Source organism: Taudactylus pleione, unplaced genomic scaffold (genome assembly GCF_031769625.1).
Source record: "Taudactylus pleione unplaced genomic scaffold, aTauple2 ptg001271l, whole genome shotgun sequence".
NCBI lineage: Eukaryota > Metazoa > Chordata > Amphibia > Anura > Myobatrachidae > Taudactylus > Taudactylus pleione.
The window spans coordinates 290,292-434,470 of record NW_028285671.1 but is presented as its reverse complement, the minus strand read 5'-3'; the positions used below and the strand labels follow the sequence as shown (position 1 = coordinate 434,470).

At 40.0% G+C, this 144,179-nt stretch overlaps 3 protein-coding genes and 1 pseudogene across 3 annotated transcripts; all 4 read left to right on the top strand.

Moving 5' to 3' along the window:
- Window positions 1–65,531: 65,531 nt before the first annotated feature.
- LOC148443436 (U2 spliceosomal RNA) lies at window positions 65,532–65,631 on the top strand (annotated as a pseudogene).
- A 664-nt stretch (window positions 65,632–66,295) lies between these two features.
- On the top strand, window positions 66,296–121,746 carry LOC148443435 (uncharacterized). Its single transcript, XM_088462834.1, has 2 exons — window positions 66,296–67,423; window positions 121,735–121,746. Exons 1-2 carry the CDS (start codon window positions 66,296–66,298, stop codon window positions 121,744–121,746), a joined length of 1,140 nt encoding a protein of 379 aa, XP_088318960.1.
- A 124-nt stretch (window positions 121,747–121,870) lies between these two features.
- Window positions 121,871–122,605, top strand: LOC148443434 (zinc finger CCHC domain-containing protein 3-like). The gene has a single exon (XM_088462833.1). It carries the CDS (start codon window positions 121,871–121,873, stop codon window positions 122,603–122,605), a length of 735 nt encoding a protein of 244 aa, XP_088318959.1.
- A 12,718-nt stretch (window positions 122,606–135,323) lies between these two features.
- On the top strand, window positions 135,324–136,058 carry LOC148443433 (zinc finger CCHC domain-containing protein 3-like). The gene has a single exon (XM_088462832.1). The coding sequence runs from the start codon at window positions 135,324–135,326 to the stop codon at window positions 136,056–136,058; it is 735 nt and encodes a 244-aa protein (XP_088318958.1).
- Window positions 136,059–144,179: the final 8,121 nt, after the last annotated feature.

Genomic DNA, 144,179 nt, shown 5'->3' with positions numbered 1-144,179 from the left:
AGAGCCAGAAAGCCCATCTTTGACATCCCTGGAGCCATAAGGCTCCCATCCAACACCAGGATTGGGAACAAACTCCCACCTTGTTACATCATATACATAGCCATGTAACATGTGGAAGAAGTGAACAGAAAACTCAAATGCCATTAGGGGTAGTATAAATCATATACCACTAAAATTAGGGAGACCATTTAAAAAAACAAAAAAAAACAAAAACAAATTTGCTCAAGGGATCAAGTATGTCCAAGGGTCCCACTAGCATCGGTGAAGGGGGACCTGAAGATTCAGTTTTTTCCCTTCAATGGGGGCCATTTGGCTTTGAGGGGATGGGGAGAAATGGGGCCTATGCCCCCAGTGCTTGTTCTACAATCACATGTGAATACAACCTGCTGCTGCACTCATCTGCTTACACTTTTGCATTTAGAAACACTTCATATCATTCATTAAACAACTGATAAGAAGAGGACTGACCTTTTGGTGTCTCCATGTCTTGTCTCCATTTATCTGCCTCTATTTAGGCCTAATTCCGGGACTAAAGTCAAAGTCCCTGTAAAGTGGATGTATTTGCAGAGGATTGGTTAATTAAATAATGAATATATTCTATTGTTTGTGTCAAGACTATCCAACCCCTAAGACACTTTTGCAATGCCATTTAGAAATTGATTATCAGGTCTCCTTTTTTTTACTTTTTCGCACCATTGCGGGGGTAACCACATGGATACAACTGTTGGAGCCATGAATTGCTATCCATTACTTCTGACAAATTGGGTATTTGTTACATTTCTATACTGAGGCAAAATTTGCTAGAGTAGTTCACATTATCTATTCAGAAAATTTCTGTCATCTTTTGAAAATATATTTTAGGTTTGCAATGCTTGAATTTTCCTCATTGTTTAACTTGGGACCAGCTGGAGGCATTCATTTTCTCCATTTGCAAGAACGAGCAGTGATATGATGCATCTCGAGGTGTTTGTCTCCCTCAAGTAAGCTTCTCCGAGGAAGTGCAATGGTTATAAGCAGCAGTAGATTGTGACATCATAGAAGAATGTTGTTATAGTGGCAGAATCTGCTAGCTGACTGTTTACATTCTATTGCCATGGTGACTGCATGGCAGCCACTCCTGAACATTCCGTGGACAGTATGAATATTCCGTAGAGTTCTGAACATTCCGTGGACAGTGTGAACATTCCATAAACACTGTTAACATTCCAATTAAGGTCTTAGACTATCTGATTAACTGCTGAGACAAGAAATGAAGAAAGGAAGGCTGCCAGTTGGCTTGTGGGTGTGGCAGAGGCTTGCAGGAGGCAGTGCATTCACAAATCATGCACCCAGAGAGAAAGAGAGGGAGGGAAAGAAGTCTGCATATGTTAATTGATAACATAGAGATGAATTGAAAAAAAATAATAACTCCAAGGCTCTAAATGACATTGAAATCCTCTGCTCTCTTTTGGTAACAATGAATCAAAGAAATGAAAGTATAGATTAAGGAGGAGGAGGAAAGGATGGGCGAAAATAGAACCAGGCCAAATGAAAAAACATTTACAGGAGAAAAAGACAGAAATATAGGGGTGCATCTGCTGTTTGGTTGGGAGTTGCAGTTCTGTCTCTTGGATACCTGGCTCCTAATTTACTGCTGCAGTTTCTAACTACCAGCCCAAGCTCTGACACAAGGAGCCGACCATACTTGAGAACAAAGCAAAAATAATCTTTTTATAAACCACTTTATATCATATACCATTATAAATCAATGTATATGTGTTTACATTTATAATACTTACCATATGCTAATCACCATATATTTAATCTTTTAAAGTCAGCTAAGTGGGCAAACAGTGCAAATATTACTTCATTTACACTTAAACTGTACAAGCTGTGAAATAATTTGAATATATGCAAAATATTTTGCAGCTAAACTTTATGCTTATAAATAAAGTAATGTGCGCACTATCTATTTGCTTAGTTAACATTTAAGCATTGAATTATGGGTGGTTAGCATATGATATGTACTGCAAATTATAATATATATATAGATTTATTTCTTTTTTATTAAAGAAAAGCTCTCACTAATTGTAATAGCATATGATTTATACTACCCATTGAGTTCCTCAACAATTATCAATGTCTCTCTATGTGAGGTAGCTGCTTGTGTCTGATAAGTAACAAATCAGAAGCGCAACCCCAAGCTTTGAGCCATAAGAGAGCCTGAAAACCCTGAATCTAAGGTGCTGTTTGGCTGCTCTGTCAGGTGCAGCCCTGCTCTCTGTGATGGTGGGTCTTTGGCTTTCGTGGTTTAAAGAGAAATGGTGCTTATTTCCAAAACATGCTTTTACACTCTCCTGGGTGATTGGAGCATAGATTTAAGGCTTCAATAAAAAAAGTATATAGGACCTGTGATGCTCTTGAGATTGTGGTTATGCACTACACTACTGTCTCCAACTATGGCTTCCCTGTTATTGGGGCAAGGTAGATTTTTACACAGTACCAAGCAAAACCTATTGGCTGCAGCAGTGCATCTTCATGGTGTTAGGCCTGAAGTGACCTAGGGGAGTGCACCACTCCCTATAGCTATACCCCTGGCTCCAATCATCCAAGAAACTGTAAAAATGCACTGGGCACATGAGCCTTATTTCTCTCCATCAACTCAGAGCCAGAAAGCCCATCTTTGACATCCCTGGAGCCAAAAGGCTCCCATCCAACACCAGGATTGGGAACAAACTCCCACCTTGTTACATCACATACATAGCCATGTAACATGTGGAAGAAGTGAACAGAAAACTCAAATGCCATTAGGGGTAGTATAAATCATATACCACTAAAATTAGGGAGACCATTTAAAAAACAAAAAAAAACAAAAACAAATTTGCTCAAGGGATCAAGTATGTCCAAGGGTCCCACTAGCATCGGTGAAGGGGGACCTGAAGATTCAGTTTTTTCCCTTCAATGGGGGCCATTTGGCTTTGAGGGGATGGGGAGAAATGGGGCCTATGCCCCCAGTGCTTGTTCTACAATCACATGTGAATACAACCTGCTGCTGCACTCATCTGCTTACACTTTTGCATTTAGAAACACTTCATATCATTCATTAAACAACTGATAAGAAGAGGACTGACCTTTTGGTGTCTCCATGTCTTGTCTCCATTTATCTGCCTCTATTTAGGCCTAATTCCGGGACTAAAGTCAAAGTCCCTGTAAAGTGGATGTATTTGCAGAGGATTGGTTAATTAAATAATGAATATATTCTATTGTTTGTGTCAAGACTATCCAACCCCTAAGACACTTTTGCAATGCCATTTAGAAATTGATTATCAGGTCTCCTGTTTTTACTTTTTCGCACCATTGCGGGGGTAACCACATGGATACAACTGTTGGAGCCATGAATTGCTATCCATTACTTCTGACAAATTGGGTATTTGTTACATTTCTATACTGAGGCAAAATTTGCTAGAGTAGTTCACATTATCTATTCAGAAAATTTCTGTCATCTTTTGAAAATATATTTTAGGTTTGCAATGCTTGAATTTTCCTCATTGTTTAACTTGGGACCAGCTGGAGGCATTCATTTTCTCCATTTGCAAGAACGAGCAGTGATATGATGCATCTCGAGGTGTTTGTCTCCCTCAAGTAAGCTTCTCCGAGGAAGTGCAATGGTTATAAGCAGCAGTAGATTGTGACATCATAGAAGAATGTTGTTATAGTGGCAGAATCTGCTAGCTGACTGTTTACATTCTATTGCCATGGTGACTGCATGGCAGCCACTCCTGAACATTCCGTGGACAGTATGAATATTCCGTAGAGTTCTGAACATTCCGTGGACAGTGTGAACATTCCATAAACACTGTTAACATTCCAATTAAGGTCTTAGACTATCTGATTAACTGCTGAGACAAGAAATGAAGAAAGGAAGGCTGCCAGTTGGCTTGTGGGTGTGGCAGAGGCTTGCAGGAGGCAGTGCATTCACAAATCATGCACCCAGAGAGAAAGAGAGGGAGGGAAAGAAGTCTGCATATGTTAATTGATAACATAGAGATGAATTGAAAAAAAATAATAACTCCAAGGCTCTAAATGACATTGAAATCCTCTGCTCTCTTTTGGTAACAATGAATCAAAGAAATGAAAGTATAGATTAAGGAGGAGGAGGAAAGGATGGGCGAAAATAGAACCAGGCCAAATGAAAAAACATTTACAGGAGAAAAAGACAGAAATATAGGGGTGCATCTGCTGTTTGGTTGGGAGTTGCAGTTCTGTCTCTTGGATACCTGGCTCCTAATTTACTGCTGCAGTTTCTAACTACCAGCCCAAGCTCTGACACAAGGAGCCGACCATACTTGAGAACAAAGCAAAAATAATCTTTTTATAAACCACTTTATATCATATACCATTATAAATCAATGTATATGTGTTTACATTTATAATACTTACCATATGCTAATCACCATATATTTAATCTTTTAAAGTCAGCTAAGTGGGCAAACAGTGCAAATATTACTTCATTTACACTTAAACTGTACAAGCTGTGAAATAATTTGAATATATGCAAAATATTTTGCAGCTAAACTTTATGCTTATAAATAAAGTAATGTGCGCACTATCTATTTGCTTAGTTAACATTTAAGCATTGAATTATGGGTGGTTAGCATATGATATGTACTGCAAATTATAATATATATATAGATTTATTTCTTTTTTATTAAAGAAAAGCTCTCACTAATTGTAATAGCATATGATTTATACTACCCATTGAGTTCCTCAACAATTATCAATGTCTCTCTATGTGAGGTAGCTGCTTGTGTCTGATAAATAACAAATCAGAAGCGCAACCCCAAGCTTTGAGCCATAAGAGAGCCTGAAAACCCTGAATCTAAGGTGCTGTTTGGCTGCTCTGTCAGGTGCAGCCCTGCTCTCTGTGATGGTGGGTCTTTGGCTTTCGTGGTTTAAAGAGAAATGGTGCTTATTTCCAAAACATGCTTTTACACTCTCCTGGGTGATTGGAGCATAGATTTAAGGCTTCAATAAAAAAAGTATATAGGACCTGTGATGCTCTTGAGATTGTGGTTATGCACTACACTACTGTCTCCAACTATGGCTTCCCTGGATTGGGGCAAGGTAGATTTTTACACAGTACCAAGCAAAACCTATTGGCTGCAGCAGTGCATCTTCATGGTGTTAGGCCTGAAGTGACCTAGGGGAGTGCACCACTCCCTCTAGCTATACCCCTGGCTCCAATCATCCAAGAAACTGTAAAAATGCACTGGGCACATGAGCCTTATTTCTCTCCATCAACTCAGAGCCAGAAAGCCCATCTTTGACATCCCTGGAGCCAAAAGGCTCCCATCCAACACCAGGATTGGGAACAAACTCCCACCTTGTTACATCACATACATAGCCATGTAACATGTGGAAGAAGTGAACAGAAAACTCAAATGCCATTAGGGGTAGTATAAATCATATACCACTAAAATTAGGGAGACCATTTAAAAAACAAAAAAAAACAAAAACAAATTTGCTCAAGGGATCAAGTATGTCCAAGGGTCCCACTAGCATCGGTGAAGGGGGACCTGAAGATTCAGTTTTTTCCCTTCAATGGGGGCCATTTGGCTTTGAGGGGATGGGGAGAAATGGGGCCTATGCCCCCAGTGCTTGTTCTACAATCACATGTGAATACAACCTGCTGCTGCACTCATCTGCTTACACTTTTGCATTTAGAAACACTTCATATCATTCATTAAACAACTGATAAGAAGAGGACTGACCTTTTGGTGTCTCCATGTCTTGTCTCCATTTATCTGCCTCTATTTAGGCCTAATTCCGGGACTAAAGTCAAAGTCCCTGTAAAGTGGATGTATTTGCAGAGGATTGGTTAATTAAATAATGAATATATTCTATTGTTTGTGTCAAGACTATCCAACCCCTAAGACACTTTTGCAATGCCATTTAGAAATTGATTATCAGGTCTCCTGTTTTTACTTTTTCGCACCATTGCGGGGGTAACCACATGGATACAACTGTTGGAGCCATGAATTGCTATCCATTACTTCTGACAAATTGGGTATTTGTTACATTTCTATACTGAGGCAAAATTTGCTAGAGTAGTTCACATTATCTATTCAGAAAATTTCTGTCATCTTTTGAAAATATATTTTAGGTTTGCAATGCTTGAATTTTCCTCATTGTTTAACTTGGGACCAGCTGGAGGCATTCATTTTCTCCATTTGCAAGAACGAGCAGTGATATGATGCATCTCGAGGTGTTTGTCTCCCTCAAGTAAGCTTCTCCGAGGAAGTGCAATGGTTATAAGCAGCAGTAGATTGTGACATCATAGAAGAATGTTGTTATAGTGGCAGAATCTGCTAGCTGACTGTTTACATTCTATTGCCATGGTGACTGCATGGCAGCCACTCCTGAACATTCCGTGGACAGTATGAATATTCCGTAGAGTTCTGAACATTCCGTGGACAGTGTGAACATTCCATAAACACTGTTAACATTCCAATTAAGGTCTTAGACTATCTGATTAACTGCTGAGACAAGAAATGAAGAAAGGAAGGCTGCCAGTTGGCTTGTGGGTGTGGCAGAGGCTTGCAGGAGGCAGTGCATTCACAAATCATGCACCCAGAGAGAAAGAGAGGGAGGGAAAGAAGTCTGCATATGTTAATTGATAACATAGAGATGAATTGAAAAAAAATAATAACTCCAAGGCTCTAAATGACATTGAAATCCTCTGCTCTCTTTTGGTAACAATGAATCAAAGAAATGAAAGTATAGATTAAGGAGGAGGAGGAAAGGATGGGCGAAAATAGAACCAGGCCAAATGAAAAAACATTTACAGGAGAAAAAGACAGAAATATAGGGGTGCATCTGCTGTTTGGTTGGGAGTTGCAGTTCTGTCTCTTGGATACCTGGCTCCTAATTTACTGCTGCAGTTTCTAACTACCAGCCCAAGCTCTGACACAAGGAGCCGACCATACTTGAGAACAAAGCAAAAATAATCTTTTTATAAACCACTTTATATCATATACCATTATAAATCAACGTATATGTGTTTACATTTATAATACTTACCATATGCTAATCACCATATATTTAATCTTTTAAAGTCAGCTAAGTGGGCAAACAGTGCAAATATTACTTCATTTACACTTAAACTGTACAAGCTGTGAAATAATTTGAATATATGCAAAATATTTTGCAGCTAAACTTTATGCTTATAAATAAAGTAATGTGCGCACTATCTATTTGCTTAGTTAACATTTAAGCATTGAATTATGGGTGGTTAGCATATGATATGTACTGCAAATTATAATATATATATAGATTTATTTCTTTTTTATTAAAGAAAAGCTCTCACTAATTGTAATAGCATATGATTTATACTACCCATTGAGTTCCTCAACAATTATCAATGTCTCTCTATGTGAGGTAGCTGCTTGTGTCTGATAAGTAACAAATCAGAAGCGCAACCCCAAGCTTTGAGCCATAAGAGAGCCTGAAAACCCTGAATCTAAGGTGCTGTTTGGCTGCTCTGTCAGGTGCAGCCCTGCTCTCTGTGATGGTGGGTCTTTGGCTTTCGTGGTTTAAAGAGAAATGGTGCTTATTTCCAAAACATGCTTTTACACTCTCCTGGGTGATTGGAGCATAGATTTAAGGCTTCAATAAAAAAAGTATATAGGACCTGTGATGCTCTTGAGATTGTGGTTATGCACTACACTACTGCCTCCAACTATGGCTTCCCTGTATTGGGGCAAGGTAGATTTTTACACAGTACCAAGCAAAACCTATTGGCTGCAGCAGTGCATCTTCATGGTGTTAGGCCTGAAGTGACCTAGGGGAGTGCACCACTCCCTATAGCTATACCCCTGGCTCCAATCATCCAAGAAACTGTAAAAATGCACTGGGCACATGAGCCTTATTTCTCTCCATCAACTCAGAGCCAGAAAGCCCATCTTTGACATCCCTGGAGCCAAAAGGCTCCCATCCAACACCAGGATTGGGAACAAACTCCCACCTTGTTACATCACATACATAGCCATGTAACATGTGGAAGAAGTGAACAGAAAACTCAAATGCCATTAGGGGTAGTATAAATCATATACCACTAAAATTAGGGAGACCATTTAAAAAAAAAAAAAAAAAAAACAAATTTGCTCAAGGGATCAAGTATGTCCAAGGGTCCCACTAGCATCGGTGAAGGGGGACCTGAAGATTCAGTTTTTTCCCTTCAATGGGGGCCATTTGGCTTTAAGGGGATGGGGAGAAATGGGGCCTATGCCCCCAGTGCTTGTTCTACAATCACATGTGAATACAACCTGCTGCTGCACTCATCTGCTTACACTTTTGCATTTAGAAACACTTCATATCATTCATTAAACAACTGATAAGAAGAGGACTGACCTTTTGGTGTCTCCATGTCTTGTCTCCATTTATCTGCCTCTATTTAGGCCTAATTCCGGGACTAAAGTCAAAGTCCCTGTAAAGTGGATGTATTTGCAGAGGATTGGTTAATTAAATAATGAATATATTCTATTGTTTGTGTCAAGACTATCCAACCCCTAAGACACTTTTGCAATGCCATTTAGAAATTGATTATCAGGTCTCCTGTTTTTACTTTTTCGCACCATTGCGGGGGTAACCACATGGATACAACTGTTGGAGCCATGAATTGCTATCCATTACTTCTGACAAATTGGGTATTTGTTACATTTCTATACTGAGGCAAAATTTGCTAGAGTAGTTCACATTATCTATTCAGAAAATTTCTGTCATCTTTTGAAAATATATTTTAGGTTTGCAATGCTTGAATTTTCCTCATTGTTTAACTTGGGACCAGCTGGAGGCATTCATTTTCTCCATTTGCAAGAACGAGCAGTGATATGATGCATCTCGAGGTGTTTGTCTCCCTCAAGTAAGCTTCTCCGAGGAAGTGCAATGGTTATAAGCAGCAGTAGATTGTGACATCATAGAAGAATGTTGTTATAGTGGCAGAATCTGCTAGCTGACTGTTTACATTCTATTGCCATGGTGACTGCATGGCAGCCACTCCTGAACATTCCGTGGACAGTATGAATATTCCGTAGAGTTCTGAACATTCCGTGGACAGTGTGAACATTCCATAAACACTGTTAACATTCCAATTAAGGTCTTAGACTATCTGATTAACTGCTGAGACAAGAAATGAAGAAAGGAAGGCTGCCAGTTGGCTTGTGGGTGTGGCAGAGGCTTGCAGGAGGCAGTGCATTCACAAATCATGCACCCAGAGAGAAAGAGAGGGAGGGAAAGAAGTCTGCATATGTTAATTGATAACATAGAGATGAATTGAAATAAAATAATAACTCCAAGGCTCTAAATGACATTGAAATCCTCTGCTCTCTTTTGGTAACAATGAATCAAAGAAATGAAAGTATAGATTAAGGAGGAGGAGGAAAGGATGGGCGAAAATAGAACCAGGCCAAATGAAAAAACATTTACAGGAGAAAAAGACAGAAATATAGGGGTGCATCTGCTGTTTGGTTGGGAGTTGCAGTTCTGTCTCTTGGATACCTGGCTCCTAATTTACAGCTGCAGTTTCTAACTACCAGCCCAAGCTCTGACACAAGGAGCCGACCATACTTGAGAACAAAGCAAAAATAATCTTTTTATAAACCACTTTATATCATATACCATTATAAATCAACGTATATGTGTTTACATTTATAATACTTACCATATGCTAATCACCATATATTTAATCTTTTAAAGTCAGCTAAGTGGGCAAACAGTGCAAATATTACTTCATTTACACTTAAACTGTACAAGCTGTGAAATAATTTGAATATATGCAAAATATTTTGCAGCTAAACTTTATGCTTATAAATAAAGTAATGTGCGCACTATCTATTTGCTTAGTTAACATTTAAGCATTGAATTATGGGTGGTTAGCATATGATATGTACTGCAAATTATAATATATATATAGATTTATTTCTTTTTTATTAAAGAAAAGCTCTCACTAATTGTAATAGCATATGATTTATACTACCCATTGAGTTCCTCAACAATTATCAATGTCTCTCTATGTGAGGTAGCTGCTTGTGTCTGATAAGTAACAAATCAGAAGCGCAACCCCAAGCTTTGAGCCATAAGAGAGCCTGAAAACCCTGAATCTAAGGTGCTGTTTGGCTGCTCTGTCAGGTGCAGCCCTGCTCTCTGTGATGGTGGGTCTTTGGCTTTCGTGGTTTAAAGAGAAATGGTGCTTATTTCCAAAACATGCTTTTACACTCTCCTGGGTGATTGGAGCATAGATTTAAGGCTTCAATAAAAAAAGTATATAGGACCTGTGATGCTCTTGAGATTGTGGTTATGCACTACACTACTGTCTCCAACTATGGCTTCCCTGTATTGGGGCAAGGTAGATTTTTACACAGTACCAAGCAAAACCTATTGGCTGCAGCAGTGCATCTTCATGGTGTTAGGCCTGAAGTGACCTAGGGGAGTGCACCACTCCCTATAGCTATACCCCTGGCTCCAATCATCCAAGAAACTGTAAAAATGCACTGGGCACATGAGCCTTATTTCTCTCCATCAACTCAGAGCCAGAAAGCCCATCTTTGACATCCCTGGAGCCAAAAGGCTCCCATCCAACACCAGGATTGGGAACAAACTCCCACCTTGTTACATCACATACATAGCCATGTAACATGTGGAAGAAGTGAACAGAAAACTCAAATGCCATTAGGGGTAGTATAAATCATATACCACTAAAATTAGGGAGACCATTTAAAAAACAAAAAACAAAAAAAACAAATTTGCTCAAGGGATCAAGTATGTCCAAGGGTCCCACTAGCATCGGTGAAGGGGGACCTGAAGATTCAGTTTTTTCCCTTCAATGGGGGCCATTTGGCTTTAAGGGGATGGGGAGAAATGGGGCCTATGCCCCCAGTGCTTGTTCTACAATCACATGTGAATACAACCTGCTGCTGCACTCATCTGCTTACACTTTTGCATTTAGAAACACTTCATATCATTCATTAAACAACTGATAAGAAGAGGACTGACCTTTTGGTGTCTCCATGTCTTGTCTCCATTTATCTGCCTCTATTTAGGCCTAATTCCGGGACTAAAGTCAAAGTCCCTGTAAAGTGGATGTATTTGCAGAGGATTGGTTAATTAAATAATGAATATATTCTATTGTTTGTGTCAAGACTATCCAACCCCTAAGACACTTTTGCAATGCCATTTAGAAATTGATTATCAGGTCTCCTGTTTTTACTTTTTCGCACCATTGCGGGGGTAACCACATGGATACAACTGTTGGAGCCATGAATTGCTATCCATTACTTCTGACAAATTGGGTATTTGTTACATTTCTATACTGAGGCAAAATTTGCTAGAGTAGTTCACATTATCTATTCAGAAAATTTCTGTCATCTTTTGAAAATATATTTTAGGTTTGCAATGCTTGAATTTTCCTCATTGTTTAACTTGGGACCAGCTGGAGGCATTCATTTTCTCCATTTGCAAGAACGAGCAGTGATATGATGCATCTCGAGGTGTTTGTCTCCCTCAAGTAAGCTTCTCCGAGGAAGTGCAATGGTTATAAGCAGCAGTAGATTGTGACATCATAGAAGAATGTTGTTATAGTGGCAGAATCTGCTAGCTGACTGTTTACATTCTATTGCCATGGTGACTGCATGGCAGCCACTCCTGAACATTCCGTGGACAGTATGAATATTCCGTAGAGTTCTGAACATTCCGTGGACAGTGTGAACATTCCATAAACACTGTTAACATTCCAATTAAGGTCTTAGACTATCTGATTAACTGCTGAGACAAGAAATGAAGAAAGGAAGGCTGCCAGTTGGCTTGTGGGTGTGGCAGAGGCTTGCAGGAGGCAGTGCATTCACAAATCATGCACCCAGAGAGAAAGAGAGGGAGGGAAAGAAGTCTGCATATGTTAATTGATAACATAGAGATGAATTGAAATAAAATAATAACTCCAAGGCTCTAAATGACATTGAAATCCTCTGCTCTCTTTTGGTAACAATGAATCAAAGAAATGAAAGTATAGATTAAGGAGGAGGAGGAAAGGATGGGCGAAAATAGAACCAGGCCAAATGAAAAAACATTTACAGGAGAAAAAGACAGAAATATAGGGGTGCATCTGCTGTTTGGTTGGGAGTTGCAGTTCTGTCTCTTGGATACCTGGCTCCTAATTTACAGCTGCAGTTTCTAACTACCAGCCCAAGCTCTGACACAAGGAGCCGACCATACTTGAGAACAAAGCAAAAATAATCTTTTTATAAACCACTTTATATCATATACCATTATAAATCAACGTATATGTGTTTACATTTATAATACTTACCATATGCTAATCACCATATATTTAATCTTTTAAAGTCAGCTAAGTGGGCAAACAGTGCAAATATTACTTCATTTACACTTAAACTGTACAAGCTGTGAAATAATTTGAATATATGCAAAATATTTTGCAGCTAAACTTTATGCTTATAAATAAAGTAATGTGCGCACTATCTATTTGCTTAGTTAACATTTAAGCATTGAATTATGGGTGGTTAGCATATGATATGTACTGCAAATTATAATATATATATAGATTTATTTCTTTTTTATTAAAGAAAAGCTCTCACTAATTGTAATAGCATATGATTTATACTACCCATTGAGTTCCTCAACAATTATCAATGTCTCTCTATGTGAGGTAGCTGCTTGTGTCTGATAAGTAACAAATCAGAAGCGCAACCCCAAGCTTTGAGCCATAAGAGAGCCTGAAAACCCTGAATCTAAGGTGCTGTTTGGCTGCTCTGTCAGGTGCAGCCCTGCTCTCTGTGATGGTGGGTCTTTGGCTTTCGTGGTTTAAAGAGAAATGGTGCTTATTTCCAAAACATGCTTTTACACTCTCCTGGGTGATTGGAGCATAGATTTAAGGCTTCAATAAAAAAAGTATATAGGACCTGTGATGCTCTTGAGATTGTGGTTATGCACTACACTACTGTCTCCAACTATGGCTTCCCTGTATTGGGGCAAGGTAGATTTTTACACAGTACCAAGCAAAACCTATTGGCTGCAGCAGTGCATCTTCATGGTGTTAGGCCTGAAGTGACCTAGGGGAGTGCACCACTCCCTATAGCTATACCCCTGGCTCCAATCATCCAAGAAACTGTAAAAATGCACTGGGCACATGAGCCTTATTTCTCTCCATCAACTCAGAGCCAGAAAGCCCATCTTTGACATCCCTGGAGCCAAAAGGCTCCCATCCAACACCAGGATTGGGAACAAACTCCCACCTTGTTACATCACATACATAGCCATGTAACATGTGGAAGAAGTGAACAGAAAACTCAAATGCCATTAGGGGTAGTATAAATCATATACCACTAAAATTAGGGAGACCATTTAAAAAAAAAAAAAAAAAAAAACAAATTTGCTCAAGGGATCAAGTATGTCCAAGGGTCCCACTAGCATCGGTGAAGGGGGACCTGAAGATTCAGTTTTTTCCCTTCAATGGGGGCCATTTGGCTTTAAGGGGATGGGGAGAAATGGGGCCTATGCCCCCAGTGCTTGTTCTACAATCACATGTGAATACAACCTGCTGCTGCACTCATCTGCTTACACTTTTGCATTTAGAAACACTTCATATCATTCATTAAACAACTGATAAGAAGAGGACTGACCTTTTGGTGTCTCCATGTCTTGTCTCCATTTATCTGCCTCTATTTAGGCCTAATTCCGGGACTAAAGTCAAAGTCCCTGTAAAGTGGATGTATTTGCAGAGGATTTGTTAATTAAATAATGAATATATTCTATTGTTTGTGTCAAGACTATCCAACCCCTAAGACACTTTTGCAATGCCATTTAGAAATTGATTATCAGGTCTCCTGTTTTTACTTTTTCGCACCATTGCGGGGGTAACCACATGGATACAACTGTTGGAGCCATGAATTGCTATCCATTACTTCTGACAAATTGGGTATTTGTTACATTTCTATACTGAGGCAAAATTTGCTAGAGTAGTTCACATTATCTATTCAGAAAATTTCTGTCATCTTTTGAAAATATATTTTAGGTTTGCAATGCTTGAATTTTCCTCATTGTTTAACTTGGGACCAGCTGGAGGCATTCATTTTCTCCATTTGCAAGAACGAGCAGTGATATGATGCATCTCGAGGTGTTTGTCTCCCTCAAGTAAGCTTCTCCGAGGAAGTGCAATGGTTATAAGCAGCAGTAGATTGTGACATCATAGAAGAATGTTGTTATAGTGGCAGAATCTGCTAGCTGACTGTTTACATTCTATTGCCATGGTGACTGCATGGCAGCCACTCCTGAACATTCCGTGGACAGTATGAATATTCCGTAGAGTTCTGAACATTCCGTGGACAGTGTGAACATTCCATAAACACTGTTAACATTCCAATTAAGGTCTTAGACTATCTGATTAACTGCTGAGACAAGAAATGAAGAAAGGAAGGCTGCCAGTTGGCTTGTGGGTGTGGCAGAGGCTTGCAGGAGGCAGTGCATTCACAAATCATGCACCCAGAGAGAAAGAGAGGGAGGGAAAGAAGTCTGCATATGTTAATTGATAACATAGAGATGAATTGAAAAAAAATAATAACTCCAAGGCTCTAAATGACATTGAAATCCTCTGCTCTCTTTTGGTAACAATGAATCAAAGAAATGAAATTATAGATTAAGGAGGAGGAGGAAAGGATGGGCGAAAATAGAACCAGGCCAAATGAAAAAACATTTACAGGAGAAAAAGACAGAAATATAGGGGTGCATCTGCTGTTTGGTTGGGAGTTGCAGTTCTGTCTCTTGGATACCTGGCTCCTAATTTACTGCTGCAGTTTCTAACTACCAGCCCAAGCTCTGACACAAGGAGCCGACCATACTTGAGAACAAAGCAAAAATAATCTTTTTATAAACCACTTTATATCATATACCATTATAAATCAATGTATATGTGTTTACATTTATAATACTTACCATATGCTAATAACCATATATTTAATCTTTTAAAGTCAGCTAAGTGGGCAAACAGTGCAAATATTACTTCATTTACACTTAAACTGTACAAGCTGTGAAATAATTTGAATATATGCAAAATATTTTGCAGCTAAACTTTATGCTTATAAATAAAGTAATGTGCGCACTATCTATTTGCTTAGTTAACATTTAAGCATTGAATTATTGGTGGTTAGCATATGATATGTACTGCAAATTATAATATATATATAGATTTATTTATTTTTTATTAAAGAAAAGCTCTCACTAATTGTAATAGCATATGATTTATACTACCCATTGAGTTCCTCAACAATTATCAATGTCTCTCTATGTGAGGTAGCTGCTTGTGTCTGATAAGTAACAAATCAGAAGCGCAACCCCAAGCTTTGAGCCATAAGAGAGCCTGAAAACCCTGAATCTAAGGTGCTGTTTGGCTGCTCTGTCTGGTGCAGCCCTGCTCTCTGTGATGGTGGGTCTTTGGCTTTCGTGGTTTAAAGAGAAATGGTGCTTATTTCCAAAACATGCTTTTACATTCTCCTGGGTGATTGGAGCATAGATTTAAGGCTTCAATAAAAAAAGTATATAGGACCTGTGATGCTCTTGAGATTGTGGTTATGCACTACACTACTGTCTCCAACTATGGCTTCCCTGTTATTGGGGCAAGGTAGATTTTTACACAGTACCAAGCAAAACCTATTGGCTGCAGCAGTGCATCTTCATGGTGTTAGGCCTGAAGTGACCTAGGGGAGTGCACCACTCCCTCTAGCTATACCCCTGGCTCCAATCATCCAAGAAACTGTAAAAATGCACTGGGCACATGAGCCTTATTTCTCTCCATCAACTCAGAGCCAGAAAGCCCATCTTTGACATCCCTGGAGCCAAAAGGCTCCCATCCAACACCAGGATTGGGAACAAACTCCCACCTTATTACATCACATACATAGCCATGTAACATGTGGAAGAAGTGAACAGAAAACTCAAATGCCATTAGGGGTAGTATAAATCATATACCACTAAAATTAGGGAGACCATTTAAAAAACAAAAAAAACAAAAACAAATTTGCTCAAGGGATCAAGTATGTCCAAGGGTCCCACTAGCATCGGTGAAGGGGGACCTGAAGATTCAGTTTTTTCCCTTCAATGGGGGCCATTTGGCTTTGAGGGGATGGGGAGAAATGGGGCCTATGCCCCCAGTGCTTGTTCTACAATCACATGTGAATACAACCTGCTGCTGCACTCATCTGCTTACACTTTTGCATTTAGAAACACTTCATATCATTCATTAAACAACTGATAAGAAGAGGACTGACCTTTTGGTGTCTCCATGTCTTGTCTCCATTTATCTGCCTCTATTTAGGCCTAATTCCGGGACTAAAGTCAAAGTCCCTGTAAAGTGGATGTATTTGCAGAGGATTGGTTAATTAAATAATGAATATATTCTATTGTTTGTGTCAAGACTATCCAACCCCTAAGACACTTTTGCAATGCCATTTAGAAATTGATTATCAGGTCTCCTGTTTTTACTTTTTCGCACCATTGCGGGGGTAACCACATGGATACAACTGTTGGAGCCATGAATTGCTATCCATTACTTCTGACAAATTGGGTATTTGTTACATTTCTATACTGAGGCAAAATTTGCTAGAGTAGTTCACATTATCTATTCAGAAAATTTCTGTCATCTTTTGAAAATATATTTTAGGTTTGCAATGCTTGAATTTTCCTCATTGTTTAACTTGGGACCAGCTGGAGGCATTCATTTTCTCCATTTGCAAGAACGAGCAGTGATATGATGCATCTCAAGGTGTTTGTCTCCCTCAAGTAAGCTTCTCCGAGGAAGTGCAATGGTTATAAGCAGCAGTAGATTGTGACATCATAGAAGAATGTTGTTATAGTGGCAGAATCTGCTAGCTGACTGTTTACATTCTATTGCCATGGTGACTGCATGGCAGCCACTCCTGAACATTCCGTGGACAGTATGAATATTCCGTAGAGTTCTGAACATTCCGTGGACAGTGTGAACATTCCATAAACACTGTTAACATTCCAATTAAGGTCTTAGACTATCTGATTAACTGCTGAGACAAGAAATGAAGAAAGGAAGGCTGCCAGTTGGCTTGTGGGTGTGGCAGAGGCTTGCAGGAGGCAGTGCATTCACAAATCATGCACCCAGAGAGAAAGAGAGGGAGGGAAAGAAGTCTGCATATGTTAATTGATAACATAGAGATGAATTGAAAAAAAATAATAACTTCAAGGCTCTAAATGACATTGAAATCCTCTGCTCTCTTTTGGTATCAATGAATCAAAGAAATGAAAGTATAGATTAAGGAGGAGGAGGAAAGGATGGGCGAAAATAGAACCAGGCCAAATGAAAAAACATTTACAGGAGAAAAAGACAGAAATATAGGGGTGCATCTGCTGTTTGGTTGGGAGTTGCAGTTCTGTCTCTTGGATACCTGGCTCCTAATTTACTGCTGCAGTTTCTAACTACCAGCCCAAGCTCTGACACAAGGAGCCGACCATACTTGAGAACAAAGCAAAAATAATCTTTTTATAAACCACTTTATATCATATACCATTATAAATCAATGTATATGTGTTTACATTTATAATACTTACCATATGCTAATCACCATATATTTAATCTTTTAAAGTCAGCTAAGTGGGCAAACAGTGCAAATATTACTTCATTTACACTTAAACTGTACAAGCTGTGAAATAATTTGAATATATGCAAAATATTTTGCAGCTAAACTTTATGCTTATAAATAAAGTAATGTGCGCACTATCTATTTGCTTAGTTAACATTTAAGCATTGAATTATTGGTGGTTAGCATATGATATGTACTGCAAATTATAATATATATATAGATTTATTTATTTTTTATTAAAGAAAAGCTCTCACTAATTGTAATAGCATATGATTTATACTACCCATTGAGTTCCTCAACAATTATCAATGTCTCTCTATGTGAGGTAGCTGCTTGTGTCTGATAAGTAACAAATCAGAAGCACAACCCCAAGCTTTGAGCCATAAGAGAGCCTGAAAACCCTGAATCTAAGGTGCTGTTTGGCTGCTCTGTCTGGTGCAGCCCTGCTCTCTGTGATGGTGGGTCTTTGGCTTTCGTGGTTTAAAGAGAAATGGTGCTTATTTCCAAAACATGCTTTTACACTCTCCTGGGTGATTGGAGCATAGATTTAAGGCTTCAATAAAAAAAGTATATAGGACCTGTGATGCTCTTGAGATTGTGGTTATGCACTACACTACTGTCTCCAACTATGGCTTCCCTGTATTGGGGCAAGGTAGATTTTTACACAGTACCAAGCAAAACCTATTGGCTGCAGCAGTGCATCTTCATGGTGTTAGGCCTGAAGTGACCTAGGGGAGTGCACCACTCCCTATAGCTATACCCCTGGCTCCAATCATCCAAGAAACTGTAAAAATGCACTGGGCACATGAGCCTTATTTCTCTCCATCAACTCAGAGCCAGAAAGCCCATCTTTGACATCCCTGGAGCCAAAAGGCTCCCATCCAACACCAGGATTGGGAACAAACTCCCACCTTGTTACATCACATACATAGCCATGTAACATGTGGAAGAAGTGAACAGAAAACTCAAATGCCATTAGGGGTAGTATAAATCATATACCACTAAAATTAGGGAGACCATTTAAAAAAAAAAAAAAAAAAAAACAAATTTGCTCAAGGGATCAAGTATGTCCAAGGGTCCCACTAGCATCGGTGAAGGGGGACCTGAAGATTCAGTTTTTTCCCTTCAATGGGGGCCATTTGGCTTTAAGGGGATGGGGAGAAATGGGGCCTATGCCCCCAGTGCTTGTTCTACAATCACATGTGAATACAACCTGCTGCTGCACTCATCTGCTTACACTTTTGCATTTAGAAACACTTCATATCATTCATTAAACAACTGATAAGAAGAGGACTGACCTTTTGGTGTCTCCATGTCTTGTCTCCATTTATCTGCCTCTATTTAGGCCTAATTCCGGGACTAAAGTCAAAGTCCCTGTAAAGTGGATGTATTTGCAGAGGATTTGTTAATTAAATAATGAATATATTCTATTGTTTGTGTCAAGACTATCCAACCCCTAAGACACTTTTGCAATGCCATTTAGAAATTGATTATCAGGTCTCCTGTTTTTACTTTTTCGCACCATTGCGGGGGTAACCACATGGATACAACTGTTGGAGCCATGAATTGCTATCCATTACTTCTGACAAATTGGGTATTTGTTACATTTCTATACTGAGGCAAAATTTGCTAGAGTAGTTCACATTATCTATTCAGAAAATTTCTGTCATCTTTTGAAAATATATTTTAGGTTTGCAATGCTTGAATTTTCCTCATTGTTTAACTTGGGACCAGCTGGAGGCATTCATTTTCTCCATTTGCAAGAACGAGCAGTGATATGATGCATCTCGAGGTGTTTGTCTCCCTCAAGTAAGCTTCTCCGAGGAAGTGCAATGGTTATAAGCAGCAGTAGATTGTGACATCATAGAAGAATGTTGTTATAGTGGCAGAATCTGCTAGCTGACTGTTTACATTCTATTGCCATGGTGACTGCATGGCAGCCACTCCTGAACATTCCGTGGACAGTATGAATATTCCGTAGAGTTCTGAACATTCCGTGGACAGTGTGAACATTCCATAAACACTGTTAACATTCCAATTAAGGTCTTAGACTATCTGATTAACTGCTGAGACAAGAAATGAAGAAAGGAAGGCTGCCAGTTGGCTTGTGGGTGTGGCAGAGGCTTGCAGGAGGCAGTGCATTCACAAATCATGCACCCAGAGAGAAAGAGAGGGAGGGAAAGAAGTCTGCATATGTTAATTGATAACATAGAGATGAATTGAAAAAAAATAATAACTCCAAGGCTCTAAATGACATTGAAATCCTCTGCTCTCTTTTGGTAACAATGAATCAAAGAAATGAAATTATAGATTAAGGAGGAGGAGGAAAGGATGGGCGAAAATAGAACCAGGCCAAATGAAAAAACATTTACAGGAGAAAAAGACAGAAATATAGGGGTGCATCTGCTGTTTGGTTGGGAGTTGCAGTTCTGTCTCTTGGATACCTGGCTCCTAATTTACTGCTGCAGTTTCTAACTACCAGCCCAAGCTCTGACACAAGGAGCCGACCATACTTGAGAACAAAGCAAAAATAATCTTTTTATAAACCACTTTATATCATATACCATTATAAATCAATGTATATGTGTTTACATTTATAATACTTACCATATGCTAATAACCATATATTTAATCTTTTAAAGTCAGCTAAGTGGGCAAACAGTGCAAATATTACTTCATTTACACTTAAACTGTACAAGCTGTGAAATAATTTGAATATATGCAAAATATTTTGCAGCTAAACTTTATGCTTATAAATAAAGTAATGTGCGCACTATCTATTTGCTTAGTTAACATTTAAGCATTGAATTATTGGTGGTTAGCATATGATATGTACTGCAAATTATAATATATATATAGATTTATTTATTTTTTATTAAAGAAAAGCTCTCACTAATTGTAATAGCATATGATTTATACTACCCATTGAGTTCCTCAACAATTATCAATGTCTCTCTATGTGAGGTAGCTGCTTGTGTCTGATAAGTAACAAATCAGAAGCGCAACCCCAAGCTTTGAGCCATAAGAGAGCCTGAAAACCCTGAATCTAAGGTGCTGTTTGGCTGCTCTGTCTGGTGCAGCCCTGCTCTCTGTGATGGTGGGTCTTTGGCTTTCGTGGTTTAAAGAGAAATGGTGCTTATTTCCAAAACATGCTTTTACATTCTCCTGGGTGATTGGAGCATAGATTTAAGGCTTCAATAAAAAAAGTATATAGGACCTGTGATGCTCTTGAGATTGTGGTTATGCACTACACTACTGTCTCCAACTATGGCTTCCCTGTTATTGGGGCAAGGTAGATTTTTACACAGTACCAAGCAAAACCTATTGGCTGCAGCAGTGCATCTTCATGGTGTTAGGCCTGAAGTGACCTAGGGGAGTGCACCACTCCCTCTAGCTATACCCCTGGCTCCAATCATCCAAGAAACTGTAAAAATGCACTGGGCACATGAGCCTTATTTCTCTCCATCAACTCAGAGCCAGAAAGCCCATCTTTGACATCCCTGGAGCCAAAAGGCTCCCATCCAACACCAGGATTGGGAACAAACTCCCACCTTATTACATCACATACATAGCCATGTAACATGTGGAAGAAGTGAACAGAAAACTCAAATGCCATTAGGGGTAGTATAAATCATATACCACTAAAATTAGGGAGACCATTTAAAAAACAAAAAAAACAAAAACAAATTTGCTCAAGGGATCAAGTATGTCCAAGGGTCCCACTAGCATCGGTGAAGGGGGACCTGAAGATTCAGTTTTTTCCCTTCAATGGGGGCCATTTGGCTTTGAGGGGATGGGGAGAAATGGGGCCTATGCCCCCAGTGCTTGTTCTACAATCACATGTGAATACAACCTGCTGCTGCACTCATCTGCTTACACTTTTGCATTTAGAAACACTTCATATCATTCATTAAACAACTGATAAGAAGAGGACTGACCTTTTGGTGTCTCCATGTCTTGTCTCCATTTATCTGCCTCTATTTAGGCCTAATTCCGGGACTAAAGTCAAAGTCCCTGTAAAGTGGATGTATTTGCAGAGGATTGGTTAATTAAATAATGAATATATTCTATTGTTTGTGTCAAGACTATCCAACCCCTAAGACACTTTTGCAATGCCATTTAGAAATTGATTATCAGGTCTCCTGTTTTTACTTTTTCGCACCATTGCGGGGGTAACCACATGGATACAACTGTTGGAGCCATGAATTGCTATCCATTACTTCTGACAAATTGGGTATTTGTTACATTTCTATACTGAGGCAAAATTTGCTAGAGTAGTTCACATTATCTATTCAGAAAATTTCTGTCATCTTTTGAAAATATATTTTAGGTTTGCAATGCTTGAATTTTCCTCATTGTTTAACTTGGGACCAGCTGGAGGCATTCATTTTCTCCATTTGCAAGAACGAGCAGTGATATGATGCATCTCAAGGTGTTTGTCTCCCTCAAGTAAGCTTCTCCGAGGAAGTGCAATGGTTATAAGCAGCAGTAGATTGTGACATCATAGAAGAATGTTGTTATAGTGGCAGAATCTGCTAGCTGACTGTTTACATTCTATTGCCATGGTGACTGCATGGCAGCCACTCCTGAACATTCCGTGGACAGTATGAATATTCCGTAGAGTTCTGAACATTCCGTGGACAGTGTGAACATTCCATAAACACTGTTAACATTCCAATTAAGGTCTTAGACTATCTGATTAACTGCTGAGACAAGAAATGAAGAAAGGAAGGCTGCCAGTTGGCTTGTGGGTGTGGCAGAGGCTTGCAGGAGGCAGTGCATTCACAAATCATGCACCCAGAGAGAAAGAGAGGGAGGGAAAGAAGTCTGCATATGTTAATTGATAACATAGAGATGAATTGAAAAAAAATAATAACTTCAAGGCTCTAAATGACATTGAAATCCTCTGCTCTCTTTTGGTATCAATGAATCAAAGAAATGAAAGTATAGATTAAGGAGGAGGAGGAAAGGATGGGCGAAAATAGAACCAGGCCAAATGAAAAAACATTTACAGGAGAAAAAGACAGAAATATAGGGGTGCATCTGCTGTTTGGTTGGGAGTTGCAGTTCTGTCTCTTGGATACCTGGCTCCTAATTTACTGCTGCAGTTTCTAACTACCAGCCCAAGCTCTGACACAAGGAGCCGACCATACTTGAGAACAAAGCAAAAATAATCTTTTTATAAACCACTTTATATCATATACCATTATAAATCAATGTATATGTGTTTACATTTATAATACTTACCATATGCTAATCACCATATATTTAATCTTTTAAAGTCAGCTAAGTGGGCAAACAGTGCAAATATTACTTCATTTACACTTAAACTGTACAAGCTGTGAAATAATTTGAATATATGCAAAATATTTTGCAGCTAAACTTTATGCTTATAAATAAAGTAATGTGCGCACTATCTATTTGCTTAGTTAACATTTAAGCATTGAATTATTGGTGGTTAGCATATGATATGTACTGCAAATTATAATATATATATAGATTTATTTATTTTTTATTAAAGAAAAGCTCTCACTAATTGTAATAGCATATGATTTATACTACCCATTGAGTTCCTCAACAATTATCAATGTCTCTCTATGTGAGGTAGCTGCTTGTGTCTGATAAGTAACAAATCAGAAGCACAACCCCAAGCTTTGAGCCATAAGAGAGCCTGAAAACCCTGAATCTAAGGTGCTGTTTGGCTGCTCTGTCTGGTGCAGCCCTGCTCTCTGTGATGGTGGGTCTTTGGCTTTCGTGGTTTAAAAAGAAATGGTGCTTATTTCCAAAACATGCTTTTACATTCTCCTGGGTGATTGGAGCATAGATTTAAGGCTTCAATAAAAAAAGTATATAGGACCTGTGATGCTCTTGAGATTGTGGTTATGCACTACACTACTGTCTCCAACTATGGCTTCCCTGTTATTGGGGCAAGGTAGATTTTTACACAGTACCAAGCAAAACCTATTGGCTGCAGCAGTGCATCTTCATGGTGTTAGGCCTGAAGTGACCTAGGGGAGTGCACCACTCCCTCTAGCTATACCCCTGGCTCCAATCATCCAAGAAACTGTAAAAATGCACTGGGCACATGAGCCTTATTTCTCTCCATCAACTCAGAGCCAGAAAGCCCATCTTTGACATCCCTGGAGCCAAAAGGCTCCCATCCAACACCAGGATTGGGAACAAACTCCCACCTTATTACATCACATACATAGCCATGTAACATGTGGAAGAAGTGAACAGAAAACTCAAATGCCATTAGGGGTAGTATAAATCATATACCACTAAAATTAGGGAGACCATTTAAAAAACAAAAAAAACAAAAACAAATTTGCTCAAGGGATCAAGTATGTCCAAGGGTCCCACTAGCATCGGTGAAGGGGGACCTGAAGATTCAGTTTTTTCCCTTCAATGGGGGCCATTTGGCTTTGAGGGGATGGGGAGAAATGGGGCCTATGCCCCCAGTGCTTGTTCTACAATCACATGTGAATACAACCTGCTGCTGCACTCATCTGCTTACACTTTTGCATTTAGAAACACTTCATATCATTCATTAAACAACTGATAAGAAGAGGACTGACCTTTTGGTGTCTCCATGTCTTGTCTCCATTTATCTGCCTCTATTTAGGCCTAATTCCGGGACTAAAGTCAAAGTCCCTGTAAAGTGGATGTATTTGCAGAGGATTGGTTAATTAAATAATGAATATATTCTATTGTTTGTGTCAAGACTATCCAACCCCTAAGACACTTTTGCAATGCCATTTAGAAATTGATTATCAGGTCTCCTGTTTTTACTTTTTCGCACCATTGCGGGGGTAACCACATGGATACAACTGTTGGAGCCATGAATTGCTATCCATTACTTCTGACAAATTGGGTATTTGTTACATTTCTATACTGAGGCAAAATTTGCTAGAGTAGTTCACATTATCTATTCAGAAAATTTCTGTCATCTTTTGAAAATATATTTTAGGTTTGCAATGCTTGAATTTTCCTCATTGTTTAACTTGGGACCAGCTGGAGGCATTCATTTTCTCCATTTGCAAGAACGAGCAGTGATATGATGCATCTCAAGGTGTTTGTCTCCCTCAAGTAAGCTTCTCCGAGGAAGTGCAATGGTTATAAGCAGCAGTAGATTGTGACATCATAGAAGAATGTTGTTATAGTGGCAGAATCTGCTAGCTGACTGTTTACATTCTATTGCCATGGTGACTGCATGGCAGCCACTCCTGAACATTCCGTGGACAGTATGAATATTCCGTAGAGTTCTGAACATTCCGTGGACAGTGTGAACATTCCATAAACACTGTTAACATTCCAATTAAGGTCTTAGACTATCTGATTAACTGCTGAGACAAGAAATGAAGAAAGGAAGGCTGCCAGTTGGCTTGTGGGTGTGGCAGAGGCTTGCAGGAGGCAGTGCATTCACAAATCATGCACCCAGAGAGAAAGAGAGGGAGGGAAAGAAGTCTGCATATGTTAATTGATAACATAGAGATGAATTGAAAAAAAATAATAACTTCAAGGCTCTAAATGACATTGAAATCCTCTGCTCTCTTTTGGTATCAATGAATCAAAGAAATGAAAGTATAGATTAAGGAGGAGGAGGAAAGGATGGGCGAAAATAGAACCAGGCCAAATGAAAAAACATTTACAGGAGAAAAAGACAGAAATATAGGGGTGCATCTGCTGTTTGGTTGGGAGTTGCAGTTCTGTCTCTTGGATACCTGGCTCCTAATTTACTGCTGCAGTTTCTAACTACCAGCCCAAGCTCTGACACAAGGAGCCGACCATACTTGAGAACAAAGCAAAAATAATCTTTTTATAAACCACTTTATATCATATACCATTATAAATCAATGTATATGTGTTTACATTTATAATACTTACCATATGCTAATCACCATATATTTAATCTTTTAAAGTCAGCTAAGTGGGCAAACAGTGCAAATATTACTTCATTTACACTTAAACTGTACAAGCTGTGAAATAATTTGAATATATGCAAAATATTTTGCAGCTAAACTTTATGCTTATAAATAAAGTAATGTGCGCACTATCTATTTGCTTAGTTAACATTTAAGCATTGAATTATTGGTGGTTAGCATATGATATGTACTGCAAATTATAATATATATATAGATTTATTTATTTTTTATTAAAGAAAAGCTCTCACTAATTGTAATAGCATATGATTTATACTACCCATTGAGTTCCTCAACAATTATCAATGTCTCTCTATGTGAGGTAGCTGCTTGTGTCTGATAAGTAACAAATCAGAAGCACAACCCCAAGCTTTGAGCCATAAGAGAGCCTGAAAACCCTGAATCTAAGGTGCTGTTTGGCTGCTCTGTCTGGTGCAGCCCTGCTCTCTGTGATGGTGGGTCTTTGGCTTTCGTGGTTTAAAAAGAAATGGTGCTTATTTCCAAAACATGCTTTTACATTCTCCTGGGTGATTGGAGCATAGATTTAAGGCTTCAATAAAAAAAGTATATAGGACCTGTGATGCTCTTGAGATTGTGGTTATGCACTACACTACTGTCTCCAACTATGGCTTCCCTGTTATTGGGGCAAGGTAGATTTTTACACAGTACCAAGCAAAACCTATTGGCTGCAGCAGTGCATCTTCATGGTGTTAGGCCTGAAGTGACCTAGGGGAGTGCACCACTCCCTCTAGCTATACCCCTGGCTCCAATCATCCAAGAAACTGTAAAAATGCACTGGGCACATGAGCCTTATTTCTCTCCATCAACTCAGAGCCAGAAAGCCCATCTTTGACATCCCTGGAGCCAAAAGGCTCCCATCCAACACCAGGATTGGGAACAAACTCCCACCTTGTTACATCACATACATAGCCATGTAACATGTGGAAGAAGTGAACAGAAAACTCAAATGCCATTAGGGGTAGTATAAATCATATACCACTAAAATTAGGGAGACCATTTAAAAAAAAAAAAAACAAATTTGCTCAAGGGATCAAGTATGTCCAAGGGTCCCACTAGCATCGGTGAAGGGGGACCTGAAGATTCAGTTTTTTCCCTTCAATGGGGGCCATTTGGCTTTGAGGGGATGGGGAGAAATGGGGCCTATGCCCCCAGTGCTTGTTCTACAATCACATGTGAATACAACCTGCTGCTGCACTCATCTGCTTACACTTTTGCATTTAGAAACACTTCATATCATTCATTAAACAACTGATAAGAAGAGGACTGACCTTTTGGTGTCTCCATGTCTTGTCTCCATTTATCTGCCTCTATTTAGGCCTAATTCCGGGACTAAAGTCAAAGTCCCTGTAAAGTGGATGTATTTGCAGAGGATTGGTTAATTAAATAATGAATATATTCTATTGTTTGTGTCAAGACTATCCAACCCATAAGACACTTTTGCAATGCCATTTAGAAATTGATTATCAGGTCTCCTGTTTTTACTTTTTCGCACCATTGCGGGGGTAACCACATGGATACAACTGTTGGAGCCATGAATTGCTATCCATTACTTCTGACAAATTGGGTATTTGTTACATTTCTATACTGAGGCAAAATTTGCTAGAGTAGTTCACATTATCTATTCAGAAAATTTCTGTCATCTTTTGAAAATATATTTTAGGTTTGCAATGCTTGAATTTTCCTCATTGTTTAACTTGGGACCAGCTGGAGGCATTCATTTTCTCCATTTGCAAGAACGAGCAGTGATATGATGCATCTCGAGGTGTTTGTCTCCCTCAAGTAAGCTTCTCCGAGGAAGTGCAATGGTTATAAGCAGCAGTAGATTGTGACATCATAGAAGAATGTTGTTATAGTGGCAGAATCTGCTAGCTGACTGTTTACATTCTATTGCCATGGTGACTGCATGGCAGCCACTCCTGAACATTCCGTGGACAGTATGAATATTCCGTAGAGTTCTGAACATTCCGTGGACAGTGTGAACATTCCATAAACACTGTTAACATTCCAATTAAGGTCTTAGACTATCTGATTAACTGCTGAGACAAGAAATGAAGAAAGGAAGGCTGCCAGTTGGCTTGTGGGTGTGGCAGAGGCTTGCAGGAGGCAGTGCATTCACAAATCATGCACCCAGAGAGAAAGAGAGGGAGGGAAAGAAGTCTGCATATGTTAATTGATAACATAGAGATGAATTGAAAAAAAATAATAACTCCAAGGCTCTAAATGACATTGAAATCCTCTGCTCTCTTTTGGTAACAATGAATCAAAGAAATGAAAGTATAGATTAAGGAGGAGGAGGAAAGGATGGGCGAAAATAGAACCAGGCCAAATGAAAAAACATTTACAGGAGAAAAAGACAGAAATATAGGGGTGCATCTGCTGTTTGGTTGGGAGTTGCAGTTCTGTCTCTTGGATACCTGGCTCCTAATTTACTGCTGCAGTTTCTAACTACCAGCCCAAGCTCTGACACAAGGAGCCGACCATACTTGAGAACAAAGCAAAAATAATCTTTTTATAAACCACTTTATATCATATACCATTATAAATCAATGTATATGTGTTTACATTTATAATACTTACCATATGCTAATCACCATATATTTAATCTTTTAAAGTCAGCTAAGTGGGCAAACAGTGCAAATATTACTTCATTTACACTTAAACTGTACAAGCTGTGAAATAATTTGAATATATGCAAAATATTTTGCAGCTAAACTTTATGCTTATAAATAAAGTAATGTGCGCACTATCTATTTGCTTAGTTAACATTTAAGCATTGAATTATGGGTGGTTAGCATATGATATGTACTGCAAATTATAATATATATATAGATTTATTTCTTTTTTATTAAAGAAAAGCTCTCACTAATTGTAATAGCATATGATTTATACTACCCATTGAGTTCCTCAACAATTATCAATGTCTCTCTATGTGAGGTAGCTGCTTGTGTCTGATAAGTAACAAATCAGAAGCGCAACCCCAAGCTTTGAGCCATAAGAGAGCCTGAAAACCCTGAATCTAAGGTGCTGTTTGGCTGCTCTGTCAGGTGCAGCCCTGCTCTCTGTGATGGTGGGTCTTTGGCTTTCGTGGTTTAAAGAGAAATGGTGCTTATTTCCAAAACATGCTTTTACACTCTCCTGGGTGATTGGAGCATAGATTTAAGGCTTCAATAAAAAAAGTATATAGGACCTGTGATGCTCTTGAGATTGTGGTTATGCACTACACTACTGTCTCCAACTATGGCTTCCCTGTATTGGGGCAAGGTAGATTTTTACACAGTACCAAGCAAAACCTATTGGCTGCAGCAGTGCATCTTCATGGTGTTAGGCCTGAAGTGACCTAGGGGAGTGCACCACTCCCTATAGCTATACCCCTGGCTCCAATCATCCAAGAAACTGTAAAAATGCACTGGGCACATGAGCCTTATTTCTCTCCATCAACTCAGAGCCAGAAAGCCCATCTTTGACATCCCTGGAGCCAAAAGGCTCCCATCCAACACCAGGATTGGGAACAAACTCCCACCTTGTTACATCACATACATAGCCATGTAACATGTGGAAGAAGTGAACAGAAAACTCAAATGCCATTAGGGGTAGTATAAATCATATACCACTAAAATTAGGGAGACCATTTAAAAAACAAAAAAAAACAAAAACAAATTTGCTCAAGGGATCAAGTATGTCCAAGGGTCCCACTAGCATCGGTGAAGGGGGACCTGAAGATTCAGTTTTTTCCCTTCAATGGGGGCCATTTGGCTTTGAGGGGATGGGGAGAAATGGGGCCTATGCCCCCAGTGCTTGTTCTACAATCACATGTGAATACAACCTGCTGCTGCACTCATCTGCTTACACTTTTGCATTTAGAAACACTTCATATCATTCATTAAACAACTGATAAGAAGAGGACTGACCTTTTGGTGTCTCCATGTCTTGTCTCCATTTATCTGCCTCTATTTAGGCCTAATTCCGGGACTAAAGTCAAAGTCCCTGTAAAGTGGATGTATTTGCAGAGGATTGGTTAATTAAATAATGAATATATTCTATTGTTTGTGTCAAGACTATCCAACCCCTAAGACACTTTTGCAATGCCATTTAGAAATTGATTATCAGGTCTCCTGTTTTTACTTTTTCGCACCATTGCGGGGGTAACCACATGGATACAACTGTTGGAGCCATGAATTGCTATCCATTACTTCTGACAAATTGGGTATTTGTTACATTTCTATACTGAGGCAAAATTTGCTAGAGTAGTTCACATTATCTATTCAGAAAATTTCTGTCATCTTTTGAAAATATATTTTAGGTTTGCAATGCTTGAATTTTCCTCATTGTTTAACTTGGGACCAGCTGGAGGCATTCATTTTCTCCATTTGCAAGAACGAGCAGTGATATGATGCATCTCGAGGTGTTTGTCTCCCTCAAGTAAGCTTCTCCGAGGAAGTGCAATGGTTATAAGCAGCAGTAGATTGTGACATCATAGAAGAATGTTGTTATAGTAGCAGAATCTGCTAGCTGACTGTTTACATTCTATTGCCATGGTGACTGCATGGCAGCCACTCCTGAACATTCCGTGGACAGTATGAATATTCCGTAGAGTTCTGAACATTCCGTGGACAGTGTGAACATTCCATAAACACTGTTAACATTCCAATTAAGGTCTTAGACTATCTGATTAACTGCTGAGACAAGAAATGAAGAAAGGAAGGCTGCCAGTTGGCTTGTGGGTGTGGCAGAGGCTTGCAGGAGGCAGTGCATTCACAAATCATGCACCCAGAGAGAAAGAGAGGGAGGGAAAGAAGTCTGCATATGTTAATTGATAACATAGAGATGAATTGAAAAAAAATAATAACTCCAAGGCTCTAAATGACATTGAAATCCTCTGCTCTCTTTTGGTAACAATGAATCAAAGAAATGAAAGTATAGATTAAGGAGGAGGAGGAAAGGATGGGCGAAAATAGAACCAGGCCAAATGAAAAAACATTTACAGGAGAAAAAGACAGAAATATAGGGGTGCATCTGCTGTTTGGTTGGGAGTTGCAGTTCTGTCTCTTGGATACCTGGCTCCTAATTTACTGCTGCAGTTTCTAACTACCAGCCCAAGCTCTGACACAAGGAGCCGACCATACTTGAGAACAAAGCAAAAATAATCTTTTTATAAACCACTTTATATCATATACCATTATAAATCAACGTATATGTGTTTACATTTATAATACTTACCATATGCTAATCACCATATATTTAATCTTTTAAAGTCAGCTAAGTGGGCAAACAGTGCAAATATTACTTCATTTACACTTAAACTGTACAAGCTGTGAAATAATTTGAATATATGCAAAATATTTTGCAGCTAAACTTTATGCTTATAAATAAAGTAATGTGCGCACTATCTATTTGCTTAGTTAACATTTAAGCATTGAATTATGGGTGGTTAGCATATGATATGTACTGCAAATTATAATATATATATAGATTTATTTCTTTTTTATTAAAGAAAAGCTCTCACTAATTGTAATAGCATATGATTTATACTACCCATTGAGTTCCTCAACAATTATCAATGTCTCTCTATGTGAGGTAGCTGCTTGTGTCTGATAAGTAACAAATCAGAAGCGCAACCCCAAGCTTTGAGCCATAAGAGAGCCTGAAAACCCTGAATCTAAGGTGCTGTTTGGCTGCTCTGTCAGGTGCAGCCCTGCTCTCTGTGATGGTGGGTCTTTGGCTTTCGTGGTTTAAAGAGAAATGGTGCTTATTTCCAAAACATGCTTTTACACTCTCCTGGGTGATTGGAGCATAGATTTAAGGCTTCAATAAAAAAAGTATATAGGACCTGTGATGCTCTTGAGATTGTGGTTATGCACTACACTACTGTCTCCAACTATGGCTTCCCTGTATTGGGGCAAGGTAGATTTTTACACAGTACCAAGCAAAACCTATTGGCTGCAGCAGTGCATCTTCATGGTGTTAGGCCTGAAGTGACCTAGGGGAGTGCACCACTCCCTATAGCTATACCCCTGGCTCCAATCATCCAAGAAACTGTAAAAATGCACTGGGCACATGAGCCTTATTTCTCTCCATCAACTCAGAGCCAGAAAGCCCATCTTTGACATCCCTGGAGCCAAAAGGCTCCCATCCAACACCAGGATTGGGAACAAACTCCCACCTTGTTACATCACATACATAGCCATGTAACATGTGGAAGAAGTGAACAGAAAACTCAAATGCCATTAGGGGTAGTATAAATCATATACCACTAAAATTAGGGAGACCATTTAAAAAAAAAAAAAAAAAAAAAACAAATTTGCTCAAGGGATCAAGTATGTCCAAGGGTCCCACTAGCATCGGTGAAGGGGGACCTGAAGATTCAGTTTTTTCCCTTCAATGGGGGCCATTTGGCTTTAAGGGGATGGGGAGAAATGGGGCCTATGCCCCCAGTGCTTGTTCTACAATCACATGTGAATACAACCTGCTGCTGCACTCATCTGCTTACACTTTTGCATTTAGAAACACTTCATATCATTCATTAAACAACTGATAAGAAGAGGACTGACCTTTTGGTGTCTCCATGTCTTGTCTCCATTTATCTGCCTCTATTTAGGCCTAATTCCGGGACTAAAGTCAAAGTCCCTGTAAAGTGGATGTATTTGCAGAGGATTGGTTAATTAAATAATGAATATATTCTATTGTTTGTGTCAAGACTATCCAACCCCTAAGACACTTTTGCAATGCCATTTAGAAATTGATTATCAGGTCTCCTGTTTTTACTTTTTCGCACCATTGCGGGGGTAACCACATGGATACAACTGTTGGAGCCATGAATTGCTATCCATTACTTCTGACAAATTGGGTATTTGTTACATTTCTATACTGAGGCAAAATTTGCTAGAGTAGTTCACATTATCTATTCAGAAAATTTCTGTCATCTTTTGAAAATATATTTTAGGTTTGCAATGCTTGAATTTTCCTCATTGTTTAACTTGGGACCAGCTGGAGGCATTCATTTTCTCCATTTGCAAGAACGAGCAGTGATATGATGCATCTCGAGGTGTTTGTCTCCCTCAAGTAAGCTTCTCCGAGGAAGTGCAATGGTTATAAGCAGCAGTAGATTGTGACATCATAGAAGAATGTTGTTATAGTGGCAGAATCTGCTAGCTGACTGTTTACATTCTATTGCCATGGTGACTGCATGGCAGCCACTCCTGAACATTCCGTGGACAGTATGAATATTCCGTAGAGTTCTGAACATTCCGTGGACAGTGTGAACATTCCATAAACACTGTTAACATTCCAATTAAGGTCTTAGACTATCTGATTAACTGCTGAGACAAGAAATGAAGAAAGGAAGGCTGCCAGTTGGCTTGTGGGTGTGGCAGAGGCTTGCAGGAGGCAGTGCATTCACAAATCATGCACCCAGAGAGAAAGAGAGGGAGGGAAAGAAGTCTGCATATGTTAATTGATAACATAGAGATGAATTGAAAAAAAATAATAACTCCAAGGCTCTAAATGACATTGAAATCCTCTGCTCTCTTTTGGTAACAATGAATCAAAGAAATGAAAGTATAGATTAAGGAGGAGGAGGAAAGGATGGGCGAAAATAGAACCAGGCCAAATGAAAAAACATTTACAGGAGAAAAAGACAGAAATATAGGGGTGCATCTGCTGTTTGGTTGGGAGTTGCAGTTCTGTCTCTTGGATACCTGGCTCCTAATTTACAGCTGCAGTTTCTAACTACCAGCCCAAGCTCTGACACAAGGAGCCGACCATACTTGAGAACAAAGCAAAAATAATCTTTTTATAAACCACTTTATATCATATACCATTATAAATCAACGTATATGTGTTTACATTTATAATACTTACCATATGCTAATCACCATATATTTAATCTTTTAAAGTCAGCTAAGTGGGCAAACAGTGCAAATATTACTTCATTTACACTTAAACTGTACAAGCTGTGAAATAATTTGAATATATGCAAAATATTTTGCAGCTAAACTTTATGCTTATAAATAAAGTAATGTGCGCACTATCTATTTGCTTAGTTAACATTTAAGCATTGAATTATGGGTGGTTAGCATATGATATGTACTGCAAATTATAATATATATATAGATTTATTTCTTTTTTATTAAAGAAAAGCTCTCACTAATTGTAATAGCATATGATTTATACTACCCATTGAGTTCCTCAACAATTATCAATGTCTCTCTATGTGAGGTAGCTGCTTGTGTCTGATAAGTAACAAATCAGAAGTGCAACCCCAAGCTTTGAGCCATAAGAGAGCCTGAAAACCCTGAATCTAAGGTGCTGTTTGGCTGCTCTGTCAGGTGCAGCCCTGCTCTCTGTGATGGTGGGTCTTTGGCTTTCGTGGTTTAAAGAGAAATGGTGCTTATTTCCAAAACATGCTTTTACACTCTCCTGGGTGATTGGAGCATAGATTTAAGGCTTCAATAAAAAAAGTATATAGGACCTGTGATGCTCTTGAGATTGTGGTTATGCACTACACTACTGTCTCCAACTATGGCTTCCCTGGATTGGGGCAAGGTAGATTTTTACACAGTACCAAGCAAAACCTATTGGCTGCAGCAGTGCATCTTCATGGTGTTAGGCCTGAAGTGACCTAGGGGAGTGCACCACTCCCTATAGCTATACCCCTGGCTCCAATCATCCAAGAAACTGTAAAAATGCACTGGGCACATGAGCCTTATTTCTCTCCATCAACTCAGAGCCAGAAAGCCCATCTTTGACATCCCTGGAGCCAAAAGGCTCCCATCCAACACCAGGATTGGGAACAAACTCCCACCTTGTTACATCACATACATAGCCATGTAACATGTGGAAGAAGTGAACAGAAAACTCAAATGCCATTAGGGGTAGTATAAATCATATACCACTAAAATTAGGGAGACCATTTAAAAAACAAAAAAAAACAAAAACAAATTTGCTCAAGGGATCAAGTATGTCCAAGGGTCCCACTAGCATCGGTGAAGGGGGACCTGAAGATTCAGTTTTTTCCCTTCAATGGGGGCCATTTGGCTTTGAGGGGATGGGGAGAAATGGGGCCTATGCCCCCAGTGCTTGTTCTACAATCACATGTGAATACAACCTGCTGCTGCACTCATCTGCTTACACTTTTGCATTTAGAAACACTTCATATCATTCATTAAACAACTGATAAGAAGAGGACTGACCTTTTGGTGTCTCCATGTCTTGTCTCCATTTATCTGCCTCTATTTAGGCCTAATTCCGGGACTAAAGTCAAAGTCCCTGTAAAGTGGATGTATTTGCAGAGGATTGGTTAATTAAATAATGAATATATTCTATTGTTTGTGTCAAGACTATCCAACCCCTAAGACACTTTTGCAATGCCATTTAGAAATTGATTATCAGGTCTCCTGTTTTTACTTTTTCGCACCATTGCGGGGGTAACCACATGGATACAACTGTTGGAGCCATGAATTGCTATCCATTACTTCTGACAAATTGGGTATTTGTTACATTTCTATACTGAGGCAAAATTTGCTAGAGTAGTTCACATTATCTATTCAGAAAATTTCTGTCATCTTTTGAAAATATATTTTAGGTTTGCAATGCTTGAATTTTCCTCATTGTTTAACTTGGGACCAGCTGGAGGCATTCATTTTCTCCATTTGCAAGAACGAGCAGTGATATGATGCATCTTGAGGTGTTTGTCTCCCTCAAGTAAGCTTCTCCGAGGAAGTGCAATGGTTATAAGCAGCAGTAGATTGTGACATCATAGAAGAATGTTGTTATAGTGGCAGAATCTGCTAGCTGACTGTTTACATTCTATTGCCATGGTGACTGCATGGCAGCCACTCCTGAACATTCCGTGGACAGTATGAATATTCCATAGAGTTCTGAACATTCCGTGGACAGTGTGAACATTCCATAAACACTGTTAACATTCCAATTAAGGTCTTAGACTATCTGATTAACTGCTGAGACAAGAAATGAAGAAAGGAAGGCTGCCAGTTGGCTTGTGGGTGTGGCAGAGGCTTGCAGGAGGCAGTGCATTCACAAATCATGCACCCAGAGAGAAAGAGAGGGAGGGAAAGAAGTCTGCATATGTTAATTGATAACATAGAGATGAATTGAAAAAAAATAATAACTCCAAGGCTCTAAATGACATTGAAATCCTCTGCTCTCTTTTGGTAACAATGAATCAAAGAAATGAAAGTATAGATTAAGGAGGAGGAGGAAAGGATGGGCGAAAATAGAACCAGGCCAAATGAAAAAACATTTACAGGAGAAAAAGACAGAAATATAGGGGTGCATCTGCTGTTTGGTTGGGAGTTGCAGTTCTGTCTCTTGGATACCTGGCTCCTAATTTACTGCTGCAGTTTCTAACTACCAGCCCAAGCTCTGACACAAGGAGCCGACCATACTTGAGAACAAAGCAAAAATAATCTTTTTATAAACCACTTTATATCATATACCATTATAAATCAATGTATATGTGTTTACATTTATAATACTTACCATATGCTAATAACCATATATTTAATCTTTTAAAGTCAGCTAAGTGGGCAAACAGTGCAAATATTACTTCATTTACACTTAAACTGTACAAGCTGTGAAATAATTTGAATATATGCAAAATATTTTGCAGCTAATCTTTATGCTTATAAATAAAGTAATGTGCGCACTATCTATTTGCTTAGTTAACATTTAAGCATTGAATTATGGGTGGTTAGCATATGATATGTACTGCAAATTATAATATATATATAGATTTATTTCTTTTTTATTAAAGAAAAGCTCTCACTAATTGTAATAGCATATGATTTATACTACCCATTGAGTTCCTCAACAATTATCAATGTCTCTCTATGTGAGGTAGCTGCTTGTGTCTGATAAGTAACAAATCAGAAGCGCAACCCCAAGCTTTGAGCCATAAGAGAGCCTGAAAACCCTGAATCTAAGGTGCTGTTTGGCTGCTCTGTCAGGTGCAGCCCTGCTCTCTGTGATGGTGGGTCTTTGGCTTTCGTGGTTTAAAGAGAAATGGTGCTTATTTCCAAAACATGCTTTTACACTCTCCTGGGTGATTGGAGCATAGATTTAAGGCTTCAATAAAAAAAGTATATAGGACCTGTGATGCTCTTGAGATTGTGGTTATGCACTACACTACTGTCTCCAACTATGGCTTCCCTGTATTGGGGCAAGGTAGATTTTTACACAGTACCAAGCAAAACCTATTGGCTGCAGCAGTGCATCTTCATGGTGTTAGGCCTGAAGTGACCTAGGGGAGTGCACCACTCCCTATAGCTATACCCCTGGCTCCAATCATCCAAGAAACTGTAAAAATGCACTGGGCACATGAGCCTTATTTCTCTCCATCAACTCAGAGCCAGAAAGCCCATCTTTGACATCCCTGGAGCCAAAAGGCTCCCATCCAACACAAGGATTGGGAACAAACTCCCACCTTGTTACATCACATACATAGCCATGTAACATGTGGAAGAAGTGAACAGAAAACTCAAATGCCATTAGGGGTAGTATAAATCATATACCACTAAAATTAGGGAGACCATTTAAAAAAAAAAAAAAAAAAAAAAACAAATTTGCTCAAGGGATCAAGTATGTCCAAGGGTCCCACTAGCATCGGTGAAGGGGGACCTGAAGATTCAGTTTTTTCCCTTCAATGGGGGCCATTTGGCTTTGAGGGGATGGGGAGAAATGGGGCCTATGCCCCCAGTGCTTGTTCTACAATCACATGTGAATACAACCTGCTGCTGCACTCATCTGCTTACACTTTTGCATTTAGAAACACTTCATATCATTCATTAAACAACTGATAAGAAGAGGACTGACCTTTTGGTGTCTCCATGTCTTGTCTCCATTTATCTGCCTCTATTTAGGCCTAATTCCGGGACTAAAGTCAAAGTCCCTGTAAAGTGGATGTATTTGCAGAGGATTGGTTAATTAAATAATGAATATATTCTATTGTTTGTGTCAAGACTATCCAACCCCTAAGACACTTTTGCAATGCCATTTAGAAATTGATTATCAGGTCTCCTGTTTTTACTTTTTCGCACCATTGCGTGGGTAACCACATGGATACAACTGTTGGAGCCATGAATTGCTATCCATTACTTCTGACAAATTGGGTATTTGTTACATTTCTATACTGAGGCAAAATTTGCTAGAGTAGTTCACATTATCTATTCAGAAAATTTCTGTCATCTTTTGAAAATATATTTTAGGTTTGCAATGCTTGAATTTTCCTCATTGTTTAACTTGGGACCAGCTGGAGGCATTCATTTTCTCCATTTGCAAGAACGAGCAGTGATATGATGCATCTCGAGGTGTTTGTCTCCCTCAAGTAAGCTTCTCCGAGGAAGTGCAATGGTTATAAGCAGCAGTAGATTGTGACATCATAGAAGAATGTTGTTATAGTGGCAGAATCTGCTAGCTGACTGTTTACATTCTATTGCCATGGTGACTGCATGGCAGCCACTCCTGAACATTCCGTGGACAGTATGAATATTCCGTAGAGTTCTGAACATTCCGTGGACAGTGTGAACATTCCATAAACACTGTTAACATTCCAATTAAGGTCTTAGACTATCTGATTAACTGCTGAGACAAGAAATGAAGAAAGGAAGGCTGCCAGTTGGCTTGTGGGTGTGGCAGAGGCTTGCAGGAGGCAGTGCATTCACAAATCATGCACCCAGAGAGAAAGAGAGGGAGGGAAAGAAGTCTGCATATGTTAATTGATAACATAGAGATGAATTGAAAAAAAATAATAACTCCAAGGCTCTAAATGACATTGAAATCCTCTGCTCTCTTTTGGTAACAATGAATCAAAGAAATGAAAGTATAGATTAAGGAGGAGGAGGAAAGGATGGGCGAAAATAGAACCAGGCCAAATGAAAAAACATTTACAGGAGAAAAAGACAGAAATATAGGGGTGCATCTGCTGTTTGGTTGGGAGTTGCAGTTCTGTCTCTTGGATACCTGGCTCCTAATTTACTGCTGCAGTTTCTAACTACCAGCCCAAGCTCTGACACAAGGAGCCGACCATACTTGAGAACAAAGCAAAAATAATCTTTTTATAAACCACTTTATATCATATACCATTATAAATCAACGTATATGTGTTTACATTTATAATACTTACCATATGCTAATCACCATATATTTAATCTTTTAAAGTCAGCTAAGTGGGCAAACAGTGCAAATATTACTTCATTTACACTTAAACTGTACAAGCTGTGAAATAATTTGAATATATGCAAAATATTTTGCAGCTAAACTTTATGCTTATAAATAAAGTAATGTGCGCACTATCTATTTGCTTAGTTAACATTTAAGCATTGAATTATGGGTGGTTAGCATATGATATGTACTGCAAATTATAATATATATATAGATTTATTTCTTTTTTATTAAAGAAAAGCTCTCACTAATTGTAATAGCATATGATTTATACTACCCATTGAGTTCCTCAACAATTATCAATGTCTCTCTATGTGAGGTAGCTGCTTGTGTCTGATAAGTAACAAATCAGAAGCGCAACCCCAAGCTTTGAGCCATAAGAGAGCCTGAAAACCCTGAATCTAAGGTGCTGTTTGGCTGCTCTGTCAGGTGCAGCCCTGCTCTCTGTGATGGTGGGTCTTTGGCTTTCATGGTTTAAAGAGAAATGGTGCTTATTTCCAAAACATGCTTTTACACTCTCCTGGGTGATTGGAGCATAGATTTAAGGCTTCAATAAAAAAAGTATATAGGACCTGTGATGCTCTTGAGATTGTGGTTATGCACTACACTACTGTCTCCAACTATGGCTTCCCTGTATTGGGGCAAGGTAGATTTTTACACAGTACCAAGCAAAACCTATTGGCTGCAGCAGTGCATCTTCATGGTGTTAGGCCTGAAGTGACCTAGGGGAGTGCACCACTCCCTATAGCTATACCCCTGGCTCCAATCATCCAAGAAACTGTAAAAATGCACTGGGCACATGAGCCTTATTTCTCTCCATCAACTCAGAGCCAGAAAGCCCATCTTTGACATCCCTGGAGCCAAAAGGCTCCCATCCAACACAAGGATTGGGAACAAACTCCCATCTTGTTACATCACATACATAGCCATGTAACATGTGGAAGAAGTGAACAGAAAACTCAAATGCCATTAGGGGTAGTATAAATCATATACCACTAAAATTAGGGAGACCATTTAAAAAACAAAAAAAAACAAAAACAAATTTGCTCAAGGGATCAAGTATGTCCAAGGGTCCCACTAGCATCGGTGAAGGGGGACCTGAAGATTCAGTTTTTTCCCTTCAATGGGGGCCATTTGGCTTTGAGGGGATGGGGAGAAATGGGGCCTATGCCCCCAGTGCTTGTTCTACAATCACATGTGAATACAACCTGCTGCTGCACTCATCTGCTTACACTTTTGCATGTAGAAACACTTCATATCATTCATTAAACAACTGATAAGAAGAGGACTGACCTTTTGGTGTCTCCATGTCTTGTCTCCATTTATCTGCCTCTATTTAGGCCTAATTCCGGGACTAAAGTCAAAGTCCCTGTAAAGTGGATGTATTTGCAGAGGATTGGTTAATTAAATAATGAATATATTCTATTGTTTGTGTCAAGACTATCCAACCCCTAAGACACTTTTGCAATGCCATTTAGAAATTGATTATCAGGTCTCCTGTTTTTACTTTTTCGCACCATTGCGGGGGTAACCACATGGATACAACTGTTGGAGCCATGAATTGCTATCCATTACTTCTGACAAATTGGGTATTTGTTACATTTCTATACTGAGGCAAAATTTGCTAGAGTAGTTCACATTATCTATTCAGAAAATTTCTGTCATCTTTTGAAAATATATTTTAGGTTTGCAATGCTTGAATTTTCCTCATTGTTTAACTTGGGACCAGCTGGAGGCATTCATTTTCTCCATTTGCAAGAACGAGCAGTGATATGATGCATCTCGAGGTGTTTGTCTCCCTCAAGTAAGCTTCTCCGAGGAAGTGCAATGGTTATAAGCAGCAGTAGATTGTGACATCATAGAAGAATGTTGTTATAGTGGCAGAATCTGCTAGCTGACTGTTTACATTCTATTGCCATGGTGACTGCATGGCAGCCACTCCTGAACATTCTGTGGACAGTATGAATATTCCGTAGAGTTCTGAACATTCCGTGGACAGTGTGAACATTCCATAAACACTGTTAACATTCCAATTAAGGTCTTAGACTATCTGATTAACTGCTGAGACAAGAAATGAAGAAAGGAAGGCTGCCAGTTGGCTTGTGGGTGTGGCAGAGGCTTGCAGGAGGCAGTGCATTCACAAATCATGCACCCAGAGAGAAAGAGAGGGAGGGAAAGAAGTCTGCATATGTTAATTGATAACATAGAGATGAATTGAAAAAAAATAATAACTCCAAGGCTCTAAATGACATTGAAATCCTCTGCTCTCTTTTGGTAACAATGAATCAAAGAAATGAAAGTATAGATTAAGGAGGAGGAGGAAAGGATGGGCGAAAATAGAACCAGGCCAAATGAAAAAACATTTACAGGAGAAAAAGACAGAAATATAGGGGTGCATCTGCTGTTTGGTTGGGAGTTGCAGTTCTGTCTCTTGGATACCTGGCTCCTAATTTACTGCTGCAGTTTCTAACTACCAGCCCAAGCTCTGACACAAGGAGCCGACCATACTTGAGAACAAAGCAAAAATAATCTTTTTATAAACCACTTTATATCATATACCATTATAAATCAATGTATATGTGTTTACATTTATAATACTTACCATATGCTAATCACCATATATTTAATCTTTTAAAGTCAGCTAAGTGGGCAAACAGTGCAAATATTACTTCATTTACACTTAAACTGTACAAGCTGTGAAATAATTTGAATATATGCAAAATATTTTGCAGCTAAACTTTATGCTTATAAATAAAGTAATGTGCGCACTATCTATTTGCTTAGTTAACATTTAAGCATTGAATTATGGGTGGTTAGCATATGATATGTACTGCAAATTATAATATATATATAGATTTATTTCTTTTTTATTAAAGAAAAGCTCTCACTAATTGTAATAGCATATGATTTATACTACCCATTGAGTTCCTCAACAATTATCAATGTCTCTCTATGTGAGGTAGCTGCTTGTGTCTGATAAGTAACAAATCAGAAGCACAACCCCAAGCTTTGAGCCATAAGAGAGCCTGAAAACCCTGAATCTAAGGTGCTGTTTGGCTGCTCTGTCAGGTGCAGCCCTGCTCTCTGTGATGGTGGGTCTTTGGCTTTCATGGTTTAAAGAGAAATGGTGCTTATTTCCAAAACATGCTTTTACACTCTCCTGGGTGATTGGAGCATAGATTTAAGGCTTCAATAAAAAAAGTATATAGGACCTGTGATGCTCTTGAGATTGTGGTTATGCACTACACTACTGTCTCCAACTATGGCTTCCCTGTTATTGGGGCAAGGTAGATTTTTACACAGTACCAAGCAAAACCTATTGGCTGCAGCAGTGCATCTTCATGGTGTTAGGCCTGAAGTGACCTAGGGGAGTGCACCACTCCCTATAGCTATACCCCTGGCTCCAATCATCCAAGAAACTGTAAAAATGCACTGGGCACATGAGCCTTATTTCTCTCCATCAACTCAGAGCCAGAAAGCCCATCTTTGACATCCCTGGAGCCAAAAGGCTCCCATCCAACACAAGGATTGGGAACAAACTCCCATCTTGTTACATCACATACATAGCCATGTAACATGTGGAAGAAGTGAACAGAAAACTCAAATGCCATTAGGGGTAGTATAAATCATATACCACTAAAATTAGGGAGACCATTTAAAAAACAAAAAAAACAAAAACAAATTTGCTCAAGGGATCAAGTATGTCCAAGGGTCCCACTAGCATCGGTGAAGGGGGACCTGAAGATTCAGTTTTTTCCCTTCAATGGGGGCCATTTGGCTTTGAGGGGATGGGGAGAAATGGGGCCTATGCCCCCAGTGCTTGTTCTACAATCACATGTGAATACAACCTGCTGCTGCACTCATCTGCTTACACTTTTGCATGTAGAAACACTTCATATCATTCATTAAACAACTGATAAGAAGAGGACTGACCTTTTGGTGTCTCCATGTCTTGTCTCCATTTATCTGCCTCTATTTAGGCCTAATTCCGGGACTAAAGTCAAAGTCCCTGTAAAGTGGATGTATTTGCAGAGGATTGGTTAATTAAATAATGAATATATTCTATTGTTTGTGTCAAGACTATCCAACCCCTAAGACACTTTTGCAATGCCATTTAGAAATTGATTATCAGGTCTCCTGTTTTTACTTTTTCGCACCATTGCGGGGGTAACCACATGGATACAACTGTTGGAGCCATGAATTGCTATCCATTACTTCTGACAAATTGGGTATTTGTTACATTTCTATACTGAGGCAAAATTTGCTAGAGTAGTTCACATTATCTATTCAGAAAATTTCTGTCATCTTTTGAAAATATATTTTAGGTTTGCAATGCTTGAATTTTCCTCATTGTTTAACTTGGGACCAGCTGGAGGCATTCATTTTCTCCATTTGCAAGAACGAGCAGTGATATGATGCATCTCGAGGTGTTTGTCTCCCTCAAGTAAGCTTCTCCGAGGAAGTGCAATGGTTATAAGCAGCAGTAGATTGTGACATCATAGAAGAATGTTGTTATAGTGGCAGAATCTGCTAGCTGACTGTTTACATTCTATTGCCATGGTGACTGCATGGCAGCCACTCCTGAACATTCTGTGGACAGTATGAATATTCCGTAGAGTTCTGAACATTCCGTGGACAGTGTGAACATTCCATAAACACTGTTAACATTCCAATTAAGGTCTTAGACTATCTGATTAACTGCTGAGACAAGAAATGAAGAAAGGAAGGCTGCCAGTTGGCTTGTGGGTGTGGCAGAGGCTTGCAGGAGGCAGTGCATTCACAAATCATGCACCCAGAGAGAAAGAGAGGGAGGGAAAGAAGTCTGCATATGTTAATTGATAACATAGAGATGAATTGAAAAAAAATAATAACTCCAAGGCTCTAAATGACATTGAAATCCTCTGCTCTCTTTTGGTAACAATGAATCAAAGAAATGAAAGTATAGATTAAGGAGGAGGAGGAAAGGATGGGGGAAAATAGAACCAGGCCAAATGAAAAAACATTTACAGGAGAAAAAGACAGAAATATAGGGGTGCATCTGCTGTTTGGTTGGGAGTTGCAGTTCTGTCTCTTGGATACCTGGCTCCTAATTTACTGCTGCAGTTTCTAACTACCAGCCCAAGCTCTGACACAAGGAGCCGACCATACTTGAGAACAAAGCAAAAATAATCTTTTTATAAACCACTTTATATCATATACCATTATAAATCAATGTATATGTGTTTACATTTATAATACTTACCATATGCTAATCACCATATATTTAATCTTTTAAAGTCAGCTAAGTGGGCAAACAGTGCAAATATTACTTCATTTACACTTAAACTGTACAAGCTGTGAAATAATTTGAATATATGCAAAATATTTTGCAGCTAAACTTTATGCTTATAAATAAAGTAATGTGCGCACTATCTATTTGCTTAGTTAACATTTAAGCATTGAATTATGGGTGGTTAGCATATGATATGTACTGCAAATTATAATATATATATAGATTTATTTCTTTTTTATTAAAGAAAAGCTCTCACTAATTGTAATAGCATATGATTTATACTACCCATTGAGTTCCTCAACAATTATCAATGTCTCTCTATGTGAGGTAGCTGCTTGTGTCTGATAAGTAACAAATCAGAAGCGCAACCCCAAGCTTTGAGCCATAAGGGAGCCTGAAAACCCTGAATCTAAGGTGCTGTTTGGCTGCTCTGTCAGGTGCAGCCCTGCTCTCTGTGATGGTGGGTCTTTGGCTTTCGTGGTTTAAAGAGAAATGGTGCTTATTTCCAAAACATGCTTTTACACTCTCCTGGGTGATTGGAGCATAGATTTAAGGCTTCAATAAAAAAAGTATATAGGACCTGTGATGCTCTTGAGATTGTGGTTATGCACTACACTACTGTCTCCAACTATGGCTTCCCTGTATTGGGGCAAGGTAGATTTTTACACAGTACCAAGCAAAACCTATGGGCTGCAGCAGTGCATCTTCATGGTGTTAGGCCTGAAGTGACCTAGGGGAGTGCACCACTCCCTATAGCTATACCCCTGGCTCCAATCATCCAAGAAACTGTAAAAATGCACTGGGCACATGAGCCTTATTTCTCTCCATCAACTCAGAGCCAGAAAGCCCATCTTTGACATCCCTGGAGCCAAAAGGCTCCCATCCAACACCAGGATTGGGAACAAACTCCCACCTTGTTACATCACATACATAGCCATGTAACATGTGGAAGAAGTGAACAGAAAACTCAAATGCCATTAGGGGTAGTATAAATCATATACCACTAAAATTAGGGAGACCATTTAAAAAACAAAAAAAAACAAAAACAAATTTGCTCAAGGGATCAAGTATGTCCAAGGGTCCCACTAGCATCGGTGAAGGGGGACCTGAAGATTCAGTTTTTTCCCTTCAATGGGGGCCATTTGGCTTTGAGGGGATGGGGAGAAATGGGACCTATGCCCCCAGTGCTTGTTCTACAATCACATGTGAATACAACCTGCTGCTGCACTCATCTGCTTACACTTTTGCATTTAGAAACACTTCATATCATTCATTAAACAACTGATAAGAAGAGGACTGACCTTTTGGTGTCTCCATGTCTTGTCTCCATTTATCTGCCTCTATTTAGGCCTAATTCCGGGACTAAAGTCAAAGTCCCTGTAAAGTGGATGTATTTGCAGAGGATTGGTTAATTAAATAATGAATATATTCTATTGTTTGTGTCAAGACTATCCAACCCCTAAGACACTTTTGCAATGCCATTTAGAAATTGATTATCAGGTCTCCTGTTTTTACTTTTTCGCACCATTGCGGGGGTAACCACATGGATACAACTGTTGGAGCCATGAATTGCTATCCATTACTTCTGACAAATTGGGTATTTGTTACATTTCTATACTGAGGCAAAATTTGCTAGAGTAGTTCACATTATCTATTCAGAAAATTTCTGTCATCTTTTGAAAATATATTTTAGGTTTGCAATGCTTGAATTTTCCTCATTGTTTAACTTGGGACCAGCTGGAGGCATTCATTTTCTCCATTTGCAAGAACGAGCAGTGATATGATGCATCTCGAGGTGTTTGTCTCCCTCAAGTAAGCTTCTCCGAGGAAGTGCAATGGTTATAAGCAGCAGTAGATTGTGACATCATAGAAGAATGTTGTTATAGTGGCAGAATCTGCTAGCTGACTGTTTACATTCTATTGCCATGGTGACTGCATGGCAGCCACTCCTGAACTTTCCGTGGACAGTATGAATATTCCGTAGAGTTCTGAACATTCCGTGGACAGTGTGAACATTCCATAAACACTGTTAACATTCCAATTAAGGTCTTAGACTATCTGATTAACTGCTGAGACAAGAAATGAAGAAAGGAAGGCTGCCAGTTGGCTTGTGGGTGTGGCAGAGGCTTGCAGGAGGCAGTGCATTCACAAATCATGCACCCAGAGAGAAAGAGAGGGAGGGAAAGAAGTCTGCATATGTTAATTGATAACATAGAGATGAATTGAAAAAAAATAATAACTCCAAGGCTCTAAATGACATTGAAATCCTCTGCTCTCTTTTGGTAACAATGAATCAAAGAAATGAAAGTATAGATTAAGGAGGAGGAGGAAAGGATGGGCGAAAATAGAACCAGGCCAAATGAAAAAACATTTACAGGAGAAAAAGACAGAAATATAGGGGTGCATCTGCTGTTTGGTTGGGAGTTGCAGTTCTGTCTCTTGGATACCTGGCTCCTAATTTACTGCTGCAGTTTCTAACTACCAGCCCAAGCTCTGACACAAGGAGCCGACCATACTTGAGAACAAAGCAAAAATAATCTTTTTATAAACCACTTTATATCATATACCATTATAAATCAATGTATATGTGTTTACATTTATAATACTTACCATATGCTAATCACCATATATTTAATCTTTTAAAGTCAGCTAAGTGGGCAAACAGTGCAAATATTACTTCATTTACACTTAAACTGTACAAGCTGTGAAATAATTTGAATATATGCAAAATATTTTGCAGCTAAACTTTATGCTTATAAATAAAGTAATGTGCGCACTATCTATTTGCTTAGTTAACATTTAAGCATTGAATTATGGGTGGTTAGCATATGATATGTACTGCAAATTATAATATATATATAGATTTATTTCTTTTTTATTAAAGAAAAGCTCTCACTAATTGTAATAGCATATGATTTATACTACCCATTGAGTTCCTCAACAATTATCAATGTCTCTCTATGTGAGGTAGCTGCTTGTGTCTGATAAGTAACAAATCAGAAGCGCAACCCCAAGCTTTGAGCCATAAGAGAGCCTGAAAACCCTGAATCTAAGGTGCTGTTTGGCTGCTCTGTCAGGTGCAGCCCTGCTCTCTGTGATGGTGGGTCTTTGGCTTTCGTGGTTTAAAGAGAAATGGTGCTTGTTTCCAAAACATGCTTTTACACTCTCCTGGGTGATTGGAGCATAGATTTAAGGCTTCAATAAAAAAAGTATATAGGACCTGTGATGCTCTTGAGATTGTGGTTATGCACTACACTACTGTCTCCAACTATGGCTTCCCTGTTATTGGGGCAAGGTAGATTTTTACACAGTACCAAGCAAAATCTATTGGCTGCAGCAGTGCATCTTCATGGTGTTAGGCCTGAAGTGACCTAGGGGAGTGCACCACTCCCTATAGCTATACCCCTGGCTCCAATCATCCAAGAAACTGTAAAAATGCACTGGGCACATGAGCCTTATTTCTCTCCATCAACTCAGAGCCAGAAAGCCCATCTTTGACATCCCTGGAGCCAAAAGGCTCCCATCCAACACCAGGATTGGGAACAAACTCCCACCTTGTTACATCACATACATAGCCATGTAACATGTGGAAGAAGTGAACAGAAAACTCAAATGCCATTAGGGGTAGTATAAATCATATACCACTAAAATTAGGGAGACCATTTAAAAAACAAAAAAAAACAAAAACAAATTTGCTCAAGGGATCAAGTATGTCCAAGGGTCCCACTAGCATCGGTGAAGGGGGACCTGAAGATTCAGTTTTTTCCCTTCAATGGGGGCCATTTGGCTTTGAGGGGATGGGGAGAAATGGGGCCTATGCCCCCAGTGCTTGTTCTACAATCACATGTGAATACAACCTGCTGCTGCACTCATCTGCTTACACTTTTGCATTTAGAAACACTTCATATCATTCATTAAACAACTGATAAGAAGAGGACTGACCTTTTGGTGTCTCCATGTCTTGTCTCCATTTATCTGCCTCTATTTAGGCCTAATTCCGGGACTAAAGTCAAAGTCCCTGTAAAGTGGATGTATTTGCAGAGGATTGGTTAATTAAATAATGAATATATTCTATTGTTTGTGTCAAGACTATCCAACCCCTAAGACACTTTTGCAATGCCATTTAGAAATTGATTATCAGGTCTCCTGTTTTTACTTTTTCGCACCATTGCGGGGGTAACCACATGGATACAACTGTTGGAGCCATGAATTGCTATCCATTACTTCTGACAAATTGGGTATTTGTTACATTTCTATACTGAGGCAAAATTTGCTAGAGTAGTTCACATTATCTATTCAGAAAATTTCTGTCATCTTTTGAAAATATATTTTAGGTTTGCAATGCTTGAATTTTCCTCATTGTTTAACTTGGGACCAGCTGGAGGCATTCATTTTCTCCATTTGCAAGAACGAGCAGTGATATGATGCATCTCGAGGTGTTTGTCTCCCTCAAGTAAGCTTCTCCGAGGAAGTGCAATGGTTATAAGCAGCAGTAGATTGTGACATCATAGAAGAATGTTGTTATAGTGGCAGAATCTGCTAGCTGACTGTTTACATTCTATTGCCATGGTGACTGCATGGCAGCCACTCCTGAACATTCCGTGGACAGTATGAATATTCCGTAGAGTTCTGAACATTCCGTGGACAGTGTGAACATTCCATAAACACTGTTAACATTCCAATTAAGGTCTTAGACTATCTAATTAACTGCTGAGACAAGAAATGAAGAAAGGAAGGCTGCCAGTTGGCTTGTGGGTGTGGCAGAGGCTTGCAGGAGGCAGTGCATTCACAAATCATGCACCCAGAGAGAAAGAGAGGGAGGGAAAGAAGTCTGCATATGTTAATTGATAACATAGAGATGAATTGAAAAAAAATAATAACTCCAAGGCTCTAAATGACATTGAAATCCTCTGCTCTCTTTTGGTAACAATGAATCAAAGAAATGAAAGTATAGATTAAGGAGGAGGAGGAAAGGATGGGCGAAAATAGAACCAGGCCAAATGAAAAAACATTTACAGGAGAAAAAGACAGAAATATAGGGGTGCATCTGCTGTTTGGTTGGGAGTTGCAGTTCTGTCTCTTGGATACCTGGCTCCTAATTTACTGCTGCAGTTTCTAACTACCAGCCCAAGCTCTGACACAAGGAGCCGACCATACTTGAGAACAAAGCAAAAATAATCTTTTTATAAACCACTTTATATCATATACCATTATAAATCAATGTATATGTGTTTACATTTATAATACTTACCATATGCTAATCACCATATATTTAATCTTTTAAAGTCAGCTAAGTGGGCAAACAGTGCAAATATTACTTCATTTACACTTAAACTGTACAAGCTGTGAAATAATTTGAATATATGCAAAATATTTTGCAGCTAAACTTTATGCTTATAAATAAAGTAATGTGCGCACTATCTATTTGCTTAGTTAACATTTAAGCATTGAATTATGGGTGGTTAGCATATGATATGTACTGCAAATTATAATATATATATAGATTTATTTCTTTTTTATTAAAGAAAAGCTCTCACTAATTGTAATAGCATATGATTTATACTACCCATTGAGTTCCTCAACAATTATCAATGTCTCTCTATGTGAGGTAGCTGCTTGTGTCTGATAAGTAACAAATCAGAAGCGCAACCCCAAGCTTTGAGCCCTAAGAGAGCCTGAAAACCCTGAATCTAAGGTGCTGTTTGGCTGCTCTGTCAGGTGCAGCCCTGCTCTCTGTGATGGTGGGTCTTTGGCTTTCGTGGTTTAAAGAGAAATGGTGCTTATTTCCAAAACATGCTTTTACACTCTCCTGGGTGATTGGAGCATAGATTTAAGGCTTCAATAAAAAAAGTATATAGGACCTGTGATGCTCTTGAGATTGTGGTTATGCACTACACTACTGTCTCCAACTATGGCTTCCCTGTTATTGGGGCAAGGTAGATTTTTACACAGTACCAAGCAAAACCTATTGGCTGCAGCAGTGCATCTTCATGGTGTTAGGCCTGAAGTGACCTAGGGGAGTGCACCACTCCCTATAGCTATACCCCTGGCTCCAATCATCCAAGAAACTGTAAAAATGCACTGGGCACATGAGCCTTATTTCTCTCCATCAACTCAGAGCCAGAAAGCCCATCTTTGACATCCCTGGAGCCAAAAGGCTCCCATCCAACACCAGGATTGGGAACAAACTCCCACCTTGTTACATCACATACATAGCCATGTAACATGTGGAAGAAGTGAACAGAAAACTCAAATGCCATTAGGGGTAGTATAAATCATATACCACTAAAATTAGGGAGACCATTTAAAAAACAAAAAAAAACAAAAACAAATTTGCTCAAGGGATCAAGTATGTCCAAGGGTCCCACTAGCAACGGTGAAGGGGGACCTGAAGATTCAGTTTTTTCCCTTCAATGGGGGCCATTTGGCTTTAAGGGGATGGGGAGAAATGGGGCCTATGCCCCCAGTGCTTGTTCTACAATCACATGTGAATACAACCTGCTGCTGCACTCATCTGCTTACACTTTTGCATTTAGAAACACTTCATATCATTCATTAAACAACTGATAAGAAGAGGACTGACCTTTTGGTGTCTCCATGTCTTGTCTCCATTTATCTGCCTCTATTTAGGCCTAATTCCGGGACTAAAGTCAAAGTCCCTGTAAAGTGGATGTATTTGCAGAGGATTGGTTAATTAAATAATGAATATATTCTATTGTTTGTGTCAAGACTATCCAACCCCTAAGACACTTTTGCAATGCCATTTAGAAATTGATTATCAGGTCTCCTGTTTTTACTTTTTCGCACCATTGCGGGGGTAACCACATGGATACAACTGTTGGAGCCATGAATTGCTATCCATTACTTCTGACAAATTGGGTATTTGTTACATTTCTATACTGAGGCAAAATTTGCTAGAGTAGTTCACATTATCTATTCAGAAAATTTCTGTCATCTTTTGAAAATATATTTTAGGTTTGCAATGCTTGAATTTTCCTCATTGTTTAACTTGGGACCAGCTGGAGGCATTCATTTTCTCCATTTGCAAGAACGAGCAGTGATATGATGCATCTCGAGGTGTTTGTCTCCCTCAAGTAAGCTTCTCCGAGGAAGTGCAATGGTTATAAGCAGCAGTAGATTGTGACATCATAGAAGAATGTTGTTATAGTGGCAGAATCTGCTAGCTGACTGTTTACATTCTATTGCCATGGTGACTGCATGGCAGCCACTCCTGAACATTCCGTGGACAGTATGAATATTCCGTAGAGTTCTGAACATTCCGTGGACAGTGTGAACATTCCATAAACACTGTTAACATTCCAATTAAGGTCTTAGACTATCTGATTAACTGCTGAGACAAGAAATGAAGAAAGGAAGGCTGCCAGTTGGCTTGTGGGTGTGGCAGAGGCTTGCAGGAGGCAGTGCATTCACAAATCATGCACCCAGAGAGAAAGAGAGGGAGGGAAAGAAGTCTGCATATGTTAATTGATAACATAGAGATGAATTGAAAAAAAATAATAACTCCAAGGCTCTAAATGACATTGAAATCCTCTGCTCTCTTTTGGTAACAATGAATCAAAGAAATGAAAGTATAGATTAAGGAGGAGGAGGAAAGGATGGGCGAAAATAGAACCAGGCCAAATGAAAAAACATTTACAGGAGAAAAAGACAGAAATATAGGGGTGCATCTGCTGTTTGGTTGGGAGTTGCAGTTCTGTCTCTTGGATACCTGGCTCCTAATTTACTGCTGCAGTTTCTAACTACCAGCCCAAGCTCTGACACAAGGAGCCGACCATACTTGAGAACAAAGCAAAAATAATCTTTTTATAAACCACTTTATATCATATACCATTATAAATCAATGTATATGTGTTTACATTTATAATACTTACCATATGCTAATCACCATATATTTAATCTTTTAAAGTCAGCTAAGTGGGCAAACAGTGCAAATATTACTTCATTTACACTTAAACTGTACAAGCTGTGAAATAATTTGAATATATGCAAAATATTTTGCAGCTAAACTTTATGCTTATAAATAAAGTAATGTGCGCACTATCTATTTGCTTAGTTAACATTTAAGCATTGAATTATGGGTGGTTAGCATATGATATGTACTGCAAATTATAATATATATATAGATTTATTTCTTTTTTATTAAAGAAAAGCTCTCACTAATTGTAATAGCATATGATTTATACTACCCATTGAGTTCCTCAACAATTATCAATGTCTCTCTATGTGAGGTAGCTGCTTGTGTCTGATAAGTAACAAATCAGAAGCGCAACCCCAAGCTTTGAGCCCTAAGAGAGCCTGAAAACCCTGAATCTAAGGTGCTGTTTGGCTGCTCTGTCAGGTGCAGCCCTGCTCTCTGTGATGGTGGGTCTTTGGCTTTCGTGGTTTAAAGAGAAATGGTGCTTATTTCCAAAACATGCTTTTACACTCTCCTGGGTGATTGGAGCATAGATTTAAGGCTTCAATAAAAAAAGTATATAGGACCTGTGATGCTCTTGAGATTGTGGTTATGCACTGCACTACACTACTGTCTCCAACTATGGCTTCCCTGTATTGGGGCAAGGTAGATTTTTACACAGTACCAAGCAAAACCTATTGGCTGCAGCAGTGCATCTTCATGGTGTTAGGCCTGAAGTGACCTAGGGGAGTGCACCACTCCCTATAGCTATACCCCTGGCTCCAATCATCCAAGAAACTGTAAAAATGCACTGGGCACATGAGCCTTATTTCTCTCCATCAACTCAGAGCCAGAAAGCCCATCTTTGACATCCCTGGAGCCAAAAGGCTCCCATCCAACACCAGGATTGGGAACAAACTCCCACCTTGTTACATCACATACATAGCCATGTAACATGTGGAAGAAGTGAACAGAAAACTCAAATGCCATTAGGGGTAGTATAAATCATATACCACTAAAATTAGGGAGACCATTTAAAAAACAAAAAAAAACAAAAACAAATTTGCTCAAGGGATCAAGTATGTCCAAGGGTCCCACTAGCATCGGTGAAGGGGGACCTGAAGATTCAGTTTTTTCCCTTCAATGGGGGCCATTTGGCTTTGAGGGGATGGGGAGAAATGGGGCCTATGCCCCCAGTGCTTGTTCTACAATCACATGTGAATACAACCTGCTGCTGCACTCATCTGCTTACACTTTTGCATTTAGAAACACTTCATATCATTCATTAAACAACTGATAAGAAGAGGACTGACCTTTTGGTGTCTCCATGTCTTGTCTCCATTTATCTGCCTCTATTAAGGCCTAATTCCGGGACTAAAGTCAAAGTCCCTGTAAAGTGGATGTATTTGCAGAGGATTGGTTAATTAAATAATGAATATATTCTATTGTTTGTGTCAAGACTATCCAACCCCTAAGACACTTTTGCAATGCCATTTAGAAATTGATTATCAGGTCTCCTGTTTTTACTTTTTCGCACCATTGCGGGGCTAACCACATGGATACAACTGTTGGAGCCATGAATTGCTATCCATTACTTCTGACAAATTGGGTATTTGTTACATTTCTATACTGAGGCAAAATTTGCTAGAGTAGTTCACATTATCTATTCAGAAAATTTCTGTCATCTTTTGAAAATATATTTTAGGTTTGCAATGCTTGAATTTTCCTCATTGTTTAACTTGGGACCAGCTGGAGGCATTCATTTTCTCCATTTGCAAGAACGAGCAGTGATATGATGCATCTCGAGGTGTTTGTCTCCCTCAAGTAAGCTTCTCCGAGGAAGTGCAATGGTTATAAGCAGCAGTAGATTGTGACATCATAGAAGAATGTTGTTATAGTGGCAGAATCTGCTAGCTGACTGTTTACATTCTATTGCCATGGTGACTGCATGGCAGCCACTCCTGAACATTCCGTGGACAGTATGAATATTCCGTAGAGTTCTGAACATTCCGTGGACAGTGTGAACATTCCTTAAACACTGTTAACATTCCAATTAAGGTCTTAGACTATCTGATTAACTGCTGAGACAAGAAATGAAGAAAGGAAGGCTGCCAGTTGGCTTGTGGGTGTGGCAGAGGCTTGCAGGAGGCAGTGCATTCACAAATCATGCACCCAGAGAGAAAGAGAGGGAGGGAAAGAAGTCTGCATATGTTAATTGATAACATAGAGATGAATTGAAAAAAAATAATAACTCCAAGGCTCTAAATGACATTGAAATCCTCTGCTCTCTTTTGGTAACAATGAATCAAAGAAATGAAAGTATAGATTAAGGAGGAGGAGGAAAGGATGGGCGAAAATAGAACCAGGCCAAATGAAAAAACATTTACAGGAGAAAAAGACAGAAATATAGGGGTGCATCTGCTGTTTGGTTGGGAGTTGCAGTTCTGTCTCTTGGATACCTGGCTCCTAATTTACTGCTGCAGTTTCTAACTACCAGCCCAAGCTCTGACACAAGGAGCCGACCATACTTGAGAACAAAGCAAAAATAATCTTTTTATAAACCACTTTATATCATATACCATTATAAATCAATGTATATGTGTTTACATTTATAATACTTACCATATGCTAATCACCATATATTTAATCTTTTAAAGTCAGCTAAGTGGGCAAACAGTGCAAATATTACTTCATTTACACTTAAACTGTACAAGCTGTGAAATAATTTGAATATATGCAAAATATTTTGCAGCTAAACTTTATGCTTATAAATAAAGTAATGTGCGCACTATCTATTTGCTTAGTTAACATTTAAGCATTGAATTATGGGTGGTTAGCATATGATATGTACTGCAAATTATAATATATATATATATTTATTTCTTTTTTATTAAAGAAAAGCTCTCACTAATTGTAATAGCATATGATTTATACTACCCATTGAGTTCCTCAACAATTATCAATGTCTCTCTATGTGAGGTAGCTGCTTGTGTCTGATAAGTAACAAATCAGAAGCGCAACCCCAAGCTTTGAGCCCTAAGAGAGCCTGAAAACCCTGAATCTAAGGTGCTGTTTGGCTGCTCTGTCAGGTGCAGCCCTGCTCTCTGTGATGGTGGGTCTTTGGCTTTCGTGGTTTAAAGAGAAATGGTGCTTATTTCCAAAACATGCTTTTACACTCTCCTGGGTGATTGGAGCATAGATTTAAGGCTTCAATAAAAAAAGTATATAGGACCTGTGATGCTCTTGAGATTGTGGTTATGCACTACACTACTGTCTCCAACTATGGCTTCCCTGTATTGGGGCAAGGTAGATTTTTACACAGTACCAAGCAAAACCTATTGGCTGCAGCAGTGCATCTTCATGGTGTTAGGCCTGAAGTGACCTAGGGGAGTGCACCACTCCCTATAGCTATACCCCTGGCTCCAATCATCCAAGAAACTGTAAAAATGCACTGGGCACATGAGCCTTATTTCTCTCCATCAACTCAGAGCCAGAAAGCCCATCTTTGACATCCCTGGAGCCAAAAGGCTCCCATCCAACACCAGGATTGGGAACAAACTCCCACCTTGTTACATCACATACATAGCCATGTAACATGTGGAAGAAGTGAACAGAAAACTCAAATGCCATTAGGGGTAGTATAAATCATATACCACTAAAATTAGGGAGACCATTTAAAAAACAAAAAAAAACAAAAACAAATTTGCTCAAGGGATCAAGTATGTCCAAGGGTCCCACTAGCATCGGTGAAGGGGGACCTGAAGATTCAGTTTTTTCCCTTCAATGGGGGCCATTTGGCTTTGAGGGGATGGGGAGAAATGGGGCCTATGGCCCCAGTGCTTGTTCTACAATCACATGTGAATACAACCTGCTGCTGCACTCATCTGCTTAAACTTTTGCATTTAGAAACACTTCATATCATTCATTAAACAACTGATAAGAAGAGGACTGACCTTTTGGTGTCTCCATGTCTTGTCTCCATTTATCTGCCTCTATTTAGGCCTAATTCCGGGACTAAAGTCAAAGTCCCTGTAAAGTGGATGTATTTGCAGAGGATTGGTTAATTAAATAATGAATATATTCTATTGTTTGTGTCAAGACTATCCAACCCCTAAGACACTTTTGCAATGCCATTTAGAAATTGATTATCAGGTCTCCTGTTTTTACTTTTTCGCACCATTGCGGGGGTAACCACATGGATACAACTGTTGGAGCCATGAATTGCTATCCATTACTTCTGACAAATTGGGTATTTGTTACATTTCTATACTGAGGCAAAATTTGCTAGAGTAGTTCACATTATCTATTCCGAAAATTTCTGTCATCTTTTGAAAATATATTTTAGGTTTGTAATGCTTGAATTTTCCTCATTGTTTAACTTGGGACCAGCTGGAGGCATTCCTTTTCTCCATTTGCAAGAACGAGCAGTGATATGATGCATCTCGAGGTGTTTGTCTCCCTCAAGTAAGCTTCTCCGAGGAAGTGCAATGGTTATAAGCAGCAGTAGATTGTGACATCATAGAAGAATGTTGTTATAGTGGCAGAATCTGCTAGCTGACTGTATACATTCTATTGCCATGGTGACTGCATGGCAGCCACTCCTGAACATTCCGTGGACAGTATGAATATTCCGTAGAGTTCTGAACATTCCGTGGACAGTGTGAACATTCCATAAACACTGTTAACATTCCAATTAAGGTCTTAGACTATCTGATTAACTGCTGAGACAAGAAATGAAGAAAGGAAGGCTGCCAGTTGGCTTGTGGGTGTGGCAGAGGCTTGCAGGAGGCAGTGCATTCACAAATCATGCACCCAGAGAGAAAGAGAGGGAGGGAAAGAAGTCTGCATATGTTAATTGATAACATAGAGATGAATTGAAAAAAAATAATAACTCCAAGGCTCTAAATGACATTGAAATCCTCTGCTCTCTTTTGGTAACAATGAATCAAAGAAATGAAAGTATAGATTAAGGAGGAGGAGGAAAGGATGGGCGAAAATAGAACCAGGCCAAATGAAAAAACATTTACAGGAGAAAAAGACAGAAATATAGGGGTGCATCTGCTGTTTGGTTGGGAGTTGCAGTTCTGTCTCTTGGATACCTGGCTCCTAATTTACTGCTGCAGTTTCTAACTACCAGCCCAAGCTCTGACACAAGGAGCCGACCATACTTGAGAACAAAGCAAAAATAATCTTTTTATAAACCACTTTATATCATATACCATTATAAATCAATGTATATGTGTTTACATTTATAATACTTACCATATGCTAATCACCATATATTTAATCTTTTAAAGTCAGCTAAGTGGGCAAACAGTGCAAATATTACTTCATTTACACTTAAACTGTACAAGCTGTGAAATAATTTGAATATATGCAAAATATTTTGCAGCTAAACTTTATGCTTATAAATAAAGTAATGTGCGCACTATCTATTTGCTTAGTTAACATTTAAGCATTGAATTATGGGTGGTTAGCATATGATATGTACTGCAAATTATAATATATATATAGATTTATTTCTTTTTTATTAAAGAAAAGCTCTCACTAATTGTAATAGCATATGATTTATACTACCCATTGAGTTCCTCAACAATTATCAATGTCTCTCTATGTGAGGTAGCTGCTTGTGTCTGATAAGTAACAAATCAGAAGCGCAACCCCAAGCTTTGAGCCCTAAGAGAGCCTGAAAACCCTGAATCTAAGGTGCTGTTTGGCTGCTCTGTCAGGTGCAGCCCTGCTCTCTGTGATGGTGGGTCTTTGGCTTTCGTGGTTTAAAGAGAAATGGTGCTTATTTCCAAAACATGCTTTTACACTCTCCTGGGTGATTGGAGCATAGATTTAAGGCTTCAATAAAAAAAGTATATAGGACCTGTGATGCTCTTGAGATTGTGGTTATGCACTACACTACTGTCTCCAACTATGGCTTCCCTGTTATTGGGGCAAGGTAGATTTTTACACAGTACCAAGCAAAACCTATTGGCTGCAGCAGTGCATCTTCATGGTGTTAGGCCTGAAGTGACCTAGGGGAGTGCACCACTCCCTATAGCTATACCCCTGGCTCCAATCATCCAAGAAACTGTAAAAATGCACTGGGCACATGAGCCTTATTTCTCTCCATCAACTCAGAGCCAGAAAGCCCATCTTTGACATCCCTGGAGCCAAAAGGCTCCCATCCAACACCAGGATTGGGAACAAACTCCCACCTTGTTACATCACATACATAGCCATGTAACATGTGGAAGAAGTGAACAGAAAACTCAAATGCCATTAGGGGTAGTATAAATCATATACCACTAAAATTAGGGAGACCATTTAAAAAACAAAAACAAATTTGCTCAAGGGATCAAGTATGTCCAAGGGTCCCACTAGCATCGGTGAAGGGGGACCTGAAGATTCAGTTTTTTCCCTTCAATGGGGGCCATTTGGCTTTGAGGGGATGGGGAGAAATGGGGCCTATGCCCCCAGTGCTTGTTCTACAATCACATGTGAATACAACCTGCTGCTGCACTCATCTGCTTACACTTTTGCATTTAGAAACACTTCATATCATTCATTAAACAACTGATAAGAAGAGGACTGACCTTTTGGTGTCTCCATGTCTTGTCTCCATTTATCTGCCTCTATTTAGGCCTAATTCCGGGACTAAAGTCAAAGTCCCTGTAAAGTGGATGTATTTGCAGAGGATTGGTTAAATAAATAATGAATATATTCTATTGTTTGTGTCAAGACTATCCAACCCCTAAGACACTTTTGCAATGCCATTTAGAAATTGATTATCAGGTCTCCTGTTTTTACTTTTTCGCACCATTGCGGGGGTAACCACATGGATACAACTGTTGGAGCCATGAATTGCTATCCATTACTTCTGACAAATTGGGTATTTGTTACATTTCTATACTGAGGCAAAATTTGCTAGAGTAGTTCACATTATCTATTCAGAAAATTTCTGTCATCTTTTGAAAATATATTTTAGGTTTGCAATGCTTGAATTTTCCTCATTGTTTAACTTGGGACCAGCTGGAGGCATTCATTTTCTCCATTTGCAAGAACGAGCAGTGATATGATGCATCTCGAGGTGTTTGTCTCCCTCAAGTAAGCTTCTCCGAGGAAGTGCAATGGTTATAAGCAGCAGTAGATTGTGACATCATAGAAGAATGTTGTTATAGTGGCAGAATCTGCTAGCTGACTGTTTATATTCTATTGCCATGGTGACTGCATGGCAGCCACTCCTGAACATTCCGTGGACAGTATGAATATTCCGTAGAGTTCTGAACATTCCGTGGACAGTGTGAACATTCCATAAACACTGTTAACATTCCAATTAAGGTCTTAGACTATCTGATTAACTGCTGAGACAAGAAATGAAGAAAGGAAGGCTGCCAGTTGGCTTGTGGGTGTGGCAGAGGCTTGCAGGAGGCAGTGCATTCACAAATCATGCACCCAGAGAGAAAGAGAGGGAGGGAAAGAAGTCTGCATATGTTAATTGATAACATAGAGATGAATTGAAAAAAAATAATAACTCCAAGGCTCTAAATGACATTGAAATCCTCTGCTCTCTTTTGGTAACAATGAATCAAAGAAATGAAAGTATAGATTAAGGAGGAGGAGGAAAGGATGGGCGAAAATAGAACCAGGCCAAATGAAAAAACATTTACAGGAGAAAAAGACAGAAATATAGGGGTGCATCTGCTGTTTGGTTGGGAGTTGCAGTTCTGTCTCTTGGATACCTGGCTCCTAATTTACTGCTGCAGTTTCTAACTACCAGCCCAAGCTCTGACACAAGGAGCCGACCATACTTGAGAACAAAGCAAAAATAATCTTTTTAAAAACCACTTTATATCATATACCATTATAAATCAATGTATATGTGTTGTGTTTACATTTATAATACTTACCATATGCTAATCACCATATATTTAATCTTTTAAAGTCAGCTAAGTGGGCAAACAGTGCAAATATTACTTCATTTACACTTAAACTGTACAAGCTGTGAAATAATTTGAATATATGCAAAATATTTTGCAGCTAAACTTTATGCTTATAAATAAAGTAATGTGCGCACTATCTATTTGCTTAGTTAACATTTAAGCATTGAATTATGGGTGGTTAGCATATGATATGTACTGCAAATTATAATATATATATAGATTTATTTCTTTTTTATTAAAGAAAAGCTCTCACTAATTGTAATAGCATATGATTTATACTACCCATTGAGTTCCTCAACAATTATCAATGTCTCTCTATGTGAGGTAGCTGCTTGTGTCTGATAAGTAACAAATCAGAAGCGCAACCCCAAGCTTTGAGCCATAAGAGAGCCTGAAAACCCTGAATCTAAGGTGCTGTTTGGCTGCTCTGTCAGGTGCAGCCCTGCTCTCTGTGATGGTGGGTCTTTGGCTTTCGTGGTTTAAAGAGAAATGGTGCTTATTTCCAAAACATGCTTTTACACTCTCCTGGGTGATTGGAGCATAGATTTAAGGCTTCAATAAAAAAAGTATATAGGACCTGTGATGCTCTTGAGATTGTGGTTATGCACTACACTACTGTCTCCAACTATGGCTTCCCTGTTATTGGGGCAAGGTAGATTTTTACACAGTACCAAGCAAAACCAATTGGCTGCAGCAGTGCATCTTCATGGTGTTAGGCCTGAAGTGACCTAGGGGAGTGCACCACTCCCTATAGCTATACCCCTGGCTCCAATCATCCAAGAAACTGTAAAAATGCACTGGGCACATGAGCCTTATTTCTCTCCATCAACTCAGAGCCAGAAAGCCCATCTTTGACATCCCTGGAGCCAAAAGGCTCCCATCCAACACCAGGATTGGGAACAAACTCCCACCTTGTTACATCACATACATAGCCATGTAACATGTGGAAGAAGTGAACAGAAAACTCAAATGCCATTAGGGGTAGTATAAATCATATACCACTAAAATTAGGGAGACCATTTAAAAAACAAAAAAAAACAAAAACAAATTTGCTCAAGGGATCAAGTATGTCCAAGGGTCCCACTAGCATCGGTGAAGGGGGACCTGAAGATTCAGTTTTTTCCCTTCAATGGGGGCCATTTGGCTTTGAGGGGATGGGGAGAAATGGGGCCTATGCCCCCAGTGCTTGTTCTACAATCACATGTGAATACAACCTGCTGCTGCACTCATCTGCTTACACTTTTGCATTTAGAAACACTTCATATCATTCATTAAACAACTGATAAGAAGAGGACTGACCTTTTGGTGTCTCCATGTCTTGTCTCCATTTATCTGCCTCTATTTAGGCCTAATTCCGGGACTAAAGTCAAAGTCCCTGTAAAGTGGATGTATTTGCAGAGGATTGGTTAATTAAATAATGAATATATTCTATTGTTTGTGTCAAGACTATCCAACCCCTAAGACACTTTTGCAATGCCATTTAGAAATTGATTATCAGGTCTCCTGTTTTTACTTTTTCGCACCATTGCGGGGGTAACCACATGGATACAACTGTTGGAGCCATGAATTGCTATCCATTACTTCTGACAAATTGGGTATTTGTTACATTTCTATACTGAGGCAAAATTTGCTAGAGTAGTTAACATTATCTATTCAGAAAATTTCTGTCATCTTTTGAAAATATATTTTAGGTTTGCAATGCTTGAATTTTCCTCATTGTTTAACTTGGGACCAGCTGGAGGCATTCATTTTCTCCATTTGCAAGAACGAGCAGTGATATGATGCATCTCGAGGTGTTTGTCTCCCTCAAGTAAGCTTCTCCGAGGAAGTGCAATGGTTATAAGCAGCAGTAGATTGTGACATCATAGAAGAATGTTGTTATAGTGGCAGAATCTGCTAGCTGACTGTTTACATTCTATTGCCATGGTGACTGCATGGCAGCCACTCCTGAACATTCCGTGGACAGTATGAATATTCCGTAGAGTTCTGAACATTCCGTGGACAGTGTGAACATTCCATAAACACTGTTAACATTCCAATTAAGGTCTTAGACTATCTGATTAACTGCTGAGACAAGAAATGAAGAAAGGAAGGCTGCCAGTTGGCTTGTGGGTGTGGCAGAGGCTTGCAGGAGGCAGTGCATTCACAAATCATGCACCCAGAGAGAAAGAGAGGGAGGGAAAGAAGTCTGCATATGTTAATTGATAACATAGAGATGAATTGAAAAAAAATAATAACTCCAAGGCTCTAAATGACATTGAAATCCTCTGCTCTCTTTTGGTAACAATGAATCAAAGAAATGAAAGTATAGATTAAGGAGGAGGAGGAAAGGATGGGCGAAAATAGAACCAGGCCAAATGAAAAAACATTTACAGGAGAAAAAGACAGAAATATAGGGGTGCATCTGCTGTTTGGTTGGGAGTTGCAGTTCTGTCTCTTGGATACCTGGCTCCTAATTTACTGCTGCAGTTTCTAACTACCAGCCCAAGCTCTGACACAAGGAGCCGACCATACTTGAGAACAAAGCAAAAATAATCTTTTTAAAAACCACTTTATATCATATACCATTATAAATCAATGTATATGTGTTGTGTTTACATTTATAATACTTACCATATGCTAATCACCATATATTTAATCTTTTAAAGTCAGCTAAGTGGGCAAACAGTGCAAATATTACTTCATTTACACTTAAACTGTACAAGCTGTGAAATAATTTGAATATATGCAAAATATTTTGCAGCTAAACTTTATGCTTATAAATAAAGTAATGTGCGCACTATCTATTTGCTTAGTTAACATTTAAGCATTGAATTATGGGTGGTTAGCATATGATATGTACTGCAAATTATAATATATATATAGATTTATTTCTTTTTTATTAAAGAAAAGCTCTCACTAATTGTAATAGCATATGATTTATACTACCCATTGAGTTCCTCAACAATTATCAATGTCTCTCTATGTGAGGTAGCTGCTTGTGTCTGATAAGTAACAAATCAGAAGCGCAACCCCAAGCTTTGAGCCCTAAGAGAGCCTGAAAACCCTGAATCTAAGGTGCTGTTTGGCTGCTCTGTCAGGTGCAGCCCTGCTCTCTGTGATGGTGGGTCTTTGGCTTTCGTGGTTTAAAGAGAAATGGTGCTTATTTCCAAAACATGCTTTTACACTCTCCTGGGTGATTGGAGCATAGATTTAAGGCTTCAATAAAAAAAGTATATAGGACCTGTGATGCTCTTGAGATTGTGGTTATGCACTACACTACTGTCTCCAACTATGGCTTCCCTGTTATTGGGGCAAGGTAGATTTTTACACAGTACCAAGCAAAACCAATTGGCTGCAGCAGTGCATCTTCATGGTGTTAGGCCTGAAGTGACCTAGGGGAGTGCACCACTCCCTATAGCTATACCCCTGGCTCCAATCATCCAAGAAACTGTAAAAATGCACTGGGCACATGAGCCTTATTTCTCTCCATCAACTCAGAGCCAGAAATCCCATCTTTGACATCCCTGGAGCCAAAAGGCTCCCATCCAACACCAGGATTGGGAACAAACTCCCACCTTGTTACATCACATACATAGCCATGTAACATGTGGAAGAAGTGAACAGAAAACTCAAATGCCATTAGGGGTAGTATAAATCATATACCACTAAAATTAGGGAGACCATTTAAAAAAACAAAACAAAAAAAAAAACAAATTTGCTCAAGGGATCAAGTATGTCCAAGGGTCCCACTAGCATCGGTGAAGGGGGACCTGAAGATTCAGTTTTTTCCCTTCAATGGGGGCCATTTGGCTTTGAGGGGATGGGGAGAAATGGGGCCTATGCCCCCAGTGCTTGTTCTACAATCACATGTGAATACAACCTGCTGCTGCACTCATCTGCTTACACTTTTGCATTTAGAAACACTTCATATCATTCATTAAACAACTGATAAGAAGAGGACTGACCTTTTGGTGTCTCCATGTCTTGTCTCCATTTATCTGCCTCTATTTAGGCCTAATTCCGGGACTAAAGTCAAAGTCCCTGTAAAGTGGATGTATTTGCAGAGGATTGGTTAAATAAATAATGAATATATTCTATTGTTTGTGTCAAGACTATCCAACCCCTAAGACACTTTTGCAATGCCATTTAGAAATTGATTATCAGGTCTCCTGTTTTTACTTTTTCGCACCATTGCGGGGGTAACCACATGGATACAACTGTTGGAGCCATGAATTGCTATCCATTACTTCTGACAAATTGGGTATTTGTTACATTTCTATACTGAGGCAAAATTTGCTAGAGTAGTTCACATTATCTATTCAGAAAATTTCTGTCATCTTTTGAAAATATATTTTAGGTTTGCAATGCTTGAATTTTCCTCATTGTTTAACTTGGGACCAGCTGGAGGCATTCATTTTCTCCATTTGCAAGAACGAGCAGTGATATGATGCATCTCGAGGTGTTTGTCTCCCTCAAGTAAGCTTCTCCGAGGAAGTGCAATGGTTATAAGCAGCAGTAGATTGTGACATCATAGAAGAATGTTGTTATAGTGGCAGAATCTGCTAGCTGACTGTTTACATTCTATTGCCATGGTGACTGCATGGCAGCCACTCCTGAACATTCCGTGGACAGTATGAATATTCCGTAGAGTTCTGAACATTCCGTGGACAGTGTGAACATTCCATAAACACTGTTAACATTCCAATTAAGGTCTTAGACTATCTGATTAACTGCTGAGACAAGAAATGAAGAAAGGAAGGCTGCCAGTTGGCTTGTGGGTGTGGCAGAGGCTTGCAGGAGGCAGTGCATTCACAAATCATGCACCCAGAGAGAAAGAGAGGGAGGGAAAGAAGTCTGCATATGTTAATTGATAACATAGAGATGAATTGAAAAAAAATAATAACTCCAAGGCTCTAAATGACATTGAAATCCTCTGCTCTCTTTTGGTAACAATGAATCAAAGAAATGAAAGTATAGATTAAGGAGGAGGAGGAAAGGATGGGCGAAAATAGAACCAGGCCAAATGAAAAAACATTTACAGGAGAAAAAGACAGAAATATAGGGGTGCATCTGCTGTTTGGTTGGGAGTTGCAGTTCTGTCTCTTGGATACCTGGCTCCTAATTTACTGCTGCAGTTTCTAACTACCAGCCCAAGCTCTGACACAAGGAGCCGACCATACTTGAGAACAAAGCAAAAATAATCTTTTTATAAACCACTTTATATCATATACCATTATAAATCAATGTATATGTGTTGTGTTTACATTTATAATACTTACCATATGCTAATCACCATATATTTAATCTTTTAAAGTCAGCTAAGTGGGCAAACAGTGCAAATATTACTTCATTTACACTTAAACTGTACAAGCTGTGAAATAATTTGAATATATGCAAAATATTTTGCAGCTAAACTTTATGCTTATAAATAAAGTAATGTGCGCACTATCTATTTGCTTAGTTAACATTTAAGCATTGAATTATGGGTGGTTAGCATATGATATGTACTGCAAATTATAATATATATATAGATTTATTTCTTTTTTATTAAAGAAAAGCTCTCACTAATTGTAATAGCATATGATTTATACTACCCATTGAGCTCCTCAACAATTATCAATGTCTCTCTATGTGAGGTAGCTGCTTGTGTCTGATAAGTAACAAATCGCTTCTCGGCCTTTTGGCTAAGATCAAGTGTAGTATCTGTTCTTATCAGTGCTGACTGACTGGACTGTGACTACACTCGGGCTCCAGAGAACCTGCTGCCGCATTTTTTCTGGACCTGCAGCGGCCGAGGAAGCTGAAAGAGGACTGCTGAGAGGAAGAAGGATTCGACTTGCCGAGGGTTAGACTTGCTGCTCTGCCCTCTGAAGAAGCGACTGCCAAGCTCCGACCAGCGTCCCCCAGACTGCCGACTGCGACGAGGAAGGACTACAAGTAGCAGAGGGTCAGACTTGTTTGCTCTGCCCTCTGTGAAACCGACCTCCGACCAGCGACGACCAGACCCTGCGACGAGGAAGGACTTCGACCAGCATTGGGCTAGACTTGTTTGCTCTGCCCTCTGCGAAGCCGTCCCCCGACCTCCGACCAGCGGCGACCAGACCCTGCGACCGCGACGAGGAAGGACTTCGACTGGCATTGGGTTAGACTTGTTTGCTCTGCCCTCTGCGAAAGCGACTTCCGACCTCCGACCGCCGCAGACCCTTCTCCAGCCCAACTTCGACCCCGGGCAAGAAGCAGGAGAGATGGCCTCAGCTGCCCCCACCCCGGTGCCAGCCTCAGCCTCCGCTCCAGCCACCTCTGCCAGGAAGAAGGCGGCCGAAGCTCTGCCCGACCAGGTCCCATCCACCTCCACCGCCCCTCCAGCAACAGCCACCGAGAAGCCCAGCCAGACCCAGCCCAAGGGTACCCCAGCCTTGGAGCCCTGGATGAGGCAGACCGTCGTGATGAAGCTGAAGGAGGTGGAAGGAAAGATGCCGGACATGACGACGGAGACCTTCGGCAAGAAGATGGTCCTTGAGCAGGGGTTCTCGACTGCTGAAACCCTCAGCATACAGAACTATCTCAAGGGGATCTTTTATGTGACCTTTGCCTCCATTGCAATCTGCAAGAGGTACTGGGAAGCGGTGAAAGCGGCGAGGCCTGAATCCCCTTTCTCTCGCTTTGTGGGCAATTGCCCTATTCAAAGAGAGGAGAGGCGGGTGACGGTTTCAATGCGGAACCCACACACGCCTGGCAAGGACATCGCCACTTTCCTGGGCCGTTTCTGCACGGTGATCAAGGAGCCCTCCAAGATCCTGGACAGGAATGGCTTCTGGACAGGCAAGTGGGCTGTCATCGTCAAGCTCCTAAAAGATAACTGGAGCCCCGATGGAGTTGTGCACCTGCCACAGTTCTTCTCCCTGGGCGCATCTGCAGGATTTCTCAGTTATCCGGACCAGCCGCGGATCTGCAAGACCTGCGGTGGGAAGGACCACATTGGGAGAGACTGCAAGGTGGCAGCCTGCAAGAAGTGCAAGGTGGCGGGACACGACACCAAGGATTGCCCCACCCAGAAGACATGCAACCTCTGTGGGGAGGTGAACCATGTCTACAGAGACTGCCCCAATAGGGCAAAATCCTATGTGGCAGCAGTGACTGGACAAGGCCAGCAGAGGCGCCAGGAGGGTAAGAAACCTTCCACCCCCACCCCACCCCCCCGCACCCGTCCTACCCTTCCTACCCCACCCCTTCCCACCCATCCTACCCCACGCCCTCCTCCCACTGTGACAGCAACTCCCACCCCCACTGCTGGCACAACCCCTCCCCCCTCTCCCTCCCGCTCCCTTCTCCATCCCACTGTCTCTTCCACCCCCCCTGTCTCTCTCCTCTCCGAGGAAGAGTTTCCCCCTCTTGTACCCTCTGCAGGCACTCAACAGTCGAGCAGGAAGCGAAAGGAGTTTGACAGCCCAGCTGCTGACCCCGACCCTTCCAAGAAGTTGGCGGTAGAACAGGTCGAGAACCCTCTTCCACTAGAGGACGAGATGGAGGCGATGGTGGAAAGCCTCGTGGAGGAGGTAGTACCTGACCTTAATGCTGACAACTTAATCGAACAGCTGATCCAGAGCTGTATGCAGCCGCCCCAACAGGGCGACCCAGCAACCGTTCAAGAGGAAGCACCGCCCGACAAGAGTGGTAGCTAAATGTATTTTCCGTGTTCTAACCTTTTTTCTCCCAACTAATGGTGTCTTTTTCCCTTTTTACCATTAATGTGAGGAGTATTAAGGATAAGTTTAGAAGACAGTCTGTGTTTGCATTTTTAGATACTCAGAAATGTGATGTTTACATGTTGCAGGAGTGCTCTATTCCTTTTTCCAGGTCTTATAGACATCTGGGCCGGCAGTGGTCTCACGGTCCGTCCTATTGGTCTGGTGGGGGTGAGTGTAAGTCTGCAGGGGTCGCCATTCTTATTAGGGGGAGCCTCTTCACACTAGATTCTGTTCAGGAGCTCGTCTGCGGCAGATTGCTTATCGTAGACGGCTCCTGGGCAGGTGAGCCTATTAGGCTAATCTGTGTGTATGCACCCCCTGGTAAGAACGAGCGTTTGGAGCTTTTCCAGACCCTGCGGCTGCAGCTCGCAACCACTAGGGCAGTAGTGATGGCCGGAGATTTCAACTGCCCCATGGAAGAGGATGGACGCAGCACCTGCAACACTGCTAAGCTTGATTTGACATCTAAACTGCTCATAGAAATGGTAACCGAAGCTTCTCTGCGGGATGCTGTGGGCTCCATGGGGGCTGGCTCCGTGAATTACACGTGGAGCCGCCCCGATGGCTCGGTGCATTCCCGCATTGACTTTGTGTTTACCTCTAGAGCAGTGAAGCAGAACAGGCATGCTATGGTTCCCTGCTTCTTCTCTGACCACAGAGCCATTCTCTTCCAAGGAGACCTGGGCAATGGTTTTCCTCCTGGCCCAGGCTCCTGGAAGTTGAACTGTGCTCTGCTGGAAAGGGAGGAGGTGCTGGCCGAGCTGAAGGATGCCTACATCACATGGAAGAATGATAAATGCTATTTTGAATGCATGAGTGATTGGTGGGAATATGTTAAGGCTAACATTCGCAGTTTCTTTCAGGTCAAAGGAAGACAACAGGCGTGCGACCGAAAGAGGAACTTCAAGGGACTGCAGAGACAACTGCAGTCCCTGCAGGACCTCCAACGGTGCGGCTGGGACGTGAGAGATGATCTGGAGGAGACCAAAAAGAGCCTGAAAGGGCACTTCGAGGAGGAATCCAGACGCATCGTCTTCCGTTCCAAGGTGGAGAACCTGGAGAAGGGTGAGAAATGTAACTCTTTCTTTTTCAGGAAACTCCACTCTGGCCACACGCCCCTGACTGAGCTGCGAGATGAGACCGGTATTCCCAGGCAGGGGAAGGAGGGCGTCATGAAGGTCATCACGGACTACTATGGCGACCTCTACTCCCCAAAGACGACGGACAGTACTGTGGCTGATGAGTTCCTGTCAGGTATCACTAACACTATTGATCCTGCAGGTAAAGCAGCCATGGATGCTCCCTTGGTGTTGGAGGAGTTGCACTCTGCCGCTAAATCCTTTAGGCAGGGCAGGACCCCGGGCAGTGATGGTCTCCCAGCAGAGCTCTATGTAGCGCTGTGGGACCTCATTGGCCCGGACCTGCTCGAGCTGTACAAGGAGATGGTGGTGGAGGGCAAAATGCCTCCTTCACTGAGGGAGGGACTGATCACGATCTTGTATAAGCGTAAGGGGGAGAGATGTGAGCTGAAAAATTGGAGGCCCATCTCTCTCCTGAACGTGGACTACAAGATCCTGGCCAAGGTACTTGCCAACAGGCTGAAGGCTGTCATCGGACAGATCATTCACCCGGACCAGACCTGCAGCATTCCTGGCCGCAGGATTGCAGATAGCCTTGCCCTCCTCAGAGACACGGTCCATTACATCAAGGACCGGAACGTGCATGCGGCTCTGGTCAGCCTTGACCAGGAGAAGGCCTTTGACCGTGTCTCACATGAGTTGATGGGTGGGGTCCTGCAGAGGTTTGGGCTTGGTGAAATGTTTTGCACGTATGTTAACCTGATGTACCTTGATATTCACAGCTCGGTGTTGGTGAACGGCTGGAAGACTGACCCCTTTCCTATTCTATCTGGGGTCAGACAAGGCTGCCCTCTTTCACCTCTTCTTTTTGTTTGTGTTATAGAGCTCCTGGCTGTATGCATCAGACGGAAACCAGAGATCAGAGGGGTCATCGCACCGGGTCCAGACCGTAGAGAGGCCAAGTGCTCGCTGTACATGGACGACGTCACTGTCTTCTGCGCTGACCAGAGTTCGGTGACAGCACTCGTCCAGACCTGCGAGAGCTTCGGCCGAGCTTCAGGGGCAAAAGTCAACTGCGGGAAGTCAGAGGCTATGCTGTTCGGGCAGTGGCACCTGTCATCCTCCGCTCCATTCCCCTTTGCTGTCAAGCCGGACTTCATCAAAATTCTGGGAGTCTGGCTTGGTGGTGAAGGTGCGGCCCTGAAGTGCTGGGACGAAAGACTTGCCACTGTAAGGCAAAAAATTGGACTGTGGAGCCTCAGAGACCTTACCATCGAAGGAAAAGCACTTGTACTGCGCAACGAGATCCTTCCCGTTCTGCAGTACACAGCGCAGGCCTGGCCACCTCTGGTCACGGTCTGCAGGGCCATCACAAGGGCAGTGTTTCACTTCATCTGGGGCTCCAAGATGGACAGAGTAAAGCGGACAGTTATGTACAAGGAGCCCCTCAAAGGTGGAAAGGGAATACCAGATATCCCCACCATGCTGCGAGCCTTCTTTGTTTGCAACTGTATCCGCAGGACTTTGTGTGAGACTGATAATGACTCTGCAGGAAACTCCATGTCTCGCTTTTTCCTCCTACCCCTTTGGAGGGCCCTAGGCTGGGCTAAGTGGGACAGCTCCATCCCTTACAACTGGAACACTCCCTGGTTCTACCTGGACGTGTCCAAGTTTGTGAGGGAGCACCAACTGGAGGGAGTTAAACCTGACTTGTGGAAACCAAAGACTATCCACAAGCTCATCAGAGCAAAAGACGTCATGGAGCCTATTCCAGGGCTCCCTTCAGCAACTGCCAAGCAGGTATGGGACAATGTGGCCTCCAAAAGGCTCACAAATAGACACAAGGACATGTCATGGATGGCAATCCAAGGGGGTCTGCCCCTAAGGACATTCATGCACTCCCGTAACCTGTGCAGGTACAGACATTGCCCCTGGTGCATCTCTCACGAGGAAACAGCTATGCACTTGTTTTGGGACTGTACTTATGCACAGTTGTTGTTAGATGCCCTGGAAAATGAACTCAAAGACTGTGTGCCAAGGAGCAACCTTTCGTACCACTCGGTACTTTACGGACTGTTTCCTGGCACCCACACCTATGGGGCAATCCAGGAGGCCTGGCGCCTTATGAACTGTGTTAAGGACGCTTTGTGGCTTGCCAGGAATCGCCTCATTCTGCGGAGGGAGAGGATGTCTATCCAGGACTGTCGCAGGCTGATTCACAGCCTGCTAAGAGACTATTCCATCATGGACAGCCCTGAGGAAGAAGAGGACTAAACCCCCCTTCTTCTGCCCCCTCCCCCCATGCTTGATTGTCCAACAAGGACTGGGACAGTGGCCCCTTCCCCCATTTTTCACAGAGACTGATGTTTTGTTGATATGTCTTTCTATTTATTTACCCTTCCCATATATGTGTCTGTCTTTCAATAAAAACTTCAGTTCTGTGATTCCCCCCCCCCTTCCCCTCTACCCTCCACACCCATAGACCTTGTTGATTGTTGTTTTTGTTTAAGTAGTGAATGAATAATGCAAAGTATTATGTATAGTATAGGATGCCTTGTGCTATATGTTTTGCAATGCATTATATTGTATGTTTGATTATGTTTGATAGTGTATTGGGTTTAGGCTGTGCTGCGACACAGTACACTTGTATGTGTGATTTATGTATGTTTTTTGCCATCTTTATGTTAATAAAGAATGCTTTTTTCAATCAAAAATAAGTAACAAATCAGAAGCGCAACCCCAAGCTTTGAGCCATAAGAGAGCCTGAAAACCCTGAATCTAAGGTGCTGTTTGGCTGCTCTGTCAGGTGCAGCCCTGCTCTCTGTGATGGTGGGTCTTTGGCTTTCGTGGTTTAAAGAGAAATGGTGCTTATTTCCAAAACATGCTTTTACACTCTCCTGGGTGATTGGAGCATAGATTTAAGGCTTCAATAAAAAAAGTATATAGGACCTGTGATGCTCTTGAGATTGTGGTTATGCACTACACTACTGTCTCCAACTATGGCTTCCCTGTTATTGGGGCAAGGTAGATTTTTACACAGTACCAAGCAAAACCTATTGGCTGCAGCAGTGCATCTTCATGGTGTTAGGCCTGAAGTGACCTAGGGGAGTGCACCACTCCCTATAGCTATACCCCTGGCTCCAATCATCCAAGAAACTGTAAAAATGCACTGGGCACATGAGCCTTATTTCTCTCCATCAACTCAGAGCCAGAAAGCCCATCTTTGACATCCCTGGAGCCAAAAGGCTCCCATCCAACACCAGGATTGGGAACAAACTCCCACCTTGTTTTTTTTTTTTTTTTTTTGAAACCGTTCAGGTGTAAGATAACTTCTCCATTCCCAAAAGGGATACAGCCACTGTTTGAAGTATCTAACAACTCATCATTAGGTTTCATCCACCAAAAGAAATTACTGTACATCATATTAACTTACCAGAAAAAAAAACAACAAACAAAGACATAGATCCTTTCCACAAAACTTATTAATAACAAAAACACCAATAAGTACTATCACTGAAATAACACCACCCCTTAAACAAATTATAAACATACTACAAAAAAATCATCCCTAAAACACTAGCACTCCTCCCACCCCAGCTAACTTAAACAAACAATTTCTTTCCATTTCCTATGTTTCCACAACCCCTCTGCATCCTCCCCCCCACCAGCATGCTTATCCCACATATAACATGTGTAAAGTTTCCCCAGTATCATATGAATACATTCCCTTGCATCAATATCATCTCGTCTAAACACATAAATATTCCTAACATCCCACAAAACTTCCGAAACACATACCATAATTAGCCACAGCAACCTTTCATTCACACTACCACACGCACCCAGCCCAAACATAGCCACCTTCCATGACATCACCTGAATCCCAGACAACTCTTTTATCAAACCACCCAAATCCTTCCACACACGCTGTGCATATGAACAATTCCAAAACAAATGGATCACACTCTCAAAACCTCTACACCCTTCCCGTGGACACTCTTCTGACAAAACCAAATGTCTTTTCAACAGCACTTGTCTCACAGACAACACACCATGAAGCTTCATCCATACCACCTCCCTCTGTCTATTATTCAAACCACTCACATTAATCATCTTCCATGTTCTCACACTATCTGTGGAAGTCAAACCATCAATAAGACAAACCTCCTCACGCCCCTTCAACATTTTAATAACATTCTTCCTTTCTCTGAAGTCCTTCACACTCACCCCTAATAAATCAAATTTCCTCACAAACACTTCAATCACACTATACCAATTACACACTCTAAACGCCATTGGCACTGCATTTTCCCTGACACGCCACTTCAAGCCACACATCATCCAACCAGCCATATATTTCATCATATAAGCAGCCTTACTATCAATCTCCATCAATCTCAAAACTTGAGCAATATAATTCAACCCAAAATACACTTCTAAATTTGGAAACCTCATACCTCCATTCTGCCACTCTTTCATCACATGTTCACGTTTCAGACGCTCCATCTTACATCCCCAAAAGAAAAGAAACAGCATTCTATTAATCTTCCTCACACCCCGGGAACCTGGCGGAAACACATTTGCAATATGCAATAACATAGGTAACACCACTGCTTTAATAATTAGAACCTTCCCAAACATAGTCAATTTTCTTAAATTCCAAAAGTTAAGCTTTTTAGCCACTTTCCTCCCTACTTCATCCCAACTTTCCTTACCATTCAGACACTCATCAAAAATAACCCCTAACACCTTTATCCCACCTGACACACACTCCATCTGACTATCCCTCACACTACTGTCCCCAAACCCTTTCACTTTGGACTTGTCCCAATTAACCTTAAAGGCAGATGCCCCACAAAACAACTGTATTAATAATTTTGCTCTGTCCAAAGTAACCTTACTTCCACCCACAACAACCACATCATCCATATAAGCTAGTGTTTTCACACATCTCCCATTACTTCCAGGCACCAAAAAACCTCTAACAACCTTATCCCTACGCAACATACATAACAAAGGCTCAAGCACACAAATGAACATAATAGGAGACAAAGGACAACCCTGACGTACCCCAGACTCAATACTAACATGCTCACTCAAATACCCATTCACCAACAATCTACTACAAGCACCTGCATACAAACATCTAATCTTATTCACAAACTCCCCAGGAAAACCCATCCGCACCAGAACATTAAACATAAATACATGAGACACTCTATCATATGCTTTTTCGAAATCAAGCGCCATCACATACATCTTCTGCTTTCTTACTAGACAATCACCTATCATATCACGCAACAACATTAAATTATCATGCATACGACGTCCTGGGACCGCACATACCTGCTCCTCACCAATCACCTGACTAATAACCACTCTCATACGACATGCTATCAGCTTTGCAAACAACTTATAATCGGAGTTCAATAGTGTAATAGGCCTCCAATTTGCCAAACACCGCCTATCACCTTTTTTATGAATTAAAACAACCACACCTTCTTTCATAGAATCATTCATCTGGCCATTCACAAAAATATAACGCATGACTTCAACCAAATCAACTTTCACAACATCCCACATACTCATATAAAATTCAACAGGCAAACCATCCTTACCAGGAGATTTATTCCTCCCCATGCTCTTCAATACATCTTTCACCTCATCCTCAGACATATCATTCAATAATAAATCACAATCACCCATATTGACTTTTTCACTAACAGCACTCAACACCTCACTCTGCATATCTCCATCACCCACCTTCCATTCATACAATTTCTTATAAAATTTCTCAACCTCAAACATAACATCTTCCGCACCCACTTCCATACCACGATCATCCAATACCACATCCATAGCCTTAGACCCTCCACATATCTTTTTGAAAAAAAACCTGCTACATCTTTCATCCTTCTCCATATGTTCAACTTTCGCACTATATATAATCTGTCTACCCCTCTCCTCCAACATCTTATTCACCTCAAACCTCACTGCCTTAATATCATCTGCAACCTCTTGCCCCATTTCTCTCATCCTATACAAAAACCACAATCTCTTATTCAACCATTCATACCTATTACGCTTGCGCCGAGCCACAATATGGCCACTTCTTCTGAAAAACACACCCACTTTCATCTTCACCCATTCCCACCAATCAAGCACATTCACAAACTCACTTTTACACATCTGCCATTTAGCATAATTTTTAAAGAAATGTTTTCTAACTTGGTCATCTTCAAGCAACCGTACATTCAGCTTCCACACACCTTTCCCATGCCTCACACCATTCTTACATTCTACCTTACATATCAGACACTCATGATCAGAGTAAGACACACTCACTTGCACAAAACTAACACACTTCAAAACTTTAGTAACAAAAACATAATCCAAACGAGACTCAATCATTCCTCTATCAGCCTTATAAGTAAATAATGGCTTACCACCAGTACACACACTTGCAGCATCCACTAAATCAAAATCCACAATCATTCTTTTTAACATATTACCAGTCACATCCACCTTACTCGTACAAACGCTCTGCCTTCCCTGCACCTCAATTATACAATTCATGTCACCAATCAAAATAACAGGTGTTTTACCTGGTAAAAAATATACAATCTTTTCAAACAACTCTTTGCGCTCAATCAAATTAACTGGCGCATAAACATTAATGACCCTTAATTTAATCCCTCTAAAACAAATATCAACCAAAATGCAACGACCCTGCTCAATAATGACATAGGATTCAAAGGAAATCTCCCTACTCTGGGCTAATACCCCCACGCCATCATTTCTATTTAATGCAGAACCAGACCATATTGCAGCACCATGTGGCCATTCATCTTGTTTAGGAGCTTCACATATGCCACACTCCTGTAAACAAATTAAATCCCCCCCTTTAGCCCTAATATCTTCCAAAATTGCGGCTCTCCTGGCATTGGACTTAAATACCCTTACATTTTGGGAAATTATAGATATAGACATCGCGCCAGGCAAATTATAAGAAAGCAGCACATTACATCATGACTACATTGCCAACATTCATTTCCCACTACATACATCAATAAAGGATTCAACATCACCAGTGCTCAAAAAAGGCTGAGCAGGCGAATCCCCCTGCACACCACCCTCAGTCTGAATACACTGAGCAGGCTGATCAATAGCTTCCATAGGGACTGTAGCATCAACTGTGCCAGGCAAACACCCAGCAGACTGCATGCCAGTATCTGAGACAGGCTGACCAGCCATCACCACCACCTCCTGGCTGGCTACCTCCATATCACCCTCTTCTACTGGCAGGCCTTCAAAACGATTACTTGTAGTTACTGCAACCTTCACATCCAGCCGTGGGCGCTTTAAAGCGCTACCAGTCGCTACTCCACGATTCCTATTTACAGAGGTAAAACCATCCAGATCGTCTGAACTCCTAACAGTTGCAGGACTACTTCCACAACCAGACACGGTGTCAAAATCAGATTCGGATTCACTCCAATGACATTGCAAGGATGCTGTAGCATTGCTATCAGAAGGACTTGCTGAGGTGTCTGGAAACTCTGCTATGTTAGCAGTGCCACTCAAAGCAGGAGGGGAGGAACTGACTTGTGAAACAGGGGAGACAACTTGTCCAACAACTGAAGCAGGCACATTGCCTTTCTCAGCCTCCCACACAGTCTTAAACCCATATCTTTCCACCATCTCCACTTTAAACTTAAACTGCCTCTCCTGTTCCAGCAGCTCAGCCTCATTAACAGCAGGTGTTTCAGCATTACTCTCACTCCTGTTAACTATTCCACTCCCAGAATGTGATGGTACATTAAGCTGTTCATGCAGCCTTCTCGTATCCTTAGCCATTTCCTCAGGCCCTTTAGGGCAGCTCCTCATAACATGACCAGTATCCCCACATATGTCACACTTTCGTGCCTGAGGACATTCTGCAGCTTCATGCCCAGGCAAACCACAGTTTCTGCAACATTTTCCCACACTGCAATTTTCCTTAGTATGGCCATACTTAAAGCAACTCCTGCAAAAAAAAGGCTGGTCAGGATAAAACAAGTACCCTCTAGCTCCTCCAATATTAAAGTTCCCAGGAGGGTGCATAACTCCACCAATGCCACTGGGATCCAGTCTCAAGCGTACCCAAAATTTAGTCTTGCCGTTAAATATGCCGACATAATTTTCTAGGCGAATTCCTCCACGAACTGAAGAGCAATACCTGGACAGAAAAGCTCTAATAATGTCTGGCTCCACAAAGGGGTTGTACATGTGCACCGTTAATGGCCTCTCTGCTCCCATAAATAAAGGCAACACCTCAATTCCATGTAATAAAGGGTCTTTTGCAAAGGTTTTAACCCTCTCAAATGCATTCAGGCAGTTCTCAGGATGGCAAAAAGTCACATCATAAATCCCAGTTGAAGGAAACTCTTGAATACAGTAAATCTCCTCCTTACTTACCCCAGCCAGACCAACCAAAATTATGTCCCATAAAGTACGCAGGGTTCTTCTTTGACCAGTAACCTCCTCAGCATATTTAAAGCGAATGGTATTCTTCAATCCAGACATCCTGGCAGCCTCAAGGACTCCAAACAGCAGTAGGCAATCACAAATCAACGTCCCAGGATCCCCTAGCAAGGAGACCCTGATTCCTTCCAACCAGACCAGATGCAGCAATTACACCACACCTGGTCCTAGCCAAAATGGCCGAGGATCACATCCTGCTACATGACATACAAAAGTAGCCATGTAACATGTGGAAGAAGTGAACAGAAAACTCAAATGCCATTAGGGGTAGTATAAATCATATACCACTAAAATTAGGGAGACCATTTAAAAAACAAAAAAAACAAAAACAAATTTGCTCAAGGGATCAAGTATGTCCAAGGGTCCCACTAGCATCGGTGAAGGGGGACCTGAAGATTCAGTTTTTTCCCTTCAATGGGGGCCATTTGGCTTTGAGGGGATGGGGAGAAATGGGGCCTATGCCCCCAGTGCTTGTTCTACAATCACATGTGAATACAACCTGCTGCTGCACTCATCTGCTTACACTTTTGCATTTAGAAACACTTCATATCATTCATTAAACAACTGATAAGAAGAGGACTGACCTTTTGGTGTCTCCATGTCTTGTCTCCATTTATCTGCCTCTATTTAGGCCTAATTCCGGGACTAAAGTCAAAGTCCCTGTAAAGTGGATGTATTTGCAGAGGATTGGTTAATTAAATAATGAATATATTCTATTGTTTGTGTCAAGACTATCCAACCCCTAAGACACTTTTGCAATGCCATTTAGAAATTGATTATCAGGTCTCCTGTTTTTACTTTTTCGCACCATTGCGGGGGTAACCACATGGATACAACTGTTGGAGCCATGAATTGCTATCCATTACTTCTGACAAATTGGGTATTTGTTACATTTCTATACTGAGGCAAAATTTGCTAGAGTAGTTCACATTATCTATTCAGAAAATTTCTGTCATCTTTTGAAAATATATTTTAGGTTTGCAATGCTTGAATTTTCCTCATTGTTTAACTTGGGACCAGCTGGAGGCATTCATTTTCTCCATTTGCAAGAACGAGCAGTGATATGATGCATCTCGAGGTGTTTGTCTCCCTCAAGTAAGCTTCTCCGAGGAAGTGCAATGGTTATAAGCAGCAGTAGATTGTGACATCATAGAAGAATGTTGTTATAGTGGCAGAATCTGCTAGCTGACTGTTTACATTCTATTGCCATGGTGACTGCATGGCAGCCACTCCTGAACATTCCGTGGACAGTATGAATATTCCGTAGAGTTCTGAACATTCCGTGGACAGTGTGAACATTCCATAAACACTGTTAACATTCCAATTAAGGTCTTAGACTATCTGATTAACTGCTGAGACAAGAAACGAAGAAAGGAAGGCTGCCAGTTGGCTTGTGGGTGTGGCAGAGGCTTGCAGGAGGCAGTGCATTCACAAATCATGCACCCAGAGAGAAAGAGAGGGAGGGAAAGAAGTCTGCATATGTTAATTGATAACATAGAGATGAATTGAAAAAAAATAATAACTCCAAGGCTCTAAATGACATTGAAATCCTCTGCTCTCTTTTGGTAACAATGAATCAAAGAAATGAAAGTATAGATTAAGGAGGAGGAGGAAAGGATGGGCGAAAATAGAACCAGGCCAAATGAAAAAACATTTACAGGAGAAAAAGACAGAAATATAGGGGTGCATCTGCTGTTTGGTTGGGAGTTGCAGTTCTGTCTCTTGGATACCTGGCTCCTAATTTACTGCTGCAGTTTCTAACTACCAGCCCAAGCTCTGACACAAGGAGCCGACCATACTTGAGAACAAAGCAAAAATAATCTTTTTATAAACCACTTTATATCATATACCATTATAAATCAATGTATATGTGTTTACATTTATAATACTTACCATATGCTAATCACCATATATTTAATCTTTTAAAGTCAGCTAAGTGGGCAAACAGTGCAAATATTACTTCATTTACACTTAAACTGTACAAGCTGTGAAATAATTTGAATATATGCAAAATATTTTGCAGCTAAACTTTATGCTTATAAATAAAGTAATGTGCGCACTATCTATTTGCTTAGTTAACATTTAAGCATTGAATTATGGGTGGTTAGCATATGATATGTACTGCAAATTATAATATATATATAGATTTATTTCTTTTTTATTAAAGAAAAGCTCTCACTATTTGTAATAGCATATGATTTATACTACCCATTGAGTTCCTCAACAATTATCAATGTCTCTCTATGTGAGGTAGCTGCTTGTGTCTGATAAGTAACAAATCAGAAGCGCAACCCCAAGCTTTGAGCCCTAAGAGAGCCTGAAAACCCTGAATCTAAGGTGCTGTTTGGCTGCTCTGTCAGGTGCAGCCCTGCTCTCTGTGATGGTGGGTCTTTGGCTTTCGTGGTTTAAAGAGAAATGGTGCTTATTTCCAAAACATGCTTTTACACTCTCCTGGGTGATTGGAGCATAGATTTAAGGCTTCAATAAAAAAAGTATATAGGACCTGTGATGCTCTTGAGATTGTGGTTATGCACTACACTACTGTCTCCAACTATGGCTTCCCTGTTATTGGGGCAAGGTAGATTTTTACACAGTACCAAGCAAAACCTATTGGCTGCAGCAGTGCATCTTCATAGTGTTAGGCCTGAAGTGACCTAGGGGAGTGCACCACTCCCTATAGCTATACCCCTGGCTCCAATCATCCAAGAAACTGTAAAAATGCACTGGGCACATGAGCCTTATTTCTCTCCATCAACTCAGAGCCAGAAAGCCCATCTTTGACATCCCTGGAGCCAAAAGGCTCCCATCCAACACCAGGATTGGGAACAAACTCCCACCTTGTTACATCACATACATAGCCATGTAACATGTGGAAGAAGTGAACAGAAAACTCAAATGCCATTAGGGGTAGTATAAATCATATACCACTAAAATTAGGGAGACCATTTAAAAAACAAAAAAAAACAAAAACAAATTTGCTCAAGGGATCAAGTATGTCCAAGGGTCCCACTAGCATCGGTGAAGGGGGACCTGAAGATTCAGTTTTTTCCCTTCAATGGGGGCCATTTGGCTTTGAGGGGATGGGGAGAAATGGGGCCTATGCCCCCAGTGCTTGTTCTACAATCACATGTGAATACAACCTGCTGCTGCACTCATCTGCTTACACTTTTGCATTTAGAAACACTTCATATCATTCATTAAACAACTGATAAGAAGAGGACTGACCTTTTGGTGTCTCCATGTCTTGTCTCCATTTATCTGCCTCTATTTAGGCCTAATTCCGGGACTAAAGTCAAAGTCCCTGTAAAGTGGATGTATTTGCAGAGGATTGGTTAATTAAATAATGAATATATTCTATTGTTTGTGTCAAGACTATCCAACCCCTAAGACACTTTTGCAATGCCATTTAGAAATTGATTATCAGGTCTCCTGTTTTTACTTTTTCGCACCATTGCGGGGGTAACCACATGGATACAACTGTTGGAGCCATGAATTGCTATCCATTACTTCTGACAAATTGGGTATTTGTTACATTTCTATACTGAGGCAAAATTTGCTAGAGTAGTTCACATTATCTATTCAGAAAATTTCTGTCATCTTTTGAAAATATATTTTAGGTTTGCAATGCTGGAATTTTCCTCATTGTTTAACTTGGGACCAGCTGGAGGCATTCATTTTCTCCATTTGCAAGAACGAGCAGTGATATGATGCATCTCGAGGTGTTTGTCTCCCTCAAGTAAGCTTCTCCGAGGAAGTGCAATGGTTATAAGCAGCAGTAGATTGTGACATCATAGAAGAATGTTGTTATAGTGGCAGAATCTGCTAGCTGACTGTTTACATTCTATTGCCATGGTGACTGCATGGCAGCCACTCCTGAACATTCCGTGGACAGTATGAATATTCCGTAGAGTTCTGAACGTTCCGTGGACAGTGTGAACATTCCATAAACACTGTTAACATTCCAATTAAGGTCTTAGACTATCTGATTAACTGCTGAGACAAGAAATGAAGAAAGGAAGGCTGCCAGTTGGCTTGTGGGTGTGGCAGAGGCTTGCAGGAGGCAGTGCATTCACAAATCATGCACCCAGAGAGAAAGAGAGGGAGGGAAAGAAGTCTGCATATGTTAATTGATAACATAGAGATGAATTGAAAAAAAATAATACCTCCAAGGCTCTAAATGACATTGAAATCCTCTGCTCTCTTTTGGTAACAATGAATCAAAGAAATGAAAGTATAGATTAAGGAGGAGGAGGAAAGGATGGGCGAAAATAGAACCAGGCCAAATGAAAAAACATTTACAGGAGAAAAAGACAGAAATATAGGGGTGCATCTGCTGTTTGGTTGGGAGTTGCAGTTCTGTCTCTTGGATACCTGGCTCCTAATTTACTGCTGCAGTTTCTAACTACCAGCCCAAGCTCTGACACAAGGAGCCGACCATACTTGAGAACAAAGCAAAAATAATCTTTTTATAAACCACTTTATATCATATACCATTATAAATCAATGTATATGTGTTTACATTTATAATACTTACCATATGCTAATCACCATATATTTAATCTTTTAAAGTCAGCTAAGTGGGCAAACAGTGCAAATATTACTTCATTTACACTTAAACTGTACAAGCTGTGAAATAATTTGAATATATGCAAAATATTTTGCAGCTAAACTTTATGCTTATAAATAAAGTAATGTGCGCACTATCTATTTGCTTAGTTAACATTTAAGCATTGAATTATGGGTGGATAGCATATGATATGTACTGCAAATTATAATATATATATATATATTTATTTCTTTTTTATTAAAGAAAAGCTCTCACTAATTGTAATAGCATATGATTTATACTACCCATTGAGCTCCTCAACAATTATCAATGTCTCTCTATGTGAGGTAGCTGCTTGTGTCTGATAAGTAACAAATCAGAAGCGCAACCCCAAGCTTTGAGCCATAAGAGAGCCTGAAAACCCTGAATCTAAGGTGCTGTTTGGCTGCTCTGTCAGGTGCAGCCCTGCTCTCTGTGATGGTGGGTCTTTGGCTTTCGTGGTTTAAAGAGAAATGGTGCTTATTTCCAAAACATGCTTTTACACTCTCCTGGGTGATTGGAGCATAGATTTAAGGCTTCAATAAAAAAAGTATATAGGACCTGTGATGCTCTTGAGATTGTGGTTATGCACTACACTACTGTCTCCAACTATGGCTTCCCTGTTATTGGGGCAAGGTAGATTTTTACACAGTACCAAGCAAAACCTATTGGCTGCAGCAGTGCATCTTCATGGTGTTAGGCCTGAAGTGACCTAGGGGAGTGCACCACTCCCTATAGCTATACCCCTGGCTCCAATCATCCAAGAAACTGTAAAAATGCACTGGGCACATGAGCCTTATTTCTCTCCATCAACTCAGAGCCAGAAATCCCATCTTTGACATCCCTGGAGCCAAAAGGCTCCCATCCAACACCAGGATTGGGAACAAACTCCCACCTTGTTACATCACATACATAGCCATGTAACATGTGGAAGAAGTGAACAGAAAACTCAAATGCCATTAGGGGTAGTATAAATCATATACCACTAAAATTAGGGAGACCATTTAAAAAACAAAAAAAAACAAAAACAAATTTGCTCAAGGGATCAAGTATGTCCAAGGGTCCCACTAGCATCGGTGAAGGGGGACCTGAAGATTCAGTTTTTTCCCTTCAATGGGGGCCATTTGGCTTTGAGGGGATGGGGAGAAATGGGGCCTATGCCCCCAGTGCTTGTTCTACAATCACATGTGAATACAACCTGCTGCTGCACTCATCTGCTTACACTTTTGCATTTAGAAACACTTCATATCATTCATTAAACAACTGATAAGAAGAGGACTGACCTTTTGGTGTCTCCATGTCTTGTCTCCATTTATCTGCCTCTATTTAGGCCTAATTCCGGGACTAAAGTCAAAGTCCCTGTAAAGTGGATGTATTTGCAGAGGATTGGTTAATTAAATAATGAATATATTCTATTGTTTGTGTCAAGACTATCCAACCCCTAAGACACTTTTGCAATGCCATTTAGAAATTGATTATCAGGTCTCCTGTTTTTACTTTTTCGCACCATTGCGGGGGTAACCACATGGATACAACTGTTGGAGCCATGAATTGCTATCCATTACTTCTGACAAATTGGGTATTTGTTACATTTCTATACTGAGGCAAAATTTGCTAGAGTAGTTCACATTATCTATTCAGAAAATTTCTGTCATCTTTTGAAAATATATTTTAGGTTTGCAATGCTTGAATTTTCCTCATTGTTTAACTTGGGACCAGCTGGAGGCATTCATTTTCTCCATTTGCAAGAACGAGCAGTGATATGATGCATCTCGAGGTGTTTGTCTCCCTCAAGTAAGCTTCTCCGAGGAAGTGCAATGGTTATAAGCAGCAGTAGATTGTGACATCATAGAAGAATGTTGTTATAGTGGCAGAATCTGCTAGCTGACTGTTTACATTCTATTGCCATGGTGACTGCATGGCAGCCACTCCTGAACATTCCGTGGACAGTATGAATATTCCGTAGAGTTCTGAACGTTCCGTGGACAGTGTGAACATTCCATAAACACTGTTAACATTCCAATTAAGGTCTTAGACTATCTGATTAACTGCTGAGACAAGAAATGAAGAAAGGAAGGCTGCCAGTTGGCTTGTGGGTGTGGCAGAGGCTTGCAGGAGGCAGTGCATTCACAAATCATGCACCCAGAGAGAAAGAGAGGGAGGGAAAGAAGTCTGCATATGTTAATTGATAACATAGAGATGAATTGAAAAAAAATAATACCTCCAAGGCTCTAAATGACATTGAAATCCTCTGCTCTCTTTTGGTAACAATGAATCAAAGAAATGAAAGTATAGATTAAGGAGGAGGAGGAAAGGATGGGCGAAAATAGAACCAGGCCAAATGAAAAAACATTTACAGGAGAAAAAGACAGAAATATAGGGGTGCATCTGCTGTTTGGTTGGGAGTTGCAGTTCTGTCTCTTGGATACCTGGCTCCTAATTTACTGCTGCAGTTTCTAACTACCAGCCCAAGCTCTGACACAAGGAGCCGACCATACTTGAGAACAAAGCAAAAATAATCTTTTTATAAACCACTTTATATCATATACCATTATAAATCAATGTATATGTGTTTACATTTATAATACTTACCATATGCTAATCACCATATATTTAATCTTTTAAAGTCAGCTAAGTGGGCAAACAGTGCAAATATTACTTCATTTACACTTAAACTGTACAAGCTGTGAAATAATTTGAATATATGCAAAATATTTTGCAGCTAAACTTTATGCTTATAAATAAAGTAATGTGCGCACTATCTATTTGCTTAGTTAACATTTAAGCATTGAATTATGGGTGGATAGCATATGATATGTACTGCAAATTATAATATATATATATATATATTTATTTCTTTTTTATTAAAGAAAAGCTCTCACTAATTGTAATAGCATATGATTTATACTACCCATTGAGCTCCTCAACAATTATCAATGTCTCTCTATGTGAGGTAGCTGCTTGTGTCTGATAAGTAACAAATCAGAAGCGCAACCCCAAGCTTTGAGCCATAAGAGAGCCTGAAAACCCTGAATCTAAGGTGCTGTTTGGCTGCTCTGTCAGGTGCAGCCCTGCTCTCTGTGATGGTGGGTCTTTGGCTTTCGTGGTTTAAAGAGAAATGGTGCTTATTTCCAAAACATGCTTTTACACTCTCCTGGGTGATTGGAGCATAGATTTAAGGCTTCAATAAAAAAAAGTATATAGGACCTGTGATGCTCTTGAGATTGTGGTTATGCACTACACTACTGTCTCCAACTATGGCTTCCCTGTTATTGGGGCAAGGTAGATTTTTACACAGTACCAAGCAAAACCTATTGGCTGCAGCAGTGCATCTTCATGGTGTTAGGCCTGAAGTGACCTAGGGGAGTGCACCACTCCCTATAGCTATACCCCTGGCTCCAATCATCCAAGAAACTGTAAAAATGCACTGGGCACATGAGCCTTATTTCTCTCCATCATCTCAGAGCCAGAAAGCCCATCTTTGACATCCCTGGAGCCAAAAGGCTCCCATCCAACACCAGGATTGGGAACAAACTCCCACCTTGTTACATCACATACATAGCCATGTAACATGTGGAAGAAGTGAACAGAAAACTCAAATGCCATTAGGGGTAGTATAAATCATATACCACTAAAATTAGGGAGACCATTTAAAAAACAAAAAAAAAAAAAAACAAATTTGCTCAAGGGATCAAGTATGTCCAAGGGTCCCACTAGCATCGGTGAAGGGGGACCTGAAGATTCAGTTTTTTCCCTTCAATGGGGGCCATTTGGCTTTGAGGGGATGGGGAGAAATGGGGCCTATGCCCCCAGTGCTTGTTCTACAATCACATGTGAATACAACCTGCTGCTGCACTCATCTGCTTACACTTTTGCATTTAGAAACACTTCATATCATTCATTAAACAACTGATAAGAAGAGGACTGACCTTTTGGTGTCTCCATGTCTTGTCTCCATTTATCTGCCTCTAATTAGGCCTAATTCCGGGACTAGAGTCAAAGTCCCTGTAAAGTGAATGTATTTGCAGAGGATTGGTTAATTAAATAATGAATATATTCTATTGTTTGTGTCAAGACTATCCAACCCCTAAGACACTTTTGCAATGCCATTTAGAAATTGATTATCAGGTCTCCTGTTTTTACTTTTTCGCACCATTGCGGGGGTAACCACATGGATACAACTGTTGGAGCCATGAATTGCTATCCATTACTTCTGACAAATTGGGTATTTGTTACATTTCTATACTGAGGCAAAATTTGCTAGAGTAGTTCACATTATCTATTCAGAAAATTTCTGTCATCTTTTGAAAATATATTTTAGGTTTGCAATGCTTGAATTTTCCTCATTGTTTAACTTGGGACCAGCTGGAGGCATTCATTTTCTCCATTTGCAAGAACGAGCAGTGATATGATGCATCTCGAGGTGTTTTTCTCCCTCAAGTAAGCTTCTCCGAGGAAGTGCAATGGTTATAAGCAGCAGTAGATTGTGACATCATAGAAGAATGTTGTTATAGTGGCAGAATCTGCTAGCTGACTATTTACATTCTATTGCCATGGTGACTGCATGGCAGCCACTCCTGAACATTCCGTGGACAGTATGAATATTCCGTAGAGTTCTGAACATTCCGTGGACAGTGTGAACATTCCATAAACACTGTTAACATTCCAATTAAGGTCTTAGACTATCTGATTAACTGCTGAGACAAGAAATGAAGAAAGGAAGGCTGCCAGTTGGCTTGTGGGTGTGGCAGAGGCTTGCAGGAGGCAGTGCATTCACAAATCATGCACCCAGAGAGAAAGAGAGGGAGGGAAAGAAGTCTGCATATGTTAATTGATAACATAGAGATGAATTGAAAAAAAATAATACCTCCAAGGCTCTAAATGACATTGAAATCCTCTGCTCTCTTTTGGTAACAATGAATCAAAGAAATGAAAGTATAGATTAAGGAGGAGGAGGAAAGGATGGGCGAAAATAGAACCAGGCCAAATGAAAAAACATTTACAGGAGAAAAAGACAGAAATATAGGGGTGCATCTGCTGTTTGGTTGGGAGTTGCAGTTCTGTCTCTTGGATACCTGGCTCCTAATTTGCTGCTGCAGTTTCTAACTACCAGCCCAAGCTCTGACACAAGGAGCCGACCATACTTGAGAACAAAGCAAAAATAATCTTTTTATAAACCACTTTATATCATATACCATTATAAATCAATGTATATGTGTTTACATTTATAATACTTACCATATGCTAATCACCATATATTTAATCTTTTAAAGTCAGCTAAGTGGGCAAACAGTGCAAATATTACTTCATTTACACTTAAACTGTACAAGCTGTGAAATAATTTGAATATATGCAAAATATTTTGCAGCTAAACTTTATGCTTATAAATAAAGTAATGTGCGCACTATCTATTTGCTTAGTTAACATTTAAGCATTGAATTATGGGTGGTTAGCATATGATTTGTACTGCAAATTATAATATATATATAGATTTATTTCTTTTTTCTTAAAGAAAAGCTCTCACTAATTGTAATAGCATATGATTTATACTACCCATTGAGCTCCTCAACAATTATCAATGTCTCTCTATGTGAGGTAGCTGCTTGTGTCTGATAAGTAACAAATCAGAAGCGCAACCCCAAGCTTTGAGCCATAAGAGAGCCTGAAAACCCTGAATCTAAGGTGCTGTTTGGCTGCTCTGTCAGGTGCAGCCCTGCTCTCTGTGATGGTGGGTCTTTGGCTTTCGTGGTTTAAAGAGAAATGGTGCTTATTTCCAAAACATGCTTTTACACTCTCCTGGGTGATTGGAGCATAGATTTAAGGCTTCAATAAAAAAAGTATATAGGACCTGTGATGCTCTTGAGATTGTGGTTATGCACTACACTACTGTCTCCAACTATGGCTTCCCTGTTATTGGGGCAAGGTAGATTTTTACACAGTACCAAGCAAAACCTATTGGCTGCAGCAGTGCATCTTCATGGTGTTAGGCCTGAAGTGACCTAGGGGAGTGCACCACTCCCTATAGCTATACCCCTGGCTCCAATCATCCAAGAAACTGTAAAAATGCACTGGGCACATGAGCCTTATTTCTCTCCATCAACTCAGAGCCAGAAATCCCATCTTTGACATCCCTGGAGCCAAAAGGCTCCCATCCAACACCAGGATTGGGAACAAACTCCCACCTTGTTACATCACATACATAGCCATGTAACATGTGGAAGAAGTGAACAGAAAACTCAAATGCCATTAGGGGTAGTATAAATCATATACCACTAAAATTAGGGAGACCATTTAAAAAACAAAAAAACACAAAAACAAATTTGCTCAAGGGATCAAGTATGTCCAAGGGTCCCACTAGCATCGGTGAAGGGGGACCTGAAGATTCAGTTTTTTCCCTTCAATGGGGGCCATTTGGCTTTGAGGGGATGGGGAGAAATGGGGCCTATGCCCCCAGTGCTTGTTCTACAATCACATGTGAATACAACCTGCTGCTGCACTCATCTGCTTACACTTTTGCATTTAGAAACACTTCATATCATTCATTAAACAACTGATAAGAAGAGGACTGACCTTTTGGTGTCTCCATGTCTTGTCTCCATTTATCTGCCTCTATTTAGGCCTAATTCCGGGACTAAAGTCAAAGTCCCTGTAAAGTGGATGTATTTGCAGAGGATTGGTTAATTAAATAATGAATATATTCTATTGTTTGTGTCAAGACTATCCAACCCCTAAGACACTTTTGCAATGCCATTTAGAAATTGATTATCAGGTCTCCTGTTTTTACTTTTTCGCACCATTGCGGGGGTAACCACATGGATACAACTGTTGGAGCCATGAATTGCTATCCATTACTTCTGACAAATTGGGTATTTGTTACATTTCTATACTGAGGCAAAATTTGCTAGAGTAGTTCACATTATCTATTCAGAAAATTTCTGTCATCTTTTGAAAATATATTTTAGGTTTGCAATGCTTGAATTTTCCTCATTGTTTAACTTGGGACCAGCTGGAGGCATTCATTTTCTCCATTTGCAAGAACGAGCAGTGATATGATGCATCTCGAGGTGTTTGTCTCCCTCAAGTAAGCTTCTCCGAGGAAGTGCAATGGTTATAAGCAGCAGTAGATTGTGACATCATAGAAGAATGTTGTTATAGTGGCAGAATCTGCTAGCTGACTGTTTACATTCTATTGCCATGGTGACTGCATGGCAGCCACTCCTGAACATTCCGTGGACAGTATGAATATTCCGTAGAGTTCTGAACGTTCCGTGGACAGTGTGAACATTCCATAAACACTGTTAACATTCCAATTAAGGTCTTAGACTATCTGATTAACTGCTGAGACAAGAAATGAAGAAAGGAAGGCTGCCAGTTGGCTTGTGGGTGTGGCAGAGGCTTGCAGGAGGCAGTGCATTCACAAATCATGCACCCAGAGAGAAAGAGAGGGAGGGAAAGAAGTCTGCATATGTTAATTGATAACATAGAGATGAATTGAAAAAAAATAATACCTCCAAGGCTCTAAATGACATTGAAATCCTCTGCTCTCTTTTGGTAACAATGAATCAAAGAAATGAAAGTATAGATTAAGGAGGAGGAGGAAAGGATGGGCGAAAATAGAACCAGGCCAAATGAAAAAACATTTACAGGAGAAAAAGACAGAAATATAGGGGTGCATCTGCTGTTTGGTTGGGAGTTGCAGTTCTGTCTCTTGGATACCTGGCTCCTAATTTACTGCTGCAGTTTCTAACTACCAGCCAAAGCTCTGACACAAGGAGCCGACCATACTTGAGAACAAAGCAAAAATAATCTTTTTATAAACCACTTTATATCATATACCATTATAAATCAATGTATATGTGTTTACATTTATAATACTTACCATATGCTAATCACCATATATTTAATCTTTTAAAGTCAGCTAAGTGGGCAAACAGTGCAAATATTACTTCATTTACACTTAAACTGTACAAGCTGTGAAATAATTTGAATATATGCAAAATATTTTGCAGCTAAACTTTATGCTTATAAATAAAGTAATGTGCGCACTATCTATTTGCTTAGTTAACATTTAAGCATTGAATTATGGGTGGTTAGCATATGATATGTACTGCAAATTATAATATATATATAGATTTATTTCTTTTTTATTAAAGAAAAGCTCTCACTAATTGTAATAGCATATGATTTATACTACCCATTGAGCTCCTCAACAATTATCAATGTCTCTCTATGTGAGGTAGCTGCTTGTGTCTGATAAGTAACAAATCAGAAGCGCAACCCCAAGCTTTGAGCCATAAGAGAGCCTGAAAACCCTGAATCTAAGGTGCTGTTTGGCTGCTCTGTCAGGTGCAGCCCTGCTCTCTGTGATGGTGGGTCTTTGGCTTTCGTGGTTTAAAGAGAAATGGTGCTTATTTCCAAAACATGCTTTTACACTCTCTTGGGTGATTGGAGCATAGATTTAAGGCTTCAATAAAAAAAGTATATAGGACCTGTGATGCTCTTGAGATTGTGGTTATGCACTACACTACTGTCTCCAACTATGGCTTCCCTGTTATTGGGGCAAGGTAGATTTTTACACAGTACCAAGCAAAACCTATTGGCTGCAGCAGTGCATCTTCATGGTGTTAGGCCTGAAGTGACCTAGGGGAGTGCACCACTCCCTATAGCTATACCCCTGGCTCCAATCATCCAAGAAACTGTAAAAATGCACTGGGCACATGAGCCTTATTTCTCTCCATCAACTCAGAGCCAGAAAGCCCATCTTTGACATCCCTGGAGCCAAAAGGCTCCCATCCAACACCAGGATTGGGAACAAACTCCCACCTTGTTACATCACATACATAGCCATGTAACATGTGGAAGAAGTGAACAGAAAACTCAAATGCCATTAGGGATAGTATAAATCATATACCACTAAAATTAGGGAGACCATTTAAAAAACAAAAAAAAACAAAAACAAATTTGCTCAAGGGATCAAGTATGTCCAAGGGTCCCACTAGCATCGGTGAAGGGGGACCTGAAGATTCAGTTTTTTCCCTTCAATGGGGGCCATTTGGCTTTGAGGGGATGGGGAGAAATGGGGCCTATGCCCCCAGTGCTTGTTCTACAATCACATGTGAATACAACCTGCTGCTGCACTCATCTGCTTACACTTTTGCATTTAGAAACACTTCATATCATTCATTAAACAACTGATAAGAAGAGGACTGACCTTTTGGTGTCTCCATGTCTTGTCTCCATTTATCTGCCTCTATTTAGGCCTAATTCCGGGACTAGAGTCAAAGTCCCTGTAAAGTGGATGTATTTGCAGAGGATTGGTTAATTAAATAATGAATATATTCTATTGTTTGTGTCAAGACTATCCAACCCCTAAGACACTTTTGCAATGCCATTTAGAAATTGATTATCAGGTCTCCTGTTTTTACTTTTTCGCACCATTGCGGGGGTAACCACATGGATACAACTGTTGGAGCCATGAATTGCTATCCATTACTTCTGACAAATTGGGTATTTGTTACATTTCTATACTGAGGCAAAATTTGCTAGAGTAGTTCACATTATCTATTCAGAAAATTTCTGTCATCTTTTGAAAATATATTTTAGGTTTGCAATGCTTGAATTTTCCTCATTGTTTAACTTGGGACCAGCTGGAGGCATTCATTTTCTCCATTTGCAAGAACGAGCAGTGATATGATGCATCTCGAGGTGTTTTTCTCCCTCAAGTAAGCTTCTCCGAGGAAGTGCAATGGTTATAAGCAGCAGTAGATTGTGACATCATAGAAGAATGTTGTTATAGTGGCAGAATCTGCTAGCTGACTATTTACATTCTATTGCCATGGTGACTGCATGGCAGCCACTCCTGAACATTCCATGGACAGTATGAATATTCCGTAGAGTTCTGAACATTCCGTGGACAGTGTGAACATTCCATAAACACTGTTAACATTCCAATTAAGGTCTTAGACTATCTGATTAACTGCTGAGACAAGAAATGAAGAAAGGAAGGCTGCCAGTTGGCTTGTGGGTGTGGCAGAGGCTTGCAGGAGGCAGTGCATTCACAAATCATGCACCCAGAGAGAAAGAGAGGGAGGGAAAGAAGTCTGCATATGTTAATTGATAACATAGAGATGATTTGACAAAAAATAATACCTCCAAGGCTCTAAATGACATTGAAATCCTCTGCTCTCTTTTGGTAACAATGAATCAAAGAAATGAAAGTATAGATTAAGGAGGAGGAGGAAAGGATGGGCGAAAATAGAACCAGGCCAAATGAAAAAACATTTACAGGAGAAAAAGACAGAAATATAGGGGTGCATCTGCTGTTTGGTTGGGAGTTGCAGTTCTGTCTCTTGGATACCTGGCTCCTAATTTGCTGCTGCAGTTTCTAACTACCAGCCCAAGCTCTGACACAAGGAGCCGACCATACTTGAGAACAAAGCAAAAATAATCTTTTTATAAACCACTTTATATCATATACCATTATAAATCAATGTATATGTGTTTACATTTATAATACTTACCATATGCTAATCACCATATATTTAATCTTTTAAAGTCAGCTAAGTGGGCAAACAGTGCAAATATTACTTAATTTACACTTAAACTGTACAAGCTGTGAAATAATTTGAATATATGCAAAATATTTTGCAGCTAAACTTTATGCTTATAAATAAAGTAATGTGCGCACTATCTATTTGCTTAGTTAACATTTAAGCATTGAATTATGGGTGGTTAGCATATGATATGTACTGCAAATTATAATATATATATAGATTTATTTCTTTTTTATTAAAGAAAAGCTCTCACTAATTGTAATAGCATATGATTTATACTACCCATTGAGCTCCTCAACAATTATCAATGTCTCTCTATGTGAGGTAGCTGCTTGTGTCTGATAAGTAACAAATCAGAAGCGCAACCCCAAGCTTTGAGCCATAAGAGAGCCTGAAAACCCTGAATCTAAGGTGCTGTTTGGCTGCTCTGTCAGGTGCAGCCCTGCTCTCTGTGATGGTGGGTCTTTGGCTTTCGTGGTTTAAAGAGAAATGGTGCTTATTTCCAAAACATGCTTTTACACTCTCCTGGGTGATTGGAGCATAGATTTAAGGCTTCAATAAAAAAAGTATATAGGACCTGTGATGCTCTTGAGATTGTGGTTATGCACTACACTACTGTCTCCAACTATGGCTTCCCTGTTATTGGGGCAAGGTAGATTTTTATACAGTACCAAGCAAAACCTATTGGCTGCAGCAGTGCATCTTCATGGTGTTAGGCCTGAAGTGACCTAGGGGAGAGCACCACTCCCTATAGCTATACCCCTGGCTCCAATCATCCAAGAAACTGTAAAAATGCACTGGGCACATGAGCCTTATTTCTCTCCATCAACTCAGAGCCAGAAATCCCATCTTTGACATCCCTGGAGCCAAAAGGCTCCCATCCAACACCAGGATTGGGAACAAACTCCCACCTTGTTACATCACATACATAGCCATGTAACATGTGGAAGAAGTGAACAGAAAACTCAAATGCCATTAGGGGTAGTATAAATCATATACCACTAAAATTAGGGAGACCATTTAAAAAACAAAAAAAAACAAAAACAAATTTGCTCAAGGGATCAAGTATGTCCAAGGGTCCCACTAGCATCGGTGAAGGGGGACCTGAAGATTCAGTTTTTTCCCTTCAATGGGGGCCATTTGGCTTTGAGGGGATGGGGAGAAATGGGGCCTATGCCCCCAGTGCTTGTTCTACAATCACATGTGAATACAACCTGCTGCTGCACTCATCTGCTTACACTTTTGCATTTAGAAACACTTCATATCATTCATTAAACAACTGATAAGAAGAGGACTGACCTTTTGGTGTCTCCATGTCTTGTCTCCATTTGTCTGCCTCTATTTAGGCCTAATTCCGGGACTAAAGTCAAAGTCCCTGTAAAGTGGATGTATTTGCAGAGGATTGGTTAATTAAATAATGAATATATTCTATTGTTTGTGTCAAGACTATCCAACCCCTAAGACACTTTTGCAATGCCATTTAGAAATTGATTATCAGGTCTCCTGTTTTTACTTTTTCGCACCATTGCGGGGGTAACCACATGGATACAACTGTTGGAGCCATGAATTGCTATCCATTACTTCTGACAAATTGGGTATTTGTTACATTTCTATACTGAGGCAAAATTTGCTAGAGTAGTTCACATTATCTATTCAGAAAATTTCTGTCATCTTTTGAAAATATATTTTAGGTTTGCAATGCTTGAATTTTCCTCATTGTTTAACTTGGGACCAGCTGGAGGCATTCATTTTCTCCATTTGCAAGAACGAGCAGTGATATGATGCATCTCGAGGTGTTTGTCTCCCTCAAGTAAGCTTCTCCGAGGAAGTGCAATGGTTATAAGCAGCAGTAGATTGTGACATCATAGAAGAATGTTGTTATAGTGGCAGAATCTGCTAGCTGACTGTTTACATTCTATTGCCATGGTGACTGCATGGCAGCCACTCCTGAACATTCCGTGGACAGTATGAATATTCCGTAGAGTTCTGAACGTTCCGTGGACAGTGTGAACATTCCATAAACACTGTTAACATTCCAATTAAGGTCTTAGACTATCTGATTAACTGCTGAGACAAGAAATGAAGAAAGGAAGGCTGCCAGTTGGCTTGTGGGTGTGGCAGAGGCTTGCAGGAGGCAGTGCATTCACAAATCATGCACCCAGAGAGAAAGAGAGGGAGGGAAAGAAGTCTGCATATGTTAATTGATAACATAGAGATGAATTGAAAAAAAATAATAACTCCAAGGCTCTAAATGACATTGAAATCCTCTGCTCTCTTTTGGTAACAATGAATCAAAGAAATGAAAGTATAGATTAAGGAGGAGGAGGAAAGGATGGGCGAAAATAGAACCAGGCCAAATGAAAAAACATTTACAGGAGAAAAAGACAGAAATATAGGGGTGCATCTGCTGTTTGGTTGGGAGTTGCAGTTCTGTCTCTTGGATACCTGGCTCCTAATTTACTGCTGCAGTTTCTAACTACCAGCCCAAGCTCTGACACAAGGAGCCGACCATACTTGAGAACAAAGCAAAAATAATCTTTTTATAAACCACTTTATATCATATACCATTATAAATCAATGTATATGTGTTTACATTTATAATACTTACCATATGCTAATCACCATATATTTAATCTTTTAAAGTCAGCTAAGTGGGCAAACAGTGCAAATATTACTTCATTTACACTTAAACTGTACAAGCTGTGAAATAATTTGAATATATGCAAAATATTTTGCAGCTAAACTTTATGCTTATAAATAAAGTAATGTGCGCACTATCTATTTGCTTAGTTAACATTTAAGCATTGAATTATGGGTGGTTAGCATATGATATGTACTGCAAATTATAATATATATATAGATTTATTTCTTTTTTATTAAAGAAAAGCTCTCACTAATTGTAATAGCATATGATTTATACTACCCATTGAGCTCCTCAACAATTATCAATGTCTCTCTATGTGAGGTAGCTGCTTGTGTCTGATAAGTAACAAATCAGAAGCGCAACCCCAAGCTTTGAGCCATAAGAGAGCCTGAAAACCCTGAATCTAAGGTGCTGTTTGGCTGCTCTGTCAGGTGCAGCCTTGCTCTCTGTGATGGTGGGTCTTTGGCTTTCGTGGTTTAAAGAGAAATGGTGCTTATTTCCAAAACATGCTTTTACACTCTCCTGGGTGATTGGAGCATAGATTTAAGGCTTCAATAAAAAAAGTATATAGGACCTGTGATGCTCTTGAGATTGTGGTTATGCACTACACTACTGTCTCCAACTATGGCTTCCCTGTTATTGGGGCAAGGTAGATTTTTACACAGTACCAAGCAAAACCTATTGGCTGCAGCAGTGCATCTTCATGGTGTTAGGCCTGAAGTGACCTAGGGGAGTGCACCACTCCCTATAGCTATACCCCTGGCTCCAATCATCCAAGAAACTGTAAAAATGCACTGGGCACATGAGCCTTATTTCTCTCCATCAACTCAGAGCCAGAAAGCCCATCTTTGACATCCCTGGAGCCAAAAGGCTCCCATCCAACACCAGGATTGGGAACAAACTCCCACCTTGTTACATCACATACATAGCCATGTAACATGTGGAAGAAGTGAACAGAAAACTCAAATGCCATTAGGGGTAGTATAAATCATATACCACTAAAATTAGGGAGACCATTTAAAAAACAAAAAAAAACAAAAACAAATTTGCTCAAGGGATCAAGTATGTCCAAGGGTCCCACTAGCATCGGTGAAGGGGGACCTGAAGATTCAGTTTTTTCCCTTCAATGGGGGCCATTTGGCTTTGAGGGGATGGGGAGAAATGGGGCCTATGCCCCCAGTGCTTGTTCTACAATCACATGTGAATACAACCTGCTGCTGCACTCATCTGCTTACACTTTTGCATTTAGAAACACTTCATATCATTCATTAAACAACTGATAAGAAGAGGACTGACCTTTTGGTGTCTCCATGTCTTGTCTCCATTTGTCTGCCTCTATTTAGGCCTAATTCCGGGACTAAAGTCAAAGTCCCTGTAAAGTGGATGTATTTGCAGAGGATTGGTTAATTAAATAATGAATATATTCTATTGTTTGTGTCAAGACTATCCAACCCCTAAGACACTTTTGCAATGCCATTTAGAAATTGATTATCAGGTCTCCTGTTTTTACTTTTTCGCACCATTGCGGGGGTAACCACATGGATACAACTGTTGGAGCCATGAATTGCTATCCATTACTTCTGACAAATTGGGTATTTGTTACATTTCTATACTGAGGCAAAATTTGCTAGAGTAGTTCACATTATCTATTCAGAAAATTTCTGTCATCTTTTGAAAATATATTTTAGGTTTGCAATGCTTGAATTTTCCTCATTGTTTAACTTGGGACCAGCTGGAGGCATTCATTTTCTCCATTTGCAAGAACGAGCAGTGATATGATGCATCTCGAGGTGTTTGTCTCCCTCAAGTAAGCTTCTCCGAGGAAGTGCAATGGTTATAAGCAGCAGTAGATTGTGACATCATAGAAGAATGTTGTTATAGTGGCAGAATCTGCTAGCTGACTGTTTACATTCTATTGCCATGGTGACTGCATGGCAGCCACTCCTGAACATTCCGTGGACAGTATGAATATTCCGTAGAGTTCTGAACCTTCCGTGGACAGTGTGAACATTCCATAAACACTGTTAACATTCCAATTAAGGTCTTAGACTATCTGATTAACTGCTGAGACAAGAAATGAAGAAAGGAAGGCTGCCAGTTGGCTTGTGGGTGTGGCAGAGGCTTGCAGGAGGCAGTGCATTCACAAATCATGCACCCAGAGAGAAAGAGAGGGAGGGAAAGAAGTCTGCATATGTTAATTGATAACATAGAGATGAATTGAAAAAAAATAATACCTCCAAGGCTCTAAATGACATTGAAATCCTCTGCTCTCTTTTGGTAACAATGAATCAAAGAAATGAAAGTATAGATTAAGGAGGAGGAGGAAAGGATGGGCGAAAATAGAACCAGGCCAAATGAAAAAACATTTACAGGAGAAAAAGACAGAAATATAGGGGTGCATCTGCTGTTTGGTTGGGAGTTGCAGTTCTGTCTCTTGGATACCTGGCTCCTAATTTACTGCTGCAGTTTCTAACTACCAGCCCAAGCTCTGACACAAGGAGCCGACCATACTTGAGAACAAAGCAAAAATAATCTTTTTATAAACCACTTTATATCATATACCATTATAAATCAATGTATATGTGTTTACATTTATAATACTTACCATATGCTAATCACCATATATTTAATCTTTTAAAGTCAGCTAAGTGGGCAAACAGTGCAAATATTACTTCATTTACACTTAAACTGTACAAGCTGTGAAATAATTTGAATATATGCAAAATATTTTGCAGCTAAACTTTATGCTTATAAATAAAGTAATGTGCGCACTATCTATTTGCTTAGTTAACATTTAAGCATTGAATTATGGGTGGTTAGCATATGATATGTACTGCAAATTATAATATATATATAGATTTATTTCTTTTTTATTAAAGAAAAGCTCTCACTAATTGTAATAGCATATGATTTATACTACCCATTGAGCTCCTCAACAATTATCAATGTCTCTCTATGTGAGGTAGCTGCTTGTGTCTGATAAGTAACAAATCAGAAGCGCAACCCCAAGCTTTGAGCCATAAGAGAGCCTGAAAACCCTGAATCTAAGGTGCTGTTTGGCTGCTCTGTCAGGTGCAGCCCTGCTCTCTGTGATGGTGGGTCTTTGGCTTTTGTGGTTTAAAGAGAAATGGTGCTTATTTCCAAAACATGCTTTTACACTCTCCTGGGTGATTGGAGCATAGATTTAAGGCTTCAATAAAAAAAGTATATAGGACCTGTGATGCTCTTGAGATTGTGGTTATGCACTACACTACTGTCTCCAACTATGGCTTCCCTGTTATTGGGGCAAGGTAGATTTTTACACAGTACCAAGCAAAACCTATTGGCTGCAGCAGTGCATCTTCATGGTGTTAGGCCTGAAGTGACCTAGGGGAGTGCACCACTCCCTATAGCTATACCCCTGGCTCCAATCATCCAAGAAACTGTAAAAATGCACTGGGCACATGAGCCTTATTTCTCTCCATCAACTCAGAGCCAGAAATCCCATCTTTGACATCCCTGGAGCCAAAAGGCTCCCATCCAACACCAGGATTGGGAACAAACTCCCACCTTGTTACATCACATACATAGCCATGTAACATGTGGAAGAAGTGAACAGAAAACTCAAATGCCATTAGGGGTAGTATAAATCATATACCACTAAAATTAGGGAGACCATTTAAAAAACAAAAAAAAACAAAAACAAATTTGCTCAAGGGATCAAGTATGTCCAAGGGTCCCACTAGCATCGGTGAAGGGGGACCTGAAGATTCAGTTTTTTCCCTTCAATGGGGGCCATTTGGCTTTGAGGGGATGGGGAGAAATGGGGCCTATGCCCCCAGTGCTTGTTCTATAATCACATGTGAATACAACCTGCTGCTGCACTCATCTGCTTACACTTTTGCATTTAGAAACACTTCATATCATTCATTAAACAACTGATAAGAAGAGGACTGACCTTTTGGTGTCTCCATGTCTTGTCTCCATTTATCTGCCTCTATTTAGGCCTAATTCCGGGACTAAAGTCAAAGTCCCTGTAAAGTGGATGTATTTGCAGAGGATTGGTTAATTAAATAATGAATATATTCTATTGTTTGTGTCAAGACTATCCAACCCCTAAGACACTTTTGCAATGCCATTTAGAAATTGATTATCAGGTCTCCTGTTTTTACTTTTTCGCACCATTGCGGGGGTAACCACATGGATACAACTGTTGGAGCCATGAATTGCTATCCATTACTTCTGACAAATTGGGTATTTGTTACATTTCTATACTGAGGCAAAATTTGCTAGAGTAGTTCACATTATCTATTCAGAAAATTTCTGTCATCTTTTGAAAATATATTTTAGGTTTGCAATGCTTGAATTTTCCTCATTGTTTAACTTGGGACCAGCTGGAGGCATTCATTTTCTCCATTTGCAAGAACGAGCAGTGATATGATGCATCTCGAGGTGTTTGTCTCCCTCAAGTAAGCTTCTCCGAGGAAGTGCAATGGTTATAAGCAGCAGTAGATTGTGACATCATAGAAGAATGTTGTTATAGTGGCAGAATCTGCTAGCTGACTGTTTACATTCTATTGCCATGGTGACTGCATGGCAGCCACTCCTGAACATTCCGTGGACAGTATGAATATTCCGTAGAGTTCTGAACGTTCCGTGGACAGTGTGAACATTCCATAAACACTGTTAACATTCCAATTAAGGTCTTAGACTATCTGATTAACTGCTGAGACAAGAAATGAAGAAAGGAAGGCTGCCAGTTGGCTTGTGGGTGTGGCAGAGGCTTGCAGGAGGCAGTGCATTCACAAATCATGCACCCAGAGAGAAAGAGAGGGAGGGAAAGAAGTCTGCATATGTTAATTGATAACATAGAGATGAATTGAAAAAAAATAATAACTCCAAGGCTCTAAATGACATTGAAATCCTCTGCTCTCTTTTGGTAACAATGAATCAAAGAAATGAAAGTATAGATTAAGGAGGAGGAGGAAAGGATGGGCGAAAATAGAACCAGGCCAAATGAAAAAACATTTACAGGAGAAAAAGACAGAAATATAGGGGTGCATCTGCTGTTTGGTTGGGAGTTGCAGTTCTGTCTCTTGGATACCTGGCTCCTAATTTACTGCTGCAGTTTCTAACTACCAGCCCAAGCTCTGACACAAGGAGCCGACCATACTTGAGAACAAAGCAAAAATAATCTTTTTATAAACCACTTTATATCATATACCATTATAAATCAATGTATATGTGTTTACATTTATAATACTTACCATATGCTAATCACCATATATTTAATCTTTTAAAGTCAGCTAAGTGGGCAAACAGTGCAAATATTACTTCATTTACACTTAAACTGTACAAGCTGTGAAATAATTTGAATATATGCAAAATATTTTGCAGCTAAACTTTATGCTTATAAATAAAGTAATGTGCGCACTATCTATTTGCTTAGTTAACATTTAAGCATTAAATTATGGGTGGTTAGCATATGATATGTACTGCAAATTATAATATATATATAGATTTATTTCTTTTTTATTAAAGAAAAGCTCTCACTAATTGTAATAGCATATGATTTATACTACCCATTGAGCTCCTCAACAATTATCAATGTCTCTCTATGTGAGGTAGCTGCTTGTGTCTGATAAGTAACAAATCAGAAGCGCAACCCCAAGCTTTGAGCCATAAGAGAGCCTGAAAACCCTGAATCTAAGGTGCTGTTTGGCTGCTCTGTCAGGTGCAGCCTTGCTCTCTGTGATGGTGGGTCTTTGGCTTTCGTGGTTTAAAGAGAAATGGTGCTTATTTCCAAAACATGCTTTTACACTCTCCTGGGTGATTGGAGCATAGATTTAAGGCTTCAATAAAAAAAGTATATAGGACCTGTGATGCTCTTGAGATTGTGGTTATGCACTACACTACTGTCTCCAACTATGGCTTCCCTGTTATTGGGGCAAGGTAGATTTTTACACAGTACCAAGCAAAACCTATTGGCTGCAGCAGTGCATCTTCATGGTGTTAGGCCTGAAGTGACCTAGGGGAGTGCACCACTCCCTATAGCTATACCCCTGGCTCCAATCATCCAAGAAACTGTAAAAATGCACTGGGCACATGAGCCTTATTTCTCTCCATCAACTCAGAGCCAGAAAGCCCATCTTTGACATCCCTGGAGCCAAAAGGCTCCCATCCAACACCAGGATTGGGAACAAACTCCCACCTTGTTACATCACATACATAGCCATGTAACATGTGGAAGAAGTGAACAGAAAACTCAAATGCCATTAGGGGTAGTATAAATCATATACCACTAAAATTAGGGAGACCATTTAAAAAACAAAAAAAAACAAAAACAAATTTGCTCAAGGGATCAAGTATGTCCAAGGGTCCCACTAGCATCGGTGAAGGGGGACCTGAAGATTCAGTTTTTTCCCTTCAATGGGGGCCATTTGGCTTTGAGGGGATGGGGAGAAATGGGGCCTATGCCCCCAGTGCTTGTTCTACAATCACATGTGAATACAACCTGCTGCTGCACTCATCTGCTTACACTTTTGCATTTAGAAACACTTCATATCATTCATTAAACAACTGATAAGAAGAGGACTGACCTTTTGGTGTCTCCATGTCTTGTCTCCATTTATCTGCCTCTATTTAGGCCTAATTCCGGGACTAAAGTCAAAGTCCCTGTAAAGTGGATGTATTTGCAGAGGATTGGTTAATTAAATAATGAATATATTCTATTGTTTGTGTCAAGACTATCCAACCCCTAAGACACTTTTGCAATGCCATTTAGAAATTGATTATCAGGTCTCCTGTTTTTACTTTTTCGCACCATTGCGGGGGTAACCACATGGATACAACTGTTGGAGCCATGAATTGCTATCCATTACTTCTGACAAATTGGGTATTTGTTACATTTCTATACTGAGGCAAAATTTGCTAGAGTAGTTCACATTATCTATTCAGAAAATTTCTGTCATCTTTTGAAAATATATTTTAGGTTTGCAATGCTTGAATTTTCCTCATTGTTTAACTTGGGACCAGCTGGAGGCATTCATTTTCTCCATTTGCAAGAACGAGCAGTGATATGATGCATCTCGAGGTGTTTGTCTCCCTCAAGTAAGCTTCTCCGAGGAAGTGCAATGGTTATAAGCAGCAGTAGATTGTGACATCATAGAAGAATGTTGTTATAGTGGCAGAATCTGCTAGCTGACTGTTTACATTCTATTGCCATGGTGACTGCATGGCAGCCACTCCTGAACATTCCGTGGACAGTATGAATATTCCGTAGAGTTCTGAACGTTCCGTGGACAGTGTGAACATTCCATAAACACTGTTAACATTCCAATTAAGGTCTTAGACTATCTGATTAACTGCTGAGACAAGAAATGAAGAAAGGAAGGCTGCCAGTTGGCTTGTGGGTGTGGCAGAGGCTTGCAGGAGGCAGTGCATTCACAAATCATGCACCCAGAGAGAAAGAGAGGGAGGGAAAGAAGTCTGCATATGTTAATTGATAACATAGAGATGAATTGAAAAAAAATAATACCTCCAAGGCTCTAAATGACATTGAAATCCTCTGCTCTCTTTTGGTAACAATGAATCAAAGAAATGAAAGTATAGATTAAGGAGGAGGAGGAAAGGATGGGCGAAAATAGAACCAGGCCAAATGAAAAAACATTTACAGGAGAAAAAGACAGAAATATAGGGGTGCATCTGCTGTTTGGTTGGGAGTTGCAGTTCTGTCTCTTGGATACCTGGCTCCTAATTTACTGCTGCAGTTTCTAACTACCAGCCCAAGCTCTGACACAAGGAGCCGACCATACTTGAGAACAAAGCAAAAATAATCTTTTTATAAACCACTTTATATCATATACCATTATAAATCAATGTATATGTGTTTACATTTATAATACTTACCATATGCTAATCACCATATATTTAATCTTTTAAAGTCAGCTAAGTGGGCAAACAGTGCAAATATTACTTCATTTACACTTAAACTGTACAAGCTGTGAAATAATTTGAATATATGCAAAATATTTTGCAGCTAAACTTTATGCTTATAAATAAAGTAATGTGCGCACTATCTATTTGCTTAGTTAACATTTAAGCATTGAATTATGGGTGGTTAGCATATGATATGTACTGCAAATTATAATATATATATAGATTTATTTCTTTTTTATTAAAGAAAAGCTCTCACTAATTGTAATAGCATATGATTTATACTACCCATTGAGCTCCTCAACAATTATCAATGTCTCTCTATGTGAGGTAGCTGCTTGTGTCTGATAAGTAACAAATCAGAAGCGCAACCCCAAGCTTTGAGCCCTAAGAGAGCCTGAAAACCCTGAATCTAAGGTGCTGTTTGGCTGCTCTGTCAGGTGCAGCCCTGCTCTCTGTGATGGTGGGTCTTTGGCTTTCGTGGTTTAAACAGAAATGGTGCTTATTTCCAAAACATGCTTTTACACTCTCCTGGGTGATTGGAGCATAGATTTAAGGCTTCAATAAAAAAAGTATATAGGACCTGTGATGCTCTTGAGATTGTGGTTATGCACTACACTACTGTCTCCAACTATGGCTTCCCTGTTATTGGGGCAAGGTAGATTTTTACACAGTACCAAGCAAAACCTATTGGCTGCAGCAGTGCATCTTCATGGTGTTAGGCCTGAAGTGACCTAGGGGAGTGCACCACTCCCTATAGCTATACCCCTGGCTCCAATCATCCAAGAAACTGTAAAAATGCACTGGGCACATGAGCCTTATTTCTCTCCATCAACTCAGAGCCAGAAATCCCATCTTTGACATCCCTGGAGCCAAAAGGCTCCCATCCAACACCAGGATTGGGAACAAACTCCCACCTTGTTACATCACATACATAGCCATGTAACATGTGGAAGAAGTGAACAGAAAACTCAAATGCCATTAGGGGTAGTATAAATCATATACCACTAAAATTAGGGAGACCATTTAAAAAACAAAAAAAAACAAAAACAAATTTGCTCAAGGGATCAAGTATGTCCAAGGGTCCCACTAGCATCGGTGAAGGGGGACCTGAAGATTCAGTTTTTTCCCTTCAATGGGGGCCATTTGGCTTTGAGGGGATGGGGAGAAATGGGGCCTATGCCCCCAGTGCTTGTTCTACAATCACATGTGAATACAACCTGCTGCTGCACTCATCTGCTTACACTTTTGCATTTAGAAACACTTCATATCATTCATTAAACAACTGATAAGAAGAGGACTGACCTTTTGGTGTCTCCATGTCTTGTCTCCATTTATCTGCCTCTATTTAGGCCTAATTCCGGGACTAAAGTCAAAGTCCCTGTAAAGTGGATGTATTTGCAGAGGATTGGTTAATTAAATAATGAATATATTCTATTGTTTGTGTCAAGACTATCCAACCCCTAAGACACTTTTGCAATGCCATTTAGAAATTGATTATCAGGTCTCCTGTTTTTACTTTTTCGCACCATTGCAGGGGTAACCACATGGATACAACTGTTGGAGCCATGAATTGCTATCCATTACTTCTGACAAATTGGGTATTTGTTACATTTCTATACTGAGGCAAAATTTGCTAGAGTAGTTCACATTATCTATTCAGAAAATTTCTGTCATCTTTTGAAAATATATTTTAGGTTTGCAATGCTTGAATTTTCCTCATTGTTTAACTTGGGACCAGCTGGAGGCATTCATTTTCTCCATTTGCAAGAACGAGCAGTGATATGATGCATCTCGAGGTGTTTGTCTCCCTCAAGTAAGCTTCTCCGAGGAAGTGCAATGGTTATAAGCAGCAGTAGATTGTGACATCATAGAAGAATGTTGTTATAGTGGCAGAATCTGCTAGCTGACTGTTTACATTCTATTGCCATGGTGACTGCATGGCAGCCACTCCTGAACATTCCGTGGACAGTATGAATATTCCGTAGAGTTCTGAACGTTCCGTGGACAGTGTGAACATTCCATAAACACTGTTAACATTCCAATTAAGGTCTTAGACTATCTGATTAACTGCTGAGACAAGAAATGAAGAAAGGAAGGCTGCCAGTTGGCTTGTGGGTGTGGCAGAGGCTTGCAGGAGGCAGTGCATTCACAAATCATGCACCCAGAGAGAAAGAGAGGGAGGGAAAGAAGTCTGCATATGTTAATTGATAACATAGAGATGAATTGAAAAAAAATAATACCTCCAAGGCTCTAAATGACATTGAAATCCTCTGCTCTCTTTTGGTAACAATGAATCAAAGAAATGAAAGTATAGATTAAGGAGGAGGAGGAAAGGATGGGCGAAAATAGAACCAGGCCAAATGAAAAAACATTTACAGGAGAAAAAGACAGAAATATAGGGGTGCATCTGCTGTTTGGTTGGGAGTTGCAGTTCTGTCTCTTGGATACCTGGCTCCTAATTTACTGCTGCAGTTTCTAACTACCAGCCCAAGCTCTGACACAAGGAGCCGACCATACTTGAGAACAAAGCAAAAATAATCTTTTTATAAACCACTTTATATCATATACCATTATAAATCAATGTATATGTGTTTACATTTATAATACGTACCATATGCTAATCACCATATATTTAATCTTTTAAAGTCAGCTAAGTGGGCAAACAGTGCAAATATTACTTCATTTACACTTAAACTGTACAAGCTGTGAAATAATTTGAATATATGCAAAATATTTTGCAGCTAAACTTTATGCTTATAAATAAAGTAATGTGCGCACTATCTATTTGCTTAGTTAACATTTAAGCATTGAATTATGGGTGGTTAGCATATGATATGTACTGCAAATTATAATATATATATAGATTTATTTCTTTTTTATTAAAGAAAAGCTCTCACTAATTGTAATAGCATATGATTTATACTACCCATTGAGTTCCTCAACAATTATCAATGTCTCTCTATGTGAGGTAGCTACTTGTGTCTGATAAGTAACAAATCAGAAGCGCAACCCCAAGCTTTGAGCCCTAAGAGAGCCTGAAAACCCTGAATCTAAGGTGCTGTTTGGCTGCTCTGTCAGGTGCAGCCCTGCTCTCTGTGATGGTGGGTCTTTGGCTTTTGTGGTTTAAAGAGAAATGGTGCTTATTTCCAAAACATGCTTTTACACTCTCCTGGGTGATTGGAGCATAGATTTAAGGCTTCAATAAAAAAAGTATATAGGACCTGTGATGCTCTTGAGATTGTGGTTATGCACTACACTACTGTCTCCAACTATGGCTTCCCTGTTATTGGGGCAAGGTAGATTTTTACACAGTACCAAGCAAAACCTATTGGCTGCAGCAGTGCATCTTCATGGTGTTAGGCCTGAAGTGACCTAGGGGAGTGCACCACTCCCTATAGCTATACCCCTGGCTCCAATCATCCAAGAAACTGTAAAAATGCACTGGGCACATGAGCCTTATTTCTCTCCATCAACTCAGAGCCAGAAATCCCATCTTTGACATCCCTGGAGCCAAAAGGCTCCCATCCAACACCAGGATTGGGAACAAACTCCCACCTTGTTACATCACATACATAGCCATGTAACATGTGGAAGAAGTGAACAGAAAACTCAAATGCCATTAGGGGTAGTATAAATCATATACCACTAAAATTAGGGAGACCATTTAAAAAACAAAAAAAAACAAAAACAAATTTGCTCAAGGGATCAAGTATGTCCAAGGGTCCCACTAGCATCGGTGAAGGGGGACCTGAAGATTCAGTTTTTTCCCTTCAATGGGGGCCATTTGGCTTTGAGGGGATGGGGAGAAATGGGGCCTATGCCCCCAGTGCTTGTTCTACAATCACATGTGAATACAACCTGCTGCTGCACTCATCTGCTTACACTTTTGCATTTAGAAACACTTCATATCATTCATTAAACAACTGATAAGAAGAGGACTGACCTTTTGGTGTCTCCATGTCTTGTCTCCATTTATCTGCCTCTATTTAGGCCTAATTCCGGGACTAAAGTCAAAGTCCCTGTAAAGTGGATGTATTTGCAGAGGATTGGTTAATTAAATAATGAATATATTCTATTGTTTGTGTCAAGACTATCCAACCCCTAAGACACTTTTGCAATGCCATTTAGAAATTGATTATCAGGTCTCCTGTTTTTACTTTTTCGCACCATTGCAGGGGTAACCACATGGATACAACTGTTGGAGCCATGAATTGCTATCCATTACTTCTGACAAATTGGGTATTTGTTACATTTCTATACTGAGGCAAAATTTGCTAGAGTAGTTCACATTATCTATTCAGAAAATTTCTGTCATCTTTTGAAAATATATTTTAGGTTTGCAATGCTTGAATTTTCCTCATTGTTTAACTTGGGACCAGCTGGAGGCATTCATTTTCTCCATTTGCAAGAACGAGCAGTGATATGATGCATCTCGAGGTGTTTGTCTCCCTCAAGTAAGCTTCTCCGAGGAAGTGCAATGGTTATAAGCAGCAGTAGATTGTGACATCATAGAAGAATGTTGTTATAGTGGCAGAATCTGCTAGCTGACTGTTTACATTCTATTGCCATGGTGACTGCATGGCAGCCACTCCTGAACATTCCGTGGACAGTATGAATATTCCGTAGAGTTCTGAACGTTCCGTGGACAGTGTGAACATTCCATAAACACTGTTAACATTCCAATTAAGGTCTTAGACTATCTGATTAACTGCTGAGACAAGAAATGAAGAAAGGAAGGCTGCCAGTTGGCTTGTGGGTGTGGCAGAGGCTTGCAGGAGGCAGTGCATTCACAAATCATGCACCCAGAGAGAAAGAGAGGGAGGGAAAGAAGTCTGCATATGTTAATTGATAACATAGAGATGAATTGAAAAAAAATAATAACTCCAAGGCTCTAAATGACATTGAAATCCTCTGCTCTCTTTTGGTATCAATGAATCAAAGAAATGAAAGTATAGATTAAGGAGGAGGAGGAAAGGATGGGCGAAAATAGAACCAGGCCAAATGAAAAAACATTTACAGGAGAAAAAGACAGAAATATAGGGGTGCATCTGCTGTTTGGTTGGGAGTTGCAGTTCTGTCTCTTGGATACCTGGCTCCTAATTTACTGCTGCAGTTTCTAACTACCAGCCCAAGCTCTGACACAAGGAGCCGACCATACTTGAGAACAAAGCAAAAATAATCTTTTTATAAACCACTTTATATCATATACCATTATAAATCAATGTATATGTGTTTACATTTATAATACTTACCATATGCTAATCACCATATATTTAATCTTTTAAAGTCAGCTAAGTGGGCAAACAGTGCAAATATTACTTCATTTACACTTAAACTGTACAAGCTGTGAAATAATTTGAATATATGCAAAATATTTTGCAGCTAAACTTTATGCTTATAAATAAAGTAATGTGCGCACTATCTATTTGCTTAGTTAACATTTAAGCATTGAATTATGGGTGGTTAGCATATGATATGTACTGCAAATTATAATATATATATAGATTTATTTCTTTTTTATTAAAGAAAAGCTCTCACTAATTGTAATAGCATATGATTTATACTACCCATTGAGCTCCTCAACAATTATCAATGTCTCTCTATGTGAGGTAGCTGCTTGTGTCTGATAAGTAACAAATCAGAAGCGCAACCCCAAGCTTTGAGCCCTAAGAGAGCCTGAAAACCCTGAATCTAAGGTGCTGTTTGGCTGCTCTGTCAGGTGCAGCCCTGCTCTCTGTGATGGTGGGTCTTTGGCTTTCGTGGTTTAAAGAGAAATGGTGCTTATTTCCAAAACATGCTTTTACACTCTCCTGGGTGATTGGAGCATAGATTTAAGGCTTCAATAAAAAAAGTATATGGGACCTGTGATGCTCTTGAGATTGTGGTTATGCACTACACTACTGTCTCCAACTATGGCTTCCCTGTTATTGGGGCAAGGTAGATTTTTACACAGTACCAAGCAAAACCTATTGGCTGCAGCAGTGCATCTTCATGGTGTTAGGCCTGAAGTGACCTAGGGGAGTGCACCACTCCCTATAGCTATACCCCTGGCTCCAATCATCCAAGAAACTGTAAAAATGCACTGGGCACATGAGCCTTATTTCTCTCCATCAACTCAGAGCCAGAAAGCCCATCTTTGACATCCCTGGAGCCAAAAGGCTCCCATCCAACACCAGGATTGGGAACAAACTCCCACCTTGTTACATCACATACATAGCCATGTAACATGTGGAAGAAGTGAACAGAAAACTCAAATGCCATTAGGGGTAGTATAAATCATATACCACTAAAATTAGGGAGACCATTTAAAAAACAAAAAAAAACAAAAACAAATTTGCTCAAGGGATCAAGTATGTCCAAGGGTCCCACTAGCATCGGTGAAGGGGGACCTGAAGATTCAGTTTTTTCCCTTCAATGGGGGCCATTTGGCTTTGAGGGGATGGGGAGAAATGGGGCCTATGCCCCCAGTGCTTGTTCTACAATCACATGTGAATACAACCTGCTGCTGCACTCATCTGCTTACACTTTTGCATTTAGAAACACTTCATATCATTCATTAAACAACTGATAAGAAGAGGACTGACCTTTTGGTGTCTCCATGTCTTGTCTCCATTTATCTGCCTCTATTTAGGCCTAATTCCGGGACTAAAGTCAAAGTCCCTGTAAAGTGGATGTATTTGCAGAGGATTGGTTAATTAAATAATGAATATATTCTATTGTTTGTGTCAAGACTATCCAACCCCTAAGACACTTTTGCAATGCCATTTAGAAATTGATTATCAGGTCTCCTGTTTTTACTTTTTCGCACCATTGCGGGGGTAACCACATGGATACAACTGTTGGAGCCATGAATTGCTATCCATTACTTCTGACAAATTGGGTATTTGTTACATTTCTATACTGAGGCAAAATTTGCTAGAGTAGTTCACATTATCTATTCAGAAAATTTCTGTCATCTTTTGAAAATATATTTTAGGTTTGCAATGCTTGAATTTTCCTCATTGTTTAACTTGGGACCAGCTGGAGGCATTCATTTTCTCCATTTGCAAGAACGAGCAGTGATATGATGCATCTCGAGGTGTTTTTCTCCCTCAAGTAAGCTTCTCCGAGGAAGTGCAATGGTTATAAGCAGCAGTAGATTGTGACATCATAGAAGAATGTTGTTATAGTGGCAGAATCTGCTAGCTGACTGTTTACATTCTATTGCCATGGTGACTGCATGGCAGCCACTCCTGAACATTCCGTGGACAGTATGAATATTCCGTAGAGTTCTGAACGTTCCGTGGACAGTGTGAACATTCCATAAACACTGTTAACATTCCAATTAAGGTCTTAGACTATCTGATTAACTGCTGAGACAAGAAATGAAGAAAGAAAGGCTGCCAGTTGGCTTGTGGGTGTGGCAGAGGCTTGCAGGAGGCAGTGCATTCACAAATCATGCACCCAGAGAGAAAGAGAGGGAGGGAAAGAAGTCTGCATATGTTAATTGATAACATAGAGATGAATTGAAAAAAAATAATACCTCCAAGGCTCTAAATGACATTGAAATCCTCTGCTCTCTTTTGGTAACAATGAATCAAAGAAATGAAAGTATAGATTAAGGAGGAGGAGGAAAGGATGGGCGAAAATAGAACCAGGCCAAATGAAAAAACATTTACAGGAGAAAAAGACAGAAATATAGGGGTGCATCTGCTGTTTGGTTGGGAGTTGCAGTTCTGTCTCTTGGATACCTGGCTCCTAATTTACTGCTGCAGTTTCTAACTACCAGCCCAAGCTCTGATACAAGGAGCCGACCATACTTGAGAACAAAGCAAAAATAATCTTTTTATAAACCACTTTATATCATATACCATTATAAATCAATGTATATGTGTTTACATTTATAATACTTACCATATGCTAATCACCATATATTTAATCTTTTAAAGTCAGCTAAGTGGGCAAACAGTGCAAATATTACTTCATTTACACTTAAACTGTACAAGCTGTGAAATAATTTGAATATATGCAAAATATTTTGCAGCTAAACTTTATGCTTATAAATAAAGTAATGTGCGCACTATCTATTTGCTTAGTTAACATTTAAGCATTGAATTATGGGTGGTTAGCATATGATATGTACTGCAAATTATAATATATATATAGATTTATTTCTTTTTTATTAAAGAAAAGCTCTCACTAATTGTAATAGCATATGATTTATACTACCCATTGAGCTCCTCAACAATTATCAATGTCTCTCTATGTGAGGTAGCTGCTTGTGTCTGATAAGTAACAAATCAGAAGCGCAACCCCAAGCTTTGAGCCATAAGAGAGCCTGAAAACCCCGAATCTAAGGTGCTGTTTGGCTGCTCTGTCAGGTGCAGCCCTGCTCTCTGTGATGGTGGGTCTTTGGCTTTCGTGGTTTAAAGAGAAATGGTGCTTATTTCCAAAACATGCTTTTACACTCTCCTGGGTGATTGGAGCATAGATTTAAGGCTTCAATAAAAAAAGTATATAGGACCTGTGATGCTCTTGAGATTGTGGTTATGCACTACACTACTGTCTCCAACTATGGCTTCCCTGTTATTGGGGCAAGGTAGATTTTTACACAGTACCAAGCAAAACCTATTGGCTGCAGCAGTGCATCTTCATGGTGTTAGGCCTGAAGTGACCTAGGGGAGTGCACCACTCCCTATAGCTATACCCCTGGCTCCAATCATCCAAGAAACTGTAAAAATGCACTGGGCACATGAGCCTTATTTCTCTCCATCAACTCAGAGCCAGAAAGCCCATCTTTGACATCCCTGGAGCCAAAAGGCTCCCATCCAACACCAGGATTGGGAACAAACTCCCACCTTGTTACATCACATACATAGCCATGTAACATGTGGAAGAAGTGAACAGAAAACTCAAATGCCATTAGGGGTAGTATAAATCATATACCACTAAAATTAGGGAGACCATTTAAAAAACAAAAAAAAACAAAAACAAATTTGCTCAAGGGATCAAGTATGTCCAAGGGTCCCACTAGCATCGGTGAAGGGGGACCTGAAGATTCAGTTTTTTCCCTTCAATGGGGGCCATTTGGCTTTGAGGGGATGGGGAGAAATGGGGCCTATGCCCCCAGTGCTTGTTCTACAATCACATGTGAATACAACCTGCTGCTGCACTCATCTGCTTACACTTTTGCATTTAGAAACACTTCATATCATTCATTAAACAACTGATAAGAAGAGGACTGACCTTTTGGTGTCTCCATGTCTTGTCTCCATTTATCTGCCTCTATTTAGGCCTAATTCCGGGACTAAAGTCAAAGTCCCTGTAAAGTGGATGTATTTGCAGAGGATTGGTTAATTAAATAATGAATATATTCTATTGTTTGTGTCAAGACTATCCAACCCCTAAGACACTTTTGCAATGCCATTTAGAAATTGATTATCAGGTCTCCTGTTTTTACTTTTTCGCACCATTGCGGGGGTAACCACATGGATACAACTGTTGGAGCCATGAATTGCTATCCATTACTTCTGACAAATTGGGTATTTGTTACATTTCTATACTGAGGCAAAATTTGCTAGAGTAGTTCACATTATCTATTCAGAAAATTTCTGTCATCTTTTGAAAATATATTTTAGGTTTGCAATGCTTGAATTTTCCTCATTGTTTAACTTGGGACCAGCTGGAGGCATTCATTTTCTCCATTTGCAAGAACGAGCAGTGATATGATGCATCTCGAGGTGTTTGTCTCCCTCAAGTAAGCTTCTCCGAGGAAGTGCAATGGTTATAAGCAGCAGTAGATTGTGACATCATAGAAGAATGTTGTTATAGTGGCAGAATCTGCTAGCTGACTGTTTACATTCTATTGCCATGGTGACTGCATGGCAGCCACTCCTGAACATTCCGTGGACAGTATGAATATTCCGTAGAGTTCTGAACGTTCCGTGGACAGTGTGAACATTCCATAAACACTGTTAACATTCCAATTAAGGTCTTAGACTATCTGATTAACTGCTGAGACAAGAAATGAAGAAAGGAAGGCTGCCAGTTGGCTTGTGGGTGTGGCAGAGGCTTGCAGGAGGCAGTGCATTCACAAATCATGCACCCAGAGAGAAAGAGAGGGAGGGAAAGAAGTCTGCATATGTTAATTGATAACATAGAGATGAATTGAAAAAAAATAATACCTCCAAGGCTCTAAATGACATTGAAATCCTCTGCTCTCTTTTGGTAACAATGAATCAAAGAAATGAAAGTATAGATTAAGGAGGAGGAGGAAAGGATGGGCGAAAATAGAACCAGGCCAAATGAAAAAACATTTACAGGAGAAAAAGACAGAAATATAGGGGTGCATCTGCTGTTTGGTTGGGAGTTGCAGTTCTGTCTCTTGGATACCTGGCTCCTAATTTACTGCTGCAGTTTCTAACTACCAGCCCAAGCTCTGACACAAGGAGCCGACCATACTTGAGAACAAAGCAAAAATAATCTTTTTATAAACCACTTTATATCATATACCATTATAAATCAATGTATATGTGTTTACATTTATAATACTTACCATATGCTAATCACCATATATTTAATCTTTTAAAGTCAGCTAAGTGGGCAAACAGTGCAAATATTACTTCATTTACACTTAAACTGTACAAGCTGTGAAATAATTTGAATATATGCAAAATATTTTGCAGCTAAACTTTATGCTTATAAATAAAGTAATGTGCGCACTATCTATTTGCTTAGTTAACATTTAAGCATTGAATTATGGGTGGTTAGCATATGATATGTACTGCAAATTATAATATATATATAGATTTATTTCTTTTTTATTAAAGAAAAGCTCTCACTAATTGTAATAGCATATGATTTATACTACCCATTGAGCTCCTCAACAATTATCAATGTCTCTCTATGTGAGGTAGCTGCTTGTGTCTGATAAGTAACAAATCAGAAGCGCAACCCCACGCTTTGAGCCATAAGAGAGCCTGAAAACCCCGAATCTAAGGTGCTGTTTGGCTGCTCTGTCAGGTGCAGCCCTGCTCTCTGTGATGGTGGGTCTTTGGCTTTCGTGGTTTAAAGAGAAATGGTGCTTATTTCCAAAACATGCTTTTACACTCTCCTGGGTGATTGGAGCATAGATTTAAGGCTTCAATAAAAAAAGTATATAGGACCTGTGATGCTCTTGAGATTGTGGTTATGCACTACACTACTGTCTCCAACTATGGCTTCCCTGTTATTGGGGCAAGGTAGATTTTTACACAGTACTAAGCAAAACCTATTGGCTGCAGCAGTGCATCTTCATGGTGTTAGGCCTGAAGTGACCTAGGGGAGTGCACCACTCCCTATAGCTATACCCCTGGCTCCAATCATCCAAGAAACTGTAAAAATGCACTGGGCACATGAGCCTTATTTCTCTCCATCAACTCAGAGCCAGAAAGCCCATCTTTGACATCCCTGGAGCCAAAAGGCTCCCATCCAACACCAGGATTGGGAACAAACTCCCACCTTGTTACATCACATACATAGCCATGTAACATGTGGAAGAAGTGAACAGAAAACTCAAATGCCATTAGGGGTAGTATAAATCATATACCACTAAAATTAGGGAGACCATTTAAAAAACAAAAAAAAACAAAAACAAATTTGCTCAAGGGATCAAGTATGTCCAAGGGTCCCACTAGCATCGGTGAAGGGGGACCTGAAGATTCAGTTTTTTCCCTTCAATGGGGGCCATTTGGCTTTGAGGGGATGGGGAGAAATGGGGCCTATGCCCCCAGTGCTTGTTCTACAATCACATGTGAATACAACCTGCTGCTGCACTCATCTGCTTACACTTTTGCATTTAGAAACACTTCATATCATTCATTAAACAACTGATAAGAAGAGGACTGACCTTTTGGTGTCTCCATGTCTTGTCTCCATTTATCTGCCTCTATTTAGGCCTAATTCCGGGACTAAAGTCAAAGTCCCTGTAAAGTGGATGTATTTGCAGAGGATTGGTTAATTAAATAATGAATATATTCTATTGTTTGTGTCAAGACTATCCAACCCCTAAGACACTTTTGCAATGCCATTTAGAAATTGATTATCAGGTCTCCTGTTTTTACTTTTTCGCACCATTGCGGGGGTAACCACATGGATACAACTGTTGGAGCCATGAATTGCTATCCATTACTTCTGACAAATTGGGTATTTGTTACATTTCTATACTGAGGCAAAATTTGCTAGAGTAGTTCACATTATCTATTCAGAAAATTTCTGTCATCTTTTGAAAATATATTTTAGGTTTGCAATGCTTGAATTTTCCTCATTGTTTAACTTGGGACCAGCTGGAGGCATTCATTTTCTCCATTTGCAAGAACGAGCAGTGATATGATGCATCTCGAGGTGTTTGTCTCCCTCAAGTAAGCTTCTCCGAGGAAGTGCAATGGTTATAAGCAGCAGTAGATTGTGACATCATAGAAGAATGTTGTTATAGTGGCAGAATCTGCTAGCTGACTGTTTACATTCTATTGCCATGGTGACTGCATGGCAGCCACTCCTGAACATTCCGTGGACAGTATGAATATTCCGTAGAGTTCTGAACGTTCCGTGGACAGTGTGAACATTCCATAAACACTGTTAACATTCCAATTAAGGTCTTAGACTATCTGATTAACTGCTGAGACAAGAAATGAAGAAAGGAAGGCTGCCAGTTGGCTTGTGGGTGTGGCAGAGGCTTGCAGGAGGCAGTGCATTCACAAATCATGCACCCAGAGAGAAAGAGAGGGAGGGAAAGAAGTCTGCATATGTTAATTGATAACATAGAGATGAATTGAAAAAAAAATAATAACTCCAAGGCTCTAAATGACATTGAAATCCTCTGCTCTCTTTTGGTAACAATGAATCAAAGAAATGAAAGTATAGATTAAGGAGGAGGAGGAAAGGATGGGCGAAAATAGAACCAGGCCAAATGAAAAAACATTTACAGGAGAAAAAGACAGAAATATAGGGGTGCATCTGCTGTTTGGTTGGGAGTTGCAGTTCTGTCTCTTGGATACCTGGCTCCTAATTTACTGCTGCAGTTTCTAACTACCAGCCCAAGCTCTGACACAAGGAGCCGACCATACTTGAGAACAAAGCAAAAATAATCTTTTTATAAACCACTTTATATCATATACCATTATAAATCAATGTATATGTGTTTACATTTATAATACTTACCATATGCTAATCACCATATATTTAATCTTTTAAAGTCAGCTAAGTGGGCAAACAGTGCAAATATTACTTCATTTACACTTAAACTGTACAAGCTGTGAAATAATTTGAATATATGCAAAATATTTTGCAGCTAAACTTTATGCTTATAAATAAAGTAATGTGCGCACTATCTATTTGCTTAGTTAACATTTAAGCATTGAATTATGGGTGGTTAGCATATGATATGTACTGCAAATTATAATATATATATAGATTTATTTCTTTTTTATTAAAGAAAAGCTCTCACTAATTGTAATAGCATATGATTTATACTACCCATTGAGTTCCTCAACAATTATCAATGTCTCTCTATGTGAGGTAGCTGCTTGTGTCTGATAAGTAACAAATCAGAAGCACAACCCCAAGCTTTGAGCCATAAGAGAGCCTGAAAACCCTGAATCTAAGGTGCTGTTTGGCTGCTCTGTCAGGTGCAGCCCTGCTCTCTGTGATGGTGGGTCTTTGGCTTTCGTGGTTTAAAGAGAAATGGTGCTTATTTCCAAAACATGCTTTTACACTCTCCTGGGTGATTGGAGCATAGATTTAAGGCTTCAATAAAAAAAGTATATAGGACCTGTGATGCTCTTGAGATTGTGGTTATGCACTACACTACTGTCTCCAACTATGGCTTCCCTGTTATTGGGGCAAGGTAGATTTTTACACAGTACCAAGCAAAACCTATTGGCTGCAGCAGTGCATCTTCATGGTGTTAGGCCTGAAGTGACCTAGGGGAGTGCACCACTCCCTATAGCTATACCCCTGGCTCCAATCATCCAAGAAACTGTAAAAATGCACTGGGCACATGAGCCTTATTTCTCTCCATCAACTCAGAGCCAGAAAGCCCATCTTTGACATCCCTGGAGCCAAAAGGCTCCCATCCAACACCAGGATTGGGAACAAACTCCCACCTTGTTACATCACATACATAGCCATGTAACATGTGGAAGAAGTGAACAGAAAACTCAAATGCCATTAGGGGTAGTATAAATCATATACCACTAAAATTAGGGAGACCATTTAAAAAACAAAAAAAAACAAAAACAAATTTGCTCAAGGGATCAAGTATGTCCAAGGGTCCCACTAGCATCGGTGAAGGGGGACCTGAAGATTCAGTTTTTTCCCTTCAATGGGGGCCATTTGGCTTTGAGGGGATGGGGAGAAATGGGGCCTATGCCCCCAGTGCTTGTTCTACAATCACATGTGAATACAACCTGCTGCTGCACTCATCTGCTTACACTTTTGCATTTAGAAACACTTCATATCATTCATTAAACAACTGATAAGAAGAGGACTGACCTTTTGGTGTCTCCATGTCTTGTCTCCATTTATCCTGCCTCTATTTAGGCCTAATTCCGGGACTAAAGTCAAAGTCCCTGTAAAGTGGATGTATTTGCAGAGGATTGGTTAATTAAATAATGAATATATTCTATTGTTTGTGTCAAGACTATCCAACCCCTAAGACACTTTTGCAATGCCATTTAGAAATTGATTATCAGGTCTCCTGTTTTTACTTTTTCGCACCATTGCGGGGGTAACCACATGGATACAACTGTTGGAGCCATGAATTGCTATCCATTACTTCTGACAAATTGGGTATTTGTTACATTTCTATACTGAGGCAAAATTTGCTAGAGTAGTTCACATTATCTATTCAGAAAATTTCTGTCATCTTTTGAAAATATATTTTAGGTTTGCAATGCTTGAATTTTCCTCATTGTTTAACTTGGGACCAGCTGGAGGCATTCATTTTCTCCATTTGCAAGAACGAGCAGTGATATGATGCATCTCGAGGTGTTTGTCTCCCTCAAGTAAGCTTCTCCGAGGAAGTGCAATGGTTATAAGCAGCAGTAGATTGTGACATCATAGAAGAATGTTGTTATAGTGGCAGAATCTGCTAGCTGACTGTTTACATTCTATTGCCATGGTGACTGCATGGCAGCCACTCCTGAACATTCCGTGGACAGTATGAATATTCCGTAGAGTTCTGAACGTTCCGTGGACAGTGTGAACATTCCATAAACACTGTTAACATTCCAATTAAGGTCTTAGACTATCTGATTAACTGCTGAGACAAGAAATGAAGAAAGGAAGGCTGCCAGTTGGCTTGTGGGTGTGGCAGAGGCTTGCAGGAGGCAGTGCATTCACAAATCATGCACCCAGAGAGAAAGAGAGGGAGGGAAAGAAGTCTGCATATGTTAATTGATAACATAGAGATTAATTGAAAAAAAATAATACCTCCAAGGCTCTAAATGACATTGAAATCCTCTGCTCTCTTTTGGTAACAATGAATCAAAGAAATGAAAGTATAGATTAAGGAGGAGGAGGAAAGGATGGGCAAAAATAGAACCAGGCCAAATGAAAAAACATTTACAGGAGAAAAAGACAGAAATATAGGGGTGCATCTGCTGTTTGGTTGGGAGTTGCAGTTCTGTCTCTTGGATACCTGGCTCCTAATTTACTGCTGCAGTTTCTAACTACCAGCCCAAGCTCTGACACAAGGAGCCGACCATACTTGAGAACAAAGCAAAAATAATCTTTTTATAAACCACTTTATATCATATACCATTATAAATCAATGTATATGTGTTTACATTTATAATACTTACCATATGCTAATCACCATATATTTAATCTTTTAAAGTCAGCTAAGTGGGCAAACAGTGCAAATATTACTTCATTTACACTTAAACTGTACAAGCTGTGAAATAATTTGAATATATGCAAAATATTTTGCAGCTAAACTTTATGCTTATAAATAAAGTAATGTGCGCACTATCTATTTGCTTAGTTAACATTTAAGCATTGAATTATGGGTGGTTAGCATATGATATGTACTGCAAATTATAATATATATATAGATTTATTTCTTTTTTATTAAAGAAAAGCTCTCACTAATTGTAATAGCATATGATTTATACTACCCATTGAGCTCCTCAACAATTATCAATGTCTCTCTATGTGAGGTAGCTGCTTGTGTCTGATAAGTAACAAATCAGAAGCGCAACCCCAAGCTTTGAGCCATAAGAGAGCCTGAAAACCCTGAATCTAAGGTGCTGTTTGGCTGCTCTGTCAGGTGCAGCCCTGCTCTCTGTGATGGTGGGTCTTTGGCTTTCGTGGTTTAAAGAGAAATGGTGCTTATTTCCAAAACATGCTTTTACACTCTCCTGGGTGATTGGAGCATAAATTTAAGGCTTCAATAAAAAAAGTATATAGGACCTGTGATGCTCTTGAGATTGTGGTTATGCACTACACTACTGTCTCCAACTATGGCTTCCCTGTTATTGGGGCAAGGTAGATTTTTACATAGTACCAAGCAAAACCTTTTGGCTGCAGCAGTGCATCTTCATGGTGTTAGGCCTGAAGTGACCTAGGGGAGTGCACCACTCCCTATAGCTATACCCCTGGCTCCAATCATCCAAGAAACTGTAAAAATGCACTGGGCACATGAGCCTTATTTCTCTCCATCAACTCAGAGCCAGAAAGCCCATCTTTGACATCCCTGGAGCCAAAAGGCTCCCATCCAACACCAGGATTGGGAACAAACTCCCACCTTGTTACATCACATACATAGCCATGTAACATGTGGAAGAAGTGAACAGAAAACTCAAATGCCATTAGGGGTAGTATAAATCATATACCACTAAAATTAGGGAGACCATTTAAAAAAAAAAAAAAAAAAAAAAACAAATTTGCTCAAGGGATCAAGTGTGTCCAAGGGTCCCACTAGCATCGGTGAAGGGGGACCTGAAGATTCAGTTTTTTCCCTTCAATGGGGGCCATTTGGCTTTGAGGGGATGGGGAGAAATGGGGCCTATGCCCCCAGTGCTTGTTCTACAATCACATGTGAATACAACCTGCTGCTGCACTCATCTGCTTACACTTTTGCATTTAGAAACACTTCATATCATTCATTAAACAACTGATAAGAAGAGGACTGACCTTTTGGTGTCTCCATGTCTTGTCTCCATTTATCTGCCTCTATTTAGGCCTAATTCCGGGACTAAAGTCAAAGTCCCTGTAAAGTGGATGTATTTGCAGAGGATTGGTTAATTAAATAATGAATATATTCTATTGTTTGTGTCAAGACTATCCAACCCCTAAGACACTTTTGCAATGCCATTTAGAAATTGATTATCAGGTCTCCTGTTTTTACTTTTTCGCACCATTGCGGGGGTAACCACATGGATACAACTGTTGGAGCCATGAATTGCTATCCATTACTTCTGACAAATTGGGTATTTGTTACATTTCTATACTGAGGCAAAATTTGCTAGAGTAGTTCACATTATCTATTCAGAAAATTTCTGTCATCTTTTGAAAATATATTTTAGGTTTGCAATGCTTGAATTTTCCTCATTGTTTAACTTGGGACCAGCTGGAGGCATTCATTTTCTCCATTTGCAAGAACGAGCAGTGATATGATGCATCTCGAGGTGTTTGTCTCCCTCAAGTAAGCTTCTCCGAGGAAGTGCAATGGTTATAAGCAGCAGTAGATTGTGACATCATAGAAGAATGTTGTTATAGTGGCAGAATCTGCTAGCTGACTGTTTACATTCTATTGCCATGGTGACTGCATGGCAGCCACTCCTGAACATTCCGTGGACAGTATGAATATTCCGTAGAGTTCTGAACATTCCGTGGACAGTGTGAACATTCCATAAACACTGTTAACATTCCAATTAAGGTCTTAGACTATCTGATTAACTGCTGAGACAAGAAATGAAGAAAGGAAGGCTGCCAGTTGGCTTGTGGGTGTGGCAGAGGCTTGCAGGAGGCAGTGCATTCACAAATCATGCACCCAGAGAGAAAGAGAGGGAGGGAAAGAAGTCTGCATATGTTAATTGATAACATAGAAATGAATTGAAAAAAAATAACTCCAAGGCTCTAAATGACATTGAAATCCTCTGCTCTCTTTTGGTAACAATGAATCAAAGAAATGAAAGTATAGATTAAGGAGGAGGAGGAAAGGATGGGCGAAAATAGAACCAGGCCAAATGAAAAAACATTTACAGGAGAAAAAGACAGAAATATAGGGGTGCATCTGCTGTTTGGTTGGGAGTTGCAGTTCTGTCTCTTGGATACCTGGCTCCTAATTTACTGCTGCAGTTTCTAACTACCAGCCCAAGCTCTGACACAAGGAGCCGACCATACTTGAGAACAAAGCAAAAATAATCTTTTTATAAACCACTTTATATCATATACCATTATAAATCAATGTATATGTGTTTACATTTATAATACTTACCATATGCTAATCACCATATATTTAATCTTTTAAAGTCAGCTAAGTGGGCAAACAGTGCAAATATTACTTCATTTACACTTAAACTGTACAAGCTGTGAAATAATTTGAATATATGCAAAATATTTTGCAGCTAAACTTTATGCTTATAAATAAAGTAATGTGCGCACTATCTATTTGCTTAGTTAACATTTAAGCATTGAATTATGGGTGGTTAGCATATGATATGTACTGCAAATTATAATATATATATAGATTTATTTCTTTTTTATTAAAGAAAAGCTCTCACTAATTGTAATAGCATATGATTTATACTACCCATTGAGTTCCTCAACAATTATCAATGTCTCTCTATGTGAGGTAGCTGCTTCGTTGATTGCTGCTTGGTCTGGGCTGGAGGATCCAGGGTTTGGGGGGTACTTCTGTGGTACCCCCTGGATATCGAGGAGGGATCTTCTTTGCAAGTAGCGCTGGTGGATTTTCTACAAGAGTTTGCCAGGATGTCGACAGTGAAGAATACGATGCGAGTGAAGCTGATGAGAGCAACGGGAAATGGTTCCCTAAGGTATTTGGTGGAGGTGATTCTGGAGGGATTGATTGGTGTTCAGAGGAGGGAAATATTTTGTATCCAGGAAATTCCTTCTATGCATTTTTTGGATGTGACTTTTGTGGAGCATGGCGTGTATAGGGATGTGTTGGTGTGCATGGAAAGAGAAATAAAAAAAAAGAATCCAGCCATGCATGGGGTGGAAGTTATTCCAGCACTTTCAGAGGAAAGAGCCCTTACTATACACCTGTATGATCCTTTCACTGATTTGGGGATGACTTGGACTTTTTTGAAGCAGTATTGCAGTCATATACGAGGAGGGATTATGCAAAAAAATATATGTGGAATATTCAATGGAAGTTGGAGGTTTTGGGTAAGGTTCAAACCTGACAAAAATGGTGTTGGGGGGCTGAAGCATCCACCTGCAGCCTTCTCAATTGGAGACTTTAGAGGCTACCTCTATTACTACGATCAACCTGACTTTTGTAGAAAATGCAGAAGTTTTGGCCATAGGAAAGAAGACTGCAATAATGAAAAAACTTGCAGAAATTGCCAAAAATCAGGGCATGAGGCAGGAGAGTGTCCTGACCCGAGGAAGTGTGATATTTGTGGTGAAGAGGGTCATTTTGCCCGTGACTGCCCTAAAGTGTATGAGGAGACAGGGAAGGGAAAGTCTGCAGAACAGTAGGCTTTGATAAATGCAGAAAATTATGAGAAGAAGAAGGAACGGAGGGAGTGTGAGAAAAGAGAAGCAGGGGCAGGTGAGGCCATGGATGATATTACAGCTCAGGTAAATGAGGTCATTGACATGGTTAACACTGAGAGTGTCCCCGGTGAGGAAGAGGTTAATGCCGCTCCACCATCTGTGGACAAGATTAAGCCCCACCAAATACCTGAAACTCTGGAGCTGGTAAGTGAAGTGGCTCCACCCCCAGTAACGGACATGCCTTTTGAATGTGCAGCGGGGAGTCCAAGTGGATTATCCTTGCTGAGTAGCCCAGATTACAGCCCTGTAAGTCCAGTAAGTGAAGTATCTTCATTAGAGACAGTAGAGAGTGCTGAAACTGCAGAGGAGAGAGGAGGGTTGGATCAGCTGTCGGCACAGGGTTCTGTGTTTGATAGTGAATCCGATATGGAATACAAGCAAACTCCGGAAGTATTCAGGTCAGAAAGCCGGAGGAATACGGCTAAAAAGGCCCGCATAGAGAGTGAGGAGAAGGACACTAAAAGAGAGGTCCTCAATAAGCGTGAGATACTGCTAAAGATACCACCCCTAGGGATAGAAAGAATGACCCCAGCTGAGATCCTGAAAAGTACTAGTCAGCATAGGATCAATCAAAGCAGAAGGATTACAGAGCAGCAGGCTTTTTTGGAGGAAGCTGCTGTAAGGAAAATGCAGCAAGTCAGTCATTTTGGAAGGGAAGGGGATAAAGGGACTTGAAGGTGCTCCCTGTTTGGTTTTTGTCTCATATTCTTTTTTTCTTATTCTTTGGATATCCTTTTTTTTTTCTAAGTGACAGAAGGGAAGAATAAGGGTATAGCCCTAACCTCTCTCAATGTGAGGGGTGTTGGCTCTAAGGCAAAAAGGACTGCAGTACTGGACTTTTTGGGGAGTTTTGAAGGAGACATTTTTTGTGTACAGGAGTGTGGTTTTGTTAATGCTCCTAAAAAAGAGGAGTGGAAGTGGGGGGATTCTATTTGGAGTGGGTCCAAAGAGAACAAGAATGATGGGATAGGAGTCTTAGTGAAGGGCAGTAATTTCAAAATAGAGTCTTACACTGTGATAGAGGTGGGAAGATGTGTCCTAGTGACATTTAATTACCAGGGGTGGCGGTTTAATCTTTTTAATATATATGCACATGCGGATAAAAATAAAAGGAAAAATTTGTTTGAAAGATTGGAGTTTTTTTTGATTGGAAGGATACCGGTGGTGATTGTTGGTGATATGAATTGTGTGATTGACAGAGGGGTAAAGAGAGGTTTGAATGAGGTGAAGATTGATGTCACTGGGAATATGTTGAGAAGTATGCTTGTTGATTTTTCACTGACTGATGTGGCAAGAGAATGTAGTATAGGAGAGCCATTGACGACTTACAGGGCTGACAGAGGTATGATTGTGTCACGTTTGGATTATGTGTTTGTATCAAAAGAATTCACGTGTGCTAGCTATGGGCAAGAGGGGGTGGGATTCTCGGATCATGATTGTGTTAGATGTAGAATAGAGTGTAAGGGAGGAGGGAGTTATGGGAGGGGTGTTTGGAAGATGAATGTGAGATGCTTGGAAGATAGAGAGGTTAGGAGCCGGTTCCTTGAATGTTACGGGAGATGGAAGTACACTAAGGGTAAGTATGGGTGTGTGTTAGAATGGTGGGATTGGGTGAAAGGTCAGATTGCTAGGTTTTTTAGGAGGAATGGGTACAGAATGGCGAGGATGAGGAGAGAAAAGTTTGAATGGATGAATAAAAGGGTGGCGTACTTGTATAGAATGAGAGAGTGTGGTAGTGATGTGTCAGATGAAATAATTGAAGCAAGAAGAGAGATTAAAAAGGGTATGGAAGAGAAAGGAAGGCAGATAGTGTATAGTGCGAAGGTGGAATGTATGGAGAAGGATGAGAAGTGCAGTAGATTTTTCTTTAAGAAAGTTTGTGGGGGGAGAAAGGATATGGATGTGGTTATTGGAGAGAATGGTGAGGAAATGAGAGGTGAAGAGATGAGGAAGGAGGTAGAGAAATTTTATAGTTGTCTGTATGGTAGGAAAGCTTGTGATGAAAGTATGGAGAGTGAAGTGCTGAGTGTAATTACAGAGAGGGTAGATGAGAGTGATTGTGGTATGCTATGTAGTGAGGTGACTGATAAGGAAGTGAAAGATGCTATGGATAGTATGATGAGGAATAGAACGCCTGGGAAGGATGGGTTGCCAGTGGAATTTTATAGTATGATGTGGGAGATTGTTGGTGAGGATGTTGTGGAAGTGATGAAGTATATATTTGAAAATAAAAGGTTGAGTGAAACTATGAAAGAGGGTGTGGTTGTGTTGATTTATAAGAAGGGTGAAAGGAAGTATGTGAAAAACTGGAGACCGATTACATTGTTGAATGTGGATTATAAGATGTATGCAAAAATTATAGCGAATAGAATGAGAAGAGTGATTGATCAGGTGATTGGTGAAGACCAGGTGTGTGCAGTACCAGAAAGAAGAATAAGTGAGAACTTGATGTTGCTGAGAGATGTGATTGGAGATTGTATGAGTAGGAAGCAGAGAATGTACTTGATGGCATTCGATTTTGAAAAGGCTTTTGATAGGGTGTCGCATGCTTTTATGTTGAGAGTATTGGTGAGAATGGGGTTCCCGGGGGAATTTGTGAATAGGATAAGGAGTATGTATGATGGTGTAAGTAGTAGAGTGTTGGTGAATGGTTTTTTGAGTGAGAATGTAAAGATAGAGTCTGGTGTAAGGCAAGGCTGTCCATTGTCCCCTATTGTTTTTGTGTGTGTGATAGAACCGCTGTTGTGTATGGTGAGAAAGGATAAGGTGATGAGAGGATTGATGATTCCGGGAAGTAAGGGTAGGAGTGTGAAGGTGCTTGGTTATATGGATGATGTTGCGATTGTGGCTGTGAATAGTGCAGCGATTAGGAGGGCAAAATTAATAGTTAGTTTATTTTGTGGAGCATCGGCGTTTAAGGTAAATTGGGAAAAATCTAAAATTAAGGTATTTGGGAAGAGAGAGGAGGAGGATAAAGGGAGTGAATATGTGGATGGTGGTATAAAAGTGCTGGGTGTTATATTTAATGATGATGTGAAAGGAAGTGAGAGCTGGAGTGAAGTGCAGAAGAAAGTGGGGTGTAAGTTGGGATTTTGGAAGTTGAGGAAGCTGTCGATGAATGGGAAGGTGTTAATTGTTAAAGCAATTATATTGCCAATGTTGTTATATGTGTCTAATGTGTTTCCACCATCTAATGTAAGTTTGAGGAAAATTAATAGAATGTTTTTGTTTTTGTGGGGATGTAGGATGGAGCGTTTGAAGAGAGAGTCTGTGATGAAAGAGAAGACAAACGGAGGAGTGAATTTTCCGAATGTGGAGGTGTATCTGAAGCTGAATGGGATTGCACAAGTGTTGAGTCTGATTGAGAAGGAGAGTAAGGCAGCAGGTATGGTAAGATATATGGCTGGATGGATGCTTTGTGGATTGAAGTGGTATGATAGAAAGCTGAATGAGCCAATGGCATTTGAGGTGTGTAAGTGGTATAAGATGATTGAAGTGTTTGTGAGGAAATGGGACCTATTGGGTGTATGCAAGGAAGATTTTAAAAAAAGAAAGAATGTGGTGAAAATTTTGAGAGGAAGAGAAAGTATGTGTAATATTGAGGGTCTGAGATCTAAGGAGAGTGAGGAGATGTGGAAGAAAGTGAGTATGGAAGGGTTAAATAACAAACAAAGGGATGTGATATGGATGAGTATGCATGGGGTATTGCCAGTGAGAGAGGTGCAGAAGAAACGTGACTTGGTGAGATCGGATAAATGTCCTAGGAGTGAATGTAATGGATGTGAGAGTATTAGGCATCTGGTATGGAATTGTGGCTATGCACAGAAGGTGTGGAAGGGTGTAAGAGGGTTATGTAAGGAGTTGGCGGGTGTGCAAAAAATGACATGGAAGGTGGCTTTGTTTGGTATGGGTGCAAGTGGAAAAGTTAGTGAGAGGATATTGTGGCTGATAACAGTATGTGTAATGGAGTGTTTGTGGGATGCCAGGAATGTGTATGTGTATAAGAAAGAAATGATAGAGGTGAATGATTGTGTAAGGATGGTGTTAGGGAAATTGTACACATGTTATGTATGGGATAAGATGAGGAAGGATGGATGTGATGCAGAGGGTATATGGAAACACAAAAAATGGAAGCATATAGTTAAATTAAGTTAGGTGGTGTGGGTGGGGTTTTTGAGTACTTTTAGCAGGTGGTGTTTTGCTTATTTTTTTGGTTTATTTATGGTAATGGGTTATTTAATTACTGTGTGTGAGTATGCACAAAAGTATAGTGATAAAGTAATATAATTGGGAATTAATTTAAGTAATGTGCGTATTAATATATAGGAAAAAAATTACACAGTTTAAAAATGAAACCATAAATGATGATTTAAAATCTCCGGTTTTTCGATTGTCACGGTGATTGCTGTCCTAAGGGACAAGCGACGGAGTTTTTTTTAAACCTGAATGGTAAAAAAAAAAAAAAAAAAAAAGTAACAAATCAGAAGCGCAACCCCAAGCTTTGAGCCATAAGAGAGCCTGAAAACCCTGAATCTAAGGTGCTGTTTGGCTGCTCTGTCAGGTGCAGCCCTGCTCTCTGTGATGGTGGGTCTTTGGCTTTCGTGGTTTAAAGAGAAATGGTGCTTATTTCCAAAACATGCTTTTACACTCTCCTGGGTGATTGGAGCATAGATTTAAGGCTTCAATAAAAAAAGTATATAGGACCTGTGATGCTCTTGAGATTGTGGTTATGCACTACACTACTGTCTCCAACTATGGCTTCCCTGTTATTGGGGCAAGGTAGATTTTTACACAGTACCAAGCAAAACCTATTGGCTGCAGCAGTGCATCTTCATGGTGTTAGGCCTGAAGTGACCTAGGGGAGTGCACCACTCCCTATAGCTATACCCCTGGCTCCAATCATCCAATAAACTGTAAAAATGCACTGGGCACATGAGCCTTATTTCTCTCCATCAACTCAGAGCCAGAAAGCCCATCTTTGACATCTCTGGAGCCAAAAGGCTCCCATCCAACACCAGGATTGGGAACAAACTCCCACCTTGTTTTTTTTTTTTTTTTTTTTTTTTTGAAACCGTTCAGGTGTAAGATAACTTCTCCATTCCCAAAAGGGATACAGCCACTGTTTGAAGTATCTAACAACTCATCATTAGGTTCCATCCACCAAAAGAAAAATTCCAATTACTGTACATCATTTTAACTTACCAGAAAAAAAGAAAAAAACAGACATAGATCCTTTTCACAGAACTTATCAAAAACAAAAACACAACCCCTTAAACAAATAAACGTACTACAAAAAAACCATCCCTAAACCACTAGCACTCCTCCCACCCCAGCTATCCTAAACGAACAATTTCTTTCCATTTCCTATGTTTCCACAACCCCTCTGCATCCTCCCCCCCACCAGCATGCTTATCCCACATATAACATGTGTAAAGTTTCCCCAGTATCATATGAATACATTCCCTTGCATCAATATCATCTCGTCTAAACACATAAATATTCCTAACATCCCACAAAACTTCCGAAACACATACTATAATTAGCCACAGCAACCTTTCATTCACACTACCACACGCACCCAGCCCAAACATAGCCACCTTCCATGACATCACCTGAATCCCAGACAACTCTTTTATCAAACCACCCAAATCCTTCCACACACGCTGTGCATATGAACAATTCCAAAACAAATGGATCACACTCTCAAAACCTCTACACCCTTCCCGTGGACACTCTTCTGACAAAACCAAATGTCTTTTCAACAGCACTTGTCTCACAGACAACACACCATGAAGCTTCATCCATACCACCTCCCTCTGTCTATTATTCAAACCACTCACATTAATCATCTTCCATGTTCTCACACTATCTGTGGAAGTCAAACCATCAATAAGACAAACCTCCTCACGCCCCTTCAACATTTTAATAACATTCTTCCTTTCTCTGAAGTCCTTCACACTCACCCCTAATAAATCAAATTTCCTCACAAACACTTCAATCACACTATACCAATTACACACTCTAAACGCCATTGGCACTGCATTTTCCCTGACACGCCACTTCAAGCCACACATCATCCAACCAGCCATATATTTCATCATATAAGCAGCCTTACTATCAATCTCCATCAATCTCAAAACTTGAGCAATATAATTCAACCCAAAATACACTTCTAAATTTGGAAACCTCATACCTCCATTCTGCCACTCTTTCATCACATGTTCACGTTTCAGACGCTCCATCTTACATCCCCAAAAGAAAAGAAACAGCATTCTATTAATCTTCCTCACACCCCGGGAACCTGGCGGAAACACATTTGCAATATGCAATAACATAGGTAACACCACTGCTTTAATAATTAGAACCTTCCCAAACATAGTCAATTTTCTTAAATTCCAAAAGTTAAGCTTTTTAGCCACTTTCCTCCCTACTTCATCCCAACTTTCCTTACCATTCAGACACTCATCAAAAATAACCCCTAACACCTTTATCCCACCTGACACACACTCCATCTGACTATCCCTCACACTACTGTCCCCAAACCCTTTCACTTTGGACTTGTCCCAATTAACCTTAAAGGCAGATGCCCCACAAAACAACTGTATTAATAATTTTGCTCTGTCCAAAGTAACCTTACTTCCACCCACAACAACCACATCATCCATATAAGCTAGTGTTTTCACACATCTCCCATTACTTCCAGGCACCAAAAAACCTCTAACAACCTTATCCCTACGCAACATACATAACAAAGGCTCAAGCACACAAATGAACATAATAGGAGACAAAGGACAACCCTGACGTACCCCAGACTCAATACTAACATGCTCACTCAAATACCCATTCACCAACAATCTACTACAAGCACCTGCATACAAACATCTAATCTTATTCACAAACTCCCCAGGAAAACCCATCCGCACCAGAACATTAAACATAAATACATGAGACACTCTATCATATGCTTTTTCGAAATCAAGCGCCATCACATACATCTTCTGCTTTCTTACTAGACAATCACCTATCATATCACGCAACAACATTAAATTATCATGCATACGACGTCCTGGGACCGCACATACCTGCTCCTCACCAATCACCTGACTAATAACCACTCTCATACGACATGCTATCAGCTTTGCAAACAACTTATAATCGGAGTTCAATAGTGTAATAGGCCTCCAATTTGCCAAACACCGCCTATCACCTTTTTTATGAATTAAAACAACCACACCTTCTTTCATAGAATCATTCATCCGGCCATTCACAAAAATATAACGCATGACTTCAACCAAATCAACTTTCACAACATCCCACATACTCATATAAAATTCAACAGGCAAACCATCCTTACCAGGAGATTTATTCCTCCCCATGCTCTTCAATACATCTTTCACCTCATCCTCAGACATATCATTCACTAATAAATCACAATCACCCATATTGACTTTCTCACTAACAGCACTCAGCACCTCACTCTGCATATCTCCATCCCCCACCTTCCATTCATACAATTTCTTATAAAATTTCTCAACCTCAAACATAACATCTTCCGCACCCACTTCCATACCACTATCATCCAATACCACATCCATAACCTTAGACCCTCCACATATCTTTTTGAAAAAAAACCTGCTACATCTTTCATCCTTCTCCATATGTTCAACTTTCGCACTATATATAATCTGTCTACCCCTCTCCTCCAACATCTTATTCACCTCAAACCTCACTGCCTTAATATCATCTGCAACCTCTTGCCCCATTTCTCTCATCCTATACAAAAACCACAATCTCTTATTCAACCATTCATACCTATTACGCTTGCGCCGAGCCACAATATGGCCACTTCTTCTGAAAAACACACCCACTTTCATCTTCACCCATTCCCACCAATCAAGCACATTCAGAAACTCACTTTTACACATCTGCCATTTAGCATAATTTTTAAAGAAATGTTTTCTAACTTGGTCATCTTCAAGCAACCGTACATTCAGCTTCCACACACCTTTCCCATGCCTCACACCATTCTTACATTCTACCTTACATATCAGACACTCATGATCAGAGTAAGACACACTCACTTGCACAAAACTAATACACTTCAAAACTTTAGTAACAAAAACGTAATCCAAACGAGACTCAATCATTCCTCTATCAGCCTTATAAGTAAATAATGGTTTACCACCAGTACACACACTTGCAGCATCCACTAAATCAAAATCCACAATCATTCTTTTTAACATATTACCAGTCACATCCACCTTACTCGTACAAACGCTCTGCCTTCCTTGCACCTCAATTATACAATTCATGTCACCAATCAAAATAACAGGTGTTTTACCTGGTAAAAAATATACAATCTTTTCAAACAACTCTTTGCGCTCAATCAAATTAACTGGCGCATAAACATTAATGACCCTTAATTTAATCCCTCTAAAACAAATATGAACCAAAATGCAACGACCCTGCTCAATAATGACATAGGATTCAAAGGAAATCTCCCTACTCTGGGCTAATACCCCCACGCCATCATTTCTATTTAATGCAGAACCAGACCATATTGCAGCACCATGTGGCCATTCATCTTGTTTAGGAGCTTCACATATGCCACACTCCTGTAAACAAATTAAATCCCCCCCTTTAGCCCTAATATCTTCCAAAATTGCGGCTCTCCTGGCATTGGACTTAAATACCCTTACATTTTGGGAAATTATAGATATAGACATCGCGCCAGGCAAATTATAAGAAAGCAGCATATTACATCATGACTACATTGCCAACATTCATTTCCCACTACATACATCAATAAAGGATTCAACATCACCAGTGCTCAAAAAAGGCTGAGCAGGCGAATCCCCCTGCACACCACCCTCAGTCTGAATACACTGAGCAGGCTGATCAATAGCTTCCATAGGGACTGTAGCATCAACTGTGCCAGGCAAACACCCAGCAGACTGCATGCCAGTATCTGAGACAGGCTGACCAGCCATCACCACCACCTCCTGGCTGGCTACCTCCATATCACCCTCTTCTACTGGCAGGCCTTCAAAACGATTACTTGTAGTTACTGCAACCTTCACATCCAGCCGTGGGCGCTTTAAAGCGCTACCAGTCGCTACTCCACGATTCCTATTTACAGAGGTAAAACCATCCAGATCGTCTGAACTCCTAACAGTTGCAGGACTACTTCCACAACCAGACACGGTGTCAAAATCAGATTCGGATTCACTCCAATGACATTGCAAGGATGCTGTAGCATTGCTATCAGAAGGACTTGCTGAGGTGTCTGGAAACTCTGCTATGTTAGCAGTGCCACTCAAAGCAGGAGGGGAGGAACTGACTTGTGAAACAGGGGAGACAACTTGTCCAACAACTGAAGCAGGCACATTGCCTTTCTCAGCCTCCCACACAGTCTTAAACCCATATCTTTCCACCATCTCCACTTTAAACTTAAACTGCCGCTCCTGTTCCAGCAGCTCAGCCTCATTAACAGCAGGTGTTTCAGCATTACTCTCACTCCTGTTAACTATTCCACTCCCAGAATGTGATGGTACATTAAGCTGTTCATGCAGCCTTCTCGTATCCTTAGCCATTTCCTCAGGCCCTTTAGGGCAGCTCCTCATAACATGACCAGTATCCCCACATATGTCACACTTTCGTGCCTGAGGACATTCTGCAGCTTCATGCCCAGGCAAACCACAGTTTCTGCAACATTTTCCCACACTGCAATTTTCCTTAGTATGGCCATACTTAAAGCAACTCCTGCAAAAAAAAGGCTGGTCAGGATAAAACAAGTACCCTCTAGCTCCTCCAATATTAAAGTTCCCAGGAGGGTGCATAACTCCACCAATGCCACTGGGGTCCAGTCTCAAGCGTACCCAAAATTTAGTCTTGCCGTTAAATATGCCGACATAATTTTCTAGGCGAATTCCTCCACGAACTGAAGAGCAATACCTGGACAGAAAAGCTCTAATAATGTCTGGCTCCACAAAGGGGTTGTACATGTGCACCGTTAATGGCCTCTCTGCTCCCATAAATAAAGGCAACACCTCAATTCCATGTAATAAAGGGTCTTTTGCAAAGGTTTTAACCCTCTCAAATGCATTCAGGCAGTTCTCAGGATGGCAAAAAGTCACATCATAAATCCCAGTTGAAGGAAACTCTTGAATACAGTAAATCTCCTCCTTACTTACCCCAGCCAGACCAACCAAAATTCTGTCCCATAAAGTACGCAGAGTTCTTCTTTGACCAGTAACCTCCTCAGCATATTTAAAGCGAATGGTATTCTTCAATCCAGACATCCTGGCAGCCTCAAGGACTCCAAACAGCAGTAGGCAATCACAAATCAACGTCCCAGGATCCCCTAGCAAGGAGACCCTGATTCCTTCCAACCAGACCAGATGCAGCAATTACACCACACCTGGTCCTAGCCAAAATGGCCGAGGATCACATCCTGCTACATGACATACAAAAGTAGCCATGTAACATGTGGAAGTAGTGAACAGAAAACTCAAATGCCATTAGGGGTAGTATAAATCATATACCACTAAAATTAGGGAGACCATTTAAAAAACAAAAACAAATTTGCTCAAGGGATCAAGTATGTCCAAGGGTCCCACTAGCATCGGTGAAGGGGGACCTGAAGATTCAGTTTTTTCCCTTCAATGGGGGCCATTTGGCTTTGAGGGGATGGGGAGAAATGGGGCCTATGCCCCCAGTGCTTGTTCTACAATCACATGTGAATACAACCTGCTGCTGCACTCATCTGCTTACACTTTTGCATTTAGAAACACTTCATATCATTCATTAAACAACTGATAAGAAGAGGACTGACCTTTTGGTGTCTCCATGTCTTGTCTCCATTTATCTGCCTCTATTTAGGCCTAATTCCGGGACTAAAGTCAAAGTCCCTGTAAAGTGGATGTATTTGCAGAGGATTGGTTAATTAAATAATGAATATATTCTATTGTTTGTGTCAAGACTATCCAACCCCTAAGACACTTTTGCAATGCCATTTAGAAATTGATTATCAGGTCTCCTGTTTTTACTTTTTCGCACCATTGTGGGGGTAACCACATGGATACAACTGTTGGAGCCATGAATTGCTATCCATTACTTCTGACAAATTGGGTATTTGTTACATTTCTATACTGAGGCAAAATTTGCTAGAGTAGTTCACATTATCTATTCAGAAAATTTCTGTCATCTTTTGAAAATATATTTTAGGTTTGCAATGCTTGAATTTTCCTCATTGTTTAACTTGGGACCAGCTGGAGACATTCATTTTCTCCATTTGCAAGAACGAGCAGTGATATGATGCATCTCGAGGTGTTTGTCTCCCTCAAGTAAGCTTCTCCGAGGAAGTGCAATGGTTATAAGCAGCAGTAGATTGTGACATCATAGAAGAATGTTGTTATAGTGGCAGAATCTGCTAGCTGACTGTTTACATTCTATTGCCATGGTGACTGCATGGCAGCCACTCCTAAACATTCCGTGGACAGTATGAATATTCCGTAGAGTTCTGAACATTCCGTGGACAGTGTGAACATTCCATAAACACTGTTAACATTCCAATTAAGGTCTTAGACTATCTGATTAACTGCTGAGACAAGAAATGAAGAAAGGAAGGCTGCCAGTTGGCTTGTGGGTGTGGCAGAGGCTTGCAGGAGGCAGTGCATTCACAAATCATGCACCCAGAGAGAAAGAGAGGGAGGGAAAGAAGTCTGCATATGTTAATTGATAACATAGAGATGAATTGAAAAAAAATAATAACTCCAAGGCTCTAAATGACATTGAAATCCTCTGCTCTCTTTTGGTAACAATGAATCAAAGAAATGAAAGTATAGATTAAGGAGGAGGAGGAAAGGATGGGCGAAAATAGAACCAGGCCAAATGAAAAAACATTTACAGGAGAAAAAGACAGAAATATAGGGGTGCATCTGCTGTTTGGTTGGGAGTTGCAGTTCTGTCTCTTGGATACCTGGCTCCTAATTTACTGCTGCAGTTTCTAACTACCAGCCCAAGCTCTGACACAAGGAGCCGACCATACTTGAGAACAAAGCAAAAATAATCTTTTTATAAACCACTTTATATCATATACCATTATAAATCAATGTATATGTGTTTACATTTATAATACTTACCATATGCTAATCACCATATATTTAATCTTTTAAAGTCAGCTAAGTGGGCAAACAGTGCAAATATTACTTCATTTACACTTAAACTGTACAAGCTGTGAAATAATTTGAATATATGCAAAATATTTTGCAGCTAAACTTTATGCTTATAAATAAAGTAATGTGCGCACTATCTATTTGCTTAGTTAACATTTAAGCATTGAATTATGGGTGGTTAGCATATGATATGTACTGCAAATTATAATATATATATAGATTTATTTCTTTTTTATTAAAGAAAAGCTCTCACTAATTGTAATAGCATATGATTTATACTACCCATTGAGTTCCTCAACAATTATCAATGTCTCTCTATGTGAGGTAGCTGCTTCGTTGATTGCTGCTTGGTCTGGGCTGGAGGGTCCAGGGTTTGGGGGGTACTTCTGTGGTACCCCCTGGATATCGAGGAGGGATCTTCTTTGCAAGTAGCGCTGGTGGATTTTCTACAAGAGTTTGCCAGGATGTCGACAGTGAAGAATACGATGCGAGTGAAGCTGATGAGAGCAACGGGAAATGGTTCCCTAAGGTATTTGGTGGAGGTGATTCTGGAGGGATTGATTGGTGTTCAGAGGAGGGAAATATTTTGTATCCAGGAAATTCCTTCTATGCATTTTTTGGATGTGACTTTTGTGGAGCATGGCGTGTATAGGGATGTGTTGGTGTGCATGGAAAGAGAAATAAAAAAAAAGAATCCAGCCATGCATGGGGTGGAAGTTATTCCAGCACTTTCAGAGGAAAGAGCCCTTACTATACACCTGTATGATCCTTTCACTGATTTGGGGATGACTTGGACTTTTTTGAAGCAGTATTGCAGTCATATACGAGGAGGGATTATGCAAAAAAATATATGTGGAATATTCAATGGAAGTTGGAGGTTTTGGGTAAGGTTCAAACCTGACAAAAATGGTGTTGGGGGGCTGAAGCATCCACCTGCAGCCTTCTCAATTGGAGACTTTAGAGGCTACCTCTATTACTACGATCAACCTGACTTTTGTAGAAAATGCAGAAGTTTTGGCCATAGGAAAGAAGACTGCAATAATGAAAAAACTTGCAGAAATTGCCAAAAATCAGGGCATGAGGCAGGAGAGTGTCCTGACCCGAGGAAGTGTGATATTTGTGGTGAAGAGGGTCATTTTGCCCGTGACTGCCCTAAAGTGTATGAGGAGACAGGGAAGGGAAAGTCTGCAGAACAGTAGGCTTTGATAAATGCAGAAAATTATGAGAAGAAGAAGGAACGGAGGGAGTGTGAGAAAAGAGAAGCAGGGGCAGGTGAGGCCATGGATGATATTACAGCTCAGGTAAATGAGGTCATTGACATGGTTAACACTGAGAGTGTCCCCGGTGAGGAAGAGGTTAATGCCGCTCCACCATCTGTGGACAAGATTAAGCCCCACCAAATACCTGAAACTCTGGAGCTGGTAAGTGAAGTGGCTCCACCCCCAGTAACGGACATGCCTTTTGAATGTGCAGCGGGGAGTCCAAGTGGATTATCCTTGCTGAGTAGCCCAGATTACAGCCCTGTAAGTCCAGTAAGTGAAGTATCTTCATTAGAGACAGTAGAGAGTGCTGAAACTGCAGAGGAGAGAGGAGGGTTGGATCAGCTGTCGGCACAGGGTTCTGTGTTTGATAGTGAATCCGATATGGAATGCAAGCAAACTCCGGAAGTATTCAGGTCAGAAAGCCGGAGGAATACGGCTAAAAAGGCCCGCATAGAGAGTGAGGAGAAGGACACTAAAAGAGAGGTCCTCAATAAGCGTGAGATACTGCTAAAGATACCACCCCTAGGGATAGAAAGAATGACCCCAGCTGAGATCCTGAAAAGTACTAGTCAGCATAGGATCAATCAAAGCAGAAGGATTACAGAGCAGCAGGCTTTTTTGGAGGAAGCTGCTGTAAGGAAAATGCAGCAAGTCAGTCATTTTGGAAGGGAAGGGGATAAAGGGACTTGAAGGTGCTCCCTGTTTGGTTTTTGTCTCATATTCTTTTTTTCTTATTCTTTGGATATCCTTTTTTTTTTCTAAGTGACAGAAGGGAAGAATAAGGGTATAGCCCTAACCTCTCTCAATGTGAGGGGTGTTGGCTCTAAGGCAAAAAGGACTGCAGTACTGGACTTTTTGGGGAGTTTTGAAGGAGACATTTTTTGTGTACAGGAGTGTGGTTTTGTTAATGCTCCTAAAAAAGAGGAGTGGAAGTGGGGGGATTCTATTTGGAGTGGGTCCAAAGAGAACAAGAATGATGGGATAGGAGTCTTAGTGAAGGGCAGTAATTTCAAAATAGAGTCTTACACTGTGATAGAGGTGGGAAGATGTGTCCTAGTGACATTTAATTACCAGGGGTGGCGGTTTAATCTTTTTAATATATATGCACATGCGGATAAAAATAAAAGGAAAAATTTGTTTGAAAGATTGGAGTTTTTTTTGATTGGAAGGATACCGGTGGTGATTGTTGGTGATATGAATTGTGTGATTGACAGAGGGGTAAAGAGAGGTTTGAATGAGGTGAAGATTGATGTCACTGGGAATATGTTGAGAAGTATGCTTGTTGATTTTTCACTGACTGATGTGGCAAGAGAATGTAGTATAGGAGAGCCATTGACGACTTACAGGGCTGACAGAGGTATGATTGTGTCACGTTTGGATTATGTGTTTGTATCAAAAGAATTCACGTGTGCTAGCTATGGGCAAGAGGGGGTGGGATTCTCGGATCATGATTGTGTTAGATGTAGAATAGAGTGTAAGGGAGGAGGGAGTTATGGGAGGGGTGTTTGGAAGATGAATGTGAGATGCTTGGAAGATAGAGAGGTTAGGAGCCGGTTCCTTGAATGTTACGGGAGATGGAAGTACACTAAGGGTAAGTATGGGTGTGTGTTAGAATGGTGGGATTGGGTGAAAGGTCAGATTGCTAGGTTTTTTAGGAGGAATGGGTACAGAATGGCGAGGATGAGGAGAGAAAAGTTTGAATGGATGAATAAAAGGGTGGCGTACTTGTATAGAATGAGAGAGTGTGGTAGTGATGTGTCAGATGAAATAATTGAAGCAAGAAGAGAGATTAAAAAGGGTATGGAAGAGAAAGGAAGGCAGATAGTGTATAGTGCGAAGGTGGAATGTATGGAGAAGGATGAGAAGTGCAGTAGATTTTTCTTTAAGAAAGTTTGTGGGGGGAGAAAGGATATGGATGTGGTTATTGGAGAGAATGGTGAGGAAATGAGAGGTGAAGAGATGAGGAAGGAGGTAGAGAAATTTTATAGTTGTCTGTATGGTAGGAAAGCTTGTGATGAAAGTATGGAGAGTGAAGTGCTGAGTGTAATTACAGAGAGGGTAGATGAGAGTGATTGTGGTATGCTATGTAGTGAGGTGACTGATAAGGAAGTGAAAGATGCTATGGATAGTATGATGAGGAATAGAACGCCTGGAAGGATGGGTTGCCAGTGGAATTTTATAGTATGATGTGGGAGATTGTTGGTGAGGATGTTGTGGAAGTGATGAAGTATATATTTGAAAATAAAAGGTTGAGTGAAACTATGAAAGAGGGTGTGGTTGTGTTGATTTATAAGAAAGGGTGAAAGGAAGTATGTGAAAAACTGGAGACCGATTACATTGTTGAATGTGGATTATAAGATGTATGCAAAAATTATAGCGAATAGAATGAGAAGAGTGATTGATCAGGTGATTGGTGAAGACCAGGTGTGTGCAGTACCAGAAAGAAGAATAAGTGAGAACTTGATGTTGCTGAGAGATGTGATTGGAGATTGTATGAGTAGGAAGCAGAGAATGTACTTGATGGCATTCGATTTTGAAAAGGCTTTTGATAGGGTGTCGCATGCTTTTATGTTGAGAGTATTGGTGAGAATGGGGTTCCCGGGGGAATTTGTGAATAGGATAAGGAGTATGTATGATGGTGTAAGTAGTAGAGTGTTGGTGAATGGTTTTTTGAGTGAGAATGTAAAGATAGAGTCTGGTGTAAGGCAAGGCTGTCCATTGTCCCCTATTGTTTTTGTGTGTGTGATAGAACCGCTGTTGTGTATGGTGAGAAAGGATAAGGTGATGAGAGGATTGATGATTCCGGGAAGTAAGGGTAGGAGTGTGAAGGTGCTTGGTTATATGGATGATGTTGCGATTGTGGCTGTGAATAGTGCAGCGATTAGGAGGGCAAAATTAATAGTTAGTTTATTTTGTGGAGCATCGGCGTTTAAGGTAAATTGGGAAAAATCTAAAATTAAGGTATTTGGGAAGAGAGAGGAGGAGGATAAAGGGAGTGAATATGTGGATGGTGGTATAAAAGTGCTGGGTGTTATATTTAATGATGATGTGAAAGGAAGTGAGAGCTGGAGTGAAGTGCAGAAGAAAGTGGGGTGTAAGTTGGGATTTTGGAAGTTGAGGAAGCTGTCGATGAATGGGAAGGTGTTAATTGTTAAAGCAATTATATTGCCAATGTTGTTATATGTGTCTAATGTGTTTCCACCATCTAATGTAAGTTTGAGGAAAATTAATAGAATGTTGTTTTTGTTTTTGTGGGGATGTAGGATGGAGCGTTTGAAGAGAGAGTCTGTGATGAAAGAGAAGACAAACGGAGGAGTGAATTTTCCGAATGTGGAGGTGTATCTGAAGCTGAATGGGATTGCACAAGTGTTGAGTCTGATTGAGAAGGAGAGTAAGGCAGCAGGTATGGTAAGATATATGGCTGGATGGATGCTTTGTGGATTGAAGTGGTATGATAGAAAGCTGAATGAGCCAATGGCATTTGAGGTGTGTAAGTGGTATAAGATGATTGAAGTGTTTGTGAGGAAATGGGACCTATTGGGTGTATGCAAGGAAGATTTTAAAAAAAGAAAGAATGTGGTGAAAATTTTGAGAGGAAGAGAAAGTATGTGTAATATTGAGGGTCTGAGATCTAAGGAGAGTGAGGAGATGTGGAAGAAAGTGAGTATGGAAGGGTTAAATAACAAACAAAGGGATGTGATATGGATGAGTATGCATGGGGTATTGCCAGTGAGAGAGGTGCAGAAGAAACGTGACTTGGTGAGATCGGATAAATGTCCTAGGAGTGAATGTAATGGATGTGAGAGTATTAGGCATCTGGTATGGAATTGTGGCTATGCACAGAAGGTGTGGAAGGGTGTAAGAGGGTTATGTAAGGAGTTGGCGGGTGTGCAAAAAATGACATGGAAGGTGGCTTTGTTTGGTATGGGTGCAAGTGGAAAAGTTAGTGAGAGGATATTGTGGCTGATAACAGTATGTGTAATGGAGTGTTTGTGGGATGCCAGGAATGTGTATGTGTATAAGAAAGAAATGATAGAGGTGAATGATTGTGTAAGGATGGTGTTAGGGAAATTGTACACATGTTATGTATGGGATAAGATGAGGAAGGATGGATGTGATGCAGAGGGTATATGGAAACACAAAAAATGGAAGCATATAGTTAAATTAAGTTAGGTGGTGTGGGTGGGGTTTTTGAGTACTTTTAGCAGGTGGTGTTTTGCTTATTTTTTTGGTTTATTTATGGTAATGGGTTATTTAATTACTGTGTGTGAGTATGCACAAAAGTATAGTGATAAAGTAATATAATTGGGAATTAATTTAAGTAATGTGCGTATTAATATATAGGAAAAAAATTACACAGTTTAAAAATGAAACCATAAATGATGATTTAAAATCTCCGGTTTTTCGATTGTCACGGTGATTGCTGTCCTAAGGGACAAGCGACGGAGTTTTTTTTAAACCTGAATGGTAAAAAAAAAAAAAAAAAAAAAGTAACAAATCAGAAGCGCAACCCCAAGCTTTGAGCCATAAGAGAGCCTGAAAACCCTGAATCTAAGGTGCTGTTTGGCTGCTCTGTCAGGTGCAGCCCTGCTCTCTGTGATGGTGGGTCTTTGGCTTTCGTGGTTTAAAGAGAAATGGTGCTTATTTCCAAAACATGCTTTTACACTCTCCTGGGTGATTGGAGCATAGATTTAAGGCTTCAATAAAAAAAGTATATAGGACCTGTGATGCTCTTGAGATTGTGGTTATGCACTACACTACTGTCTCCAACTATGGCTTCCCTGTTATTGGGGCAAGGTAGATTTTTACACAGTACCAAGCAAAACCTATTGGCTGCAGCAGTGCATCTTCATGGTGTTAGGCCTGAAGTGACCTAGGGGAGTGCACCACTCCCTATAGCTATACCCCTGGCTCCAATCATCCAATAAACTGTAAAAATGCACTGGGCACATGAGCCTTATTTCTCTCCATCAACTCAGAGCCAGAAAGCCCATCTTTGACATCTCTGGAGCCAAAAGGCTCCCATCCAACACCAGGATTGGGAACAAACTCCCACCTTGTTTTTTTTTTTTTTTTTGAAACCGTTCAGGTGTAAGATAACTTCTCCATTCCCAAAAGGGATACAGCCACTGTTTGAAGTATCTAACAACTCATCATTAGGTTCCATCCACCAAAAGAAAAATTCCAATTACTGTACATCATTTTAACTTACCAGAAAAAAAGAAAAAAACAGACATAGATCCTTTTCACAGAACTTATCAAAAACAAAAACACAACCCCTTAAACAAATAAACGTACTACAAAAAAACCATCCCTAAACCACTAGCACTCCTCCCACCCCAGCTATCCTAAACGAACAATTTCTTTCCATTTCCTATGTTTCCACAACCCCTCTGCATCCTCCCCCCCACCAGCATGCTTATCCCACATATAACATGTGTAAAGTTTCCCCAGTATCATATGAATACATTCCCTTGCATCAATATCATCTCGTCTAAACACATAAATATTCCTAACATCCCACAAAACTTCCGAAACACATACTATAATTAGCCACAGCAACCTTTCATTCACACTACCACACGCACCCAGCCCAAACATAGCCACCTTCCATGACATCACCTGAATCCCAGACAACTCTTTTATCAAACCACCCAAATCCTTCCACACACGCTGTGCATATGAACAATTCCAAAACAAATGGATCACACTCTCAAAACCTCTACACCCTTCCCGTGGACACTCTTCTGACAAAACCAAATGTCTTTTCAACAGCACTTGTCTCACAGACAACACACCATGAAGCTTCATCCATACCACCTCCCTCTGTCTATTATTCAAACCACTCACATTAATCATCTTCCATGTTCTCACACTATCTGTGGAAGTCAAACCATCAATAAGACAAACCTCCTCACGCCCCTTCAACATTTTAATAACATTCTTCCTTTCTCTGAAGTCCTTCACACTCACCCCTAATAAATCAAATTTCCTCACAAACACTTCAATCACACTATACCAATTACACACTCTAAACGCCATTGGCACTGCATTTTCCCTGACACGCCACTTCAAGCCACACATCATCCAACCAGCCATATATTTCATCATATAAGCAGCCTTACTATCAATCTCCATCAATCTCAAAACTTGAGCAATATAATTCAACCCAAAATACACTTCTAAATTTGGAAACCTCATACCTCCATTCTGCCACTCTTTCATCACATGTTCACGTTTCAGACGCTCCATCTTACATCCCCAAAAGAAAAGAAACAGCATTCTATTAATCTTCCTCACACCCCGGGAACCTGGCGGAAACACATTTGCAATATGCAATAACATAGGTAACACCACTGCTTTAATAATTAGAACCTTCCCAAACATAGTCAATTTTCTTAAATTCCAAAAGTTAAGCTTTTTAGCCACTTTCCTCCCTACTTCATCCCAACTTTCCTTACCATTCAGACACTCATCAAAAATAACCCCTAACACCTTTATCCCACCTGACACACACTCCATCTGACTATCCCTCACACTACTGTCCCCAAACCCTTTCACTTTGGACTTGTCCCAATTAACCTTAAAGGCAGATGCCCCACAAAACAACTGTATTAATAATTTTGCTCTGTCCAAAGTAACCTTACTTCCACCCACAACAACCACATCATCCATATAAGCTAGTGTTTTCACACATCTCCCATTACTTCCAGGCACCAAAAAACCTCTAACAACCTTATCCCTACGCAACATACATAACAAAGGCTCAAGCACACAAATGAACATAATAGGAGACAAAGGACAACCCTGACGTACCCCAGACTCAATACTAACATGCTCACTCAAATACCCATTCACCAACAATCTACTACAAGCACCTGCATACAAACATCTAATCTTATTCACAAACTCCCCAGGAAAACCCATCCGCACCAGAACATTAAACATAAATACATGAGACACTCTATCATATGCTTTTTCGAAATCAAGCGCCATCACATACATCTTCTGCTTTCTTACTAGACAATCACCTATCATATCACGCAACAACATTAAATTATCATGCATACGACGTCCTGGGACCGCACATACCTGCTCCTCACCAATCACCTGACTAATAACCACTCTCATACGACATGCTATCAGCTTTGCAAACAACTTATAATCGGAGTTCAATAGTGTAATAGGCCTCCAATTTGCCAAACACCGCCTATCACCTTTTTTATGAATTAAAACAACCACACCTTCTTTCATAGAATCATTCATCCGGCCATTCACAAAAATATAACGCATGACTTCAACCAAATCAACTTTCACAACATCCCACATACTCATATAAAATTCAACAGGCAAACCATCCTTACCAGGAGATTTATTCCTCCCCATGCTCTTCAATACATCTTTCACCTCATCCTCAGACATATCATTCACTAATAAATCACAATCACCCATATTGACTTTCTCACTAACAGCACTCAGCACCTCACTCTGCATATCTCCATCCCCCACCTTCCATTCATACAATTTCTTATAAAATTTCTCAACCTCAAACATAACATCTTCCGCACCCACTTCCATACCACTATCATCCAATACCACATCCATAACCTTAGACCCTCCACATATCTTTTTGAAAAAAAACCTGCTACATCTTTCATCCTTCTCCATATGTTCAACTTTCGCACTATATATAATCTGTCTACCCCTCTCCTCCAACATCTTATTCACCTCAAACCTCACTGCCTTAATATCATCTGCAACCTCTTGCCCCATTTCTCTCATCCTATACAAAAACCACAATCTCTTATTCAACCATTCATACCTATTACGCTTGCGCCGAGCCACAATATGGCCACTTCTTCTGAAAAACACACCCACTTTCATCTTCACCCATTCCCACCAATCAAGCACATTCAGAAACTCACTTTTACACATCTGCCATTTAGCATAATTTTTAAAGAAATGTTTTCTAACTTGGTCATCTTCAAGCAACCGTACATTCAGCTTCCACACACCTTTCCCATGCCTCACACCATTCTTACATTCTACCTTACATAT

What these genes read in the sequence shown, in the direction of transcription:
- LOC148443434 (XM_088462833.1), top strand. Translation starts at nt 121,871, where the DNA reads ATGTCGACAGTGAAGAATACGATGCGAGTGAAGCTGATGAGAGCAACG.
- LOC148443435 (XM_088462834.1), top strand. Translation starts at nt 66,296, where the DNA reads ATGAGGCAGACCGTCGTGATGAAGCTGAAGGAGGTGGAAGGAAAGATG.
- LOC148443433 (XM_088462832.1), top strand. Translation starts at nt 135,324, where the DNA reads ATGTCGACAGTGAAGAATACGATGCGAGTGAAGCTGATGAGAGCAACG.